Source organism: Bidens hawaiensis, unplaced genomic scaffold (assembly GCF_021521415.1).
Source record: "Bidens hawaiensis isolate Kalapana, Puna unplaced genomic scaffold, B.hawaiensis_p1.1 tig00017165_1, whole genome shotgun sequence".
NCBI lineage: Eukaryota > Viridiplantae > Streptophyta > Magnoliopsida > Asterales > Asteraceae > Bidens > Bidens hawaiensis.
Window position 1 is genome coordinate 283,313 of NW_027492598.1, and position 144,179 is coordinate 427,491.

The 144,179-nt window shown below is 37.3% G+C and overlaps 6 protein-coding genes and 5 pseudogenes across 7 annotated transcripts; 8 read left to right on the plus strand and 3 right to left on the minus strand.

The window, feature by feature from the left end:
• Positions 1 to 11,158: 11,158 nt before the first annotated feature.
• On the plus strand, positions 11,159 to 11,620 carry LOC143553312 (zinc finger BED domain-containing protein RICESLEEPER 1-like). The gene has a single exon (XM_077043333.1). The coding sequence runs from the start codon at positions 11,159 to 11,161 to the stop codon at positions 11,618 to 11,620; it is 462 nt and encodes a 153-aa protein (XP_076899448.1).
• Positions 11,621 to 53,095: 41,475 nt separating this feature from the next.
• Positions 53,096 to 55,658, plus strand: LOC143553299 (large ribosomal subunit protein mL43-like). 2 transcript variants are annotated; one of them, XM_077043326.1, is made up of 4 exons: positions 53,096 to 53,149; positions 53,706 to 53,785; positions 55,130 to 55,236; positions 55,307 to 55,658. In XM_077043326.1, exons 2-4 carry the CDS (start codon positions 53,706 to 53,708, stop codon positions 55,477 to 55,479), a joined length of 360 nt encoding a protein of 119 aa, XP_076899441.1. In that variant the 5' UTR covers positions 53,096 to 53,149; the 3' UTR covers positions 55,480 to 55,658. The 2 variants fall into 2 exon arrangements, with proteins under 2 accessions (XP_076899441.1, XP_076899440.1); XM_077043325.1 differs by having other exon boundaries at positions 53,108 to 53,180.
• A 9,712-nt stretch (positions 55,659 to 65,370) lies between these two features.
• LOC143553296 (uncharacterized) lies at positions 65,371 to 69,009 on the plus strand. Its single transcript, XM_077043322.1, has 5 exons — positions 65,371 to 65,500; positions 65,928 to 66,684; positions 67,264 to 67,616; positions 68,729 to 68,798; positions 68,925 to 69,009. The coding sequence occupies exons 2-5, from the start codon at positions 66,020 to 66,022 to the stop codon at positions 69,007 to 69,009; spliced, it is 1,173 nt and encodes a 390-aa protein (XP_076899437.1). The 5' UTR covers positions 65,371 to 65,500; positions 65,928 to 66,019.
• Positions 69,010 to 70,895: 1,886 nt separating this feature from the next.
• Positions 70,896 to 76,566, minus strand: LOC143553317 (uncharacterized). Its single transcript, XM_077043339.1, has 12 exons — positions 76,210 to 76,566; positions 75,873 to 76,019; positions 74,976 to 75,090; positions 74,630 to 74,724; positions 74,436 to 74,539; positions 74,301 to 74,338; positions 73,362 to 73,597; positions 72,595 to 72,688; positions 72,327 to 72,517; positions 72,007 to 72,226; positions 71,758 to 71,925; positions 70,896 to 71,208 (listed from the first exon to the last, which is right to left on the minus strand). The coding sequence occupies exons 1-12, from the start codon at positions 76,417 to 76,419 to the stop codon at positions 71,060 to 71,062; spliced, it is 1,767 nt and encodes a 588-aa protein (XP_076899454.1). The 5' UTR covers positions 76,420 to 76,566; the 3' UTR covers positions 70,896 to 71,059.
• An 8,629-nt stretch (positions 76,567 to 85,195) lies between these two features.
• LOC143553301 (uncharacterized) lies at positions 85,196 to 87,250 on the plus strand. Its single transcript, XM_077043327.1, has 3 exons — positions 85,196 to 85,328; positions 85,487 to 85,633; positions 86,937 to 87,250. Exons 1-3 carry the CDS (start codon positions 85,242 to 85,244, stop codon positions 87,078 to 87,080), a joined length of 378 nt encoding a protein of 125 aa, XP_076899442.1. The 5' UTR covers positions 85,196 to 85,241; the 3' UTR covers positions 87,081 to 87,250.
• Positions 87,251 to 90,431: 3,181 nt separating this feature from the next.
• LOC143553306 (7-deoxyloganetic acid glucosyltransferase pseudogene) lies at positions 90,432 to 90,980 on the plus strand (annotated as a pseudogene).
• Positions 90,981 to 92,728: 1,748 nt separating this feature from the next.
• LOC143553302 (7-deoxyloganetic acid glucosyltransferase-like) lies at positions 92,729 to 95,149 on the plus strand. Its single transcript, XM_077043328.1, has 2 exons — positions 92,729 to 93,230; positions 94,143 to 95,149. The coding sequence occupies exons 1-2, from the start codon at positions 92,729 to 92,731 to the stop codon at positions 95,081 to 95,083; spliced, it is 1,443 nt and encodes a 480-aa protein (XP_076899443.1). The 3' UTR covers positions 95,084 to 95,149.
• Positions 95,150 to 96,143: 994 nt separating this feature from the next.
• Positions 96,144 to 96,950, plus strand: LOC143553303 (fasciclin-like arabinogalactan protein 9 pseudogene; annotated as a pseudogene).
• A 7,943-nt stretch (positions 96,951 to 104,893) lies between these two features.
• LOC143553304 (aspartic proteinase nepenthesin-1 pseudogene) lies at positions 104,894 to 106,502 on the minus strand (annotated as a pseudogene).
• A 28,686-nt stretch (positions 106,503 to 135,188) lies between these two features.
• LOC143553307 (uncharacterized) lies at positions 135,189 to 139,454 on the minus strand (annotated as a pseudogene).
• Positions 139,455 to 140,926: 1,472 nt separating this feature from the next.
• Positions 140,927 to 142,022, plus strand: LOC143553305 (nuclear transcription factor Y subunit B-3 pseudogene; annotated as a pseudogene).
• The last annotated feature ends 2,157 nt before the right edge of the window (positions 142,023 to 144,179 follow it).

Below are 144,179 nucleotides of genomic sequence, written 5' to 3' on the forward strand. Positions count from 1 at the left end.
GACGACTCCGGAGATTGTGTCTTTACCACCTCCAACTCTTACTCCTTCAGAGGTGGTTGCACAATTTGTTGAGTCGACAGTCGTTGCAACTGCAGGGTTGTCGGTCACGATACCACCTGCGGTTACGTACACAACTGCTTCTGATGTCCCGGTTACATTCGAGATCCCTGCTGAGTATACTCAAGACATATCTAACATGAGGTTTGATTTCGATGCAACCCTCTCAGACTCGGAGAGAATAGCTACACTTGAGCGGGTCGTGGCTGAACAATCAAGAGTGAATCTCGTCCAGACCCAGGCTATTCAGCGCCTTGTAGTAGAGAATCAACTACAGTCGTCCCTCCTGGTTGAACATGGGTGAATTATAGATGCTATGAAGGAGTTCTTGGCATCTCAGGGGGAGACAAGCTGTAGAGGCGACGAGTTAAGGACAAAGAAGAGAAATGATAGAGACGATGATCCCAATGCATCGAAAGGTGCAGATGGTGAGTTGCCAAGAACTACTCAAGCTCTTGGGACTTCCACAGCTCAGGGGGAGTCTGCAGGTGCGGCTGGCAGTTCTGGTGGTGATGAAGTGGTGATGGTTGATGATGAAGGAATGGGAGATGATGTGATTGATGCTTTGAAAGAATTAGATGATGATATGTTTAGTGATGATGTGTTGTTTGATGATGATGTGCTGCCAATTGAGGAGATTGAGAAGATTGGAGCTCAGATTGTGATTGAAGAAGATGTTGAAGAATGTGAAATAGTAGAAGAGAATGTAGAGCATGACATTCCAGGTGTGGAGAAAGCAGATATGGGTAATGAGACAGTAATCGATGAGACTGAATGGGAAGAGCAGCCTAGGTGGAAGGAAGGCTATGCTCAGTGGTTCGTCAAAACGAAGAAACCGGCGGTCCCTACAATGTTTAAGAAGAGTTACAATATTAAAGGCTATGCTGAAGCGAAGAAAGGGATTATTTGCTGGATCTATGATGAGCAGTTGAAGCTCTTTGTGATTAAACGGTATGATGGCGTTCAGTATTTTAAAAGAATGTTAAGGTCGTTGAATACACTGCCGGAATGTGAAGTGAAAGACTTAGCCAGATTGGGGTTAATCAATCGAAATGACGATAATATGGCTAGAGTCATTGAGAAAATTGTATGGAGAGAGAGTATAAAAGAGAAGAAGTTTGAGCTGTTGAAACCGCAGAAGGGAAAACTTGTTGAAGACAAGGATAGAGGTTTGAGAGCTGATGGAAAACCTTGGATGGTCATTAAGTATAAACCGATCCGGTGCCTTAAAGAAGTACCGATGAAGCTAATGCCCAAGGATGTGCTTAAAGACCTAAAGTGGTGGTATGTGGATTGTGAGACAGCAGAGGCGGTGATGGAAGACGAGGATGAACAAGAGCTCCTAAGAGTTTACGATCCGATGCATTTGGTAAACTTATCGCAAGCTGATCTGAAGGTGCTTAATGAGAAGAAAATCTTTTATATTCCTGCTTGGAAGGACGAAGCGAGGAAGTATCAAAGAGTTGTGTCAGTTTGTGTTAGAGAAGGAGTGCATGCGTGAAGATACAAGATTGAAGATTACAAGACAAGTGCTTAAAGATCAAGATATGAAGCTACTGCCAAGGGGGAGTCTGTTGGTGCATAATGTCAGTAGTTCATAGTCTAGTGTCTGTAATCGAGTCTGTAATGTTTAATTATGTTTTGTATGTTTAAGCGAAGTTACTGACAAGTTCGTTTAACAGGCGAACTTGTTAGTCAAGCGAAGTTATGGACAACTTCGCCTGAACATGCCAGGCGAAGTTGTCGTGTATAAATAGTCCTAGGTTACGGCTTGGTTTGTAATCGTTGTTTAAGTTCGTGTCAGTTGTTCAAGTTCATTGTAACGTGAGGACGAGAGTCTGTAACAGTGATATTACATCACGTGTTTGAGTTATAATATATAACGTGTGTTCGTTTCGTGTGTTCGTGTGATTCGTGTTCTATACTCGTAACGATCTACGCAGGGATTCCGCACCTGAGTTGATCGAGATATCTCGTGCGATCCGTCCAGGGAACCTACAATAGGTAGTCGTTATTTCTGTATTTTGTAAGATATTTTGAATATACACTTGCTTAAGTGAATATTATTGTTAATATAATAATTTTGTTTTGTTGCTTATAGCTGTTTTATATTACTGCACAAAAAATAAAAATAATTATATATTGCCTAATTACACACAATTTGGCCATATAGAACACATTAAATAAGTGTGGCCAAAAGTAAGACAATAGCCACACCTGAAATTACAAAAATTAGAGTCTATAAATAACCATTAGCCACAACATAAACATTTTTGTGTGACGAAAAGTTTGACAATAGCCACACTTTATATTACAAAAGCATTATGTGTGACAAACGGTAAAGACAATGGCCACACCACAAACTACAAAAGAGTGTTTGAGTGGCAACTTCACAGTTTTGGCCACATTGACAACAACCTCCAGTGTCTATATGATATTATTAGCCACACAGTACCTAACTATGTGTGACGAAAAGTTTGACAATAGCCACACTTTAAATTACGAAAAGCATTAATGTGTGACAAACGGTAAGACAATGGCCACAACACAAACTACAAAAGAGTGTTTGAGTGGCAACTTCACATTTTTAGCCACATTGACAACAACCTCCAGTGTCTATATGATATTATTAGCCACATAGTACCTCACTATGTGTGATGAAAAGTTTGACAATAGCCACACTTTAAATTACGAAAAGCATTATGTGTGACAAACGGTAAGACAATTGCCACACCACAAACTACAAAAGAGTTTTTGACTAGCAAGTTCACATTTTTAGCCACATTGAGAACACCCTCCAGTGTCTATATGATATTTTTAGCCACACAGTACCTCACTATTTGTGACGAATGGTTTGAAAATAGCCACACTTTAAATTAGTAAAAGCATTATGTGTGACAAACGGTAAGAAAATGGCCACACCACAAACTACAAAAGAGTTTTTGACTAGCAAGTTCACATTTTTAGCCACATTTACAATAATCCCCAGTGGTTATAAGATATGATTAGCCACTAAGAACTTCAATATGTGTGATGAAAAGTTTACAATAGCCACACTTTATATTAGGAAAAACATTTTGTGTGACAAACGGTAAGACAACGGCCACACAATAATCTACAAAGGAGATTTTGAGTGGCAAGTAAACATATTTAGCCACTTTGAATTTAATATCTAGTGTTTATATCATATAATTAGTCACCCTATTATTAAATTTAAGTGGCCATTTCTTTGCTATATTCACACGGTATAGATCACAATGTAAGCTTAACACAAACCTATTGGCCACATTAATATAAAATTCATGTGGCTGAAACATAAATTCATGTGGCTATATAGATGTAATGGTCACTCATAGTAAATTGACATGTGACCATTTTCTACCATTTAGCCACACTTATTGGAGAGACTTCTTGATGGCCAGCAACTAATGTCTGTACCCTTTAGCCACACTTATTACCACATAAGGCCACTAAAATCTGTGTGTGGCCATATCATACCCACAGTGTCGCGACATTTGGCCACAAATGACCTGAACCAAATGTGTGTGGCTAAAGGCCTACGGCCACACTTTTTTTCGTGTGGCTGAAGGTCAATATTCACGTAGTGAATATTAAAATGGGTCGAGTTTCATGTTTAAAAATTGACGACTGCCATGATTTCCCCTAAAATGATAGAAGCACCACTATTGAGGAAAGAACTTGCGTTAAAAGTAGTCAGACCCAAAATAGAAAGCACAAGACAACCCAAAATGTCGTTACCCTATAGCTCACCGGCCTATACACAATCAAAACTCCAAAGGTAACCGTTAAACTCACTTTCATTATAAACTATTTTCTTCATACTTAGTTTTTCAATGGAGAAACCGTCCCTGGCTGATTCTCACTCTTTAGGCTAATTACAAGAATTTAAGGCCCCGTTCCCAGTGCCTCACTTTGGACGTTGGATTTACTCATAAACACAGTTCTAAACATCAGAGTTAAATAAAACTTTCGCGGAATATTAAAACTTTCATAAAACATACATAATAATTCATAACTTGTCTTAAATAAACATTCTGGTCTTTCAAAATAAACGTTAATTAACATTAAAACATCTTGAGTCTTCATATGCCAGTCTCTTATTCGCCCACCATGTGCCCTCTCAAGCTAGTTGCCTCAATCTGCTCACCTGCGTGCATACTAAAAGTCAGCTACGCTGAGTGAGTTCTAGTTAATCAGACAACATACAATACATACACATATCATACATACTTACATATCCGAAGATACATATCCGTACTTAACCAGTTACCTTTCTGTCATACATTCACACATACATACTAATACTTACCTCAGTCCACCGAGAGTATGTTTATAGTACTAATACTTACCTAGTCCACCGTCTATACACGTACTCAGGGTCGTGAACACGTAAAAGGTCCGCAGTCCTTACCTATGCTCACCATTTATGGTATGTAAAAGGTCCGCCATCCTTCCCTATACCATCCTACATTAACAACACGTGCAAGGTCCACAGTCCTTCCCTATGTTGCAATCTAATTCATAGCACGTACGAGTTTCGCAGTCCTCCCCTATGCCACCATAATACAATTACAACACGTATAAGGTCCGCAGTCATTTCCTATGCTGGCTCCTATCTAAAGTAGGTATAAGGCCCACAGTCCTTAACTACGTTCTCATCTATCATTTATAACACGTGTAAGGCCCGCGGTCCTTATCTACGTCATCGCATGCCAAGTCTATGTCCAATAGAAGTTAGAGGCATTTGCCATCCTAACTTACTAAGTCAGACGTAGAACTCATTTACCATTCATGTACCTGCATACACTTACTTTGCATATACAATAATTACATCGTAGCGTAAGAACACTCTAGGCATTCTTCACATCATTCATTTAATAATCATACTCCTTGTCATTACGTGCAATATCCGAAGATCGTTCACATCCAGAAAAGCATTCATTCATAACTTTCATACATCATCCACACATTACATATAACATCTGTATCCTTATTTATAACCTGATAGTACGCGCAATATCCGAAGATCGTTCACGTACCGGCAAGCAATCATTCATATCTATCACATATATCGTATATAGCATGCACTTACCACTTAAGGTAAGTGTATTAACTAATCACATCGAGTATGCACACATCCCTGAAAACATAACAAGGAAGTGGGTCTAGAAACTCACCTAAACTCGGTTACGCTCACCGCTAATGGTTACCCCTTTCTTGAGTTGTGCGCGACTGACTGTATAACAATTACATGTATCAGTTGACTATCACTACTCAAAATGTCTTTCTAGTTTAATTAGAACCCTCAACGAACGGGGGTCCGGGGGCAGCGCCCCTGGCAGCGGAGTTATAGGGGCAGCAACCCATAGCAGGTCCAAGGGGCAGAGCCCCTGGCTAAGGTCGAGCTTCCAGGTCAGCTTGGAAAAATTTTATTTACATTAAGTGTCTTAACACAATTTTCTTTAGAATTTTAAATTATTATCTAATTCGTCATCTCATTTGCTATAAGGAATTAAGCCTAATTCGTTATCAGATCACAGTCTAATTCGTTATCTGCTTCGCTGTCCTGATTCGTTAGCTCAATTCGTTATTCTGGTTCGTCATCCTGATTCATTATCTGAACATAGCGAATTGGGCAAGTAACGAATCACTTGATTCGTCTGATTCGTTATCTCAGTTCGTTAGCCTAATTCGTTATCTTGGCGTGACTTGATTCGTTATATTAATGTAACGAATGGGTAGATAACGAATTAAAGGCTCATTCGTTATCAAGTCACACGAATGAGTCCCATTCGTTATGAACGTGTAACGAATTGATCAATTATAAAGAATCATCCCTGTACTTATCCAGACTTTGACTCAAAGGTCAAAGTCAAAATTGATAGGAACAAATAATAGTCAACAGGTATTAGATCTGCAATACTCCTTCGTTTCTTAACCAAATATCATAAATTTGGTATCATTGGAATCGTCTATGCAGCGCCTACAAACCGCAAGGGTCCAATCATCCAAATATTCGCGTTTACATGGTGCGATTTAAGCATCTATAATACAGGTTTCTTTAGGTTAACATTTAACCTATTAAGCGTTAATCAATTTCAGTAAGTTTGGCTTCGTTGGATTCGTTTTTACCATACTAAAACAGATCTATGATTTCTAGACTAAATCCGAACTTAAACGAACAAGTTCTCGATATAAATGTACCTTAAACGGGTATGTTTACGAACACGGTCTAGTCTTGATGTTGTTTTGGTTTGTCACAACGATCTAGCACCAACAAGCTCGGGTTTTCACCTTTGGATCTCGGCTCGGGTTTTAGGATGGTGTTCGTGTGTGTTTTTCAAGGTGTAGGCTATGGTGTAGAGATAAAAATGGAAAGGATTATGGTTTAAGGGGTATTTATACTCCCTTAAGCCCATGGACCTAAGGCCCATCTTTCCTTTTTGGTCCATATTTAATTCCATCTAATTAGCCTATTCCACCTATCCTTAATCTTTTATTATTTCTCGACTAATTCAAGTAAACTTTTCCATCATAAACAAATAATATATATAATATTATTCTTAGAAGTTTCGGGATGTTACAAAGAAGCCCCCTCATGAAGTGCAACTACCTATGTTGTTCTTAGCATATAGCTGATACCATATATATGAAGCGAAGACCCTCCTGGATGTCATAATCGGAATTCATTTCTCTTGTAGCATCATGTGGCTTATTAAATATATTAAGTGGTAGGCGGTTATATGAAAGATAATTTTTTTACGACACATGCTACTTCTACTATATTTTCCACTAATAATGCTAAACTACGTTCTTAACCATGTTTGAATCCGGGACCTCCCATTTAAGAGACAAGTGCTACTTGGGATTCCATTTATAGTGTAATGAAAAAATATGTTAATTTGAAGTCAATCAATTAAAGTTCAAGGTTAGGTATTTTTAATTTTAATTTTAATTTAAATAAAACAATGTACTTTAAAATGTTTCTCATCTAATGACGTTATATTTAAAAATCTCATTATATGTGGTGGGGAGATAGTCAACATCATCTTCTTTTTATATATTGACTTATATACTATATTTAATATGTAAGTGTTTGTGGACCCTTTCATAGTTATTTATTCTTTTTATTTTATTTTTGCCTTTTTTCGTTATATACTTATATGTACGTTGAACGGCCAGTTCTAGTATTTTTTTTCTTGTAAAAAAATTTGCATGAACTATTGCCAAGCATGATGCGACAACCGGTAAAATAAAAAGGTATTATAATATTTCATAATCCCGATTAATACATGCCTAGACTAGGTTATATGAGATTTAAGACATGTAAGTTAAATATATTGCTTTATGCAAACAATGAAGAGAATATATATATATAAAGGAAAACATGTGCGAAGTCAGACCGAATAAAGGAATTTTTGTGATAAGCCATGAAGAAATGGACGTTTTTGGTTAAACGTGTGTATATTCAACCCGACATTCAAGAAAATGTCCATGGATGAATCCATTTGAATATGTAGAGGATTGAATACCGAGAATGTTGGTGAAAACGTGACTCAATTCTAAGTTATAACGAAGCGGGAAATGCAAATTAGTAATTTTGAACACAGTTGTTGAAGCACACGTACCGATGAGTTCGTAAAATAAATACTATCACCGTATTGGAGATCTATTATTTGGACAAAAATAAATCAAATCGAGATAATAATTTTAGAAGAGTTAATTTTGGGAAAACTAACAACTCTATATTTTTATTTATTTAAAATAACAACTCTATATTTTTATTTATTACGGATTAATGCGGAACCGACCCCGCTCAAACAATCGGCAATAATTTATTATCGAGAATAATGTAATTACGAGACTAAGTCAAGAACGAAATAAATATATTGATGATGTAGTTGTCGTGGGCTAATAAAAAAAGTATTTTAATGCTTAAATACATATAACTAGTATGAGTAAGTAAAGTCGTATCCTCAAGGAATTAGTTGAAAGTGCTAATCAGACTCGTGACATATTAATTAATAAACTAGGCGCACAGACGATGTCAAGCGGCTTGAATTATTTAATTGTTAAAACACGATTACTCTTTAATTGTAAAAACAGTATTAGAGAGATAACCAAACTCCAGGTTTCTGGTTGTGAAGTAAACTAGACATTTTGATTAAACCTTCTTGTAAAACTCGTTTGTTTATACCTATAATCAAAAGACTAAATATTTGACCTTACTGGTTGACATAACTTAATCTGAACAATTTGTTTGGATGAATAATAACCTAATTGATTACCAGTTTTAGTGTTTGATAAATGCACTCGGCTTAATGGTTAAAGATAAACGGGTCAATGACTCTAAGAACTAAATCCAAAAAGTTGATGACCACAGATCAATTAATTGATAAAACATCAAAACATTCAATTACGAAAAATTGTTCATCCACATAAACAAACATAAATATTCGACTAACCAAATGATTACTCAAATCCAAATCCAATCTCAAAGGTTAAAGTATCGAAAGTCTAGCTACAACCACAACCATACTCCCGGAGATGGTCACGAGAGCTTTAGCCTAGCATATGCATCTTAAAGATCTTGATTATTGGTTAAGATGATGAGAGCATGGATGATTATGATGACTAAAGGGTGTTAAGATGATGGAAGATGGCCCCCAAAACGTCCAAGTATGATAAGGTATCAAGAATAATCGTTCTTGGGTTTTACCCAGCTTAAATATGAAGAAAATCGCTCAAACTGACTTTTCCCACATACCCCACTGTAAGCTACAGCCTGGAACTATAGCTTACGGCCTCCAGCCTCTGTCTTACAAAACCTTTCCTTCCATTTTCATACTCATCTCATCCATAAACCCAAAATTCATATATTATGGGTCCCGTAACTCATTTTCTTTCCCCGAATATGACTGTTTTACTTTTAAACACGCGCGAATCACTTTTAAACTCCTCCAGACTTCAAAGCATGCAAGTAACAACTTCTAATTAGTATCTTTAATTCTTTAGGAACATGTAATCATAAACCAATCAAAGTAATCATGTCCGATAGATATAAACAACTAAAACACACAATCAGGGTTGTGCATAAATAAGGTCGGACTGAAAAACCCAAGAACCCGGAACGAAAACTACCGAAGCCCGAATCTTTAGTATCACAATCGGTTATGTATCTGGTCTAATATTCAACTCAGTTCGGGTTCGGGTCGGCTATCGGTCCAACACCCGGGTTAACCATACTATTTCAGGACGGACCCGATGCTTAAAATAATGCATTAAAAATTATAATATTTGGTTACCTTATTTACCGGATGTGTTGATTTTGTTTCCACTTTACATTATGATTGAGTGCCTATTAAAAATAGGAATAGATAATTATCAATCAAACATGTTTAAAAATCAAATTAACACAACCATAAAAGATAATCAACAATCAAATAACGATTAATTCTATCAGCGGCTTTTTTTCAAGAGCAAAGGAAGTCATAAGGTATTATCTCAATCTTTTTAACTCATGATGTCATTGATGTAATTACATGTTTGATCAATACAGTAACCATCAAATAATTGTTACTGAGGAATATCCATGAGATGTATGTTCATACATCAGTTAATTGTGATTTGCTGTTACTGTATATTATTTTTTAACTTTGGTGTTTTTGTCTTTTGATGTTACTGTGCAATAATAAAACAATAATAAGTCCAATTAATGATAAAGCAATAATGTTACTGATGCAATCATAAAACAATATTGTTACTGAGGAATATCTATCGAGGCTAAATATGAAACGTTAATAAGTTAATAATTGAAAATATAACCACTTTAATGATTAGTTGAAGCTGTTAAACTGTTAGTTTCAGGGGTAAAAAAGCATGATAAAGTTGTTGGTTAAATTTTTATTTTGGTTAGCAAGTTGTTAGTTATTACATAAATAATAATTTTTTAAATTATTTTTTAACGTTGGTGTTTTTGTTCCTAGTTAATCATAGATGGAGTCACAAAATATTCAGAATTTATCAAGCGATGAATCTCACGGAGGAGATAAAAGGAAATCACCACCTGTTGAAACAGAAAATGAAAAAAAGAAATCTAAAACGTCTGCTTCCAAGAACACAAAAGCATCCAAAAAGTCAAGAAATTATAAGAAGACCAAATCTGATGTTTGGCTGGATTTTGGCAAGTATGAAGATGAAGAGAGGAACAAAAGAGCAAGATGCAAGCATTGCTCGACTGATTTGGTGACAGACCTGACTGTGAATGGCACATTGGCGTTGAGTCTGCTCCAAGAGATGTGAAAAACACCCAGATTACTAGAAAAATCAACACAACATATGCCTCAAAAAGAATTATGATCTTGAGGGTGGTAGTGTCGAAGTCAAGAGTTGGAAATTCTGTGTTGAAGTATGCAAACGGGCTATAACTGGGATGGTAATTTTTGACGAGCTCTCGTTTTCATTTGTGCAGCGTGTGGGTTTTTAAGGCTTTTGCTTGATCCAAATTTTAAGGTACCCAGTAGGATCACCGTCGAAAGGAACTCTAGGAATAGATATTTAGAGGAAAAGATGAAGCTAAAGTCCTTTTTTGCAAATACTAAAAGGAAGGTGTGTCTAACCACCAACACATGGACGTCAATACAGAATGCCAACTATATGAGTATCACGGCTCTTTATCGATGACAATTAGGTGTTGCACAAGAGGTTAATAAACTTTAAGGATATCACTAGTTATAAAGGAAAAGACACAGTCAGGGCTCTAATTCAGTGTCTAAAAGAAATGGAAATTGAAGACATCTTAACCATGAAACTAGATAATGCGTCAGCAAATAATTCGGCGATAGAGTTTGTAAAAGGTAGGTTAGCCAACCTATTAGGCGACGAGAGATATTTGAAAGTCCAATGTATGGCGCACGCTATCAACCTCATTGTGAAAGATGGGTTAAGTTATGGAGCCCTCCCTATTGATCGGATAAGAAACTCAATTTGGTATATCCGACATTCTCCTAAAAGACTAAGTGAGCTTAAAAAATGTGTTAAGGCAGAATAAATTGATAGTAAAGCATTGTTATGCTTAGATATGCCTACTAGATGGAACTCCACATATGAAATGTTGGACAGGGCTGAAAAATTTGAGAAGGCGTTTTACGCGTTTGATTTGGCAGACCCAAATTTTAGAACCAATTTGCATGATGAGCTTCCTAAAATTACAAATTGGAGTTACGCGAGAAAGTTAAGAAATTTATTAGAATTGTTTAAGGAAAAAACCACTAACGCTTCAGCTACCAAACATGTGATTGTTAACATGTTTTATACTAAAATGATGGATATCTGCAATCATATAAGAGACATGAAAGACATAGATCTGGAATCTAAACATATGGTTGATATGATGCAGGAAAACTTTGAGAAATATTGGGGTACTAATAACAAAGGTTTTCATAACATCCTCTACTTTGCTGCTATATTAGATCCTCGATCAAAATTGGGTGTTTTGTCATTTGGCTTTGAGTGTGTATTTAAGGTTGAACAAAGGAAATAGACAAAAGAGCAACTTAACACTAGGGTTGGGTTAGCTATTAAATTTATAACAAACGAACTTGAGATAGTTTTTACGCATTACGAGAGAAGTAGTGAAAGGACGAGTTCAAGTCAAGTTTCACAAAGGGAAAGTAACGGTAAACGTTCTACACGTGGATCGAGTGGTTTTTTTAGTCGATATAAATCTGTTGGTGGTTCTAGCTCGTACGAAACTAAAAAGGACTTCAGAAGAACCTTGATGATATCGATGAGCCTGATTACAAGGGATTTGATATTCTACAATGGTGGAAAGCTTCGTCTTCTAAATACCCGGTAGTGGCGAAAATGGAAAAAGGTACACTTACTAGTTTACTTAATTTACTATTAATTATTTTTTCTATTAAATAATAAATTTACTTGTCGTCCATTATATTATTTCTAGATATACTAGCTATCCTAATTTCTAGTGTTGCTTCGGAGTCTGCTTTTAGTACTGGCGAAAGAGTTGTGGATCCGTGTAGAAGTTCTTTGGCCCCTCCTCTGTTGAGGCATTACTATGCAAGGAGGATTGTATGGTTCGTCAAGAAAGAAAATAAACGATACCGTAGACCCAACAGACTTTGACGATATTGGAAAATGTAAGTTGCATATACACTAGAAACGTCCTTATGCAGTCCGTTATGTTGATGTATTTATTTATATTAATATAAGATTTTTTCTTTTGTGGAAATTTGTGAGAAATCGGAACCTTGTAACATGAATGCGAGGTTGAATAATCGACGGATGCGAATGAATATGGAAACTTGAAGGCTGTTTTTTTTATTGTTTAGTTGAATTTGACATTAATGTTTTTAGGTTGAATTTGACTTTAAATTTTTTAGTCTTATTATCTAGGAACTCAAATCCTAGTTCATAAGTTTTTTAGTCTTGTATTTTTATGGCATTTTAAGTATTCAGTCATAACTCACAAATTTCAATGGATATAATTAATAAAATCGTCAAAATGATCTTTAAAATGATTTAAGCATTTTTAATCACAAATACATTGGGTTTTGAATTATATTATGATTTTCCTATTTATTGTTTGTAGATGGAAGGAAAATGATAAAAAAAAATTAATACTCACTCCCACTTTGATAAGAATATAAAATAGGTGGTAACATAAATCCCATAATTACAGTTAATATATCAGCTTCCTTAAAATTCTGTTAATATATATAAATATATGATATATCTAATTCAAATATTCCTAAAAAAATATTAAAATTATGAATATTATATCTTTAAAAAAATCTAATGCATGTATGTAAATAACCTTAAAAAAACCGGACCCTTATCCTACTAAATTGCAATTTGCATAATTCATTCTAGTATTCTACAACCACATATTTGCTGAGAATTAAGGATTTGGAGAGATAATAAAGGTATGTTATTAGATTCTAAATAGTTGTTTCTTTAAATTTAATCTCTTGTTTTTTTTTCTTGTTGATGTTACGTAGATGGATCCAATGAATGTTAAAAAAAGATCAAGTTATAATGTTTGGACCGACTTTGGTAAGTTAATTGATGAGTACGGAATGCTAAAAGCATTGTTCTTCAGTTTTCAATGCAGACGTGAAGAAGAACATAATAGGTTTGTTGATAAGACAACATAAAAGATGTCCATTACGCCCAGGTAATCCAGAGATCAATTAATCGGCGGCTGCAGATGTCTTAAAGAACAACTTTGATTGCTTACTTTTTATTACATTAGTTGGATTGTTTTCTTGTTTCTTTATGTTCAATTTACATTACTTTTTAAATTCACTGGTGAATCAGTTTCATTAGTTCATTGATATCCATTAGATGTTCATTAAGACATTTCATAAAATAGTTGGTGGGCGTACTGAATCAAACAATATATTAGGCCTATGATGATTAATTAAGCACCAAAATTGTGAAATCACATTGTACTAATCAAGTAATAAGGAAGAATCGTGCACCACATTCAACGAACTCTTAAAATTTTGGAAAAAATAATAATCTAGCATGAAAATAAAAGAACATAAATTATCTGATAAAGACCCGTTTGTATGTATAAATCATCTCGAGTTTGTAATTGACTTGTATCTAGATCTTCTTTGCTTGAGTTATACCATAATCAATTGAAATAGTGAAGCAAAGAATCGGGTTCGGTCATGTTTGCTAAGAACCGAGAGACTGGATATGCTAAAGACCGATACGCGAACAGAGATCACGAGGATAAAACCATACTATATATAGTACATTTTCTCAAGCAATCTCTCATTGAATTTTTGTTGGTTGTGTTCAGTTTTTATTATTTAGGTACACTACAGGAAAACGGACGAAAAACAGGGAATGTTAGGTCGAAATTTCGTTAGCCCGTAGGGAAGTTCCTTTCCATTTACCCACCATACTTCAATTTGAATTTTTTTATGAAACTTTTTATGAATCTTTTCACATTGAGGACAATGGGAGATTCAAGTGTGGGGAGGGGAATTACTTAACCAATCGCTTGCTCAACTAATTACAAAATTCTCTAATAAAAAATTTTTGTAGCAAACAAGACTATTTTTATGACAAAACCAAAAGAAAATCCAAGAAAATATTTTGCAAATAACCAACTAAAAATATACTATAACCAAAAAAAGTGAAAAGGTAAAAAGAAGTTTTGTAACAGTGAGAAGAAATTTATGCAAAATATGGCGTTTATACCCAATCCTTCCGCTACTGTGAGATAAACCTCATGCCATATAAATATTTTTTTGAAAGCATTGAATGAGTCATATGTTTCATGTGATTTAGAACTTGTCTCAAGTATCCATTTCAAGACCACATGAAGCGTTGTATAAGAAAAAAGGTAATATTATCACAATTTCCTCAAACCATTCTCCAAATTACAACACAAAACCAAAAACCTTACCAATTTATCCCTCTCACCGGTAAAATACAACACTGTTCTTTTACCGGAGACCCTAAAGAAATGGAAATTCATTCTTTCGATTTCAATTTCCTTTGCTGCATACAGTTCGCAAAACCTAGGTTGCCTCCAAAACTTAGGGAAAGAATTGTTCTCTTTAGCAATGAGGTGAGGAAAAAGTGGCACCAAGACGAACAAAGGACACCATTTTGTGGAGTTTCCAAAAGCGCAATGAAAAGAAGAGCGAAAAGATACGAACGATGCTTAGGATGCGAAAACGGGTCCCACGAAGGAAGATGTAGAAAAAGTCAAACTCAGTCTCAAAATAAATATACCGAACTAATGAGGGTGGGGGTTATTAGGCTCAAAGCCGAACGATCCATTAGAGTTGGGAGTTATGTTCAGAACAGGATTAAGAAACAACTGATTCACATCCTCGATAAAACTGGTCTTGACGATCTGACCTTAAAAGACTCACTAGGTTTGTAAAAAAAATAAAAAATAAATTAGCAATTGGGAGAAAAGGAACTAACCATTGAAGACATTTCGAGACTCCCGATAATCAGTAAAATTTGTATTTACCATCCTCACCATCATTAACCTTAACCCTTGAACCACCACAAAACACCAAATCCCTACTCTCACAAAACCAACCCCTATTACATTCTGACTTATGCAAACCTTCACAATGGGGGAGATTTGAACTTGTTACAAGCCTATTTATCACATGTCACATTTTGGCTAAGAGTGTTAACATACATACATCACAGGTATGATCAGATATATATGCCGAATGTGAGTGAATATTATGAGAACGTGACATTTTGCATAAACAAAAGCTCATAAAAACAAATCATATTTTTATATATCACTACATATATTCCTATGATTCAAGGTTGGTTATTTTGTTCCCATTTTCTTGGAACTCTTTTGGGGATACTAAAGCTATGGTCCTAACTTGCTATTTTAGAGAATATTTATAAGTAGCTTGCTTGAGGACAAGCAACGTTCAAGTGTGGGGATGTTTGATGTATTTAATAATATACATCTTTTTAACATCAAATAATCTCTAAAACTGCAACTTCTATCGTACAATATATAGTTCAAATAACTACATATCATGTTAAAATATATTTTCAAATATATCCAATTCTCAAACATATAAACGAATGAAAAGGCAAAGAAAAATCAAAGAAAACCCAAGAAAACAGCAAAACACACCCCCCATGCTTCATGAAACACGCCCCCATGCTTTCATGTGTAAGAAAAGACAAAATACAGGACAGCTGGACACAGGGCCGTGCTTTAGGGAACATGGGGTCGTGGTCACCTTTCAGAAAGGACAAAAGAAAATATAACAGACAACCAAAAACGTGGGGTTATGCCTCATGAAGCACACCCCCGTGGTGAGTCAGCATGTACGATCTGACAGAGCATTAAATGCGAGTGGACACCTGGACACGGGGGCGTGCCTCATGGAACACGGGGCCGTGCTTGGACTCCCAGACAACCTATAAATAGATGAGCAGGTTGCATTCACTTTATGTGCTTGAAGAGAGTTCTACGTGGGTTTCACTTATAAAAACACCCACTTTACACCCATATTGAAGATCTTGTGGAGAGTTTGAAGGCTTGGAGGTTATCATTATCATCATACATCACCATTGAAGAAGGAAGATTCGTCCATATTTGGTTAGATTGTTCATCTTTTATCATGTGTTTGTTATCTTCATTTCCTTTTATGTTCATAAGCATGCTCATTATGAGCTAAAACTCCATTTACCATCTAATTTCTATATAGAAGATTTATTTTACTTGATGATTATATTAAATATGTGATTTAGTTTTAGTAAAGAACATGGTTATTTTGAAATTATCCTTTGATGAAAAATGTTTTTATCACTTTAAATAAACAAATCAAGGTTGATGATTAACTATCATTCATGATTCATTCATGTTCTTGGAAACTAGAAATGGTAAAAAGAATATCTTGATAACTTATCTAAGATAAAACATGGATCCTTATATTGCACTTAGAAATGATGAGATATAAGCTATGATCTATTTCTCTAGTTTTGATCATTCTGAAATAAAATTGTTAACACGATTGATTAGGTTATCATACTAGTTAAAGAAATCTTATGTTAAAGGAATGTGTAATTATAACCTACTTAAATCAACCAAAGGGAGGTTGTGTGACTAAACTATAACCACCCGAAGTTGTTAGAATTGCTATTTGAGAAATCGAAGTCAATCATAATCTCTATACTTTACTAAAACTATTTGCTTACTTAAATTGACATTCTCGTGGTAGACATGAAGTTATGCATGCTACTTTCTTTTATGTCATAGGGTATGTTCACTTAGAAATGAGGGACTATTCTATCATACGTTATTAAGGCAAGTTTATGACATATTTACTTTATAATTATCAAGGAAGAATGGAATGGATTCTTGATCTTAGATGGTAACCATTATATAATTGAATTACTCATTTAGAATTTCTTTTCTTGTTCACCTATTATATATATATATATATATATATATATATATATATATATATATATATGAAATTCTAAAAATTTTAAAAATACCCCAAAATGATTACCTTCTCTTATTAAGTTAAAACGAAGATTTATTATTAGAAATATTTATGTCCACGAATCGATACTTGGTTCTTACCAATACTATTCTACATATACGATAGGTACACTTGCCTATTTTGTGTGTGTTTAGTCTTAGTAAAAATCACTTTTATAAATTTAAAACACGATCTTGTGCGAAGGCTAAATTCTCATCATAACAACTTTTAAACACACTGCACACAAAACATCAGTGTCACACCCCGACTTAGGGCCTAGGCGTGACACCCGTTAGTTGGTATCCGTTTTGTAAATATATTAGAGTTGTGAGTTTTCTTTAGCGGAAGTCTTTAAATAAAATATTCTTTTATAAAATGTCGGGTTAAAATATCTATTTAATATTACAAAGAATGTTTGAGAAAAATATAATTCGCATTATTTTCTGATTTCAAATACATGTCTTTTGAAAACATAAATTTTTTTTATAATATTCTGAATATAAAATATATGAGCCATCGGATAACATCTAATGACTATATCTCAAATTTTCTATCTTGTCTTGCTTGTCTGATCTAACCTTTCTTATTTCCTTTATAATGGGTTGGAAAAATACGCCAACACACAACTGGTGAATGACGCTGACTCTGTCTTAAAATCTTTTCAATATCATTGTGAAATCAACAATAATACATTTGTGACTACTCATTAGGCACCCAAATTAATTGGGATAAAATTACCCTAAGTACATGTACAATTAAACGTATACACAAATCATTTCTCATAAAGCTTACGGAGAGATGTTGATGATTTGCATGGCCTCGGGAAAATACTGAGTCACCATGTATGAATGGATGTCACATGTATACTTTTAGTCTGAGTGTCCATTTCTTATTATTGTAACACAAGGTTTAAAGGATTCATAGATCTTATGAAACATTCTGACTCTTAAAGAGTTTGTGAAAGTTTAGGGCATATTCACCTTTCTGTTTATGATCAGTTTATGATAATGATTTCTGCTTCCGATTATTACCTCGGACATATAGTACGAGAATGACCTTTGTATAAAGATCTAGATCAGTGATCTAGCTTCAGACCTTTAGTCTGTTTTATAAAGCTTTAAATACTGACAAATTATTTGTTTGTATAAAACATTTGGACATTTAGTCCCTTTCTTTATTTTCCAATTATATGCTATGTTTCTTTTTCATGAAGAAACATCTATACTGAGTTTCTTCTTTAAGAAGAAACATTAACTATAACCTTTGTATATAAATATTATGTTTTTTAATCATCAAGAAATATTTTTTTTTAACGATACCCTTGTATATAAAAGCTTTACGTTTCTTAATCATGAAGAAACAATATCTGACTATAACATCTGCTTATGAAAAGTTATTTTATGCTTAAATGTGATCAAGGGTCGAGCTATACCCCTGATTATGGTCTAATCCATTATAATAATAATAATAATAAAATAATAATAATAATAATTTAAGCGGAACCCCTACCTTACACGGGTATTTGGGAGTTAGACGCCTAAGAATGATCGAGCAGCACTTCTACTCTATATCGCGTGCTAAGGCTTAAACTGTCAGAACTTTAGAGTTTTGCACGTACTTCGAGAATCGGCATGCTTCCTGAGGTAAAATGTGTGAAAATGAAGGTGTTTTAGTGTGTGAAAAGTGAGATGTCGTTCACCCCTATTTATACCCAAAATTTAGGAACTATCGCGTAGCGCGATGACCCATGATGTCGATATGTGTCGCCACGTGGGAAGCACGTGTCTTCGGTTGCTTAGCTTGGTCATCGTGTATCGCGATGATCTAAGGTTTAGAGTTGTCGTATAGTGCGACACTGCCCTTTCTGGGGTTTGGTGAGAATTCCATCGCGTAACATGGTGGGTTAAGATATCAGAATTTTCATTTTTGGTCCCATGTCTTTGGTAACCTGTCACGTCTTGGCCATGCTTCCATTTTCCAAAAATACTGCAGGCGGCTCTCAAGTGTGATGCAAAGTGCAAACTGCGCCATCAAAGAGTCTCATTGTGCCCGTATCTCGAGCTTGTGAACGTGCGCGTCGGGTGCTTCGCACCCTCCGCTAGGACCACAGGGTGCATTTTGGCATATAAGTATATTACTATGGAAACTCTTTATCTAATAAAGAGCTTACAAGTTTTATAATTTTTGATTCCTCATTTTTACTATGTTGTCAAATTTAGATCGAAATTTTGGGGATGTTACATTTAGAGAAAGGGCACAGAGTTCAGGGAGAGGTGGTGAATGGCGGAGTCTGACAAGGTGGCGAGCGGCGGTCTAGTAGCGGCCGAATCTCGTTTTCACTCCGGAATCATTTATTGATGTCCTGAACACGATATTAATTTCTAAGCTTAATTTTGTTAAAAACGTGTTTCAAAAGCTAGGCTTATTGTGTTCATTTTACGTGCTTTTAAAGATTGATCTATTACGGGAAATCTAACGCCCGATTAATTTTTCTAGTGAGGTTCATAATCCATAGATGAACATTATGAACACTGGAGATGAGGGTTTGATCTGTCTAAGTATGCTTTTTGCACTCGTTTTCGCGACTAACTTTCTGGTCGAATTTGCAAATCGCAACTCTAAAAAAACACAGATTCTCATAGATCTGGCCGTTGGAAAAATAAACATTAACTTTTCATCCATTACTCGTCTAATACAATAAATAAAACCCACATATTAGGTATCATAAATAAAAAGACAACTCATTTAATTTTTTCCTAAATAATTCAATTAATATACTTAATTCAATAACTCGGAAATTACGTGCAACACCATATGTTCATTTATACGAAAGACCTACATGTTCATACATAAACAAAAATGCAATATCATAAAGTTTATATAAAAAGTTTCTAAAATATGCTACAAATTCAATCTCCTTGTGTTCAATCATGTTGTTTTTGGCACACCCCACCATTGCAACTGGAATCCGAGCATGTATCATCTGTGATTAATGGGTCTTTGCCTCTCGTTTTAGAAGATCTCGTGGTTCCGTCACCTTTCTTTTTTCGGGTTTCCTCACATTCGTTTCTTGTGCGGGTGACTGACTAATCTGACCGGAGAAGTGACTTCTTAGTTCTCCTTGTTCGACTACTTTCATCGACCAGAGATTCATCATTGTTGCTCGTTGAAGAAGCACAGACCTAAACATGTATAGGTTAGTCTGATGATTCCACGAATTATGGATATAATAACAAATAACACGACGGTAAGAGTGAAAGCTCCACAAGTCTGGTGACGGAAACCTGTAAAACAAAGCACCGTGAGCTCGTTACGGGAAGGACAAGAGTGGGGGTCCTCCCGTAACCACCCTCCGGTGTGAGAATTAGTACAGTTCTAGAGAAAGAAAGTACTTTAACTGATTGATGTAATATGTGAAGTGTGAATGAATACCTCATGAAGATGGAGATGGAGAGTGTATTTATAGCCAGCGGTTAAGGGGAATATTATTGGTACAGTTGTCCTCTTCTAGAAAATGCTCTTTGTAACAACCTGGACGGACACGTTTCCACATACGAAAGGACAAGAAAACTGGCCATGTCCACGGTTATAACAACCTTGACAGCTGTCTTCGCCTGATTGGTTGTCACATCACGTGTTCTCCAAGAAAGAATCTTCACGTAAATCTTCTAGAAGAAAATTAGTTACAACTGATTTGCTGACGTTACTCTTTTGCCATCAAGCGCGTGAGGGTAACGACTTGCGTATGACTTCTGAGGGAGTCCTACGTAACCCACGGATAGTCTCTGGAATTGTTCTTTAGTCTTCCTCTGACTTAAGTTATGCGGGTGATGGAATATTCCGTGGGTGACTTCTAAGGAAGTCCCCCGTGACCCACGGATGATCCATTATGGGTATTTGGGTATTTTCACTACCCTACCTCTATAAGTCCCCCAGTCCATTGTTTCGTCCGCGTGAAGTTTTATACGGGTGAAATTTTGGACATAAGATACTTTTATGGGGATTTTGAATTTTTTGCGTATGCTTGTGGAGATATTTCGTTTTTGAAGATAAGCATGGACAGTGTGATGTGACAGGTTTGCAGGCGCCGTATAGTGATGTGACGCCTGTGTCGGTTGTCATTGTACCTATTGTACCTCCTTTTTCGCTCTTTTGGTTTTCTCGCGTGACGTGGAGTATTCTGACTGGACCCTTCACTTTCTCTCTCCACTGTCACCTTCCCACGCATTTGCTACGATGGGTATAAATAGGACTTTTGGGTTTCTTAATGAACTTTTATCATCCTTCAGTCTTTATTTTCATCTTTTTTCTCTCGAATCTAGTATTATTATTACTTGCAAACTTTGTTCATCGCCTTTTTAGACATCATTGCATGGTGTTTTCCATTATATTCTGAAATCATGGCTCACGAGAAAAAGACATCGCCTTCGATAGAACATATCGAGATCAACTGGAAGAGATCTGAATTTGAGAAACTCATTTCTACATATGGCATAGCGCCAGAGTGGGGGCCAGAATACCCTGCTGCCGGATCGACTGCCAATAAGCCTCTAGAAGGCAAGATGGTTGTGTATGCGGAGTATTTAACGATTGGGAATCTTAGATTTCCGATAACCAAGTTCCAGGGCCAACAATATAGTACCCAAGGTGGACAAAATTTGCAGTTTTTACAAGATGAATGTGCAGGGTAGCTGGTTCAACTGTTCCATTATGTCAAAAGAAATAGTTGGTACCGAACCTCCCCACAGCGCGTATGAGTGGAGGACGAAATTCTTATGGATTTCAGAGAGAGTGATTCTATATCCCATGGTTCGCCGTCCGCTCAATGAGAAGTTCGATGATTTGCAGCTAGCACAGCATGAAGGACAAGCGTGGTATACCACGCTTATTGAAACTCCAACCCCCATGCGGGCAATTTATGAAGGTGCTCTTGTCTGGGCTGGTATGATCCGCATATAGCCAGAACGCGAACGAGAGTAAGTACTACTTAATTGTTTCGTAATCCATGTTCTAAATCATTTCTTTAAGTGTTTCGTTCACGCGGTGTTTGTAGGTGAGGGATCATTGTTGAACACACTATTCGATAAAATGGTGGGCTGCAATGCAGAAACGCCCGCGTTACCCGGTTGCGCTTCCCGTCCTGGATAAAACGAGGGACCATTTTTTGTTCTCAAAAGACTTGCGCCCTGAACCCGTGGTGTCAGAGGCAGTCTATCAATTAGGTGCATTTTCTTTGAACCCTAGTCCTTTGAACGCCTTAACTTCAGACGGGGTGATCATGTTATTGTCGTCAAAGGATGAATCATCACCCCATGAAGAGCATCATTTTGATGATACATCAGATACATCGGCTATTATGCGCGCTTTGGCAGATCTTGAACGCAAGAGGAAGCATCGTTCCTCTAAGTCTGGTGAAGCAGATGATAGCCACGCCGATACTGATGAGGAACAGACGAAGAATAAGCGGGTGGTGGGCCCTAAAATATCAAAGAAGTTCCGTCTGGAGGACCGGGTTAAGGAGATAGCAATGCGATCACCATCAAGTAAGTTGTTATTTCCATAATTATTCCTAAAAATTATTTCTTCGTGTCTTGAATTTGATCTATTTGTTGCCCACAGAGACAAAAGTTGCACCTAATCAAGGTGTAATAATCCAGGACCCTCCATTTCCTGATCTGCCAACAATTATCATACCTGATCGCGTCTAGTTCCAAGGGAAAAGATCCAGTACAAGAAGTCGAAGGCCCGGAGATAGAAGAATCTCTAGACGATTCACCACACTCTCCCCCTCATTCCCCTCCACACTTCGCTCATTCCTCTCTACTTCATCAAGCAAGTGGTGGAGGTACATCCTATACCCAAAGGTCTCCAGAAACCAAAAGATTTCACTGGCCTTCTGATTTTGACTATTATGGGAAGACCAATCCTGGTGAGGATGACCATCTGTATATACCGCGCTGGACACTAGTCCAAAAATCAGGCTTCACAAACGCGGAAGTTTGTGTTGAGTTTCTCCGTCATGGGATCCCGCCTGCGGAGCGTGCATTTTAGCATGGTCGTTCCCGCTATGATCTTGCTCGTAGTTTTAACTTTATTATGGCCAACACTGTAGCTAGATGGCAGGAGATTTTCAGGGAGTGGATGTCTATGGGAGACAAGTGGGGTATCATGACCAATCAGGTGGAATAATCAAAAAACGTTGCTGATGAACAGCGTCTAGAAGCTAACACTGCCAAGTGGAAGCTTAAGGATGCTAAAATCGCATTACAAGCCGAAAAGGATCGTCAAGCCACTGCGGAGCGGGCATGGGAAGAGGCTTGTAAGAAACAAAATTATATCCTTGTTGCTGCTAGTGAAGAGACCAAGCGCAAGGAAGCCGATCTGGCCAAAGCTTTGCAAGTTAATGCGGCCTTGGAGAGTCAGGTTACCAACTAGGGTAACCTGATTCAGACATATGATGAAGAAGCTAGGGTTCGGAAATAGCAAGCAGAGGAGAGGGAGAGACGTGAGGAGGAGTTGAAAGCTCACAATGTCAAGCTTGCGGAAGGGTATAGCATCTTGGAAAAGAAAGCGCAGAGGACTAAGGAAGATAAGTAGTAGCTTATGGCTGAGGGTCTTCCACTGGTATGTTACCTTCCTTATCTAAATTCTTTTAATACTTTGTCATAGGTATTTAATGCGTTCGTCGTGTAATAGGTGATTGACCACATAATAGACAGGCAAGAGTTGGGCGACTGTCTTGCAATATTGCTCAACGTTTCTTCACAAGTCGGTCGCAAGATTGGTTTTGAGGAGGGTGTTGAGTACATGAGAAACCAGCTTCCTCTGGAAGAACATCCCTTACATGACCGCGATCTGGAAGTGGAGTATAAGAAAAGGTGACGGAAGTTTGATGACTTTTCATTTCCTCTTCAAGAAGTAATTCCAAAATTCGCTGCGGATGAAAATAGCGTGCAGTCACTATGGGAATACTTGTGCGGATCTTCGAATGACAAACCACCAACTCCTCCTACTTCTCCCAATCAAGAAACTCCCCAAGCTCACAATCAAGAAGGACCTCAAACGCAAGAACAAGTAGAGTAGGATTTCATGTTTTGACACTTAGAGAACTCGTTCACGACTTCTAGAACCATGACTCTGATCATACTCAGTTATGCGGAAAGATCCCCGCATAACTGGACGACCTCTTTCATGACTTCTTTCCTCCATATCTTCCTCAGAAAATACCTCAGTTATGATACTCTCACGCATATGACTCCGCCTAACTATTGAAGGATGAGATGGAGATCTGGATGGAGCATCTTCATACATCAGCGTTCGTGCACGGATTCTTTCCTCACGCAGCATGCGCTCATACTCAGCTATAACCTTCTCTTGTTGCAACTGCAACCATTCTTTAGTAAAATGAATCCCTACAGATTTGAGATACTGACGATGAGACCTCGCCGGAGGAGAATTCTCGGATCTGTTTTCCAGATTTAGCTCCTGACGAGTTCGACGAGTCTTCGCCGTCACACGGTCCCAAATCTCTAGGAGTCGGGCCCATAGATGTCGTAATTCCTATCGCCAGAGTTTCCATCGAACCTTGAAGAGATTGACTCATACCACCTAAACAATCGAAAAACTGTGAATTTCTAGCAAAAACACTGATGGCGTCAATGAAGAACTGGATTTGTTAGTCTGATGATTCCACGAGGCATGGATATAATAACAAATAACATGATGGTATGAGTGAAAGATTGTAAGGTCCAAGACGGATCTTTCAATATGATATCAACTGATCTTGATATTGGTGCGGAAATCCAATATAAGATGATTCAAGAACAATGTATAATAACACATAAGAACGCAGTGACAGGCTTCAAAACACACGTTATATTAAACGTCTGGTGCTTAAGAACAATACAAATACTCGTTCACAATGACAAGGTGAACGGCCAAAACACAACTGAACTAGCAATCAAAAAACCCTATACAAGTAATCTATATATAGAGTCACTCACCAACCAGCCCAACAAGAACCCAAAGCCCACTGAGATCCATAAAGATCTCGGTTTCCATATGTAGTCCAATATCAACCCCAACTAAGTATCCAACTAAGTACAAACCATCTAATTTAGTCCCAACAATCTCCCCCTTGGTTTGTAGCTTCGTTCTTAATCATGCTCCATGTAATCAATGTCAGCATCCTTCAAAGCACCTGCCCAAAACTAAGTCTTGATAATGGAGGCTACCATGCTTGTGTATTCTTTTGCAGCCGTTTCAAAGATCGCGTTAGCTATTATCTGAAATGTACTAAGAGTCTTGATATCTTTCTCCCCAAACTTCTGAATGAGTTTTTGTTGTAGGTCTAGGTAGTTAGCATTCAATCCTCCCATGTTGGACTGGAACTCTTTGATCTTAGAATCTTTATCGGAGTTATTGACTTCCAGTTCTTGAATACGAACATCTTTGATGACTGAATCTTGCTCAAGCTCAAATACTCGACGTTGTAGCGCTTGTACATCAATAGGAGCATCCTCAAGAACAACTCACTTACCTTTGTTCTATAGATATGATTCTTGCATAGCAAGAATTTGGGCGACCTTGTCGGAGGTACCAGGACTTGACTGACCCTGATTGATTGGGCCAGATGAGCCAGAAGGGACATCAGCATGTTGAAAATCACCCTCAAAGTTAAATTCACGAGCAAAATCTTCAAAAAATCTTATCTTCAGTTTGAGGCTCAGCGGTGGATGGGCTTGGATCAACATAAGTCTCAGGAACATTCGACTCAGGTTGATGTTGTTGTTGTTGTTGTTGTTTATGGCTTGTTGTGATTGTTGGGGCATCTTCAGAGACCAGCACACCATATCTCGGATCTTTCTTCCTTCATTTTCGTGGAATGAGATTGGCGGTTGGTTCTTCAACAAAGTCTTCATCAAGATTTTTAGCAACTGTCTGAGGAGGCTTCAGAGCAGTTGACTGAAGTAATTCTTTAAACTTCTCAAAATCTTGTATCTGTTCAGCAGTCGGAGCAGTCTCCGGGTTACGGTGTGCATCTTCCAATTGTTGTACATTCGTCTCCTCATCTTCATCATCGGAGCTTATTTCATGTGTAGCAGCGGGCCTTGGAACCGATGCCGCGTGCTCCTCGGAAACTTGAGCAACAACTGGTACAGTCTATGTTACATCAAACCGGCCAAATTTAACCAAAGCATGAAGGCCCTGATAAACGATCTTTGATCATTTCCTGGATTGCTTCATTAACCCAAAAGTGTTGGGTCCCTTCGACTTCATATCTAATGTTTCGACAGAATTGGCAATGTTAGTGTAATGTGAGTCAAAAATCATTTTTAAAATCGAGTATACATGAGAAACATCTCTTTCTTCTTTCCTTTCGAGTTTCTCATCATCTCATCGAAAACAAACTTGGAATAGTTGTAATTCCAATCCATTATCAGAGCAACTATGGCCGACATCTGAGTGTGGCTTATTTCATCGGAACCTCCCTTTCTTCCCGACACACATGAGAAGAACGTGTGTATCAAGAATCTCCAGTACGGGTGAAACAGTTGCTTGATTGCCAGAGGATAGGTTCCCTTGTAACCCATTCATGTAAGCACCTCGGAAACAACAGTAGTCATGTATTCCGTTGGGTAATCAGGTTGATCCCCAAATAAAAGAACCTCACGTATAATGGCCTCTGTGATGACGGCCGGCTTTTTTTTGCACTGTGCAGTCAATAAAAACGACTCCGCCTGGTCCTCGTTGGTTGATCGAAGAATTTTTCCAAAAATCAGATATCGTATTCTTTCAAATGATGGGATTTTCTAGTAAAGCGTGAGAAATCCGACAGGTGTTGAGACCAATGATCATCGATTTGAACTCCTTGTGAATCAATGGTGAATCATATAGATGTCCAGCTATATTATGAGTATCCACAAACTTTAAGGAAGTCTGATCAGCCATTACTGCAACAAACGAGTCAAGTTAGTAAATATGCACATGAAGGACCAATTATGATATAACCATATTAAGTGGACCATAAATGAAAAACAATGACAATATTTTAATAGATTTCGGTCCAATGATGATTTTTCTGTCCAAATGTTGATTTCGGTCAAACAATGTAATTTTCGGTCAAGGTAAACTGTTCTCTGTCAAGATCAACCGAGAACATGAGTTCTCAATCAAAGCCAAGAGATCTCGGTCAACGAAATTCAACCGAGAACATGAGTTCTCGGTCAAATCCAGGAGATCTCGGCCAACAAAAGTCAACCGAGAACCCTTTGATTGGCCATGGGTTTTCGGTTTGACAGGCTGGTGACAGAGAACCCCTTGAGTTCTCCCTTGAGATTTGTGCAATCCTTTCCAAAACTACTGAGATCCCCATGGAACCTGCAACCCATTTATGACCCTTAACCCTAACATGTTCCAATCGTTGTTTTGAACGGAGATATAACAGTCCACAGTCCATCTATCCATCCATTCGTCCATCAATCCATATATCCCATCTATCTATCCATCCATTCATCAATCTATACGAACACCGTTTCATCAAGTCACACAAACACAATTAATTTAGATCCTGGGTGCATTACCTGTGAGTTAACCAAAAACAAACACCAATAGAAGCTTAGTGTGAATGGAAAGCAGGAATAGGGTTTTCGGCTAGATGGTTTGAGAGAGAACTGTTTTTGAAAGTGAAAAGATGAACAATAATTGAGGTTTGGAGTCTACTTATACTCCAAACGACATGGGCCGAGAACCCAAGAAGCTTAAGTAGACGAGCCCAAAAGAAAACAAAGAGCCCATGTCACGTTTTGATGAGACCATTACATAAGATAAAGGTCCAAAAGCAATTATAAGGTCCAACAACATTTTTTTTATATTAAAGATAGCCCAGTTTGAACACACGTTTCGATGGGAGTAGTTTCGAGATAAAACAAATAGAACAGAGAAAAAAATAAAAATTAACACGAAACACCAATCTTTTGAATTTTGCAAATTTGGAATCAAATTTCAGTTTTTATGGAAACTCCGCCTCTTGTGAAAATATCCGAACATGAAATCATATTGTTTAAGAAGTTGTCGCAAGGATTCGTGTTCAGCGTTATTATGACATAAAGAAGCAGGTTGATAGCAGGTATAACAAACTTAGCATGATTTTCATTTTATCAGTTTAGGTTCAGTTCGGCATATAACTTAGATGGACATCACTTATGGACCTGTGATGCCTCCTATCTCTTCTCAATGCGTATTTGGCTTTCCCCAAATCACCCCAATTTGACTTCAACCCCCTAGTGCTTGATCAAAATTTTTAAGAAAGCGGTAAAACTTTGGACCTTAAGTCTATTGAAGAGCAACAGCATGGATTATATACGTATTAAACAATTTTTTTTTAATAGTAATAACTATAACAAGCACCTTTATGTCCTGAATCTGGATCAATACAGTAAGATAGCACAATATTTTTCATGATCAAGGCACTAACGGGCTCGTGTATAACTGGGTAATTGCTTTTCTGCCTATCATACGGAGAGATGTATGTGGAGACATGCACATTTCTTCAAAATGACTCTCCACAGTAAGTTCAGCAAGTTTAGTTTATATCACTTCAACTTTTACGCATCATGGAAAGCTACGATACAAATCAATGACTGTTCTAGAGCCTTTTAAGCTTAATAACTTCACCCGTTAGGCACACAGAAACAATTTTTCTATCACTTTCCAAAGGTTGGATCAATTTTCATTTGAAAATATTTTGAAACTTCTAAAAGGTTGTTAACTGAATATTCATATCAATTCCCAAGGATTTACAAAATACACACATGTTGAGAATTCAGTCACCCTAGTCACTTTTAGCTTTCAGGTAAATGGCTATCCCGTATGACCACAAGTGGTTAACAGGACCAAACACATATGAAGATACATGTCCTTCCAACTTAGAGTTACCGACATAATTTTAAGTGAAAGAATTCATAACACAAAACACATCACAAACGCCCCGGATGCTTTCAGTCTTTTGGTAAATGGTTGTCCTGTGACTTTACGATTAAATCACCAGACCAAACATATACAAGTATATGTCCTTCAAACTTGAGATACCGACATAATTTTAAGCGAGAGTGAAATTTTGAAGACACAAAATATAATGATTTTTTTTAAACACACACACTCTTTTTGAATTTTGTAATTTTCTCCCCCTAAATTTGTGAAAAATTAAAAAAATATGTACAAATTTATTCTCTAAAAGATTCAATCCTCGAAACGAAGCATTTTAAGAAAACTCACAAGCACATTAAATTTGGTTGTTCCGACTGGTTTTGTAAATAAGTCTGCCACATTGTTGTCAGTGTGAACTTGTTCAAGATGAATCAATTTTCGGTCAAAACAGTCACGAATAAAATAAATTTTAATATCAATGTGCTTGGTTTTGGAGTGTTGAACCGGATTCTTAACAACTGCAATGGCGGCATCATTATCACAAAAAATATGAGTATCAAGAAATTCCAAACCGTAATCCAGCAGTTGGTTTTGCGTCCAGATAACCTGTGAGCGGCAAGCTAATGCAGCAACATATTCAGCCTCGGTAGTTGACGTGGATACCGTTTGTTGTTTCTTGCATTGCCAAGATATGAGACGATTGCCCAAAAACTGGCAGCCGGCAGACGTGGATTTCATGTCAATGTCATCTCCATCATAGTTGCTATCAGCAAATGCATATAAATCAAAATCTGAGTTCTTGGGATACCAAAGACCTAACTTCGGTTGTCCCTTCAAATATCTAAAAATACGTTTGACAGCAGTTAAATGAGAGAGTTTAGGATTAGCCTGGAAGCGGACACACTGGCACACAGCAAGCATAATGTCAGGACGGCTGGCGGTGAGATACATCAGGGACCCGATCATCGATCGATAGTAAGTTTGATCTACGGGACTCCCTTCCAGATCATAAGACAGTAGAGGTCCTTCCGCCAAAGGAGTGGTAGCACTCTTTGAATCTTGAAACTCAAACTTTGGGAGCATATCCTCAACATATTTCCCTTGATGCAGCAAGATCCCTGTTGAACTTTGACGAACCTGCAACCCCAAAAACGTTGTCATCTCTCCCAACGAACTCATCTAAAATCTTTTCTTCATTACTGCTCCAAATTCTGCACACAACTCAGCACTGGTGGATCTAAAAATAATGTCATCCACATAGATCTGGACTAGAATCAAATCTTTTCCGATAGTTTTAAGGAACAAAGTTTGATCAATGGTCCCTCGCTTGTAACCATGATCAAGAAGATGTGCTGTCAATGTAGCATACCACGCCCGAGGAGCCTGATGAAGCCTATACAATGCCTTGTCTAAATTGTAGACGTGATTTGGTTTCTTGGAATCAACAAAACCCGGTGGCTGATCCACGTAGATCTCTTCTTTGACTTCGTCGTACAAAAATGCGGTCTTAACATCCATCTGATATATTGTGAACCCCATGAATGACGCATGGGCCAGAAAAATTTTGATGGCCTCAACTCTAGCCACTGGAGCATAGACTTCATTGTAATATAACCCTTCAACTTGACGAAAACCATGAACTACCAACTGTGCCTTGTTTCGAACAATAACCCCGGTGTCATCTTGCTTGTTTCGGAAGACCCATCTCGTATCAAGTGCTTTCTTTCCTTCCGGTAACTCAACCAATCTCCAAACTTTCAACTTATCAAACTGATTCAATTCTTCATGCATAGCATCTATCCAACTTGGTTCCTGAATGGTCATTTCTACCGACTTTGGCTCAATTTGAGAGATGAAACAGGAAAACAAACAACTGTTTATGTGTCCTATCTGAATTCTGATGGACACACCCGTTTTAAGAGGACCTATTACATTCTCAATTGGATGATTTTTCTAGAATCCTCGATGGAACCAGTTGATCAGAAACATCACCGGTAGAGTGCAAGTTTGACATATTTACATCAACATCAGTAAGAGGGTTCTTCCATCCAGAGGTCGTTGTACTATGTGAGTACGAGGTTCTGGCGACATATTTATTTGGAAAGGCGTCGGGAAAGAGTGTGCTCCCGAAAATTTGACGAATATGACTCTCCCCCTCAACCGTTGAAGTACTTTCTGATGGGGTTGGTGAAGACGTTGTTGTTGCGATCGTTTCTGTTTGATTGACAGGCATTGACAGGGTGACATCGATTGATTCTGTCATATCATAATCTAGAACTGGAGATATATGAGACACGGCATGTTGATCTTCTTTCTCAGTGTCTACTGAAGCATCACCTGAGACGTTTGAGTTGGTGACTGGAAGCACATTGAACGGTTTGAATAGTTCATTGTAGTCGAACAACCAGTCAGGACCGACAGGAGCATAAGTTTCATTTTCTTCCAATCAACGAACATCGTACGACTCCATAATCTGCTTGGTAGTTTTATTGTATACTCTGTATGAAGTACGACCAGCATAACCAACGAAATAATAGTCATCAGCTTTTGCCCCAAATTTTGGAGTTGACTCAAGATTCAGTAGAGTACAGGGGAAACCAAATGCTCTGAAATGTGAAACAGTTGGCTTGTGACCATAGACAATCTCATATGGGGTTTTCATTTAAGACTTGTTGATTATCACCCGATTCTGAACATAGCATGTTGTATTGATAACTTCAGCCCAGAAAAACAATGGCTACTTAGAGTCACACGGCATGGTTCTTGCCGCCTCGATGAGAGTTCTGTTTCTTCTCTTAGCCACACCATTCTGTTGCGGTGTACGAGCTGAGCTGTACTGACGAAGCACCCCTCTTTCTGAACAAAAATGATTCAATGAGGCATTCTTTAATTTCGTACCGTTGTCGGAACGAATGCCCTTCAGCTTCAGGTTAAGCTGATTCTCCATAAGTATTATGAATCTCTTGATAAGCTCTGCAGTTTCACTCTTATTGGACAAGAAAAACACCCAAGTAAAACGTGAGTAGTCATCAGTAATAACAAGACAATAAGAGCAACGAGAAAGACTCAAAACATGAACCAGACCGAAAAGATCCATATGAAGCAATTGAAAAACTGATGAAATGGTATTAATCAATTTTGGCTTATGAGTTTTCCGATGATGTTTACCCAAAGCACAAGCCACACATTTTTAAATAGTAACAAAATCTTTAACGGATAAACCATGAACCAAATCATTTTTAGCAAAATGGTTCAAGTTTTTCATATTTTCATGACCAAGACGACGATGTCAAAGCATGGCATTATGTTCTGACACTTTTGAAAATAGGCAGGTTATTTCATCAGGAACATTTTTGTTCATGTCGATCACATAAGCATTATCTTTTCTTTGTGATCGAACAAGAATCCAGTCTTCTGGTATGATGATACCAGGTTTCAAAATCAAGCAATCTTTCTTAGTAAAATGAGTTGAAAACCCTCTATCACATATTTGTGACACGCTCAACAAAACGTGCTTCAATTCTGAAACAAAATTAACATTTTCGAATTTCAGAATATCGTTACTTACAGTACCTTTCTGAGTGATCTTCCCATTTTCTCCTCCTGCAAAGGACACATACCCACCATTAAAGATTTGAATGTCAGGTAGCTTGAAAATGTCTTATGTCATGTGCCTCGAACAGCCACTATTAACATACCAAGGTCTGATGATATTTTTCCATAGCTGTTCCTGCACGATGTGCGAGATCAATTAGACTTTGGTACCCAGTCCATAGTTACACTGGGTGACCCTGACTCATATAAAGTTGTCACGGGTTGCCATGACATATCCTTTTGATCGTCTAACATAGAATTCAAAGTCTCTTTTACCAGAGATTTAGGCAACCATTCATGTCTACCGTTGTAAGACTTAACATTATACGTATGAATGAACGACTTGATCTCTAGTTTTTTAGGGTTAGAGACAGACGATTTTTTCCTTCTCACTTGTTTCGGTTTCGAATTCGTGTTCATTCTAGGAACCGAAACATCCTTTTTACCCTCTTTACGAAACATGTTGGGTTTGGTCTGATGAGGACTAAACCTGCCAGATTTGTTTCTGTTCCAGTCATCGTCAGAGGGATTAGCCCGATAGTGCCTGAAATTTTGCATGTAGGCATTGTAAGGCGCATAAGGCATATTCCTCTTATAAAATCCATAATAAGGAACATACGGACGATGTGGACAATTTCTTGCAATATGACCAGGAGTACCACAGTTAAAACAAGTTTGATGTTTAACATAGAAATTATTTTGGGCAACTCTTTGCCTGGACCGGTTGTGTGGACCAGCTTGCTTAGCATGACATTCACCACCTTGTTTGTTATTAGAGCATCCCTCTTTGATAAACTTAGGCGGTGAGTACTTGTTGGAATTTTTTGAATTTTTAAATTTATTAGAAACAGCATTATTAGAATTCAAAGTCTTAATAGAATCAATCACACAAGAATCCATGCTCTTAAAACTAGAGCCCACACAAACAGTCGGAATAACAGAATTTAAAATAGGCAGTTTTAAAGAAACATAAGAATCAAAGTCTTTATTAAAAGAAACGCTGGAGTCATCATCCTCATCAGTCCATTCCTCAATGATTACTTTTTCTGCACACGAAGTAAACACATTAGAGTCGTTCACTTTTGAAGTGGATGCAATATTCTCCACTGAGTCATTCTTCTCACTATTAGCAGGTTTACCATATTTCATATTTTTGATCTTTTCTTCCTGCTCTTTAGTAAGAGTAAGACTTGTAAAGTTGTCATTATATGGTGGGGGTACCTGACTATATCCTATACCCTCACCCTCATTCTCTTTCCACCATAACTTATTTTCAATCATGGAATTAACTACCTTACTGGAAACATCAAATTTATTAAAATCAAATTCAACCCTTTTAAATTTCTCAGTTAGATTAAAGACCTCTTACTTAGCGGCTTCCAGTTCAGCAGTTAATTCAACAATTTTCTGTTTGGCGTCAAGATGATGACAACATTTCAAACTGAAATCGGATTTTAATTTTGAAAAGTCCTTTTTATGTGCCTCTATTTTATCCAAATATGCTTTTTCAGTTTTCTTAAGTTTATGATTTTCGGATTTTATCATTTCCATTTCTCTAAGCATGTTGCTGTTATGGGTTTTGTAAAGATCTAACTTATCAATACAACATGGAGAAGAACTTACCTCAGACGAGCTCGGAGAAGTGAATGCCATGAATGCGAATTGGAGTTCGTTGACTTGTTCCTCAGTGGCATTTTCCTCTTCAATCTTTTCCACATGGGAAAAATTGGCAGTTTGATTGTTCAAGTCGAGAGCAGCCATCTGATCAGTCCATGAGAATTGTTGAGCATCCATACCCCTTTCACCATCACTTGAGCTACTTCCAGCTTCTCCTCTAGCATTATCCTCAGGAACCAGTGCCCTTTCCATGTTTCCTTCTTTGGCTGGATTGGTGCACTCACGAGCAAAGTGACCCAGCTCGTGGCAGTTATAGCACCTCAGAGTGTCTTTGTTAAAACCCACCTTCTGATTATTTTGCATGTTCCAATTATTTCTTACAATTCTCTTAGTAAATTTCTTGGCCCGAAACACTGCCATGGCGATTTTCCAAGAGATATCTGTTTCCTCTACATTATCAGGATGAATTTGATCAAGTTCGACAGCCACTACGGGTTGAACCAAATCTCCAGCAAGGAAAGCATTGTAACAATTCATGAATCCCGCCATTAACGCGATGTTCTCCTGAGTTTATTTTGAAATAATGGGCGTCTGACTAAGATTCTGACCGGGAGAAACACCAGACAACTGAGCACTAGCGGTGGATTGACCAGGTTTAGCAAAGAAAACTGGTGCAGGTTGTGGTGAGACATGAGAATATTGACCCTGAACTTGAGTGGACTTAAACATGGAGAAGTTTGGTTTAGGTTGAAATTTATGTTGTCCTTGAGTGGTCTTGAACATGGAGAAGCTATCTTGGGAGATGAGAGCATTGTTAGAAGCAACATTGTAACCGGATGCACTGTAGGAGTTTTCATGGTTAATAGCACAATGCTTTTCATCCATGTCACATGCTTTGATGATGGCCATAACCTCAGATAGTGTTAACTTGTTGAGGTCTTTAGTCTTCTTAATGACAGCAACATTCATGTCCCAACTTTGAGGTAATGAATTTACCAACTTGTTGTTAGTTTCAGCAGTTATTAAGTTGATGCCAGCAGATCTCATTTCAGTCACAAGAGCAATGAACCTCTGAAGCTGTGTTTCTAATGACTCTCCCAGAACATGATTAAACATGTTGAATTTCTGTCTTAGTAGATTTTGACGACTTCTTTTCATATCTTTGTTTCCTTCATACACCTCAATCAGGGCTTCCCACGGTTCTTTAGCTTATTGTAATTCTCTAAAACCCAGGGCAATATCAGGTGAGAGTGCCATGGTCAAGGTTGAGAGAGCCTTTTCATCCTCTTCCATTTTAACAAGATCCTCATCACCATACATAGCAACAAGCTTCACGACAATCTCAGTAGAGTTTTCCTTCTGGTAAGTGATGACTTGGGGACCCCTGACTATGCTTCTCCATATTTTAGAATCTTTCATTTTAGTATATTTTTCGAAACGAAACTTTCACTTATTGAACCCCTCATGAGATAGCAGACGGGGCACGCGAGTAGTTGTCCCCATGATAGAGTTCAACTCCTGATGAAGTGATGCATTAGATGACCCATTAATGTTACTTAGCTTATCCATCTCAATGTTGACAACTCCAAGTGCAATTTAGATCCAAACAGTTATAAAAGTCCAATACACAAAAGCCCAAATCAGATTGATTAGGCCCAACTGAGTTTACAGTGTACGTTGACCGAGAACTAGAAGTGTTGACCGAGAACTGAACACGTAGACAGAAAACCAGAGTTGTTGACCGAGAAGCAATATAGTTGACCGAGAACAGGATACGTTGACCGAGAACCCAGAATATTGACCAATAACTGAAACAGTTAACAGAGAATCACTAGTCTTTGGCCGAAAACGCTGATTTTTAAAACCTAAAACAAGCAAACTTGGCCGAATACACTGAAAATTCTTGGTCAATGGCCGAGAACTACTAATTTCAGCCGAGATCTGAATTAGTTGATTAAGATTTGTAACCAACTGAATCCCGTAAATTAAGGGATTCAAACTTTGTTTCCAAATTGACCAAATCTCTACCAAAATTGATCTTTTCTTCTTCTCCGATCAGGAACTCGCCGGAAAATAACAAGACCACCAAAATTTTATCTTTTGTAAGGCCCCGAACCCGGTGACCCTACTTTAGCGTCGGATTTACTCATAAACACAGTTCTTCAAATCAGAGTTTATTAAAACTTTTCGCGGAATATAAAACATCAATCATTTGTTACAAAACATTAAATCTTTTCTTTGATACCATAACACAAAACTTTATATTTAAAACATCTTTACTTCTTTCTTCAGATGCCAGCCGTTCAATCAATGCCGTGTGTCATCCTCATGCTAACTCTATAATCAGCTCACCTGCGTGCATACTAAAAGTCAGCTACGCTGAGTGAGTTATAGTTAATCGAACGCCATACAATACATACGCATACACACATATCCGTAGATACATATCCATACTTCACTAGTTACCCTTCTGTTCTACATACATACTTGCTACCATACATACATACATATCTACAATCACTAACCTCAGTCTACCGAGAGTACGTTCATAGTTCACCGTCTATACCTGTACTCAAGGTCGTGAACACGTACAAGGTTCGCAGTCCTTACCTATGTTCACCATTTATGGTACGTACAAGGATCGCGGTCCTTCCCTATACCATAGTACATCCACAACACGTACAAGGTTCGCAGTCCTTCCCTATGTTGCAACCTAATTCATAGCACGTACGAGGTTCGCAGTCCTCCCCTATGCTACAAAATCAGCACGTATAAGGTTCACAGTCCTTTCCTATGCTGAAATACATCCACAACACGTACAAGGTTCGCAGTCCTTCCCTATGTTGCAACCTAATTCATAGCACGTACGAGGTTCGCAGTCCTCCCCTATGCTACAAAATCAGCACGTATAAGGTTCACAGTCCTTTCCTATGCTGAAATACATCCACAACACGTACAAGGTTCGCAGTCCTTCCCTATGTTGCAACCTAATTCATAGCACGTACGAGGTTCGCAGTCCTCCCCTATGCTACAAAATCAGCACGTATAAGGTTCACAGTCCTTTCCTATGCTGAAATACATCCACAACACGTACAAGGTTCGCAGTCCTTCCCTATGTTGCAACCTAATTCATAGCACGTACGAGGTTCGCAGTCCTCCCCTATGCTACAAATACAGCACGTATAAGGTTCACAGTCCTTTCCTATGCTGACGCCTATCTACATTACGTATAAGGTTCGCAGTCCTTATCTACGTTTACATATATCATCTACTTCACGTATAAGGCTCGCAGTCCTTAACTACGCCATCACCAGCCGAGTCTATGTCCGACAGAAGCTAGAGGGATTTGCCATCCTAACTTACTATGTCGAACGTAGAACTCACATGCCATTCGTGTACCTATATACACATACTTACATTATAACATAAGAACACTCTAGGCATTCTTTACCTCATTCATTTAACAACCATACCCCTTGTCGTTACGTGCAATACCCGAAGATCGTTCACGCCCCGACAAGTATTCATTTGAAATATTCATACATCTTCGATATATAATATTCGTACCTTTATTTTTAACCTGACAGTACGCGCAATATCCGAAGATCGTTCGCGTACCGACAAACAATCATTCATATCTATCACACATATCACATATGACATACACTTATCACTTAGGATAAATGTATTAACAACACATCGAGTATGCACACAGCCCCGAAAACATAACAAGGAATGGGGCTAGAAACTCACCTGAACTCTGCTTCTTTCTTCTGATAGCTGTAAATCCCTTCTTTAACTGAGCTCGGCTGACTGTACAAGTTACACGTATCAATACTCGCCTGATCTAATCTGGTGACCTAGTATTAGCTTACTTTTACTTATCGCTTTTAATTTATTTTCTAATCGAACTTGGCTTTAGGCGAAGTTAACCCTCGGGCGAACTTAGCTCTAGGCGAAGTTAACCTTAGGCGAACTTAGCTTTAGGCGAAGTTACCAGCTAGGCGAACTTAGCTTTACAGCGAAGTTGCCATCAGGCGAACTTGGCTTCAGGCGAAGTTGTCATCAGGCGAACTTGGCCTCAGGCGAAGTTACCAGTTAGGCGAACTTAACTTTACAGCAAAGTTGCCATCAGGCAAACTTAGCTTGCAGGCGAAGTTCATCAGGCGAACTTAGCTTGCAGGCGAAGTTCATCGTTTTGAAGGCGAAGTTGCCCAGTTGCAGGCGAAGTTGTCCAGATCAGCCGCTGTTCGGTTTCTGTCCAGCATTTTGAGCGATTTTAACACCCTTGCTATGGTTCAATATCACCCACTACGCTTCCCGACCATTTTCGGTCGCTTATACACTAAAAAGCTTGGATCTTTAAACTTCAAAGATCAAGAATCATACCTTTTTGAGCTTGTTTGGATCTCGTTTAACTTGTTAACACAACTAATCGCTCTCTCTCTCTCTCGGATCTGCCCGTTCCTCTCCTCGGCCCGGCGGCGGTGTAGATGGTGTGTGTGTTTTTGGAGTGTGTGTGTAGAAAGTAAGGAAATGAAGATATTTTTGGGTTTAGGGGATATTTATATCCCTGAAATCCCATGGACCTAAGGCCCATTCTCATTTAACCCGTCTCCATTAATCCAACACTAGCCCGACTCATACCAACTCCTACTCTATTATTTATTTCCTGACAACCCGAGTAAACTTTCCCTCTATTAGTAAGTAATATAATTAATATCACTTTGAAATTTCGGGATGTTACAAGTCTTCGCTCCTTAAAGAGGTTTCGTCCCCGAAACCTAACTTATTCCCTATAAAAGGAAAACTTCTTATATTTACACGCTTTATTGAATCGCCTTCGCTTTCTGAGTTATCCCTCTTACTTCCGACTTTGCAGTCATCGAATGGTGGTCATGTGTTTTAGCTATTTAAGGTAGCTTGTCCATGAGACCCTCGATGTACCACAACTCATCTCATACCTCCAAGGGCTTCGATTAGTACTTTTAACACTATTGTCTAAAACAACATTTCATCATAACATAATAATCATTCATAACCTACTCAATATATTACACGTCACTGATAACCATAAGTTTTAAACCTTAACACACAACAAGTCCTTAAGCAAAAGCAACTTAATAAAACCATTGCATGAACAATTATTCCTTCATCAAGCGTTCCTCTCTGCAGTTTCCCCAAATCTTTATCTTTCCGCACCTCCCGCCCCTGATTCCTTGCAATCCCTAGCCATGTGGTCAGCTTTTCCGCATTTGTAGCACTTTGGACGATCAGGGCAGTCTCGAGAGTAATGCCCACCCTTTCCGCACCGATAGCACCTGTCTGTCCCAATCCTGCATTCCCCCGGGTGCACTCACCCACACGTCTTACACGCATCCTTGTTCCCAACCTTGGCCTTCCTCTCATCAGTTGTTGTCACCATCTCGCCAGACCGCTTAGCAGAGGTAGCCCATTTCTTCTCCTTCTTTTCCCCCACCACCACATCGTCCTCAGCCAGGTCAGCATAAACCACTTCTGCAAGTTCAACAGCAGAGTCAAAAGTAGCAGGTTTATTTGCCCTGACCAACATGCGGACTTTTTGTGGCAATCCCCTCACATAACATTTGATTCTTTTGACCTCAGTGTCAACCATATCAGGCACCAACCTAGATAGTCGGTTGAATTCAGTAGTATACTCACGATGCGTCATCATACCGGCCTTTAAATTCAGGAACTTCATCTCCGTCCTTTCAACCTCGGCATCTGCGCAGAACTTTTTCATCACCAACTCCTTCAGATCGTCCCATCTCAACGCCTTGATCTCATCCCTAGTCTTTCTCTGCTCCACACCTTCCCACCAATACATAGCTTCTTCCTCAAATGACTGAGTAGCGTAACCCACAGCTTGGTCGGGACGGCATTCGCTAATGCGGATAACCTTGTCCATAGTGGCTATCCATTGGAGAGTAGCGATTGCGTCTCCCAACCCAGTCAGCTTTGGCGGGTCGCATCCTTTGAAGGACTTATAGTTGCACCCACCTTGGCCTCTTCTCCAGTCATCGACTTTCACAGACTTATCCTCACTCGAGGCCCCTCTTTCTCCCTCCCCATCCTTCCTACCATCACCACCCGCCCCTTCAGCAGTTCGTTCACGACTTCCAGCAGATCCTTCGGGATTCAGGTTCTTCACAGCAGCAACTACAGCTTGAACAATGGCTGCTTGAACTGCAGGGCTAAGTTGAACTTCTTCGTTGTTGTTCTGGTCTCCTCCAGCGGCGCTTCATTCATCTTCGGTGTGGGAAGCTTCTTCTACCGAGGGTTGCCGGACAAGACGAGGCCTGCCACGACGTCCAGTGCGACCCCCAGTTCCCACAAATTCTCCAGCTCCAGCCATCAGTATTCTAAAAGGGGCAACACAAACATCATCACTCAAGGAACTATTTAGTACAAGGATAGCAAGGCTAACAGGTAATAACAGTGGCCAGCTGTGACTAGCTGATCACGTTGCTTTCCGTGTCCTATACACTTCCCTTTATGAGTCTATTTGTGCTGGTCTTACTTAAGCAGTTAGTCAAATCAAACAATCAATTACTTCTATCCTTATCGTTCACATATCTTTCCTTTCTCATTAACATATATCATTTAATCATACACTTTACCTTTACTGATCTTGCTTGAGCGACACATGGCATTCTTGAACTGGCATCTTCTTTCCTTTCTTACTTAAATCCCATACTCTGTTCGAGTCTAAGCATGTAGGATGCTTAAATCTCTCGAACTTATGCTCTGATACCAACTTGTAAGGCCCCGAACCCGGTGACCCTACTTTAGCGTCGGATTTACTCATAAACACAGTTCTTCAAATCAGAGTTTATTAAAACTTTTCGCGGAATATAAAACATCAATCATTTGTTACAAAACATTAAATCTTTTCTTTGATACCATAACACAAAACTTTATATTTAAAACATCTTTACTTCTTTCTTCAGATGCCAGCCGTTCAATCAATGCCGTGTGTCATCCTCATGCTAACTCTATAATCAGCTCACCTGCGTGCATACTAAAAGTCAGCTACGCTGAGTGAGTTCTAGTTAATCGAACGCCATACAATACATACGCATACACACATATCCGTAGATACATATCCATACTTCACTAGTTACCCTTCTGTTCTACATACATACTTGCTACCATACATACATACATATCTACAATCACTAACCTCAGTCTACCGAGAGTACGTTCATAGTTCACCGTCTATACCTGTACTCAAGGTCGTGAACACGTACAAGGTTCGCAGTCCTTACCTATGTTCACCATTTATGGTACGTACAAGGATCGCGGTCCTTCCCTATACCATAGTACATCCACAACACGTACAAGGTTCGCAGTCCTTCCCTATGTTGCAACCTAATTCATAGCACGTACGAGGTTCGCAGTCCTCCCCTATGCTACAAAATCAGCACGTATAAGGTTCACAGTCCTTTCCTATGCTGAAATACATCCACAACACGTACAAGGTTCGCAGTCCTTCCCTATGTTGCAACCTAATTCATAGCACGTACGAGGTTCGCAGTCCTCCCTTATGCTACAAAATCAGCACGTATAAGGTTCACAGTCCTTTCCTATGCTGAAATACATCCACAACACGTACAAGGTTCGCAGTCCTTCCCTATGTTGCAACCTAATTCATAGCACGTACGAGGTTCGCAGTCCTCCCCTATGCTACAAAATCAGCACGTATAAGGTTCACAGTCCTTTCCTATGCTGAAATACATCCACAACACGTACAAGGTTCGCAGTCCTTCCCTATGTTGCAACCTAATTCATAGCACGTACGAGGTTCGCAGTCCTCCCCTATGCTACAAATACAGCACGTATAAGGTTCACAGTCCTTTCCTATGCTGACGCCTATCTACATTACGTATAAGGTTCGCAGTCCTTATCTACGTTTACATATATCATCTACTTCACGTATAAGGCTCGCAGTCCTTAACTACGCCATCACCAGCCGAGTCTATATCCGACAGAAGCTAGAGGGATTTGCCATCCTAACTTACTATGTCGAACGTAGAACTCACATGCCATTCGTGTACCTATATACACATACTTACATTATAACATAAGAACACTCTAGGCATTCTTTACCTCATTCATTTAACAACCATACCCCTTGTCGTTACGTGCAATATCCGAAGATCGTTCACGCCCCGACAAGTATTCATTTGAAATATTCATACATCTTCGATATATAATATTCGTACCTTTATTTTTAACCTGACAGTACGCGCAATATCCGAAGATCGTTCGCGTACCGACAAACAATCATTCATATCTATCACACATATCACATATGACATACACTTATCACTTAGGATAAATGTATTAACAACACATCGAGTATGCACACAGCCCCGAAAACATAACAAGGAATGGGGCTAGAAACTCACCTGGACGCTGCTTCTTTCTTCTGATAGCTGTAAATCCCTTCTTTAACTGAGCTCGGCTGACTGTACAAGTTACACGTATCAATACTCGCCTGATCTAATCTGGTGGCCTAGTATTAGCTTACTTTTACTTATTGCTTTTAATTTATTTTCTAATCGAACTTGGCTTTAGGCGAAGTTAACCCTCGGGCGAACTTAGCTCTAGGCGAAGTTAACCCTCGGGCGAACTTAGCTCTAGGCGAAGTTAACAGCTAGGTGAACTTAGATTTACAGCGAAGTTGCCATCAGGCGAACTTGGCTTCAGGCGAAGTTGTCATCAGGCGAACTTGGCCTCAGGCGAAGTTACCAGTTAGGCGAACTTAACTTTACAGCGAAGTTGCCATCAGGCGAACTTAGCTTGCAGGCAAAGTTCATCAGGCGAACTTAGCTTGCAGGCGAAGTTCATCGCTTTGAAGGCGAAGTTGCCCAGTTGCAGGCGAAGTTGTCCAGATCAGCCGCTGTTCGGTTTCTGTCCAGCATTTTGAGCGATTTTAACACCCTTGCTATGGTTCAATATCACCCACTACGCTTCCCGACCATTTTCGGTCGCTTATACACTAAAAAGCTTGGATCTTTAAACTTCAAAGATCAAGAATCATACCTTTTTGAGCTTGTTTGGATCTCGTTTAACTTGTTAACACAACTAATCGCTCTCTCTCTCTCTAGGATCTGCCCGTTCCTCTCCTCGGCCCGGCGGCGGTGTAGATGGTGTGTGTGTTTTTGGAGTGTGTGTGTAGAAAGTAAGGAAATGAAGATATTTTTGGGTTTAGGGGATATTTATATCCCTGAAATCCCATGGACCTAAGGCCCATTCTCATTTAACCCGTCTCCATTAATCCAACACTAGCCCGACTCATACCAACTCCTACTCTATTATTTATTTCCTGACAACCCGAGTAAACTTTCCCTCTATTAGTAAGTAATATAATTAATATCACTTTGAAATTTCGGGATGTTACATCTTTTGAATCCGTTGATATCACAATAACGAGCCTGAATAGGTCTAAGACTCGGATACCAATTGTAAGGTCCAACACGGATCTTTCAATATGATATCAACTGATCTTGATATTGGTGCGGAAATCAAATATAAGATGATTCAAGAACATTGTATAATAACACGTATGAACACAGTGAAAGGCTTCAAAACACACGTTATATTAACCGTCGGGTGCTTAAGCACAATACAAATACTCGTTCACAATGACAAGGTGAACGGCCAAAACACAACTGAGCTAGGAACCAAAAAACCCTATACAAGTAATCTATATATAGAGTCACTCACCAACCAGCCCAACAAGAACCCAAAGCCCACCGAGATCCATAAAGATCTCGGTTTACATATGTAGCCCAATATCAACCCCAACTAAGTATCCAACTAAGTACAAACCATCTAGTTTAGTCCCAACAAAGCTCCACAAGTCCGGTGATGGAAACCTGCAAAACAAAACACCGTGAGCTCGTTGCGGGAAGGACAAGAGTGGGAGTCTTCCCTTAACCATCCTCCGGTGTGAGAATAAGTACCGTTCTAGAGAGAGAAAGTACTTTAAGTGATTGATGTAATATGTGAAGTGTTAATGAATACCTTAAGATGATGGAGAGGGTATTTATAGCTGGTGGTTAAGGGAATATTATTGGTACAGTTGTCCTCTTCCAGAGGATGTTCTTTGTAACAACCTAGACACGTGTCCGCATATGATAGGATGAGGACAGAATTACCGAAATTGTCCTTTATGTTTGTACAAAATTTTAGTAGTTGTCTTTTATCTTTAAAAGTAACATAATTTGTACTTTACGTTTCGAAATGTCACACCGTTTGTCCTTTTGGCCTAACCCAGTTAGTTTTTCTCGTTAAGTTAGGTCATGTGAGTTACATATGAGGGTAAATTCGTCAATTTACCTACTAAGTTATAAACATTATAATAAAAAAACAAACTAAATAACTTAACCCAACCCACCCCGTCTCCCCCCCTTCTTCCTCTGCCTGCGTCTTCTCCAGCAAGCCACCGTCGCCGCCGTCTTCTCCGACGACGAACACCATCTCCACTACCACAAGAAACCACAACCATGGACGTAGAAGACGTCGGAGACCCTAACAAGCAGATCCCGTTCTCTTACGATTTGGCCACCGTTTCGTTCGAATCCAACGCCGTGGACATCGGAGACGGGACGATTCCGGCGTTCATGACGGCGAAAAAGAACACGAATTTGTTCCATCACACGTCGCCGCTGTCTTCCCCGCCGGCGCCGGCGCCTTTATTCCGTCACATGTGACCCTAATCGGCACCTTTATTCCGTCACACCTGTTGCTGCAGGTCCTCCTAAACCATACAATAGTCTTAGAACCCCCACAGCCACCCATCGTTCTAGGGTTTGTGAAACTCTAATTGTACCGGTGGTGGTCTCAGATCCGCTTAATTCCCCGTCGGAGCTTTCTTTCTTTCAGGTGAGGCATTTTTGTCAACATCTTTTGCTCGCCAATACTTCAGTGAATGAATCAACCTCAACTTCCTGGTTACTCACCGGAGATGAGGTAACATGTGTTGATAGTGATAGTGGGGTGAGGGTTGACGGTGACAGCGGTGGTAAGTGTTAATGGTGGTGGTGGTGGTGGTGGTGTGGTTGTGATGGTGTTTTGGTGTGGATTCATGGAGGCAAAAGAAAGAGAGAAAGAGGGATGAAGGAGAGAGAGGGTTTGAGAGAGAGAGAAAGTTATATATTTTATATTTAATTATTTGTTATATATTCTATATAAATAAATATAATAATTATTAAAATGTTTTTTAAATAAAATGTGTAAAATGACCAATTTGCCCTCATGTGCAAGGCACATGATGAGAGTTAACGACAAAAATTAACTGAGTTAGGCCAAAAGGACAAATGGTGTAACATTTCGAAACTTGAAGTACAAATTATGTTACTTTTAAAGATAAATGACAACTACTGAAATTTGGTACAAACATAAAGGACAATTTCTGTAATTCTGTCTAGGATGAGACAACTGGCCATGTGCATGGTTATAACAACCTGCCAGTTCTCTTCCCCTGATTGGTTGTCACATCACATGTTCTCCAAGAAAGAATCTTCATGCAAATCTTCTAGAATGAAGTTAGTTACAACTGATTTGCTGACGTCACTCTTCTGTCATCTCGCGCATGAGGGTAACGTCTTGCGGATGACTTCTGAGGGAGTCCTACATAACCCGCAGATAGTCTCTGGAATTGTTCTTTAGTCTTCTTCTTACTTAAGTTATGCGGGTGATGAGAATGTTCCATGAGTGACTTCTAAGGAAGTCCCTCATGACCGCGGATGATCCGTTCTCAAGCACCTACACGATCCCGTTGAAGATGAGGTCGTCTTGTTCGCGGTTGTGAGCTTCCGCAATGCTCGACTAAGACTCGGGCAGCATCTAGAATAGCACTAAATATCACCTCATCCCCTGGATCCGAGTCTGAAATAACGTCGGGATCGGGGTAGAAGTCGGGTGTCGAAGATGATTCGGAAAACATTTTTTTGAATAAAATTATATAAGTTTTGAAGATGTGTAGGATATGTTTAAGTTTGTAGAGATTGAGTGAATGATATATATATGTGTGTGGGGGGGGGGGGATGGTTCAAAAGAGAAATGATATTATTGCAAGAAATGTGAGAAATGAATATGGACCACTACTTTTGTTTTAAGTTTTAAATGCTTAAAGTTAAATAAAGGAAATATTAATTATTCTTTTTCTTCAATTAATATAACTAATAAACCATAATACTTATCTATTTAATTAATATAACTAATTAAATTATTATAATTAGAAAATATTAAGAACTCACTTATTTTTATAACTTACTTTTTGTTTCTTGAATTTTTATCCTACACAAGTATAATTTATTCATATATTAAAATTTCTTTCTATCCAAAACTAATTTCTTCCAACTCAATATATTAATATCCATCAACACATACTTACATTATGATGAATAATACCAAAAACTATTTTACATGTATTTGCATTAGATATCAACAAAAAACATGCAACCTACACGAAAACGTATAATCTACACTTGTTCTAAGAATAAGACAGCATATAACCTACACATGAAAAACATTTAACCTACACACAAATTCATCATCAATAAAATACACACGCACACGAAAACATTTAACCTACACACAAAAAACATATAGCCTACATACGAAAATTTTATCTTACACAAATACAATTTATTCATACATTTATTTCTTTTCAAAACCAATTTCTTCAAACTCAACATATCAATATCCATCAACACGTAGTTACATTTTGATGAATAATACAAAAAACTATCTTACACATGTTTGCATCAAATGTCAATAAAAAATATACAACCTACACAAAAACATATAACCTACACTTGTTCTAAGAATAAGAAAACATATAGCTTGCATACGAAAAACATATGACCTACGCATGTGTAGGGTATGTGTATCTTTGTGTAGTTTATATAATTGTTGATGTCGAATTACATATGTAAGTTATATGTTTTTTATATGTTGTACGTTTTTATTGCTCAAAACAAGTGTATGTTATATAACTTTGTGTATGTTGTATATTTATTGTTTACATTTAATGGACACATTTGTATGATATTTTTTTATTATTATTTATGACAATAATTTTTATAGTCATACCAATTGAAAAAAAATATATATTATGTTTTGATATTTAGTGTTAAAAAATACGTCATGATATATGCTAATATATTGAGTGGAAATTATTTTTTCAATATAAAGAAATAGTATTATATGAATACATTGTATTTATGTTGAATAAAATAAAGAATGTGTAAATAAAACTAAAGTAGTATTTTTATATTTTTAATTATTATAGTTAAATTAGTTAGATATATTAATTAGAGAGAGATTTATTATGGTTATATTAATTGTATTTAGGGGTGTTCAAAAAGCTCGCGGCTCGTGGCTCGCTCGAAACTCGTTCGAAAATAGCTCGAAAAAAGCTCGGCTCGAAAAAGTTCGATTCTAAATGAGCTCGGCTTGATTTCTGAACGAGCTGAGCTTGAGCCAGGGTCAGCTAGGCTCGTGGCTCGGTTTTGGCTCGACTCGTTAGCTCGGCTCGTTGGCTCGTTTTGATTAAACCCTAAATTTTAATATCTATATAATAATATCATACATAAGCATATGTTATGTCACTCAATACCTAAACCTTATAAAAGAATAACGAAAATTAATCATATTAAGTTCTAATTATTAATTTTTTATAATATGTATGTTAAACTTATATTTTTTTATCTTTTATATATCAAAATTTGTAAAATAAGAAATTAAAAAATTAAAAAATACAAAAATACAAAAAAATTAAAGGAGACTGGCTCGACGAGCTCGGCTCGAGCTTTAAACGAGCCGAGCTCGAGCTCGATTTTTCAGCTCGATAAAGAAAACGAGCCGAGCTCGAGCCAGCTCGATTAAGTTCGAGCTCGAGCTCGAGCACACTCTTGCTTGGCTCGACTCGGCTCGTTTATAGCCCTAGCTGTATTAATTGGAGAAACAGAGTGCATTTATTGTTATATTTACATCTTTTTTTATTTATTTTTAAGCATTTAAAATTTAAAACAAAACTAGTGATCCATATTCATTTCTCACATTTTTTGTAATAATATCATTTCTCTCTTGAGCTTAAACATACACACACACATATATATATATAATATTTTTTGAATTTTTTTTACTGTTGAGTTAGCCGTTGAAGGGGAGGGGGGCCCACCAAAACCACACACCATGCCGGCCGTTGGAAAGCTGGGCATCGCCGTGCCCCACCACCAAGGGCGCCCCTTGGTGGTGTTCAGCTCCCAACGGCACCCGCTTTAATCCCCTATATATATCGCCCCATAGTGAGGGTCTAAGCACACATTTGAGAAGCATAGCATATAGACAGGGCCGGCTCAATCCCTAGCTTTAGGCCTCACTTTTCTAAAGGGGCCCCATATTTAAAATAAGTGTTTTAGACTCTTAAGGATGATTCTAAAAAGGTAGGGTTTGATAGCAGGATGAACATGATCTTTGTCATGGAATACTATTATTTTAGGTTTCAAAGTCAAAATTACTGCTACAAACATGTATATTGATGGTATGTTGGGTTATTAGGATAAGTTCATTTGTTGTAAATAGAGTAGTTTGATATTGTGCAGTTTTTTTTGTTGTTTTCTTGCTCAATGGTGTTCAAAAGTATTGTGGCACAACTATTGAAAAGTAATAATTAAGGTTTATCAATATTAATTAGCATCTTAATGTATGCCTCTAGTTTCAGTTCTTAATTCTATGTGTTTAATTCTTGGTTTTAATTTTTAATTTCTCTTTTTTTATATTTTTTATTACCTTAGACCCAACTAAAGACATATAGGTGAAAAAGATGAAGTACAATAGGGTCCTCTACAATTTACAACCGTTCATGAGCACCTACACGATCCCGTTGAAGATGAGGTCGTCTTGTTCGCGGTTGTGAGCTTCCACAATGCTCGACTAAGACTCGGGCAGCATCTAGAATAGCACTAAATATCACCTCATCCCCTGGATCCGAGTCTGAAATAACGTCGGGATCGGGGTAGATGTCGGGTGTCGAAGATGATTCGGAAGACATTTTTTTTGAGAAATTTATATAAGTTTTGAAAATGTGTAGGATATCAGCCCTTAATGAATCCATTATCTCGAGCTAGAAAAGGATTGTAATGAATATATGCACGTGTGTATTTGTGTCTATATTACCAAATATGCAACGCAAGCCTCGGATTAAACCTTTCATCATGGTGAGGAGAGGGAAAATGTACACGTTCTTTAATCGAATCTGTGGTACTGCTTGTTAGCCGGATCATATGGAGCTTCCTATCTTCAACAACGTACAACTAACACCTAATGTTAGGATTAACCATATACATGTACGTACGGATATACATAATACATATGAATATAAAACTCACATTATATATGGAAACTCATGCCCCACATGTTCCTGCGGAGCAAGCATTTGCGAGACCTTTAGAATGAAAGAACACACCGACCCGAAACCAAAGATATATGATACAAATTCAAAGAAAATGATGGTATGTTTTGCTTTGAAAGAGAGTATGGCTAAGGTTTAGGGAAAAATGGATTATACAGCCAAAAACACAAAAACTTAGAAAAGCCTTGTTATGTTTGTGATTCAATGCAAACCATTGGTGCCTCCACATTATAAGGGATCCAACAAATTTGGAGAAAACCATTTTACTATAAACTGAAGAAAATATCCTTTTATTTTCGTTGTAATCCGTGAACTCGAACCCAGGATCTTCAGTTGTTTAAGACATGTCTCTGCCACTGAACCATAACACCGTGAAAATAATCATAGAAAGCAATTGGTTGCATAATATCCTCAGCCAGCCAATTGCACTTATATATTATGTTTGGACAATGTTCCTTTATAGTCTTTCTGTTTTTTACATGACACCCCAAATTTATTTCTTATAGTCAATGTTCTTATCTTTATAGGCGCCTCATATTAACTTCAGCTCTGTTGTTCGCTCATTAATCTCTCTATGTTGCTAAACAATACTTTTGAACCAACTAATATTCTAGTCGTAGCAGATTACTAGGATTTGATTTTGGATTTCTGAATTTGTATTATGTTTTTTAGATTAATTGCGCTTACTATTACTGTAATAGTATTACATATACCAAATAGTCTAAACAAACCATATAATCAGAGGAGGACCCACTAGTGTTGTGCAGGGGTCGGCCGTCCCCTTTGAAAAAATATTTTAATAGTATATATGTGTTAAAATTTCAATTGACCCCTGTGAATTTTTGACACCGACCCCTGTAGAATTATTGTTGATAGAAGTAGAGAGTATATGAGATGAAAGGGAGAAAATGTGAAACTAAGAGTTAGATTTAAGTAAATGGGGAAAAGCGACGAAATGCCCTCATGTACAAGCACATAATTGGACTTAACATATAAAATTAACGTTCGTTAGTGAAAAAACATGTAAACAAACTTGCACATAATAAAGAAAGATTGCTATTATTTTCTAAGTAAAAGAATGAAACCAGAAATTTGGTTTCATCGTACGACCATACATCGTTTTAAATATGTTTTTTTAATCATAAGCTAAAAAAATGTCAATATCATTCTATGTGTTTCAGGTTTATTAACCATAGCATTATGAACCTAACCGATACAGACTAAATTCGTGTCATAATATTGCCACAATGTAGCGGGTTTTGTTAAGCAGATAATCTTGTTTTAATCCTTGGCATTTTTATGAATAAAAATAGGTCTTCGTAATCAATGTTGAAATGGAACGAACGATGTAATTTTTTTCTTTTTTTAATCTTGTTTGTGTGGTGTTTGTTTGCTTGGTCAATTAAGTTGTCGATTTTAATAAAAGTCGTCGTTAAGAAAAAGAATAAAGGTATATTGTTTCTATTAATCCCAACTATCATCTTTTGGTCGTTGTTGGTCTCAACTAACGAATTGGCCGCTGACGGTCTCACATTTTAACGTTTTTGTTCCCAATAGTCCGCGACTAACAGAATCCTAACGCCGTTACTTGCAGGTGGCCGGAAAAGTCACATTTTTTGTCGGAAAATTCAACCTGAACACCGCCACCACCACCAATTAACTCACTACCAACCAACTGCCACCGCTTGAGCACCACCAACCGATTCCGACGATGGTTCCAGGGTTCCTGTGACTTCAATATTTGTGGCTTTTCTAGAAAACGGTTCTTAAAGGTCCGATTCAAGGTTACAAAGATGTTTGGGATGAAAATGTTGAGTTTTTGTGAAAAAATGTGAGTTTTCTAGCCAAAAATGTTTTTCAGACAATCTGTAACTAACGACGTTAAAATTCTGTTAGTCGAACACCGTTGGGAACAAATACGTTAAAAGATGAGACCATCAGCCACCAATTCATTAGTTTAGACCAGTATCGATCAAAAAATGGTAGTTGGGATCAGTGTTTTGAAACCCAGCCCGGCCTGTCGGACCGTGACCCGGTGATGATATCGGTCCGGGTCATGGTATATTGCCCGTTTTCTATTGGCCACGCCGAGTTTTGCGGGTGACGGTCGGGCCGGACCCGGTGACCCGACGGGTGAACTGGCAGCTTGTTCAAACTCGTGGTAATCAGACATGATCAGTGTATATTAGGTTACAACTGAGTCAAAATTGAACCAAATCAGCCATGTAGAACAAGTTCTTACCTTAATTAAAACCAAAATCTAAGCAAACCTGGACCAAAACTGTTTATGTGATAAATCTTGTTTGTGTCTCGATTTGAAGTTTGAACAGGGGAAACAATAGTGATGTGCACATCAAGGTTTACACTTTACAAGGAGAACATAATTTTGACCATTTTAACACTTAACCTCTCAAACTTAGGCTGTGCAACGGTCAGAACTGCGAGAACCGAATTGGAACCGGAACCGAATCGGAACCGAAAATGAATGAAAAATAGAACCGGAACCGGAACCTATTATAGTAAACCGGTTTGGTTCCAGAACCGCTAAACGGTTCTGGCTAGAACCGGTTCGATAATTTAGTTATTAAATGAGTTATGCAAACTTTGCAAATTGCAAAAGTTTATACAATTGTATATCTTTTTTCACGGTAAAACTAATTTAGATTACAACATGAACATCCGTTATATTTTTTATTAAAACCTAAGTGTTGAAGTTAAATAAATCATGAGCAACGATAAATTAATGGAAGACCATATCATTTTATATTAAATTACGTTGATAGCTTATTTCAAATTGATTATGGTTGCTAGTTCTTGAACGTAAAGAGAGAAGATTTGAATTAAAAAATGATTAAATGGATGCCGATTAATAAGTTACTCTATACAAAATGGGGAATGGTAAATTTATTTAAAACGTTTTGAATATTCCGGTTCTTCGGTTCCAAGTCTAGAACCGCCGGTTTTAACCGGAACCGAACCGAACCGAACCGAACCGGGAACCGTTTAGTGCAAATTCTGAGAATTGAGAACCGAACCGGTACACACATTAGCGGTTCTGAGGCACCGGTTCAGTTCCGGTTATTTTTTGCTCACCCCTACTCAAACTTCAATAATTTACATCTGGTCCATAACTTTATAAGTTTATACATAAATGGTATACAAATTTACTATATATGTATAAAAACTTATAAAAATTTGTAAAGTTGTATATAAAAATTAGTAATTTTTATATATGAGGTTATCCAGGACAAACACCGGTCTGTCCTTCCGAATCGGCCCGACCGTACCGGGTCTGAAAACATTGGTTGGGATTAAAAAACCTATGCAACAAAAATAAATAAAATATAAAAAATAAAAACTTTTGCATCGACATCTTTGTAAACCTCTTACTAAATTACCACCCGTGTCATATCTCGTTCATCGGCCGACTTGTTCTACATCTTCTCATTAGCAGCCTACGGTACGTTCTTCAACATCTTCTTCGAATTCAAGTACGAATTTATTCTCAAGCTCTGTTTTTTATATATGGGTTTTAGATATCTTCTAGGGTTTAACTTAATTTCTATTTATTCACAACATTCAGTTGTTTAGGGCTTTATTTGATGCACACCAACTGTTTGATAAAATTCCACAATTAACAAACAACACATCGCAATATATACATATACAATAACCCTTTTCATTTAATTTCAAACTATAATGTATGATGAATGATTGATTCACCCTCTATATTCGATAGACACCGAGGCAGATTAATGTTTAGATTTTGAATATTCATCATGAATAATAATATTGTTAATATTATGATGCTCAAAATATCATTTTTATTAAGGGAGTGTTTTGGATTTCTAAATGTTTGATTGGATTCAGTTAGCAATTTGTGACAACTAGCCCGTTAACAGTTAGAACAAACAAAAACCACACATGCGCTGCCATTACGTTTTATATCTTTTGTTATAATCACCATAAAAGTATTATCTATGTAATTCAACAGTTTGGTTCTTGATGTTTGGCAGATGTCACAACGAGGTGTTTGGCAGCTTCAGAAGCTGATAGTGAGCTACTGTAACTGGGGCGGAAGTAGTAGGGGCATTAGGTATGTTATTTTTACTTACTTTTCTTAAAACTCTTTTTAACAAACTAGTATTAAAGATTTTAGTTATCTGTATCTAAAGTAAAGCATATCTACGATTTAGCATAAAGAATTATCTAAGAAATTAAATATTATTAGTATTTATCTCCTATTAAAATGCTAAATAAAGAGTCTGAGTTGTATGACATACATCGTGCAGGTTAACAGTTTAAATTATCACATAAAAGCTACTTTTTTTTTGCAAGCTTAATAAGAGTTACGTATCTATTACAATATTACTTTTTTGCATATTAGTACTCTAAAATTACACATTAGACTTCAAAGGTACAAATGTGTGTATAGGAATTACGTTTAGGCTATAAATATGTGCTTGTTTCTTTTTTATCTTTTTAAATTTAGTAAAAAAAATTACCCATTTAGTTTAAATTATGACATAAAACCTTCGTTTTTAGCAATGAAAGTGACTAATATTAAATATTTTCTTATCTGTATCTCAACTAAAACACATTTACTATTTTGATAGCATAAAGAATTATCACATAAATGAAATACTATTAATATTTATCTCCTAATTAAAATGATAAACAAAGAATCTGAATTGTATCAGACACGTTATGGTAACCTCTAATGGTCTAACCGTGCGAATAAACATGATTTCTGTGATCCTAAAAAGAACTACTTATTTTATCTATTTTCTCTTATTTTTTGTATTAGTACTCTATATTTACACATTTGCCATCAAAAATACAAATGTATATAAGATAATTACGTTTCTATGCGCCCCGCTTGCGGTGCGCACATATAATGTATATATATGTGTGAACCCTTGAGTGGGCAAAGGTGAAATTGCACTAATTTTGACGTTATTTTACTAATCTCGTGAAAATAATGTTAAAAGTGACGGAAGGTTAATCAAGCATCATGTGGTGAAGTTGATAGCTGAAAGACAAGGGTACATGCACCAATCGGCTGGTGTCCCGAGGTTGAGTGTTATGTGCCTTATGTCCAAGGCTTGATGCAAAACTACTATCGAGCCAGGGGGTCTCACTCGAAGCAGCCTCTCTATTCCTACGGGGTAGAGGTAAGGCTGTCTACATCTTACCCTCCTCAGACCTTACCATAGCTTTGCTATTGGTGGGATATACTGAGTACGATGATGATGATGATGATGATGATGATGATTTCTTTTCTATGTTTTAAACTCAGTCAAAAACACACCAATCAGTTTAAATTATGACATAAAATCTACTTTTTACAAAATTTGTAAAATAAAACGAGTTAAACGGTTCGACCCGTTTAGCTAAACATGTTCAGAAGCTGACTAACAACTTCCTATTGAATGTATAGGGCATTTATGGAATCTGAACTGGCATCATTTAAGGAAAGCAACCCTCAATTAGAGGTGGTTACCGAGCTTAACCGTGGTCAACACCCATATTTGAAAGGATTATACAGTAAGACTCCACATTGCTTATTTAATGGCAATTTTTTTGTAAATAACTTGATAATTTTTAACTTATGCAGAGAACAAGAACGAGCGTGTTGTATCTGTTATGAACATGACCCCAGAAGACGTGCATATGTGTGCAACCCGGCTTAGAAATTCACTGGGAAGAAAGGTGGTGAAGCTGAAGACCCGACATGTCACCAAACACCCCAGTGTGCAAGGAACATGGACAACCGACATGCAGATTTGAAGCCTGAGATCTTCTGGTTTGTTTCTTTTACGACCCACCAACCCGGTTAGGATGATAAAGATTTGGAAATTGGTTATTGGCAGTTAATTAACTTTACAAATACTTCATTTTTTTGTTTTGAGATTTATAAGACTGTTTTGTACAATAGTTTGGTCTGTATTATTGCGCTGTGTTGTGAATTTGGGTTGTCATATCCTACCCATTTGATAAATGGGCCATGTTCGGGTTGACTTATTTTAAGCGGGCCAGGTTTGGGTTGACATATTTAACACTATTTAATTAAATAGGCTGACCCAGCAACCTCTTTAGTTAAACAAGTTAACTCGCTGATCCACTTGTGAAGTGTTTAACCCATTATTTTATTACCCATCAACCTGATTAACGCATTTACAACTTGATCACTACTCACCAAACCATCAACCTGATTAACGCATTTACAACTTGATCACCATCAACCTGATTAACGCATTTACAATGGTTAAATGGTTGTGTTCGTGTTAAACAATTTTTAATTGTTTAGGTTAGGGACGATGTGTTTTAGGCTAATAAAAGCGTGGTTCGTGTTCGGTTGACCAATTCAACCTGAAACAGGTCAACCCGATACCATGAACACCCCTAATTGGGTCATGTTTGGGTCTGCTATAACCTTGCTCGGTTTAGGTTTAGACAGGCTTTTGTAAAAAGTTCACAACCTATTAAGGGCTATTTGAACTAGGGTGGTACTAACTACTAACTCACTGGAACATGTTTTAAATAACAAGTTTTTGAAGAGTGGTATGCTTTTACTTGCATAATTTGAGTGCACCTGAATTGACCTGTTTATCAAATTTGTTACTTAAATAAACCCATAATAAATTGCTATATCCACCACCACACATATTGGAAATGATATCATCAACCATTTTGGTTTGTTTGTCACCCTTTTCATCTACAAACTTCAATCATTTTCAACTGGCACTAATGTTTAACCGTACGGAACATGTTTTATCAACTGTCACTATGTAACATTGCCAAATGAATAGTTTTACAATAGATATACAAGATCATCAAATAAATATTTTATTTTTTTGTTACAAGTGTCTATGACTATCGATGTTATAAATTATAATGAATGATTATTAGTGGCCCAATTACTGTGTTTGAGGGCCTTGATTGTAGACACTATGATGACGTGACATGCTATGTAATAATAGTATAATACCAACACACACAATCGACTATTAATTATACTTATTATTATTATTATTATTATTATTATTATTATTATTATTATTATTAACAACTTGAGTCAGATACCATCACGAGATAATAAGATACCTATTTCATATTTTAAAGTTACAAGTTTCAATCATCCTTATATTCGTTGCTTACTAAAGAGTATAATTAGATTTAAAAAAAGAGAAAAAGAAAAAAAGTGACATGATTAGATCCTTGTTGTTAATGCATGCATGATCTAAGATTTGATCCACCATTATGTTATGTTTATTAAAGTGACAGGTAAGAACATCATTATACAAAAGTGGGAGCTCAATATTATTACTAGGTGTGTGACCTAAAGTGATTTTGGGGCCAATATCTTTCATAACTAACATATAGATACAAAACTAAAGGTTTATGGACCCTCTCACACCCACGGAAACATTACACGAAGTTTGTGGGTCTGAGTTTATTCCAAGCCGGTTAGGCGCATTAGTTAGGGTTAACCTAACGGGTTTGCCGGTTGGCCAGTTTAACCCATTTATTTTTTTAATTTGTGTTTTATGTCATGGTTAAAAATTGTATTCCAACAGTTGACACTTAAAAGAGAATGTGACATCAAGTTTTTATAACATAATTGTTTTATATATTTATACACGTTTGTATTTTTAGTTATAGGTTTTTAATTCTAAAGTTTTAAGAATGTAAATAAAAAGACAATATAGAAAAGAATCTAGTTAAAAAGATCGTGTGGGTGTCCGCCTGCCAAGACTTAACTTGATTTTCGGGTTCATGTCAATTTTTTCAAGTTCAATATCGAGTTAGACTCTTAACCTGTGAACACAACCGGTTTAACACCCATTTTCAAAATATATTACAAAATATGGTATATCCAATAGAAGAAAAAAAAAATGAAGCTAGTTTTGAGGTGGGGGTTAATTGGTAATTTCACTAAAAAGCAAGAAACCCAACTTTTGCTTTGAATTTTGAACTCTTTCTATTTGATAACCAACATCCATATTTTTGCAACAAAAAAGCTTCATCAGATCATTTTGTAATATACATGAACTCCTTTCATACTTACTCTCCCCATCCATCACTTCCATGCACATCATTGCTCATCTATTCATGCAGGATCCCAAGAACACCTCTTCAACATCAAGGTATATATGTTTCTTCTACATCTAGTTTCAATTCTGTAAACACAAATGAATGAACTCTAGTTTCTGCAAGTTAATTTGCTCTTTCATGATAGAATGATAATGGACATATAACCCAATTAATGGTTTCATACACGAATATGTAGTGTGCAAGATGCGTGAAAAACGACATAATTAAAATCTTAATCATGAGTTCTAACCCGTTCATGTGATTAATTAGTTGTTTATTTCATTTCTTAGTTTCTTTTAGTTTACCCCCTTAATCTGTAATTAAAGGGAGCTTGATGTATTAGTTTATTTAATTCCGTAATACTGTATCATATTTCTCTTTGTATACGCTTTTATGTGTTTTCTTTCAAATACGGCGTTTATCAAACGTTTGCTAGAACGTATCAAAACTTAATTGTCTCCCTTTCTTGAAAGATAAAATATCAGCTAATGTGCATCTCTTGGTATACAAGGTGTCTAAGGTTACAAGATTCAACAGAAGATTATCTTTTGTAATTTAGAAACTTAATTAAACGCAATTTAAATAATTTGACTATTCAAATTTTGGGTTCATGGACCAATTGGTGGTCAAACATAAAAGCTTTTTGTCCAGTATCTGGATTCTGGACCCATTTTGGATTGTATTGTTTTTCTTTTGTCAAGAATTCTTCTTTGTAGACAACTTTTGACACAACTGTTATTCCAAATCTAAAGTGTAGGCAATCAGACATTAGTCTTTGATCACCACCGCTTTGGTCACTATCTCACACCGCTTTGGTCACTACCTTGCGATAGGGTTCCCGCGAATTGAGTAACAGGACAGAATGTGTTTTCGGGTAGAAATAACATAGGGGTTGAAACATGTCTAGTAACATTATTACAATAAAAATAATAAACTGATTTACAAGGTTTTATGCATTAAAAATAAACTTTGCATGACTTCTATGTGTCCAGCTCGTTCGACCGTCTCTTTTAACTAGGAGTTTTTCATTATACAAATTTGACCCGCTTGAAATAGAAATATAACCAAAATTAACTTATTCATACAACTTTGCAACAGGAAACCTTGGTATCAAAGAGCAATGGAGCTCACTAGTCTGTGGAAAATTATTTATCCAAAATCTCCGGAAATCACTCCATCACCAAACCAAATCTTAAAGAAGAATCGTTCCACGCCCACCAAGTTTACTACCACAAGAAACACCACACCTGAAAGACAAAAGCTTAGAAAGTCGACTTCCTTAAACGTTGTCACCTCATTCACCCGTGTTTGCCTATGTGTCCCTATATCTTCCTATACCGATGTTGTGTTCCATGTTGGCGTGCCACCTAGACGAAGCAACACTTACCCGCGATCCAAACCATTTCCAAATTGTGTACAAGATTTGACGACTGCAATAACGAGCATAGAAAGGAGGAGGATATTTAGAGGGAAGTCTTTCAGATGATGTTTTGATGAGAAGACTTGTGGTCGAAGAGGACGCGATGATGAAAGAAAGAAGGCGAAATGAGTTGGAAGTTTCGAGGAAGAGAAATGGCAAAAGAAGGAGAAAGCTTGGTCCAATCCCTTTAAGTAGAATGGTTTTGGCAGAAGAGGATGGATTCTAAGCTTCAATCTTTGTTTCCCATCTAGCAGTTGCTTTTGGTTTTCCAAATTAAAATTGCAATATTCATTTTGTTTGCTACTTGAAAAGCTTTCTAGGAAGATCATGCATACAAACATGAAAAGGGGATTAAACTTGTATTGTTTACCATTTAAATGTTATGGTACTAGATTGGCCAACCAATTAATTTTGGAGATATGGAGGCTCTTGCAGTCTTGCACCTAGGTTTCTTGCTACCAATGTATAATACCACCTTTGACAAAAGGTTTACTAGGGAAACTTCTCACCATATGAATAGTTAACTTTCTAAAATGTGCATTGACTATTCTAATTCGTAGAATGAACTTTTAATGTTAGTTAGTGCGAAAATGAATTTCACGTGGAGGTTTTTGAGCATTGGTTGCAATTCCTCCTCGTGGAGTTCGTTTTCAAACTAACATTAAAAGTTTGTTTTGGAATTTTGAGCATTCATTGTTCATTATAATAAAAAGTTGGGTATTAATGTGCTAATTAGTTATAGGAATTTTCCCTTTGAGTGGAAGTTGTAATGCTAACTTTACCCAAAGGCATTCAACCATATAGTTTCACCTCATTTTTACCCAAAAGAGATAGATACTTCTAACTTTTACCCAAATTACACTCTACCTATTTTTCTAAATAAAACTAGTTATATATTCGAAAACATAAAAACACAATTTCATTAATAAAAATAAGTCGATAACAAACACTATAACTCAGATTGAAATAACTAAAAACATAAAAAAAAACTAATAATCACAAAATCAGCCCTACTTTGTGGCTATGTCGCGTTTACGTTGAAATATTACTTGCAAGATCTGCTCTGTCATATTGTCATGCGATTTTAGAAATGTCTTCATATCCCAAACAAAATATTCATGTTGGATAGCCTTGTGTTGCTTTTTTATTTATGTTCATGTCGAATAGCCTTGTGTTGCTTTTTTATTTATGTTCATGTCAAATAGCCTTGTGTTGCTTTTTTATTTATTTAAATTTTCAATTTCACCATCTTCTTTAGAATATTTTCTCTCTATGCAAAATGGTCAAAGGGTGGTTTGTCTTGTGTGTGAAATGTGAATTGACTTGGTGTAATTTAAATAAACATGCTTTGTGTATGCAGATATTTTGTGTAGTATTGTGGGTATTGAAACGGTTGGGGTAGAATTGGTCATTTGGTCCATTTTGACTCGAACCGCCTTTTGGTTGAGATGATTTCCGGATGGACTTTGATTTTTTATTTTGTTTCAATCCATTTGAGTAGAAGATATATGAGTACTAGAATAAGGTTTATAGTTTTGTGGTAAAAAAATGGCTTTGTTTTTAGGAAAAATGGAGATAGTAGTGGCCATGAATTATTCATCTCTCATTTGCTTTTATTTTGATGATTGTCTCTGAATTGAGGCATTTTCTATTCATTTCATTCCTCCATTTTATTCTAAAAACTTTCATACACGCATTTAAGATAAATCTCTTTTTTTAAGTTTTGTTATATTCAAGAATCAAACTCAATAAGAGAGAGATCAAATCCAAAATAGAAGAGTTGTGCTACAACTATCACATTATTCATTTTTGTGTTGTAATTTTTTTGATGATCACTACCATTATCTTTGTAAAGAGTCTGTAAGGGATTCACCATATTTGTTGGTGATCTGTGGAGATGTGATCACTGCTAGGGGTGTTCATCGAATCGAATAACGAATTTTCAAGTTAATCGAATCAAATAATCCGAAAAATTTATTTTTTTGTTGGTATTGATATTCGTATTCGAATAAAGTTGAATTGTTCGATTCGAATCCGTATTCGTATTATATGTCATATTCGGAATTCGATTTCGACATGTATTTGAAACTCGAATTCGAATCGAATACGAACCGAATTCAAATAAATTCGATTTGATTCAAGTTCACCTATGTTAAAAATTTCAAAAACCAAAATCATAATTGTAAAACACACATATATTAGTTTAAAGTAGTTATAGTACCATGTGATAATAAGTTCAAAGTTAAAATACAAATAGTTTGAGATAAGAAATAATTATATGTGCGATTGGGTTCAAATATTTTGTAATGGACATTATTATATATTAATTTGAATTCGAATTTCGAATGAATAATAAATCATAAATTCGTATTCGATTCGTATTTGATAACTATATTCGAATAATAATCTAATCGAATCCGAATTTTTTAGAAAGAATTCGAAACTTAATAATCGAATTCGAATCAAATCGAATTTCGAGTGTTTCGAATTCGAATCAAATTCTAAACACCCCCAATCACTGTCGCATGAGATTAATGAAAGACTACCTTTGAATTAGTGAGACGGTTGATGTGACATTCGTCATTTTCGATTTAATTTATGTTTGTATTTGTATTGTGAACCCGACCCGTTTGTCTTTCGAATTCTTTGATATTAATAAAATAGTGGTTTTCATGTTACAAACGTGATTCACACTTGTTGGATCGCGAACATCCTTTATGGTATTTTAAAACGCTCATTTTATGCTCAAAACGACTTAAAACGAACTTTAGGGACTAAACTCGCCACATAACCAAAGCTGAAGACCAACCCACCCTGTTAGAGCGCCGCGCCGCGCAACCAGGAAGGGAGAGGTGGTCGCAGGTGGCGGCCATTCACCTGCACAGTTTCAAACTCGTTTTTGTTTATAATAACTCCTTAAACCCCCAACTAACCATCTTTAATGTTTGTAATATCATTGGTTGAACTTGGTGGCAATACACTAACCTTTTCCTTATAAATACCAACCCATTTGCACCAATTTCCAGCTGCTATCACTTCAAGCACTCTCTCAAATTAGAGTTATAAGCTTCATTCCCATGTTCTTGACAGTTTGACTTTTTGAAGTCAAACAAAAGCTAAACTTTGATTTGAATCCGTTTTTGGTGATTAAGTCTTGTATTTTATGTTTGTTTATGTTATAATACCCTTCTTCTTTGTTTTCCCTTCTTCAATAATGGTTGAATTAGGTGTTTATGCCATTCTAAGACAAATTTACATGAAAGGGGTATTTTAGTCCACTTCAACATTTTGATTCATTTAAGCTTCCTGTTTTTGTTTAAGATCTGAGTTTTAAGAGTTTATATTAGTTTTATGGTTTTGGGTGTATGAAAACCAACCTCGGTCTCATACCGAGTCATGGACCGAACTGAAACCGAACTCTCGTTTAACTCTTTATTTCATTATTTTAAAACAAGTTGTATATAAGATTCAAATGTTTAAGTTCTTTTATTTACTGTTTGTATTTGTTATTATGATATGGTTATGTTGGACCCAAACTTGGTCATATACCAAGTCTTGAATCAACCAAACCATACAAACCGAACCAAACCGAGTTCACTAGTTTAAAACACACTAGTTGTGTTTTGGGCCACCGAATCTCATATTTTTCTTTAAATATCTTTTTATAAACTGGTTATAAATGTTTTCTCAAAGTATTTGGTATGTACGAACCAACTTGATCTTATAACAAGCTTGGACCGACAAAATCGAACACCCGCTTAACATTGATGTTCGGAGTTTCTTCCTCATAGAACTCCTAAGTTAGTTAAGTTTTTGTTTTTGATGAGTTATCTCATAACATATGTCACTTCGGTATGTCGGGTTTCGGACTTGACAACTTATCAAGACCCGAATCGACTAAACCGAACAACCGTTAAAATCTTTTTTGGTATTTATCTAAACAAAGGGTCGTGCACTATTACATTAAGCCAATCCCCACATATTTACTTAACAAAGGTTAAGTACAACTTATGGATAAAAACGCCAATGCTCGATTTCGGGATAACTTACTTCTTTTCAAAACCGTCACTTAATTACTTAAGTTTTACACTTTAAACCCCAAAACTTTGTTTATTTGTTTTTACTTGTCTTTTACTTTACTTTAAGTTTTCTCTGGACATCCTACTAACTTAAGGATATTTTTAACATAGGACTCGTACGTTAAATCTTTAAGCTCGTTTTCCCGAAGCTTCCTCTTGAACCATTTATACACCAAAGTCACATATCCCATGTGAGTAATCGCACTCCCCCTTTTTACGCTTTTATACTTTTGGGGGTGGCATGCGTACCATATTCAAACCCACATGTTTTGTGACCTCATTACTAAACCCACTATTCAAACATTATGTGTCCATGTGAATATTTGCTCATTCTTTGTTTATGCTTCAAATTGTTTTTATGCTGTTGTTGAGCCTCAATAAGTATGATCAAACGCACCCCTAACTACTTTAGTCTTGTGCAAGTAGAATAAGGCCTCATTCTCCGAGTATTTTGGTTGTTACCAAATAGAAAGGAGCCATAGTTAAATACTTTACATTTACAATGGTTGTTGCATTATTCTATTTACACATGTGAATTATGATTTTTGTAGCCCTGCTTGCGGTGCGCACATATGATGTATATATGTGTGAACCCTCGGGTGGGCAAAAGTGAAATTGCACTAATTTTGACGTTATTTTACTAATCTCGTGAAAATAACGTTAAAAGTGACGGACGGTTAATCAGGCATCATGTAGTGGCGTTGATAGCTGAAAGATAAGGGTACATGCACCGATCAGCCGGTGTCCCGATGATTGAGTGCTATGTGCCTTATGTCCAAGGCTTGATGCAAAACTACTATCGAGCCGGGGGTCTCACCGGAAGCAGCATCTCTATCCCTATGGGGTAGAGGTAAGGCTGCCTACATCTTACCCTCCTCAGACCCTACCATAGCTTTGCTATTGGTGGGATATACTGAGTACGATGATGATGATGATGAATTATGATTTTTGCCTCATTATATAAATATATTAAAAACTAGTGTATTACTCACAAACATTCGTGTTGATCAAATTTATTTTTATGCATGTTACAGGTTTACTTTTAGGTTGCTTGTGAAGATTGAAGACTCATCACTTAGATTTTACCTTTAGGATATTTTAATGAATTTAGTGTTGATGTAATTGTTTGTATTTTATCTTGAACAAGTTGTATTTGTGATTATTGAATGAAATAAACAAGTTGAGTACAATATTGTCATTTTAATAGTGTCATAGTGTTCTTGAGCAATCCGTTGCACCCCGGCATGTTCCGTCGCCTTTGGTCGAGGTGTGACAGTTGATGTTTCAGAAATCTCTTTTAAACGATAGTGGAACAACTCCCAGGTTGAGAATCAGGGAGCGAACGCAGAGCTGGTTTGTCAACATCTACTTGAACCCCTGTCATTTTAACCCTTTAACCATCTTTATCTTACTTCTTGAGTCTTAAAAAGAGTTAATCAAACAAGATTGTGTCTTCTAGTTCCCCTATCAACTCGCTTATTGATTGTCATATTCCCGTTCAAATTGAACCGCCCAATCTCTTTGCCAAAATCGATTAATGCGTACTTGGGTTCTTCTATTGAATGTCGAAATCACGCGGAATCAACGAGTGATTCTCACTTTGGTAGGGGATTTAAGGTTTGTTTTGGGGTCATTTGAAAGGCGACAATCATCCTCTAGCACTGTAAGACCCTCAAGTGGTAGTGATAATATCATCATTATCTTAGTTGACTCCCCACTGTCACCATCGTCACTACAAAGTTTGACTCATCACTTCTCACCACCATCGGCTTCATCATCGTTGAGACAATGGACAAGGTTCAGATAAAGAGATGAATGAGTGGGATTGCTGCGTGGTACAAACACCCGTGACATAACAACTCAAAATTTACAAGTGAGAGAATTTTTTTATAACGCTTGTTTTTTAGAGAAAAATATTTTTTTATAGAAATATGTTTTCATAAACCACTAACCTAGTCCAGTGGTAAAGTCTTATACTTTATAATAAAAAAAATGGTGTTGTTTAAAAAATACAAATAAAATAAAGAAAAAATATTTAAAAATTGACTTTGAATGATGTCCAGGAATTTTGAGTGATTAGTGTTTGGTTAACGACCTAGGGTTTACGCCACCAACAGAAATCGACAGACGATCGGATTGGACGTGGGGAGTCACAACCACCTTACCCACGGACGACCAACAAAGCAACTTATAATATTATTATTCAATTGAATTGGTACGCTCTTGTTGTTTCAATCAATTTTAGGAATTGGTAGTTTGAAAATTGAACATTAAATCATCATCATTAGTTTTTATCCTTCAAGTTCCAAAAGGTTAAATTGGTTGGTGTTTAATGTTTGTACTATTGTATATATAACTATATATCTATGTCTTTGTGCAGCTTTATTAAATTACTCTCATTTATGATTTTTCTGTTGTACATAACTATATCTGTGTAGGGGAAAGTTAACATACAATCTAAAAAACTCTACTAAACATGCAAATCAAATAGTGTAATTTTAGTCGTCTTTTGTTTGTAGTCTAATCACACTACTTGTATATATAATTGTACTATTTGATTTGTTAATTTAATTTGTATTTGATCCAAACCTTATGTGTATTCTATTATATTACTCTCGTTCATTGGGTTTTTGTTATGTCAGGTCCTCCAGTTTGTTGTGTGACTCATTCAGTGAGTTTTATGCATTGTTCTGATACATGAGATTGCTTTTGGAAGTGAGTGATTTACTTAAATATGTCTAGTAGGAGGCGCAAAACACCTGGATGGGCTGCATTTGACCCTAAAAACCAACCAAAACCATTCACGGATATCGAAACACATAATGATGACCTGTACCCACCAATCTCAACCAAGATTACTGCATTACAAAACCATCAAAGTCCTTCAAGAAATGGTAATCTTACTGGGAAGTCTTTCTTTTCTGTGCTAACTCACTCATCAAGTGTTCAAAACACGATCGCCAGCGAGAATGCTCATAACCCTTCGATGGAAAATAGTCAAAGTGAAACTTTGACTTCCAAATATGTAGAAAACGTCTCTCGAGTTAATGAGAAACTGAAGGTAGAGCATCCATGGGCTAATGAGAACTTAATAGAGGATATAATGGCAGCTGTAGATAATGATATTGACAAAGCATCGGCTCTGCTAAATGAGATGGCTCCCCATGGTAGATTGCAGGAGAAGAAGATAACAGAACTTGATCATAATATTGAGGAAGTTGGTCTTACTGCAACGATTGATGAACGGTTAAATGAGCATAATAATTCTGGGAGTGTTCTTCTTGGTGATAATGTACCACTAGGGTTTATGATGGATATGAGTATGATTCCAGTGGAGCCCGAATGGGAAGATGATGACATGTACCAAATGCATCGAAAAGAAGCGATCAGGGCAATGAGGTATGATTATAATCAATAAGGGCGGGCTCAGGTGACGGGTCAAAACGTGTTCGGGTCAGAATGGGTTCTGAATAAAATGATTTCGGGTCAAAACGAGGCGTTTTAAAAAAAATGTTAATTTGGTTTGAGTCAAAATGGGCTTTCATTGAAATGAGTTTGGGACAAAACGGGTCATTTTAAAGGTGGCGGTGGTGGTGTCGCCGACCACAAGGTGGCGATGACGGGGACGGCGGTGGGTGTGGTGGCGCGTTTGTGGTGACGTGCTGGTGGCATAGGTGGTGATGGTGGTGGTGGTGGGCGTGTCGGTGGTAGAGTGGCGGTGGTGCCGGTGACAACGAGTAAGTGGTGGAGATAAACAATGGTCATGGTTAATGATGAATCCATTTGAACCTGTGTTAAGTTTTATAATTGTCACTCGTTTTGACCCATTGACTAGTTTGAGTGGGCCCAAATTGACCCGTTGACTAACTTGAAGTAACTCAAATGAACACATTTTTAGAAGATGAGGCATCATTGCCACCTATAGAATTGATGATAGTTGTGCATATGAAGATCAATGTTACATGTTTTGGTGAACAGGTTAGCCTCTCGCCACTCAAAAGCTGCCAGCGATGCCTATTTAAGAAAAGATCATGCAGCTGCACAGGAATATTCACTTAAGGCCCGAGAAGAATGGAATAATGCAGAAAAGCTTCATGCTAAGGCGGCTAAGGAAATATTAACTATCAGAAACTGTGAAAATGATGATTGGAAGTTGGATTTGCACGGTCTTCATGCCACGGAAGCGGTTCAAGTTTTACAGGAGCATTTATTAAAGATAGAGTCTCAGTTGTCTACAAAACCTGATAAACCCAACGTTAAAGTCGGTTTAGAAACAGAGAAGTCAGAAAGACAACAGTTATCTAAGCCAAGGTTGTTAGAAGTTATTACAGGTAAGAAACACACAAATCCTTCTTATTTGTTCAGTATGCTTCAGTTTGATAATGGGTCAAAATTTGGTAATTTTGGGTTGCCCAAACACATTTTTGTTTCAACTTTTTGTAAGCTATACGTTGAATACTTGAATATGATTCAAAGTTATATTATATCAGCAGTAATAATCTAACTTTTTTAACATTATAATTTTGGAGGTTTTTTTGCATCAAAAACACACTTTGGGCAACATCTTCTGATTAATAATAAACTGATAGAAACCGAAAATCTAAATTACTGGAACTAAGATAAATAGCCACATTCGAGATAGGCTTGATCTCCAATTACAAGGATTAAAACCTCAATTTTATAACATAAACATAGACATCCTCAAATATACAATGAACATGCTTTAAATACTAATCCTAACTAACGGTTATTGAACATAACCGCTCCACTACTTCTACATTTGTGGATTATTTTGGTTAACTAGATTTAAGTGGGACTTTTAATAACTGGGTTGGTATCATAAACACAGAGATGTATGGATTGGACATTTTGCCTATAAAAGAGGATTAATGAAATTAATTTGGGAAAGGAATAAATGAATATATTTACTGATATGGTTGTGTAAATTTGATTAGTAATGATTGTGAATTTTGGAATGTAAAAGTATATTTTCTATGTTGGTACTGGCTACTGCATCACCTTTTTATGTCCTGTGTGTTATTAGTGCATTTCCTCACGTTATATGGTAACCTTATTTTTATTGCAGTTATGTAGGATAGGATATTATGAGCGTTAATATAAAGTTGGATGGAAAGTATTGTGTCCAATATTCCACTATTCATTAGAGTACAATTCAACCATCTTACTTGTAATTGCGTCAATACTAAGTAGTTATATTTAATTTGGTTAAAGTAGCACTCTAATAACATAGTTTTGTAACTAATCATATCTAGTGCATTAACTAGTTGAATAATGTTTTATGTGTCAACCCTAGCTGTTTTCACTTGTATTTAAACAACTTGTTTCATTCTGAACCCTTTTTGACCTGTTACCCGACCTGCTCATTTTGCCACCATTTTTCCGGTAAAACAGTTACTAATATATTGAACTTGTGATCGCGCAGGGAAAGGTAGTCACAGCCGAGGGGCAGCTGCGCTTCCGGTAGCAATAAAAAGCTTTCTCAGTGAAAAAGGGTGCGTCTTTTTCAACTCCTAATATTAATTATTATTTAGGATGTTATAATCTCCCTGTAATATAATCTTGGTTTTCTAGTTTATTAGGTGGTTTAAGTAGTTAAAATCATATATGTTGAATGACAGGTATTATTACTATGAGGCAAGAATTGGGGTTATTACTGTGCAACCTAAGTTTCGTCAACTGTCAGCTGCTCTATCAAAACGGTAGTAGCCTCAGACTGTAAGAAGTGTCGAAGTTGGCTTTCGGGAGTCAAATGTTGCGATTTATAATTGTAGCTTTTATTTAAATTTATTCAGTATTGTTTATTGAAACTGATATTTGTATCATATTGTATAATGAGCTTTAGGAACATAAGATAGTGGCGCTAAGAGTGAAATGTTTCATATGTATTTTAGTTCATGAAAAGTAGCAGGTTTGACGACAAAAAGTCAGATCAGTGTTACTTGTAAGCAAATTCTTGTAAGGTTAATTTTTATTTATTGATATTGTATAATATGTTATTTGAAACTGATTTGGCGCTAAACTAGGCAAATATGTTTCTTTTTCTTTTAATCCTAAAGATTGTAATTTAAATTTTAGAGATAATACTTATTTGCGTCCATGTGGTTCGTAGGCGGTAGCACGTTGTGCCCCTAAAAGTCCGATTGTGTCCCCGTGTTTTCAAAAAGCGGTGCGCTTTTCATTGTTAGTGACTTGAACTCACTGGTAGTGGTTGTTAGTACGGGATTAATAGAATTTCATTGTTTTACTAGATACACCATAGTTTGACGACGATTGTACATATTTTGTGCCATCTCTAAGGTTGTGACCAATATACATGATATATTTGGGATGAACACTCACAAAGTCGCAGTCATTAACAATGAAAGTGATTTATTGTTCTTAATAAGCAATGTAGATGAGTAACAATGCACAATGTTTGCATGCAACAATACAAAACCAGAACTTTTTAATCAGAGGGTTATCATAAGGTTCTCTTTTCTGGTTTTCTTTTAACCACAACTAAGGGGTCCAACTAATGCTTTTCTGGGGACTAGAGGGTCAAAGGACCCACCCTCATCTCTTTCCACCTAGGTGCGACATTCTAAACTTGTGAGGTCAAACCGGGAGGTAGCTTATGCAATGGTTACATGTTCAGCTTCACCTCAAATTGCAATGTCACCTGTTTTTTTGGGGGACTAGAGGGCCAAAGGACCCTCTCGACCCTCAAATTCCTTTTCATTATCACCATTCATCTTACCATTAGACAACATATATAAACGTCAACCACAACTTTCTATAGTATGAATTTTCTCTCTCCAATGAAAATTAACAAAATTTTTATGTTGCCGATGAGCTGGTGAACGAGTGGTAAGGGAGAAACTTGTTCCATATGACCCAGGTTCGATTCATGCCCTCATCATTTAGTTTCGGTGGCATCCGGTGATAATGGGAGACTATGCAAGTAGGTGACATTCAATAGTTGGATCCTGAACTAAACGAGTTTATTTCACTAGGCGTTGGCCTTGGGTGAGGGTTTTCCCCGATCCAAAGGCGAGTGTATCTCCATGTGATGATATTAGCAAGTAGCCGATTTGAAGGATTCGTTAGCCGTTCAAAAAACAAAAGAAACCCTAAAGAGCTACATTGTTCTGTTACATTCATGGCTTGTATTGACTACCTCTTGGCAATCAACGTATTCTGATGTAGAGGGTTGTTTAGACTTTAGATGCATGTTTTTATTAGGAATATCCTATTTGTTATAGTGACGTAGATACAAGTTCAAGTACCAAATTTCTACATGTCTACATGTGACAACAATGTTAATTTGTTTCTCAAAAGTTATCATTTTCCTAGCTTCATTCAATATCTATCAAATGACAAATTTTCTAGTTATCATTTTCAATATCTATTAAACGGAAGAAATTTGAGTTTGGATGTTTGAAAGTAAGCAAACTTGAATTTTCTGTAGAACCTTAAATCACATATCCAACGTCTAAACACTATCTTAGATTAAAAACACTATATTAAAGCATAGGGATTACTTTCTACAACAGCGCTCTTATAAGAATATGATTATGCAAGTAGATAGGGATTGACACTGGAAAATCCAAAACTACAAACACTGTACCTTCCTTTCTACTCGTCTAATTAAACAACTTTATACCGTCAAGATCAACAACTTCAAATAAAAGTAAAATCATAATTAAACAAAAATAATAACAAACCTGTGGTGTTTCCTTGTCCAAAAATTGATATTATTTTAGGTCAGCAGTTCTTAGTTGGTTTTCTTCTCTTCTGCAGTACTGCTAGAGCCTGCTGCCAATGCTTCATCTTCATCCTCCCCACCAAATCCAAATTCATTCACTCTCTTTTTGTCCACCGGATAAGCCCATCTTTGATACAAATATATTAAAAATATAACATCTGCAACCATAAAAGTGACAACAGTGAGCATGGAAGTAGTCGCTGTATACTAAAGCTTGGTGGGTCCTGGTGTAACGGTATGGATCTGCTACAGATTAAAATTTGTTGCGCCAAAGTACACGTGATAGGTTTGTTTTTAAAAAAATTGCAATATTTTAATAAAAATGGTTAATCGTTAATTTAAAAGAATCGACTACTTTGTCGTTTTCCCCAGTCAATATTGTCATTCTCGTGATTTTCCCATGCTAAAGGTGGCAGATTTGGCCCATTACCTTCCAAATGGCTTATTTCAGATTAGGTTTTGTGTTTAGTATGAAAATAAACGGGGAAAACAAGATGGAAGGTTGCCAATACATATACGTTTAATGCATAAAACCTCCTAAATCGTTTTTAACAAAAACTAGATTATTACTGGTATAAACTCTATAGCCATATATCTGACACTTTAACTAAGGTTATTCTAGGTCAGCTTCTTTCAACCATATGAAAAGACCCTACCACCGTAACCTAATTTGACTATTTATCAGTGAAGTTTGGATCAAAACGTACCATCACGGAAGACAGAAAGTCGATGAAGCATTGGCATTTTTATCACAAACGCAAAAAGATCGTCAATAATCGTATTGAGAAACTTGTAAGTCATCTGCCTCCATGGTAAATGAGCAACTGATTTTAGCTTGTAATTGATGAACAATTGTGGGCACATCATAATGAAACCTGCAATAATATAGTATTATGAATACAATTGCTAGTATACTCAAAGTATAGTATTTATTATAAAGCTATGTAAGGGCTTACCAAACATGTATACACAGCTAGTGAGTGACGAGAGGATCCATGAGTACCAGCTCTTGTGGGTTTCATACATGAGTGAATATACAGAAGAGCATGCAACAAGTACAAAAAGTACATATGATAAATACTTCATTGCCAGATCATCATATTCTTTTGTCTTGTTTCCAGCATACGTTTCGCGATCACTGAATTTTAACTTAGGTATGCTCCCACTTCTATCAACCTAAATAAAAGTAATATACATCATTTTAATTTTATATTGTTATCTTTTAATTTTATATTGTTATGATGCTAGAATAAGATTTATATAACATAAAACATACCTCAATGTGCATTGCTTTCCCTATTTTCCAGAACTCAATGCAGACACCAATTCCAGAACTTGCAAGTATCATCCATGAGGTGTCATTGTCCAGTAAGTAAAGGAAGATGATGAGCTGGCAAACGAAACTCACAACCACTGATTTTGCAGAAAGTCCTTCCATTGATTTGTTTTTGTTCCAGAATTGTATATCTGCATTAAATCAATCATAGAAATTGTTAATAAAATGCTTTTATTCAGAATTTAAAAATGCAAAGTATATAACTTACCATTCTTGAATGCCAAAAAGTCAAATACTGAATGAAACAGTGAAACAAGCATGGTAATTCCAAGGAGATAAGGATTCCCTTCCACAAACACTCTCTATATTAACAAAAAAAGTATAAACTGTTATATTTCTCACAAAGTAACTCGGCATGGAAAAACTTGCTAAGCTTGTAAACGAACCGTGCGGCGGGAAGTTCAGTTATGCTTGTTTATTTAAAAAACGGACAAACATGAAAAATAAATTTGTTCGTTTAATAGATGAATGACCACATGTCTCGTTCGTTCATTTATGTTCGTGAATGTCGGTTTGTGTTCTTTCATATGTGTACATTAATATTTGTAACTTTACGTGTGTTCAAGTTCGTTCGTTTACGTTTGTTAATGTGTACTTAAAACTTTTTAGGCCGTTACAAATTAGTCTATTGCTAAATAATAGTTTAGGCCTAACACTGTTTACAGTTTTACTTTTACTTGGTTTTCGCTCAGTTATGTCCGTTTGTTTACGTTCACAAACTGTGTGTTTATATTGTTAACGAACATAAACAAACACAGAACACATTCATTTTCTTAACAAACGAACACAAACAAGAAAAACGTGTTCGTTCCTCTATGTTCAGCTATGTTTGTTTGTTTGTTACATTCACAAACCATTCGTTTATAATGTTAACAAACAAACCCAAACACTTCAATTTCTTAATGAGCATGAACACGAAAAACCTGTTTGTTTTATTGTTCGTGTTCAATTGTGTGTTCAGTTAAAGTGACATACCTTAAGCTCATCAGCTTCTCCTTCAAGCATACTTCCATAACTGCGATGAATCTGAAATGACTGATCAATTTGCAGAAATAGTTGCCATTTGGTCATGCTTATTGGTGCCACTTCTAGATGAAGGGGCAGTTCAGTAACTGTATCATTGAGTGCTATAAGTTTATCTCTAAGTAACCAAAACTCATTGAAGTACACAGTTGGGTAATAATTCCCTGTAGTAGGTTCAATATTCATGTCTGCAACTCAAGTCAAGAAACTCAAAATATTACAATGTGTAGAATTGTAAACGAACCGAGCGTTTAGTGGGTTCGTTTATATTTGTTCTTTTAATAAATAAACTAATATGAACGAGGAATTTCGTTCGATTAACTAAATGAACGAACATGAACAGAGGTCGAGTTCGTTCAATTGTGTTCGCGAACATTCGATAATGAGTTCGCTTATGTACGTTCACTTGCGTTCGATAATGTTTGTTCTTTATGTCCGTTTATGTTATTTAGTCCATTTATGTTCGGTTATTAAAGGGCTTTTATATTTTAAGACACTTAACTTTTAAATTATTACCCTAACATTTGAACTTGTTATAGTTTCTGAATTTTAAGTTTTTAGGCCGAATGCATGAGATTAAGAATGTTGGTTATTCTTCTTCAAATTAATGTATCTTTGTTAGTTATTTTAGTGTACAGTTGTATCAATTTATGTTCGTTTGCGTCGGTTTATGAAATTAACAAACAGACACAAATGAACAAGAACAAACTAAGTTCCTTAACGGACACAAATGACACAGACACAAAACTTCGTTGGATTATATGTTTGTGAACCATCCATTTGTTCGATAAAAGCTTTACGAACGAATGAACAAGAACAATGCCTCGTTCGGTTGGTTTACATCCCTAGAAACGAGTGAAATCATTTAAAACATGGGGGAAAAAAGGATACAAGGAGCAACATTAGGTGGAATAGAACGTTGCGAGTACCTGGCGAACAATTAAAAGAAATGCCATGTCAGCCAGAGAAAAAAACCCACTCTTGAAGAGAAAGTTAAGTTGAGAACAACAAAATTTATTTACATACTTTGTGAAATCATCAACCAGGTTAATAGTGATATTTGGTTTCCAATATGAAATGTACTCTGTAGGTCCGTCATCCTTCAAATCAGCTTGAGGTTCTTCAACAACCTGAAATATACATACATACACAATTAACATGCCTCCTTCATGTCCGTTCGGTTCGTTTACCGGCCTATAAAAATGTTAAGTTGAACAAACCTCAGACACTGAACCATCCTCGCTGGTATCTTTGGAGTTCCCCAATAAGCTCTTCTTTTTGTTTGCTTTCGACTTTGGTAAGTATGCCACAACAGCTGTAAATAAAAATACGAGTTAATTACACAAATGATCCCTGTTGTTTGACAAAGTAACAAATTTGGGGTCTAATGATTAAAACCTTCCAGTTTGGGGTTTTTGGCTTCGATTTTGTAAGTTTGGAGTCTAAGACTAAATTTCATTAAGTTTTGTGTTAACTTAGTGTGAAATAGCGCACAATTTGGACAAACAATAATATAGCTTATATTTTACGAAGTTAAAAAGGTTGACTTGATGGGACAAAACATACGATGTTTCAGCCCAAAGGCAGCCAAAGGGTTGTACTCGGGGTCACTAGGGTCCACTGGATACCCTGAACGTGCAAAGAAGACATGAGCATATAGACTCCCATTATGCTTCAAAGCCTGAAAATTAAATACAATATACAATGAGTGAGGGTATAAAAAAGAGCATGCACTGGTGTATATGAAAACATAAGGCATTTGATATCGATGTTCGAAGCATATTATCTGATTATAACGACTTCATGTTGTGATAAAATTGTTTTTGATATTTGAATGAACTGATTCCGCTTCTGTTAGCTTAATTATTTAACAGTTAAATAATCAAGTTGGAATAACTGATTTCACAATATTTGCAACAAAATTGAAGTAAAAAATAAACTAAATACTTGGGCCCATCTTTCAAACTAAATTTAGAAACTTTTACTCCCACTTCACAACGTGCGGCGTCCTTTTTCACACAAACGTCTTTATTAAACAATTCTCTTTTTAAACTCAGTTTGTTTAAAAGCGAAGTCAATTTTCTTTAATTTTGCAAGTTGTAAATTTATATATTACAAAATAGTAAAAGGAGAAATAAACGCTCACAAACTTATGACACGTGGCAGTGAATAGTTACTTATTTATTAGGTATAGATTTTATCTATTAATCTACTTAAATCATCAAAACATGCCAAATCTTGAAAACATCTAATTCTGACAGCTTCAAACACTTTTTTTAAAAATCCTTATTATCATTGACAACATGATTATGATTAATATAATCTCACACGCCCAAACTTAAATAGCATGCAGAAAATAATCACTTTTGAAAAAAAAATTGAAATCCTGTATTAAAGTTGGTGCAGTACAATTCAAACGAGAATTAATCCTGAACTGATTCAGTATCAGTAACAATTAAGTACCTCAGACGGATAATACTTCAAAGAAAGAGTCCTGGTGCTCTCGGGCCCCCAAACAGCATAAGGTATGTTTGACTCATGCCATATAAGTGAATCCTCATTCCCAAAATCATTAAACTTGTCATGTTCAGATAAATAAAACCACATATCCTACACAAAAAATCATAATAATCAACAATTATGAAACCCTAATTAATTCAATCAAACCTAATCTTATTCAAATTCGAAACTATCAGGTACACCGTACACAAATAAAGTTACAGGAAGTGATCGTATATAACAAGTGTATACATATATAATTAAAGCGGTTTACACGAGTAATTGAGTGATTAACGTGTACCAGAGGTTCAGATTTGTGAAATAGATTGGAGATCTGAACGGAAGGATCGGATCCGGTAGACGAGGGTTTATTATTGGAGGAGAAGAACTTGGAGGCGAAGTAATATATGACGGCGATTCTTATGATTCCGGTGAACATCTGGCCGACGCCTTGCTGCTGCTGCCGATCACCGCCGGCATCGCCTGCCTCCACCGCTGCCGGAGGCGCCATGTTGTTTAGGAAGTACGGCGGTTGAGTTTAGAGAGAAAGAAGGAGATGCAAATGCAATCTTGAAGTGAAGATTGTTGGTGGTAACGTTTGATTGATTTGATGCCTTTAAAACAACAACTTGGACTCACCTTCAAGTAGCTTACTTTTGTCATGATAAATATCAGCCTATATTATTATTATATAAATTAAAAACCATTATACTTAAATTATTGTCAATCCATGTCATTTTCATACTTCTAGCTGACTACACTTGTATAACTTTTAAAAGAGATCTTATTTTTCATTTTATTTTCATATTAAGGTGTTGTTTGTTTTTGCAGACATAAACTGTCTGCAAGCTGATTTTAACTGTTTTTATGTCTGCAAATGAAGATGTGGTCTGAAGCTCTGCAAGCTGAAAATATAAGACTGTTTGTTTTTATAAGTTGACGCTCATTGAAAATATGTAACTTCCAAACTTATCTCACTGGAAAGAAGTCATTTAACATTCAACTTACATAAAAAATATAATAATAAAACCAAGTTTAAAAACGCAAAACATAGTGAAATAAACTCAAAGTACATTGTTTTGCATTAATTCTTGTGCTATCTTATCTCGAAGTTGACTCATGAATTAACGGTCCGCTGCACTTCCATGTCGAGCTACTTCTTCCTCACCACCATCTTGTGCAAGTTCCTCTCCATCTTGAAGGTGTACATTTGGGTGATCATATTCATCAAAAAGGTCATCACTTAAGCCCTCTTTCCGTATAAAATTGTGAAGCGCAAAACATGCAATCGTAACATTTCGTTGTGTAAGCAATGAGAAGGGGGCCATTTTTTTTAATATTGGAAAACGCGCCTTTAATACTCCATAAGAACGTTCAATAACATTTCTAAGTTTTGCATGTCCGTGGTTGAATTTTTCTTTGTCGGTCAATGCACGATTTCGGCGAAAATCTCCAAGCCAATACCTCGCATTTCGATATGGTGCCATAAATTCACGAGTGTGTGCATACGCAGCATCACATAGATAATATTTATCTAAAATAGACAATACACGCATCATCTTAAAACTATATATGTAATATAAATAATAAAGTTGAGATCGTAAATATATACTCGGAGGAGGAAGTGGAAATGGTGCATTAGCATTTATTAAAGATTCAGACAATATTCTAGAATCATGTGCTACTCCTTCCCATCCGGCCACGAGAAAAGTAAATACCATGTTAAAATCACAAATGGCCAAAACATTTTGATAACACTCGCCTTTTCCTCTTCCTCTATACAAATGTTGTTTTTGAACCGGGACAATAGCATGTATCAAAGTTCCATCAAGTGCACCAACTGCTCCCTATATAGAATTTAATTGTTAATAATATACATGGAAAGAAATCACAATAGAACTTGTATAATGTACCTTAAAAACTCGTCGTAATCTCTTATTACGCCCTGGAATATCTGGATTAGGATTAAAAGATGTTGGTACTATAACCTCTTTAGCAAATTGCATCATTGTTGCCAATACTTCATGAAAATACTTATGAATTGTTTGTTTCGAGTGTTGAAATCTACGCTTAATAATTGAAAAACGTTGATTGTGACCAAGCATCATAAAAAACATAACCATTTTTTCTTCAAGGGAGATGTGTTTGCTATCTTTTAACCAACATTTTACTCTAAAATGTGTGCAAAGTCGAACAAATAAATCACGTGACATACGTAGGAGTTCAATGCATTGTGTATCATTCCCTTGCAACAACTCTAAAGTAAAATGGTGTCCGAACATAACCGAAGTGTTATCTCGTTTTCTTTTGGGATTTCTCGGCCAAAAGTATCAAAGATATAAGAACACCACAATAAGGAGCATTAACTTTTGATTATAATCCATGATAAATCTGTCAAAAACAAGCAAAATAATTGTCAAAAAACTGCACAAGAATAGCTTCTATTTGTGTCAAAAATTGTAGCAAAACAACTTCAATTTGTTATAAACAAAACTGTAACAAAACAGCCTCAATTTATGTCAAAAATATGCACAAAACAGCTTCAATTTGCTGTCAAAAACTGCCAAAAACACGCTAAACAGCCTCAATTTGTGTTAAAAAATCTGCACATAACAGCTTTAATTTGCTGTAAAAAAAACTGCTAAAACAGCAGCTAAACAACTTCTATTTGTGTCAAAAAATCTGCACATAACTACTTCAATTTGCTGTCAAAAAACTGCTCAAAAATCTTCCCATTCCTGAGTCGTTAAAGTGAACATATTTGTTTCTGGGTTGTATAGATTTCCAGTCTTGTTTCTTAAATAACACCATCCTAAATATTTTGATTTCATAGTATCAAAAGCATTTTTAATTTGCTTTTGAGTCAAATCCATGTGAAATTGTTCCTTGAGTTTCTTCCCTACTATAACCCAAGATTCCCTGCGCAAGCTTTGTCCATTTCTACCTATCCTCCCTATTTCTTCAAGACATGTTTCTAATAAGCATTTAATAGCCTCATCCGTCCATTGTTGTCGACCATCATTAGTTTCCATCTAGAATTAAATAACACATAACATACAAGACAAACAAGAATCACATAATATATTTAACATGATCAATAACATCTACTTTGTGTTCAACATTCAAGAAAGTATAAACATCAAGTGTTGAAAAATAAGCATAATCAGTTCATAACACATATAGCCACATTCAAATCACACATTAGAATTTGAGTTTTCTGATCCGGAATGTGATTTGTTAATACCAAGTTTCTTCATTTTGTTTTTAATAAGTTCTTTTTAAAAGATAACAGAGACAGTAGTTGTTACTACTATAAGATCCCTCAATTACTATAATTCACTAATAGAAAAAATGCCTTCAAACACAATCAGTCAGCTGATCAGTTGCATGTCAGTGCGCGTGCAAGTCAGAATTTTAGTCAGTGCGTAAGATTTTGGGTAGATCAGTCGCGGGTCAGCGCGCACGTAGTTTTTGTTGGGTTAATCGAGTTTTTCACATGTTACAGGTTGGCAGGTTGTGGGTCAAGAGACTAAATGGTCTAGGGTAAAAGTGTAATTTAACCTTGCAAATGGACGTTGAGTTTGTTAAAAGTGTATTTGCTTATTTGAGCCTAGAAAATGAAGACATAAAATATAGCAGATTCGTTAAATGAAATATAAACCTTCTTTTGACAAACTCAGCTTTTGTTCGGTTAGTTGAGTTGTTCATGGATTACAGGTCAGTGGGTCAAACGGGTCAGTAGGATACGCCGTTGCGGGACAAGAGACTGAATGGTCCAGGGGTAAAAGTGTATTAATGCAAAAAGGATTTTGCTGCAACGTACTTAAGTGTTTTATATATAGCATGATTTGTTAAATGAAATATAAACCATCTTTGACAAACTCAGTTTTTGTTTGATTAATCGTGTTGTTCAGGGGTTAAGGGTCAGCGGGTCACACATGTCAGTTGCAGGTCAGTGCGCGTGAAGGTCAGAATCGTAGTCAGTGCGCTGTATAAACGGAATCCAACAAACGGGTAAAAGTCAACCGGGCAGCAACATGGTGAGCAGTTAATTTTTTTTTTTTTAAAATTGCCTTTTATCTTAACTATCTTTTGTGAGTAACTGTGTTGTAGCTCTTGTTTGAATTTATTCATATGTTGATATCATATAAATTGAATCCGGTCATAGTGATCATAGGGTCGGAAATTCATGACACAACTCAAACCCGACACGAAAAAAAAAAGGTTTTGGGTCGGCTAAAACGATGTTTTAAAAACGGGTCGGGTTCGGGTTGACCTGTTTTAAATACAGGTCGGATTCGGTTGACCCGTTAACTAAGTTTAAATGCTTTAAAATTATGAAACAATGTGCAGTTTACATTAAAAAAGCTGAATAGCAAAAAAAAAACAAAAATTATGAACTTGAAAATGTGTCTTGGTGCATTAATCCAACAAATCCAACATTAATGGAAACTAACATCTACTTTTACACCAATATTTTGTATGTATCAAAAAGCAAAATTAGGTCTAACAAATTAGGGCTCACAAACAAGAAACAAAAAAGAAACTAAATCAAGAAGCAAAAAAGAAGTACCTAGTCGGAGGAGAATAAGGAGGTCGTCGGACGGTGAGAGAACCTAAGAACTGGCCGGAAAACTTGTCGGACGAGGTTGGTCTGTGCGAAAAGGGGCTGCGGGAGTAGAGGATGACGACATGGGGGAAGGAGTGGTGGAGGAGATGGGTGAAAAGGAAGGGCTGAGTGGTGGGAGGAGTGGATGAGAGGGTGGCAGTATTAAGTCAGGGTTTCGCTTTTTTTTAAGACGAAAGAAGCTAATTCCAAATCTGATATAAGAAAAAAAACAAACAGTCTTCAAGGGTAATATCTGCGCGCCTGCAGACATTAGCTCCCTTGAAGATGTTTGAAGAAACAACAAACACCCCCTAAGTAGTTTTAAGACCCCGCTCCGTTGCGGCGGGTTGTTAATTTTCATATATATGTTGTTAAAGTAGTAGTTACATCAAGTTTTTAGTCTATTTTTCGACTTATTTGATTTGCAAGGATAATACATCCCGTTTCTCCTATTCAAAGGAATGAAAGCCCCAAACGAAAATCGTAAATTCATATCATATGTATTACAAAAGTGTCTTGTCATCTGATGATACGTAGAGAATGATAAACGTTAGCAAATAATAATACCAAAATGTTTAATAGTTTACCAAAGGTTACAAAATGTTTTCCCTTGTGAAGTCTTATAAACTATAAACATATTTTCTATTTTAGGGAGTTTACATAATAACCTTCCTACCAAGGTTACAACACGTGCAATCATTTAAGCCAAATATACAATACTTAAAGCAAGGTTGGTGTTATGAAAGTTGTCATTAGAGATGGGCAAATAAATTGGTTAACCGAACCGACCCAAAAATCGAACCGGTTTGAAACTGATTATGTAGAAACCGGTTTTGAACCGATTGAGACTGTGGGTTTGAAATCGGTTTGTAATTTTGTCTATCAAAACCGGTTCCAAACCAATTAAGCGAACCAAAATCGGCCAAAACTTGTCAAACCCCAAACTGAAACCGATCAAAACCTGAACCAAAACCAATCGTAACAAGATCAAAAACCGGTTTCAACCCGAACCTAAACCGATCAAAAACTGATTTTGACTTTTGTTGACCAAACCGAACCTGTTTCAACCAAAACCGATTTTGAGTTTTAAACCGGGTTGTGCCCCTCTCTTTATCATTTAATATATATATATATATATATAAAGGTTATAATTATAAGAATGTACAACAAACTAAGCAAACATTACAAACCGAAACCGATCAAAAACCGATTTTGACTTTTGTTAACCAAATCGAACCGGTTTCAACCAAAACCGGTTTGAGTTTTAAACCGGGTTGTGCCCCTCTCTTTATCATTTAATATATATATATATATATATATATATATAAAGGTTATAATTATATAAATGTACAGCAAACTAAGCAAACATTACAATAAAAGCAATGCTTAACAAAGTGTACAACCAATTAATCAAAGGGTACAGAAGACTATAAAATAGTTGTGATTTAATATATATAATAATTTTCTTTTCTTATATTTATTTGTGCGCTAAAAGTTTGAGATTGAACTCAACTTATTTACAGGTAGAGGTGCACGAAAAACCCGTACCTGGAACCGGACCCGAAAAAAATACCCGGAACCGGTTTTTTTTATACCCGGGTATTCTATACCCGAAAGCAAACTCGGTTACGTTCACCGTTAATAATTATTCCTTTCTTGAGCTGAGCGCGATTAACTGTATGACAATTACACTTATCAATAAACTATCACTACTCATATCGTGTTTCTAGTCTACTTATAACCCCTAACGAAAGGGGGTCTGGAGGCAGTGCCCCTGGCAGCGGGATTCTAGGGGCGGAAGCCCCTAGCGGGGTCCAAGGGGCAGAGCCCTTGGAAAAAAATTATTTCCATTAACTATCTTAACACATTTTCCATTAGGATTTTAAATTATTATTTTATTCTCCCACTCATTCGTTATAGCGAATTAAGCCTAGTTAGTTACCTGAACGTAGCCTGATTCATGGTCTAATTCGTTATCAGAGCTTAGCGAATTGGTGAGTAACGAATCACCTGATTCGTTATCGGATTCGTCATCTTACATGATCTGATTCGTTAGATTAGTTCGTTATCTTAGTTCGTTAGCTAATTCGTTATCTTGACGTGACCTGATTCGTTATCTGAACATAAAGAATTGGATGAGTAACGAATCACTTGATTCGTTATCGGATCATAACAAACTGGGGAACTGATTCATTATCTTGTCATGACGAATTGGTTAACTAATTTGTTACCTTATTATAACGAATTGCATCAATATTATCCAGACTTTGACTCAGAGGTCAAAGTCAAAATCGCCAAGAACACCAACAGCCAACCTTCCCTAGATCTGCGATTAAACCTTCGTTTTTAACGAAACAACACGATTTAGGTACCACTGAACTCGTAATCACCTCGCCTACAAACCCTAACCATCCATTCATCCAAATATCCATGTTTATAGGGTGCGATTTATGCATCTATATTACGGGTTATTTTAGGTTAACAATTAACCTATCAAATGTTAATCAATTTCAGTAAGATTTGTTGTTTTGGATTCGTTTTTAACATACTAAAACAGATCTATGATTTCTAGACGTAATCTGGACTTAAACGAACAAGTTCTCGATATAAACGTACCTTAAACGAGTCGTTTCACGAACACGGTCTAGTCTTGATGTTGTTTAGGTTTGTCACGATGATCTAGCACCAACGGGTTCGGGTTTTCACCTTCGGATCTTGACTCGGTTATAGGATAGTGTTTGTGTGTGTTTTTGATGATGTAGGCTATGGTGTAGAGATAAAAATGAAAAGGATTAGGGTTTAAGGGGTATTTATACTCCCTTAATCCCATGGACCTAAGGCCCATTCCATCTCTTATTCCATCTTCTAAAGTCCAAGCCCACTCTCTTATAGCTTATTATCTAAACCGATACACGACACACAATAAAATAAACGAAATTTATTTTATTAATTATTAACGAAAGTAGGATGTTACAATACAAGTCCCAATATAGCATCTTTAACGTTCAAAGACCTACAACATATAAACACGCATGAAGTACCATTGTTCGCGTACTAGACTAACTAAAACTAATAAAATAATACAAATGAATACATGATTTATACATGGCCATCAAGCATTTTACTGCAAGTGATGGTGTGTGGCCAAAATGGAAAGTTATCGGATGGAAGTGTAAGTGCAAAATCGGTTGTGAATCATTCCTAAACTTAACATTTTAAAGTTCACTTTGTAACATTTTGTGATTCAGTATTAAATTTTGCAATTTGCGATGTGTTTATGGTTAGAAGGTGATGGAACTGGGTCATTTATTATCATGGATAAGGGTCCGAAAATGGCGAGAAGTGTTTATTTTTGCTGTTTCCGCACACATTTTTGCCGTCTATGTTGTTGTTGGACCTTTGAAACACATATCGGAGGTAATTTGATCTGATAAATTAGTTTATGGCTATGATGATGATTCGACTTTTGGTGTGGCAACTTTTGTTGCGGCTATTATTCGGTTCTGAGCCTTTTATGATGCACTTTTAAGAGTCCTTTTATGGCTATGATTATACTTTGTGAGCAACCAATTTGTTGGACGAATGACTTGGATGATGATTAAGTTTTTTCTTGGCAACTTATGTTGCACCATGATACGGTTCTACTTTCAAGTTTGGTTGTCACCAAAGTTTGACAATTCCTTTACAATGGTTCTTAAAACAATTGTACGGAGTGTGTTGTAGTTGTTTACTTATTTGATTGTATTCTTTGTCTTACAAATGCATTTACACGTAAAACTGATGATGGTGAGAATGCGATCATGATGATGATGATGAGTCTAGAGTGTTTTCATAAAAGGTAATGATGATGTTGCCCTCATATGAACCTCCATCACTTTCGTATGTTTTGGTTTTTTTTACGCTTGAAATTTAAAAGGTTTGGTTGGTAAACATCAGATGATCACTAGATTGTTTTGCTATAATCTTTATATCCATTTATTTATGCTTAATATTACCCTTGAATGTGACCGATTATGATCCGTGTCACACAAGCTTAACATTACCCTTGAATCTAACTTATCTAGGTTTTTATTATCATGTCATATAAGTTTGACATCGCGGCAGGATCTAAAAACTAGTTTTTATTTACATATCAAGTACTCAAATTAAAATATGATACGTCACACACATATAAATGTTATCAAAAACTAATAATATCAATAAGTAAATATCTTATGAAAAATAGAGTTATAATATGATGAATCCAAAAGATTTAATATACAAGGAGTAAGAGAAAATGTAAATATAAGGTACAAATTTTTTGGTTTATTGTACGGGAAATAAGCGAGAAATAATCATATGATTTTGGATAATTAGGCCAAATATCATGTTATCTCGTCTAATATCTATAAAAATGTATAAAACTATACTGATATATGGCACAACGCTAATCAGATTTTGGGTATACCCGTCGGATTTATTATTATTATCCCAAGCACACCTCTAACTTTAAATATATAAACTTTCTTTTGTTTTTTTTTTCCGGTTAAGTTTTGGTCAGTCAAATAAATAACCAACAAATGGTGTTGACTCTTGAGGAGTGTAGTGTTTAAAAGTAACCAACCAACCTACCTACCTACCTACCTCACGGATTGGTGTGCAATCAATCCTGAAGAAACATCAAATGGATATCGAATTACTTGGAGAAAACGAGCTCAGGTGCATCACCTAATGACATCGACTCTATGCCTTTCAGGTTCTTCGAACCCATGATCATGTCCGGCCTCAAAATAGATCTCATCTGCTCTATGAAAGTCCCTCCTCGTTTATTCGTCAGTTTCCACAAACCCTAATTATTTCATTTGGGGAAATCGGACACTTGTTTGCTGTTTCTTTATAATTTATAATTACCTGCTTAATTATGCTTTTTATTGGTGAAATTAGGGTTTACAGTAACTGATTTTCTGCTTTTGTGTTTATGGAATTGAAGAATGTAGCTAAGACCTTGCACGGCGGAGCTACGGCTGCGCTGGTGGATGTCGTGGGCTCAGCTGTTATTTGGACTGTGGACAAAGCTACCACCACCGGAGTTTCGGTGGAGATTAATGTTTCTTACTTGGATGCTGCTTTTGCTGGTGTACGTATTCTCTTCATTAATTCCTTAATATCATTATCCTAGTTCAACCTTTTGGGTATATGATGCTGATTTCAATTATCTGGTTTATAGTAAAACAGTAGCATTTATGATATTAGGTGTAATGTGATTCAAACACGCTGCATTTGGGATTTTGATAGTAAAGTGATCAATTACACACTTGCCGGTTGTAATTGAAAGCCGTGAGTGCATTAGTATTTGGTGTTGGTCTGTTTCTCCTTGGTCATTTGATCATGGTTGGCATAGGCAACGAGGTGGATCAAATGGCCAAGTAGAGAGAGACAAACACCAATGGCTAACCTGATAATGGATTTAGTTAGAACTAGTGATTGTGTAATTGGTCACTCAGTGGCCGACGGTTACAATACCCAAATGGGTTTCATCTGTCTCACAAGAGACAAAGGCGACGAGGTGGCGATTACGAATTGCCAGAAGGCGTTTACACACCGTTATAAATGCTTCACTTTATTTAAATCTTAAAATATTAATTTGAATCGGGATTCCAGGATTATTTGGGACTCTGGGAAATAGAATTTCGTAATATAGTTCATCTTATTTCTTACCTTTTTTTTTCTTTGGACTGCGGGGAAACAACTATATATGCGCATATGTGCACCAGTAAGGTGCTTTCATTTCTTTAACTGTGTTGAGGAGTATTCATGGTCGTTTTTTGACACACAATTATATTTTCAAAACCCATTAAGATCCTAACCAAAATAACTATAAATAATAAAAACAATATATATAATAGGCATAGGAAATTAGTAGTTTAATAATATAGTCTCTATAATAAAAAAAAGCCTAATATAACTAGAAAAGTGATAGTATTATCACATATAGTCTCTTATTGAATATTGATAGCATAACTTATAAGTATCACAAAAACCACAAAGGGAGGATAGATATATAAGTATTATACTTTAGAATTAACTATGTAATTATTATTATTATTTAATTTTTTTTTACCAGCAATTATGTAATTAGTTGTAGATTTACTTAGATGATTATAAAGGGGATGTAGGTGAAAACAAGAGCTAAACATTTTTTAGTAGAGCAATTCAGAAGGTTTAAAGCATTTAACTACATATTGAATGGCTTGCAACCCGTTTGACCCGTTTTATTTTAAAATTTTGAATCTTTTAGCTTCAATCCGTTTCACCCATTAGAGATATATCATAACCAAAACGGACACATTTGTAATCAGACTAAATTAGCACGTCTAACTAACTAACACAGTAACACTTTTTTTATAAACTTTTTTATTCCAAAGTAGAATTTGTTACAGGATGAGATTGAGATAGAGGCGAAGGCGTTGCGTGTTGGGAAGGCTGTTGCTGTTGTGACTGTAGACCTTAAGAACAAAAGGACCGGAAAATTAGTTGCACAAGGGCGTCACACCAAGTACCTTGCGGTGTCAAGTAAATTATGAACCAAAGGTATCATCTCATGTAGAAAATGCCCTCAAATCACATGTTTCTTTACATAAGTGGAATGATATTTTTCATGTCTTCTATTTCATGGCATCTATCAAGACAAAAAAGCGACAAAAAAAATAATATTTATTTATGTCTTTTCAGATTATGTATTAATTGTACAATTCTAGCTAATATATACATCTTGATAGAAGGTGAAAAATGGGTAGATCGAACGAGTGAAACACGATAATTATTCTGTGGGAGCAAACGCTGGTGAAGTCAAGTTGGGCCAACCACAATTACTTTTTAATGTGGTAAAATATGATTATTTTAAACTGTGTTATTAGAAAAACATTAACATGATTGAATGATGTGTATAAAGTTGATACAATTTTTGCTAGTGGGCATACCTGCCTAACCTATAAGGCTGATAATTACTACACTACATGTCAACATGAACTTATAACTAGGGGTGCAAACGAGCCGAGCTGCTCGCGAGCTACTCGAGATTGGCTCGTGAAAAAGCTCGATCGAGCCGAGCTTAAACGAGCCTGAGCCTCACTTACAGAGCTCGAGCCGGCTCGTGAGCCTGTCATTTATATTTTTTTTATAAATATATATATTAATATAGAAGTAGGATCAAATACATTTTATTCTTAACATGAAAACAGTGAGAACCAGTTTGTTGCTATTATTAGGTTTATTTTTATAGGCGTTTTCTGTTATTTTTTGTTCGTATTTGCTAATTTTCGATTATGAGACGTTATAAGTATTTGTAGATTTATATTTTGTTGTTATTATTATATTTTTTCTTTTATTGTTATAAGTATTTGTTGGTATTTGCTGTTATTATTTTGTTCTTGATTTTGATTCTTTTGTTGTAATTTTTAAGTTTTTTTCTTTGTTATTACAAATCATTATTTATGTATATTGGTATTGTAGTTGGTATTGTTTCTTACGTTCTTATTTTTTTTATAAATTTGTATTATTTTCTACGTGCTCATGTTAAGATTAAAATATACATGAACCTTCCCCAACTATTAATACACACACACACACATATATATATATGATAATAATAATTAATTGATATATATAATTTTATGAAAAAATAACTAAATAACATATATTATTTTATATATAAAGTTATAATGAAAATAAATATACAAATATATTTATAAATATATAAAAAGTTAATTAATAAATATTAAACAAGCCGAGCTCGAGCTTGATAAACTACGAGCTGAGCCGAGCTCGAGCTTTATAAATAAAAATTAAAATGAGCCGAGCTCGAGCTTTATAAATAAAAATTAAAACGAGCCAAGCTCGAGCCTGGGCTCGGCTCGGCTCGGCTTGTTTGCACCCCTACTTATAACTGGTTTGGGTTTTTCTTCAATAGTTTTCATGTCATAAACAGGTTCACATGTTCATGACATGATTAAAATCATTTTTCAACATGTTAAAACCCGCCTAACCTATTTATGACATGTTTAAACCCATTTAATTTTATAGTTTTTAAAAAATAGTTAATATCATTTTTCAACATGTCATATGTTCATGACATGATTAAAATCATTTTTCAACATGTTAAAACCTGCCTAACCTATTTATGACATGTTTAAACCCATTTAATTTTATAGTTTTTTAAAAAATAGTTAATATGTAAAGCTCACAAATTTCCTAACCCTAGTTGCATTACACTTCACAATTCCTCATTCCTGTTTTCAAATTTAAGTCAACGGTTCATCCTTTTTTTGTGATTTATTCATCCAAAATCGTCAGCTGAATATAGGATAAATGAATCTTTGAAGAGAAAATGACTTGTCAAAAGAAAGTTGGAATTTGGAAATTGGAATGAGGAATTGTACTGTAGTGTAATGCAGTTTAAACTTGTCATAAACTGGTTAGACAGATTTTAATATGTTTAGACACGATTTTAATCATGTCGATCTGTTTATGGCAGGAGACTTGTTTAAGTCAAACTCAAATATGCTTTTAACCTTTTCTTGTCTCAGTAATTGGCAGTCCTAGAGAGTCACTAGATTTTGTATTCCTGGTTGTAAATTTAAACTGATTTTTTTTTCTTACACTCAACAATCGTCTCTAGCTAGATATCTTTGTTTTTGAAGTTGTTTGTTAAACGTGTCGTGTTATTCAGCATGTTATATTTAACCATGCTAAACATGTTCATGTCTGCGTAACCAATCTATTAAATGGTTCGTGTTTGGGTAATTGATTACTTAATTGTGATATTTTTATTAGACACGTTTTGTTTGGTGTCAGCCCTATTACTCATACCCTTTGTTAAAATATGTTGTTGAGGCTTGAGGCGATGCAAAGGGTCTTTAGATATAATAATGAAATGTGTAGTTTTGCGCGAGGCGGTTGTTTTCACATGCTTCTTACATATGACGGCATTCTTTTCGCTTATGTTTTCACCTTCATTTATTTGTATAACAAACTAAGAAATGGGAATGCGTGTTACGTGGTAATTGACAAGTCGACTTTCCAAGATCTCTTTAAGTATTGTACTCTTGTATTCAAGTAATACAAACCTTTCCTTGTTTTTCATAGAATCTATTGTTCCATTTCTAGGTTACTTGAATCCCATGCTACATAATCTTTCGCTGCAAAACCCAATCATATAATATCCAAAAAAGCTTAAAACAAACCTAAGTGCAGCGCTAGAGCTGAGATCATCTGCTCGTGACATAAAGGTTTGTAAGCTCACATAAGTTAGCCAATTTCAATTTATGTTGTCAATCATTTGCTACTTTGGTGGTTCTATACTATTTGAGATTAATGTAAGGCTAGATTTTTATTCGAGTCTTTTATTAACAAATAGGGATCAAACCTAAGTAGAATGACTCGTATAGCAAGAGCTAAATATAAGCTTAGTTTTCAATTCCAGTTATTTAATCAATCTAATTCATCTCATATACTATCCTGAACCCGAAATGATGCTGACTCAGCTTGTATTATTGGTACCTTAAATATGAGTTGATACACACTATATTCAATAGTCGTTCAACATCCCAAATTAATTTATAACTTAAGGTTCGATGTTCACTTAAACTATTTACATGTAGACAAACCATTTGAGACGGTGAAAGAGACTTAAAAACCACTCTTCACAATATTCAAATTCATAACAAATAAACTAACATTATCTTCTTCAAATGTCCAACAAATTATAAACACCCCATTGTCAAACCTCCATTCCATTACACACTCAAATTCATCTCCTATTAAACCTCCAATTCCGGCCAACCCGAAAATTTATAAATCTAGTTGATAGATATCCGAACAATATAACTTGCTGACGCAATCAAAAAAGTTCCTGGTTCCGCTACTGAATCATCCAACCGAATATGTCTCGGACTCCCCATGCCTTAATTTTCCCTATACCAATGCAAGGTCCAATCAACTGCATGCTGAAACTAGCAGAGCTCCTCTGTATCTCCGGCATCTCCGTCACCTTCCTCAACACCGATCATATCCACCGTACTCTCCTCCATCACACCGATCTCTTCTCCCGATTCAGCCGCTATACTAACTTTCATTTCCGGACTATCTCCGACGGACTCCCGGACGATCACCCACGGTCCATCGATCGGATTATGGAGGTTTCTGAGGGAATGAAAAATGTTACGGAGCCGGTGTTCAGAGAGATGATGGTTTCTGGATGCTTCAGTTCAAATTCTGAGTCTCCAGTGACAGTTATTATACCAGACGCATCTTTTTCGTTTGCGCTTGATGTGGCGGAGGACATTGGGGTTCCGGTTATTTATTTTGAGACGGTGAGTCCGTGCGCGCTTTGGATGTATTTGTGTCTTCCTAAGCTCATCGGAGCCGGCGAAGTTCCGTTCAACTGTGAGCTTACTCTTTTCTTTTTTACCCCGAAAGTGTTTTGATTCGAATATATAACTGTAAAATTACACAGAGTTGTTATTTTAATATTGCTTTTGGTGTATTTTGTTTAAAGGCAAAATGCAACAAAACGGTAAATTGACTAATATAACTCGTTTATTAAAAGAGTCAACCTAACACGACTCGTTAAACGTGACTAGTTTAGTAAACGGGTTAACCCAAACATTTCATAGATTTTCGTCTCTAATTTTGAGCTAAATATATAAATTTTGTTAACTTGGGATGAAAAATAGGTAATGAATACAAAGACATCAGTTTTGAAATTGCTTGTTTAAGATGAACTCATTGTATGTTCAAGTTGTTACTTAGTCACCACTTTTTAATTATATTCAGAAATAAACACTAAACGGATTGACCCGCCATACACAACATGAACTTAATTGTTTTTGTGACTGGGTTGATGTATTTGACAAAAGTATATGTAATCCTCGTAAAGATTTATTTATTCAATTTGCCAGCCCGTAAACCTGAAAGGAAGGACATGATCCGCGGTAGGCACTTGTTCACCACATAAGTTGTAATGCATGCCGATAATTTTCTTTTGGACACTAACATGCATCAGATAGGGTGGTGTGAAGTTACCCAATGATGTGCACGAAGTCGAATGTTTGTATATGTTCGCCAAGTCAGCCCCACCGATGTTGAGGGCTTCTAGCTTGTAACGCTCATGAACACCCAAAGAACCTCGTCTTGCTTTTGTGAAGTTATATTGAACCATAGTGTATAGTTTATTTTTGCATAAAATTATCCAATAATCTCTATCAAAACTCCTTTAAAGTAGTATACTTCCATTAGGGGAGACTGTTGGAAAGGTGTCGATAAACATAAGGCACCAAACATGAATTGACCAATGCTCCACTTCGATTGCCCCGTTGAAAAGCTTCACGTGGTCATTAAGGTCCCTCGAGCCATCAAACGCCCCAACGTTAGAAGGCATTTGCGGTTTTTGGTGGGAACTTGGAAGTTCATATTATGTGTTAAGAACTTGGCACTTGTATCAAGTTTGTACGAGAGGGATATTCACTACTAGAAAATGGGTATTTTTGCTACAAATTTTTTCTACAATTTTCTTACAACTCAAATTTTCCTACAAATTTTCCACAACTTTTCACCAATAATCAAAAGTAAAAAAAATCTTAAAATTTTACACAAGTTTCCTACAACATAGCGGCGTAAAGCAGAGTTGTCGCAATTTTGTCGAAAGCATAAATCCATTTCCGACAATTAGTTTAATCATTTATTAAATATTAACCTTCAAAATAAAAAATCAACATACAAACCACCCTTTTGTAGCAAAACAGTCGGAACACTGATCATTTTGCTACAGATTTGCTACAAATTTGAAATATATCATAAAGACCACATTTTTGTGGCAAAACTTTGACAAAACTTGCCTACAAGTTTTCGGCAATTGTTTATTAATTATTGAAAATAAAACACTGATAATAATGAGGTTTTGTGGCAAGTTTGTCAGAGTTTTTATTGAGGTTTTGTGGCAGGCAACATTGTGGAAATTATTATTATTAATGAGGTTTTGTGGTAAGTTTGTCAGATTTTTCATGTGTTGGGTAGACAGAAGAAATTGAAACCCGTGATAGAGAGGTGAAATGACTTCCAGAAAAATAAAATATTGTTAAACGTCTTTCAATGTTAAAACATTGAACCTGCTCTGCTGATGCTCAAATCACTACACTCTCAAATCCATCTCTCATTAAACCTACAAATCCTGACTATGCCTCGCACTCCACATGCACTAATATTCCCTTTACCAATGCAAGGTCCAGTCAGCTGCATGCTGAGACTAGCAGAGCTTCTCTGTATCTCCGGCATCCCCGTCACCTTCCTCACCACCGACCACATCCACCGCACTCTCCTCCGTCACACCAACGTCCTCACCCGGTTCAGCCGCTACAATAACTTCCGGTTCCGGACTATCTCCGACGGACTCCCGGACGATCACCCGCGCTCCGGTGAACGGATTATGGAGGTATTTGAAGGAATGAAAAGGGTGACGGAGCCGGTGTTTAGAGAGATGATGGTTTCTGGATGTTTTAGTACGGAGTCTGATTTTCCGGTGACGGTTGTTATACCGGACGGAGTGTTTTCGTTTGCGCTTGGTGTGGCGGAGGAGGTTAAGGTTCCTTTAATATTTTACGATACTGTCAGTCCGTCTGCGCTTTGGACGTATTTGTGCCTCCCTAAGCTCATCGAAGCCGGCGAAGTTCCCTTCAACGGTTAGCATACTCTAGTCTTCTATACTTATAATATAAATCTACTCCCCGTTGTCCCATTGTCCATATTTTTTTTTATTTGTAATGTTTACTTCTAAAATTTATTAACAAATTTCCAAATTTACCCATAAACAAACACAACTAATATTAATAATCAATATTTATGACCCAATTTTAGGCATTGTTGTCATTTGGTGAGAAAAAAAGTAATCATTCAATCTGCCTTAAATGGGTTTAGGAAGCCCATTTTTCTTGTCACGTAAGAAGTGATGTTTTCGCATTTAGACGTGTAATCGTTTCATATTAATTATAATAATTATTTAGATAAAAGGATATAGAAACAAGTGTGGATGAATGTGGTTAGTTATTAATAAGGGTATTTGGAGTGGAGCTCGGCTTTACTTCGGGTTCATCGGGTACGCTGCTGCCAGTACATTTGGGTTCATTATCCATGGAGAAATCGGTTTTATAAGCCTAAGTGAAAGCGGCTTTTGGTGGGATAAGAAATGGAAACGGTCATGGGCTTGAAGACCAGGTGGGCAACGCCCGATACTTTTTAGAGGTGTATATAGGTGGGCAAATGCCCCGTTACAGATGCTCTAAAAATCGCTATTTCCATTTTCTAATATTTGAACATGTACTGATTAGATGTGAATAAATACTACGTGTAAATAGGGCAAGATCGGGTGCTTGATAATAAATGACATTTCTCAAACTGAACAATTGTTAGTGAGACTACTGTTATGGATCCATATTTAGCAATAATAGTTTTTAAAAATAACTTAGAAGAAAAACCTTACCCGATACATAAAAAAAGATTTAATTTATAAGTTTGATACATGATTTTAGTTCGTTATATATAATTATCAAGTTTAACACCAGACTTGTTTAAGCATTGTTAATTGATTGATTCAGGTAAGGACTTGGATGTCATGATAAAGAACGTTCCGGGCACAGAAACTTTTCTAAGGCGTCGAGATCTTCCAAGCTTTTATCGCCTTGATGATCTAGATAACCCCGTTACAGAGATCATATTGAAGGAAGCTCGATGTGTTCCTCGAGCTCATGGTCTCATTCTTAACACGTTTCAAGCCTTAGATGAACCAGTACTGGTTCACATGCGAACACTTTGCCCAAACATTTATTGCATAGGCCCGATTCACACTTTGTACAAGTCTCGTCTCAATAAAGAACCAGTGGTACCAACGGCTCAAAAATCTCAATTGAATGTTTCAAATAGTTTATGGGAGGAAAATATTACCTGTCTCTCATGGCTAGACAGACAAGTAACAAGATCGGTTATTTATGTTAGCATTGGGAGCATGGCAACGATGACCGTGGACCAGTTCTTTGAGTTTTGGCATGGGTTGGTGAATAGTGGAAAGCCTTTCTTGTGGGTTCAACGACCAGGTTCAGTTAGGGGATCGTATGATGATGATCAAGTTCCAAAACATCTTGTGGATGGAACCAAGCAAAGGGGATTCATCACGACATGGGTTCCCCAAGAGGCGGTTCTTGCTCATTCAGCAATTGGAGGGTTTTTAACACACAGTGGATGGAACTCGACGATTGAGAGTATAATGGAAGGAGTCCCGATGATTTGCTGGCCACAAAATGTGGACCAACAAGTGAACAGTCGGTTTGTGAGCGAGGTTTGGAAGATTGGTATTGACATAAAAGATACCTGCGACCGAGTTATAGTCGAGAAGGCAGTGAGAGATGTTATAGATGTGAGAAGAAGTGAGTTCACCGAGTCAACAAGGATATTGGGTGAGTTGGGAAGCCAAAGTGTAGCTGAAAATGGATCTTCAGTTTTGGATTTGAACCGGCTCATTAAAACAATAAGTTCATTGTAGTCCATGCTTTAGTGGTTCAATTGGTTTTAGGTTTCATTCATGATAAACATATGGCAGGATCAATAATAATGCTAGTTATCATTTTTGTTCCAGTTAAACTACATCGTCTTGATTCTATTTTTTGATGTTTGAGATCAGTTTAACTTTCAACAACTGAAATCGATTTTTAGTTAAAGTTGGGTAGGTTTTAAACAAGTATATTGTTATTTACGTGACACGAGTATATACCGATTCAAATGAGAATAGTTGAAAATTGAAATGGGTTACATACAATATCACCCCAAACTTAGAGCATCCACAGCAAGCATCATTTTTCTAGGTCTGGATCCACGTGGCAAAGGAAAGACTTAGTGACAAATTGTGCAGGTTGGGTTTGTGAATGCAAACTTGCAAGGGGCATGTTTGTGGGGCCACCCCTTTCTCTCTCTCACATGCATATATATATATATATAATTATAATATAATATATTTTACTGAGGTTTGTGAAAGTTTAATGTTTAGAAAAAGTTAGGTTTTTGAGAAAAGTTTGGAAGGTTTGTGGATTCTTGTTGTGGATGCTCTTAGTAGGCCGACACAAACTCAAACTTTCTTTGAGGAATACCATTTGAAAAGTTGGGGTTTTGATTTAGCATTTTGTCCTTTAAACGACCGTTTGTCGTTTGAGGAATCCTCATTACTCAAACTACCGTTTGAAAAGTAAATCGCTAGCTATGATTTAACATCTTAACCCAGAAACAGCCATTTGTAAGCAATGTGGTATTAAATTGAGTATTGCGTGTTGTTGGCAAGAATAAGATCTATTTACATTCATTACCAGGTCACTTTGCGTTCACTCTATAGTTGTTCCAAACATAAATAGTCAAAAGTGGTTGCAAGTTGATAAAAAAACAAAACGATACTAACTAAAGTCTACTCTTGTATTAAAAAGTCAACACAAATATAATCTTAACTCATGATTTATGCCAGCCTACATGCATGTTCCTCTTGTATCTTAAAGTCAACTCATTCCAACACACACCTCAGCTCATCACATAATAACCTCATATAATCTCCACCACCACCATGCACACCACCATGGCTTCCACTTCCATTCTCCTAACCCTAACCCTCACCACCCTCCTCTCATCCACCCTTTCCGCACCGACCCCTATCGACCTCACCGACATCCTCATCCGCGGCGACCAATTCACATTCTTCCTCCGCCTCCTCAACCAAACCCGAATCCTCGACCAACTCCAAGACCAGCTCGACAACTCCAACCAAGGCATGACCTTGTTCGCCCCCACCGACAACGCCTTCCATAACCTCCAAGCCGGCACCATCAACAGCCTCACGGAGGGAAAGAAAATGGAACTCGTATTGTACCATATCCTCCCAAAGTTCTACACCATGGAGGATCTTGCTGACGCCAGCAACCCAGTTCCCACCCAGCTGGGCGGGGCCCACGGAGTCTTGGGTTTGAATTTCACCGGTAGGGCCAACCGGGTTACTGTGTCCACCGGAGCTGTGGAGGCAAAGATTATTAGTAATGCGTTGAGGAAGGATGTTCCGTTTGCGGTGTACGTGGTTGATCAAGTGTTAATTCCATTCGAGTTTAGTACCGAAGAAGTTCCAACGCCGGAGGGGTCTTCTAGTTCTTCTCTTCCTGCTGGAGCTAAGCCTCCGAGTTCTCCTACGTGGAAAAATGGAGCTAAGGCACCGAGTTCGCAGGCAGGGAAACTTGAAGCTATGGCACCGAGTTCGGCACCAAGTTTGCCAGCGGTTTCGCGGTCCAAGAATGGAGGTGGAAGGATGGGGATTGGGATGGGTTGTGGTGGTTTTGTGTTGTTTTGCATGGCCTTTCTGTAAGGTGATTATTTGATGGATTTCAAGGATGTGTATTAATCACTAATTTTTTTTATTAATAATATAAAACTTAAAAATGGGTATTAAAACTATCATAAAAAACTCGTCTCAACTATATTTTTATTTAAAATAGGCGTTCTACAAAGTACTCGTCTCAATAATTTTCTAAGTCTAAAATGGTTCTCTCGGCAAGTTTTATAAAATACTCGTTAACTCTAAGAATCTAATTGTCGTGAAGTTGTATGTGATGGGTATTTGGTGAAAAGTTTGCAAATGAATGAATGATGGGTTAAACTCGAAACCCATTTATGAAAATGGGTATTTTATGAATTTTCCCATTACATATTTTTTGTCCTTTTGCTAAAATTAGCTTGTTAAAGAAACAGATTATACAAGCCCGCTTGACAAATGAGCGGACTAGGAATCTCAGGTGCATGTGCGAGTTCCAATATGCCACCTCATTTTGCTGGTTATGAAAATTAGTTTGAGTCTGCTTGTTCAGTGACGTATTCATGAATATTTTTCAGGTGGTGCACTACTTTTAAATGTTTCAGGAATCAGATGTAACTATTTCGGGTCGGCTCGATGGTTTGGATCAGTTTATTACATAACAAAAATTCGATTAAATAATAAAAAAGACACCGTCATTCAAAATTAAAAAACACATAACATAAATACAATGGTCTTTACGAATTAAAAAAATACTTATATTTGTTTCCTACGAGTCTTCATTTTGAAATCGTTACATAATATAAATACAATCGTTCGGCCGGATGCGCGGACCACCCGAGGAAGGAGGTGTGGCGGCTACGTATAGGGCTGACAATTTATACACGATACGCGAATACACAACGCATACCTACACTACTTTAACATGTAACATGTAAGGCCTTAACAGGTTTCATGTACTAAATAGGTAGACATGAATGTACCTTTTAATTTCGTGTCTAAACAGGTAAAATGCATGTTTACTAGTTAAGTACATGGTTAGATAATTATAATTATATATATATATATATAAGTTATTCGAAACCATAAATTCTTAAAACATTCTCACTCTCAGTTTCTCAGCTATCACCACAGCATTCCTTCTCCGATCATCAGCCCCTCTTCGGCCATCAGCTCCTCCTCTGAACTCAAGCCATAAGCGCCGCCTCTGAACTCCGGCCTCCTAGCCGCCAGTGCTTTCTCCGGTCGCCACAGCTTGCTACCTCATTGTTAACCCTACTTACTAAGTTAGTAATCTTTCTACTTTGAATCTAATTTACTACCTACCTATTATTCATCTAGTTTTTAGATCTTTAGAGTTTATCGTGTATTATTGTATTTTATCGTGTATACCATGTAGTAACAGGTTTGTGTTTGTGTTTGGGATACATGCACACGATATGCTTTCATGTCATGTACAAGTATACACATTTCGTGTTCGTGTCTTATCGTGTACGGCTATACACGATATGCTAGCCTTAACTGCGTAGTCATGGTGGAGCGGGGAGAGAGTGACATTTGTCATTGTATCTTTGTTTAAAAGTTTTAATTTATGAAACCCTAAAAAGTTGTATAGCTTTAAAATTAAAAATAAAAAGTAATTATGAATTTGAACTCCAAAAGGCTACATAGAAAAAAGTAGTGTAAAACATATTTAGACATGTGACCTTCAATTAACAAACTAAGAGATTTATCTACCAGACCAACAACTTATATTTTATTTAGGATTTCAAATTTAAGAGATGGTTCACTCTATTATTTTCAATATACTTATACACTATTATTTTGAAACTCGAGTGGTTCCTGTGAACCACCCATTTAGTAGGTGGTGTCACACCCGGACTAAAAGGCGGTAGAACATGCCGGGGCGAAACGTTTGATTGGACATGAACATCATGTCACTATTAAGTGACAATAATTATTTATCCATTTCATTCAATAACTCAAATACAACTTCTTCAAAGATCACAATACAAACAATTACAACAATATTTAATACATTAAAATATCCTAAAGGTATAATTTAAGTGACGAGTCTTCAATCTTCATAAGCAAGTTAAAAGTAAACCTTTAGCATGCATAAAAATAGATTTGACCAACACATATGTTGGTAAGCAATACACTAGTTTTTGTTATATGTAAATAATGAGACAAAATCACAATTCATATGTGTAAATAGAATACGCAACAACCATTGTAAATGCAAAGTAAATAACTGATGTTTCTTTCTAATTGGTAACAACCAAAATACTCGGATAAATAAATGAGGCCATATTTTAATAACACAAAGCTAAAATAGTTAGGGGAGCGTTTGTTCATACTTAATTAGGATTAGGCCAAACCAGAAACAATAACTACACACTTAAGCACACAATCACAAAGAGGCATAAACAAATGATTGGACAAATATTCATATAAACACATAACGCTGAATTGTGGATTTAGTATTGAGGTCTTAAAGCATGTATGTTTGAATATGGTACGCATGATACCCCCCAAAAGTATAAAAGCGTAAAAAGGAGAGTGTGATTACTCACTTGGAAATTAAGAGAGTGATGATAGACGAGTCGGTCCTTACGTTGGCGAACCGGAATGTTTGGTTTTTAACAAGTGAGTCCGAGAAATAAGTGAGTTTAGGATTAGGAAAGTTTGGGAAGGTACATAATAAATAAAAACAAATAAGCTAAACTTGAATTCAAATTTGGGGTTTTGGGGGCTTGGTTTGTAAAATGAGAAGATATAAGTATATATAAAATCATAAAAACGAAGAATCGGGAAATACGGTGCTAACCATGTAGTTTAGATGGTTTCATTAGATATTTATAACTCTAATTGAGTATTGGGTTCGGTTAGTTTCATGGTGCAAGAATCCGAAAGAGAAACCACTAAATTTGTAAGTTAAGCGAGTGTTCGATTTAATCAGTCCGACATTCAATAATAGATTGAGTTCGGTTCTGATTTATCCAAAGTGTTAAAAGAGAAAAATAAACTCATCTAAATCAACTTCTAAGTGAAACCCATGTCTTAACCAAATACAACTTAGTGTAGACGTCAAAACGAGTTAAAACGAGTGTTCGGTCCCAAATTAGGACTTGGATTGGCTGAAACAGTCAGTTTTCTCAATTGGTACAGATCTGCGTACCAAAACTAAACCAATGACTGTGAATCCATACCAATGAACTAAACAGAAATTAAATAGCCGTTGAAACCACAAATCAATGAAGTTCATCATAGGATTTGGCCTTGCACCATTCCTGTTCGTTATGACTAAGTTATGGCCCAATCTTTGACGACCAACTTTTGTCCAACATTGAAATACCATTAGAACCTATCTTGGTGGTTTGGAATGGTTTTTGATGAAGAAAAATTATGCCACTCATTGTGTAAGGTTAGTATGTGTTTACCATCTTACTACACAAATCCTCATGGTCTAAGAATTAACGAAAAAATCAAATAAAAATCAGAAAGTTTAAATGAGTCAAAAAATCCCAAATTTGACCAAAGTAGCCTTAATATGCAAATGCTTGCCTTTGGATGGCAATAACACCTTAATCAACCAAGGTTGAAGAAGGGCAACAATGAAATACATATATAAGACTAATACAAACTAAAAACATCCCAAAATATTGCTCAAATCAAATTAAAAGGCAAGCAATCGTTTTGCTTGAATTTTAAAGTCAACTTAGACAAGAACACTTAGAATGCTTATCAAATCGAAAATTAGAGAGAAAGAGAAGGATGAACATCCAAGAAATGAATACGAGAGTTTTCTTTTATAGAGGGAATGACTAGGGGTGAGTCTTTGATAATGACAAGGATTAACCAATAGAATTGCATGCAAAAAGGTTTATTGGTTGGTTTTTAAATTAATTAAATAAAATAATTAATTAAATAGAATTATTAATTAAATAAAATCTGATTTAGAGGTTGGGAAAAAGTTTGGTTTTGGTAAAATGGTCCTTGTACTTTGGTTTGGGCTGGTTTCGAGCATAAATTAGCGAATTAAACATCGTTAAAAATATGAAAACAACGCGACAAGTATGGGACATGATTATAACATAAAAAACATTCTTCTAAAGGATCTGGAATATAACAAAGTTTAAAACAGGTCAGGTTTTCGGGTTTAAAAAATGACAAATGTTACAGGTGGATCCGCCCATGTACTTGTTCAAGAAGCGAACTAACTATTCGTATCCATTGTTCAAAAACCCACCCACAAAAAGTTAACAATTTCCTAACCCACCTAGTTATACAAAAAATTCCATGTTTGCCTTGTTACATTTTAAAATTTCAATACATGCTTCCTAACTATTTTCAAAACGTAATCTTGAAGTTGCTAGGCGGTAACTTTTTAAGTTTGGTGAATGTAAAATTACCAACGAAGTGTTTGCAGGAGGGAGGTGGTGATGCAACGCACCTGGCAGGAATACCGACCACTTTCCTTGGTACTAAAGTAAAAGCATCTCGCTCGGGTTAGTTGTATTGATCCTCCCACATTTTTTTATAAAACAATAAAATGATTAAGCTTCATGTTCGTGGTGTGGTGGCGCTGGGATGAAGAAGATTGAATGAGTATGGTTTTTAAGAGGGGCACAAAAAACGCGAACCTGGAACGGACTCGAAAAAAATACCAGGTATCGGATTTTTATGCTTAGGTTTTTACTATCCGAACCCGTACTTGACCCTACCCGCATGGTACGAATAAGGTATGCATTTCAGTACCAAAACTCGTACCCGATAATACCCAAAATTCGGAACCAGATTTTTCCAATACACGGGACTAGGTATTTCAAATACCCGATTTATATCGAAATTACCGGAAAAATACCTGAAAATACCACCAAAATACCAAAAAAAATGTAGCTCCTTTAAAAAATCTCAATCTATACCCGAAAAATAATCTTCGATATCGGGAAATATGGTATTCAAATATCCGGTTCTATGCCCAACCCGAACCTACTGCATAGACAGGCCCGGCCTAAGGGGAGGGCAGGGAGGGCTCAGGCCCCAGGCCCACTCCCCTTTAGGGCCTGTGAGAATTAAAAAAATTATATTTGTATTCTAGGCCCACAACCCACTTCATTAAAAACAAATTAACTAGCCTGGCCCAAGTTTGAAAATTGAATGTAACATACTACATATTTTCAACAGGTTATTAACTTATTACTTATATTTCACTTTTAATCTTTTATTAAACCTGTGACTAGGTTATTAACCAACGATCAAGCCTTTGTTAAATTTTATTTAAGTTTTGGTTGTTAATAATATTAGTTTTAGTTGTAAATTTCTAATTTCTTATTTGTTAAGTTTTATGCAGTAATGATAATGAGTAATTACTTGAATGTTAATACATGATAGAATGATAATTTATAATTAGCTATGTTAGTTTTTATTTTTTTTAAAGATATTATGCCTCCTAGGTCTAAACACTTATCCGGTAGTAAAAAATGTAAAAAAAGAAAAATTGAAGACGGATTAAGTCTTTTAGTTAGAAAATTTTGCTAAAAAACCGTGTGTTTTGTTTTATTGTTATCACATTTGTCTAAATTATATAAGAGATTTTTGATTTTGTATTTTAGGGCATTTCGTATTTCATGTCCCAGGCCCACTTTTTTTTGGGTATTCTCATAGACAGCCATGTGCATAGGGTATAGTTTTTAAAGACAATACTCAAACCCGAACCTAAACCCGACCCAAGTATTACCAATACCCAGCTATACCCGTAGGGATGGCAATGGGCCGGGTTTGGGACGGGTTTAGGCAATCCCAAACCCATACCCAATTAGTAAAACATATCCCAAACCCGTCCCAAACCCATCGGGTTTTTGTCGGGTAATTACCCGTCGGGTTCCGGATAGCCTTCGGGCATGCCCAACCGAAAACCCATCGGGTATCTATTGGGTTTAGACAAATTATAACTAATTGATTATAACAAATGAACAAAGATATTTACCGTAAATCTCTCAAATAAGTACCTAAACAAGTTTCATATAAATTTATGTATATTGTTTGATTTTCTTTTTTGCTACAGAGGTATCCATTTAGCAACAGTATATAATAATAACAAATAATAATAATAATAAGTTATGTCGGGTATATAATTGGGTAAATTGGTAAATGATCGGGTAATCGGGTCGAGTAACCGGGTATTTTAGAAATCCGAACCCGTTCCAAACCCATGAAAAATTTTAAAACTAAACCCAAACCCGTCCCAAACTCTAATGGGACGGGTTTTACCAGTCCTATTTATGTCGGGTTTTGGGTATTCCCATCGGGTTTGGGTTTCATTGCCATCCCTATATAACCGAAACTGGGTATTAAAAAAACCCAAATTATTATACACCTCTAAGGTCTTTCTTACTTTTTTTTTGAAATATATTTAAGGAAAATTGGTTTTAAATAATCCTAACTATGCCCTATTGGTAAATATCAGTCCCAACTTTACACTTGCCTGCTTGCAGTCCCAACTATTTGATTATTTGTTTTTAACAGGTCGCGACTAACAGATGTTAACTCCGTTAGTCTTTATCTGATGTGGCCATCCCAACGGTCACAAATCATCTTACGTGGACGATACGTGGCAGCTGACTGTGTATTATTATTATTATTATTATTATTATTATTATTATTATTATCCCCCGTCTCCCCTTTTTTCTTAGTCCAATACCACAACCATCACCACTCGTTTCCCCGGCGAGCCATCACCACCCCTCATTTCCCCGGAGAGCCACCAACACCTTCTCCAACAGCTTCTCCGGTTATTCTCATCATCAAGCGTTGACTTCAATTTCTGTGTTAATGAGAACTCCGACCACCACCACGCGGCTGACAAGCTTTTTTCCGGCTGTTAAATGCTTCTGACGAAGTTAAAAATTCAATGGCGGCGGCGATGGATCTGGATTTGAATTGAACGCCGACAACCACCGACGGGGTGGTCAGAAGCACACGGCTCGTTAAAAATTCAACGCCGCCACCAACCGCCACGAAAGTTAAAAATTCAACGCCGACCACCACCGACGGCATGAATTAAAAATCAGATATGGATCTGGATTTGAAAATAAGCTACGGATCTATATCTGAAACTTTATAACCGGAGTGTTTAGGGTTGATTGGAAACACATAGCTCGTTTTAGGTATGATTCTGGTGTGCTTGTTTTTCGGGAAGAGTTTAGTATGGATAATTAGAAGGCCATGGAAGGTGATTTTGATACAGAACTTGCAAGTTTGAGAGAAAAAAAAAGGTCTAGATGAAGAAGATGAATTGGAGAAGATGAAAAGAAAAAAAGAATGGGTGGGTAATTTTATTATGTTTGGATGCCACATAAGCCGCCACGTACTCTGTTTTTGACAACTAAGCATGCCACATAAGAATCAAACTAGCGGAGTTAACATCTGTTAGTCGTGGCCCGTTAAAAACAAATACACAAATATTTGGGACTGCCAGCAGACAAGTGTAAAGTTGGAACCGATATTCACCAATATGACAACATAGTTGGGATTATTTAAAACCAATTTTCCTATATTTAATGGACTCATTATTATTTGTTTTAAACTTTAAGCCCAAATAACTAATGGCCAGGTTTGATTTCTAATGGTACAAATAATTAAGTGTGTTGATTTTTCAGGTGGCCTATAGATTTTTTTATTACATCTTTGTAAATATGTTATCTAAAAACAGACTTCAACTAACTTTCATAAAGTAGGAGATTTACTTTAAAAAATAACTGACTCGAAGGAAGAGTTATCTTTTTCAAAAATTTAATCATTTTTTATAACTCCGCAACTTCAATAAGCAGGCATGTTAAGTGGCTGAATAGCTAGATACACTCATAAGTAATTTCATTAAAAAAAAAACTCATAAGTTTGTTGTCATGCCCGCATTTTCATCTCACTCTTAGCAACAAACTAAAAAAAAATCTCAAACATCTTAAACTCTTAGAGTTGGATCCAAGAAACAAAGTATTTTATAGCACAATAAACCAGAATAAACATGCATCCACTAACCAAAACAATAAAGTATCTCCACATATGAATCATGAATGTTTATGATTACAATTGATCACATTTGGTTGGAACAAACGACAATGTCTCCTTCTCAAGATCATGAACCACCATCATATTCTGCTGCTGTATATTCCCAAATATCGACATCCCACTCGAACTCCCCATCGCCAAACACACCAACCCACTCTTCACATCCCCGATCATATAATTCTCTCCAGGCAGATCCAAACTCGCACCATCAAAATGAAACACCAGCTTCGGTATGTCAATTGTCATCTCACCCGAACCATCATCCGCGGGCAGCTCAAAGCACAAATCCAAACCCGTGTTATCCGAATCATCCACGTTTAATTTCATCTGTGAAACAAACTCCTTCTTCACCAAATCAAATGCTGATTCTTCTAGGTAGGTGATGGTGGTACCCGAGTCGATAATCATACCACCCGTCCCGTCAGAACTAAGTTCAAAACTTGATTTTTTAATTGGCAAATCGACGTCCCCAACTGAGATACCGACGAGTGAAAGATAATAAAAAGATGGGTGATAAGGGTTTTTAATTAATGGTGTGGTTAAAATTGAATCATTAGATGTTTTGCTTGATAAAGATCCCATTACTAGAGTACTAGTAGGGTTTTCTGACGACATGTCGTCGTTAATTGAGTTTAAACAGTAAGAAAACTTAGTTTGTTTGAGTTGTGAAACTAAAGATAATGGTCCTCTACCTAACCCTACCAAACCACCACCTTGGTTAAACCCATCACCATTATTATCTTCTCCACAACCAAACCCTAATTCGGGTACCGCCACCTTGCCAAACGTAAACGTTTCGCTAGCGAGAATCCCTTCGGTTGACGAGTAATCTCCGTAGGAATATAAATACTCGCAGCCGTCTGATCCGCAATCAGAAGTTGGTAAAGCTTTGCATAAAGTATTAGAACAAGGGATTTTTGAAAAAGATGAGGACTTTTTCGGATCGAAAATGGGTGTTGGAGAGTTGAAACATTTAGTGCATGGCTTGCATTGGGTCCATATTAGGTCACTGCCTGTGTCCATGATGGCTGAGTAGGTTTCCGGGGGTGTTCCTATGGCTAAATTCATTAAGAACTCGCCGTTACCCGCGTGAACGGGTGATGTTACTTGGGAAGTATTGGTGTTGGCTGATAAGCTAGCTGCCATCATCATGTTGTTGATGAGTCTTTGTAACCGGAGGTTTCCTCGGTTCACACCGCGTTGTAAGCGTTCGAATTTGGTTAAGTTTTTACCCGAATCGACGTGTTTGAGGGCTACCCGGAAACCGGTTTTGGGGAGGCTGGTTGTGTGATCATGGAGGACGCGTCTGGATGTGCAAAAGGTTGGATGAATGAAGATAAGTTGTAGTGAAAAGATGATGAGTAAAATGGCAGAAAGTGAAAGTAGTGATGAAGCCATTAGAGGGTAATAGATTTTGTATGTGTTAATGTGTGTATAATAATATATTAATATGCAAGTTCAACCCAACAAATATTGGCGAAAGAAGTGGTCTTGAGGTGAAGAACAGAAAGAGAGAATATATGGAGAAAAAAGCTGGTGAATATGGTTTGGACTTTGAAGAAATATTATCTTCAAGTCTTAGAAGTAGGTTACTTAACAAGGTAGCTTATACATATGTATATGTAGGTGTAATATATAATTTATATGTGTGTGTGTGTAAGGAAGGTATAATGATAGAAATTATCAAAAAGAAAACTATACATATTCATTTCTTAATACTTTCTATCCTACTAGCAACCATCATTCTTTCTGTTTCTTTTTTCTTTCTTCACGTGTCATTTTTACATAAATGAGTCGGATATGCAATATGACTTTAAACTCATCTTAAACGCGTTAATCCATTTGATTTCTTTTGCTTAAAACTCATTTTAAAACCCAACATAAAATATTAATTAAAAATTTAACTTTGTTTCGTTTGCCACAGTTTTTGTTTTAAACGTACGTACTCTAGCAATTTAAGTTATCATTTTTAGCGGTATGTTCTATACTTTAATAAACTCTAGCAATTTGATATCATATTTATTAATATTCTCGTCATATATATAATAATGCTTATCCAAAATATACTTATTCCCAGTTTTCCTAACGTGGATTGGGTTCAAAGCATTTGAGATCACTTGAGTCGATATCATAAATCAAAGAGGTGGTGGGTAATGATAGGTATGTGGCGTACAAATTGGAAAACAACCTATTTTATTTTGATAATTGAAATGAAAAAGAAGATTTTAAAGTGAAAGAATCATTGAGGATTAATAAAAAAGAAAGAAAATAGGTGTAATTACAGATTTAGACAAGATTATAAGTATTATTATGGGTGCGGCGATGGATAAAGAATGTATGAGCATCATATTTGACAAGAGACAATGCTTAAAGTTTGTCTTGGTTTTATATGTTTTAGTAGTATTATAATCATGATCAATATAATCTCTTTCTCTTTGTCGTTATTTCTACTTTTATTTCTTTATGTGTTAAAGTTGTTAGATCAAGTGTTGTGGTGGAGGTGGTGGGTCTTCCTGATGTCTCATCAAACTTCAAATTTAAAACATCATAACTAGGTTATTTTCTAGAATATATATACCTCGACCGAGTCGAAATAAAAAAGGCTTGTAAGCCTTAAAGAGTAACAAATTATATAAGCTAATTTTCTTAAACGTCATTAATGTTAACACCGGCTTATATATATATATAGCACCGGCTTGAGATATTCTCATTGCATCTTCTCGTTTTCTCTTTGTACATTTTTGAGCAATGGATAACAGTTTAGAAGGCATAACTGATTAATCGATTGTTAAAAGCCTAAAAATCAAAATGCAATCAAATACAATATAACAATATAATTTTCCACCAATGACCAAATACTAATAAAGAATATTTATCACTCAAGTAAATAAGCATTATATACCATAACTTCTGTATAGTTAAAATCGTTCAATCTAATAAATAATATTTATAATTCGTCCAAATATCAAATCGTTCAACCGAATAGCGGAACCACCACAAAATAAAATAATCAAACAACTAAAACTTAAAATCATACAATGGTGAGTCACTGAGTTGGATGGTGGTGTCCAGTGTTCTGTTTGGCAACGCTGGTAGTGGTGGACTGCTGGAGATGGTGACGATGGGTGGTAGAGAATTGAAGAAGGAGATGGAGCAAGAACGACGAAGCGTCGTTAGAGTCCGACCTCATATTGATTGGGGTTGTCTTTCTTTTCTTAATTGATGATTATTTCTTTTTATTATTTATTTTGTATTTTTGATTTGGGCCCAATAACTTAAATTATATTCAATAAATTATGAATAAAAAAATGTGAGCCCAGTAATTTTTAGAGAGATCAAAATCTAATTACAATATGCTTTGTTTAGCAATCCTTCGGACATGCTTTGTTTAAGTCTTTGAAGTCGATGCACATCCTCCAAGACTGGTCAGGTTTTCTAACCATGACCGGATTAGCCACCCAAGATTGGTACTTGACCTCACATAAGATCCCGGCTTGTACAAGCTTTTCAACCTCTTGGCATGCTGCCAAGCTTCTTTCTGGAGCCAGGCTCCGTTTCTTTTGGACAACAGGCTTAAAATCGGGAGGTATTTTCAGCTCATGTTCTGCAATGCTTCGAGGGATGCCTGACATGTCTTCCAGGCACCAAGAAAAAACGTCGCTGTGGTTCATCAACAGCTTTTCAAGGTGTGAAAGTGTTTCTTTGGAGAGGCTTGTGTTTACCCGTACCTTTTGTTCAGGGTACTTGGGATTTATGATTAAGCCTTGTTCTTCGTCTTTGCTTTTAGAGCTTTCCCCTTCAACCGCGTAAACCTCTTGGGTAGGTTGAAGGGTTGCAATTCCTATGTCGGTGGGAAACTTTACAGCACCTTGACCAACCGAGACAGCCATGTTGAATACACATTGCCCAGGCCTTCCTATGATTATATCATAGCTGGAAGGTGTGTTGATAACTATAAAAGTAAGTGGTTTGGTTTTCTTCATCTTGCCTTCACTAAAACAGACATCAAGGGTTAGCTGGCCTAAAGGCTTCAAGGGTACGTCGGCGATACCTTTTATAGATGAATCTGAGGGTTGAAGCCTTGAACGCTCTTCCTTGCTCAGCCGGTTGAAGAATCTTTCATACATGATCTCTGTGGCCGCCCCTGTGTAGATGTAGGCTTTGCTTGTTTGGAGTGTTCCCACGTTTGCTTCCACCGTTAGAGGGTTTGAGAGTAAGTTACCTTGAGGCGGTGGGAAGCAGATGCATTGAAGCTCCCAAGCTTCCAAGCGTTGTCGTTTGTGGGGAATACCTTGGTCTATATTCACCATATTTACTTCTTTGCTTTTTCTTTCAGCCATCTTGTCTTTGACCCCTTTCACCAAATGAGCTAATTCTCCAGACTTAACGACTTCCTCAATTCTTCTCTCGAGTTGAAAGCAATCGTTCATATGGTGACCTTTTTCATCGTGAAACTCACAGAACTGAGTGGAGTTTTCGTTCTTCTTGCTCTTAGGCAAGGGTCGAGGAGGTCAGAAGTTGTGTTTTACTTCTTCAGTGGCAAGGATCTCCTGAGGGGTTTTGGTTAAGGCTGTGAAGTTCACAGTCTTTTCCCTGCTTGGAGGGTTCCGACCTTCAGGCCTTTGTTGATCTGAGCTCCTTGGATATTTATCATAGGGATTGTAGTTCCCTTTCTTTCGGTTGGGGCTGTTGCCTCGCCAACTAGGAGCTCTTTTTCGTTGCTCTTTAAAATCAACGGCCTCCTTTCCTCGAATATGTGCCTCGGCTCGTTCAAGAGATTCTTCAAGGGTTTTAGGCAGGCACTTGTTAAAGTCCCTTGTGAGGTGCTTGGAGGTGATGGCGTTCATGAAGCCTGCCACCCTCATTTTTTTCATCAGCCCCCACATATTGTAACCCTTCTTTCTTGTACCTTTCGATAAAGTCTCGAAGGTTTTCATCATTGTTTTGTTTTATCTGAAAAATGACCGTGGCGTCCTTGACGTACCTTCTTTGTTGTGAGAAGTGGGCCAAGAAGCCCTTGCTCAGATCGTCGAAGCTTCGAACGCTTTGAGCAGGAAGGTCGTTGAACCATATTCTTACCGATCCGACTAACGTTTGCATGAACATCAAGCAACACTCAGCATGGGACCATTTTTCAATTCTGGCTGCCCCAGTGAAGACCTGGAGGTGGTCTTCGGGATCTTCAGTCCCATCATACGTTTTTATATGGGGTGGCATCTTGATTTTTGTTTGGAATTCATAATCGGCGATTTGTTGGGAGAAGCATGATAGGTTACCGGGCTTGTAAGGCTTTGCAAGATCTTCATCTAGCCTCACAGCAGGATTATGACTTTTTGTCCCTTGGTGAGTACCCAGCGCTTTGTTGATGAGCTGGGTCTATGGGAAGTGTGCCATCATTTGAGCCATCATTTGAGGCATCAGGTTAAAGCCTTGAAGGCTTTCAGGTGTTGCTGCTGTTTGGTTTGCTCCCATGGAAGTGCTCATCGCTGCACTTCGAGCCAAGGGCAAGACCGATATGGCCTGCTCCCACGTAGTGGCTGTAAGAGGAGCATTTGAAGCTGGTGACCGCCATATTTGGTCGAGAGTGGTCTCGTGCCCAAGGGTTCGTGAGGTGAACTGTAACGATTCCGGCAAAATCAGGTATACCCTAACCGGTATATACTATTTATGTGTTATTTAATAATGAATATATGAATTATAATGCGTTTATACGAGTATGTATGATTCACAGTACGGATTATACTCGATTATACAGTTAATCGTATTGGAAATACGACTAACTGATTAACGGTTATTGAAACCCGAACGAATCAAGGATTACATTATAAACGAGATATATGATATTTAGTGATGTTTACGAAGTATTAAAGCTTCAGGATAAGTGAATTAAAGCACAGAAAAAGAATTTTCGATTTAATGGTACGTCGGTACGTTAAACGAAACCTTTAATACCAAACCGAGCAAGAGACGATCGATCAAGCCGAAAAAGATGCGCAATTATTAATAATATGATGTTTTAAGTTAATAAAAGTCATGGTTTAAGTTTTTTAAAGTTTTTAAATTGGTTTTATATAAATTTCATTTTTAAGACGAAAACGACCGTTTTAGCCTCGTTTTAAGTTAAATTAAACATTTAACCGAAAAACGAACTGAACCAAATTATCCAAAACATTATCCGGATTTTCAAAATCTAAATGTGTGGCTAGAAATGGAAAGGTGGGTCCCACCCCACCTCCCCTCTTTGGTCCGATCGGCTTGGGGGTATAACCCCTAGCCTTTGTTATTTTTTTTTTTGTAAACAACATTTCAACATTCATCAATTCTCTCCACATTATGAACTAAAAACCCGGATTTGTAGCAAGAAAAGCAAGGTAAAAATCGAGTCATTATGTTTTCATCTTCTTTTCTTGAGTTTATTTGCAAGAAAATGAGGTTCCAAGTAAAAAAGGGTGAAAACCCGAGATGGAAACCGATTCTTGCATGATCAAGTGATGTATACGGGTTATACAAGTGATCTTGGTCCAAGAAAGGAGTTAAACGAACCGAAAACGAATTTTTACGGTTTAAATCTTTGTTTTTAAATCATAACCGAACCCTTGAAAGAAATAGCTTGATTGTGGGTGTAACTTGCTTGGTGTGGTGTTATTGTGCTTGTAGGTGTTGTATCTAGTTGATAACAAAGGCTAGAAAGCAAGATCCTTGCGATTTGAAGCTAAAAACACAAGGTAGTTCGGTTTTTGTATTGTGTATGTGTTTTGGACAGATTGTGGTACATTTAGAGTTAGGCTACGAAATTTCACAGAGATGATCTACACATGAAAATATGAGATCTGTGAAAATTTGGTAATTTTTGGACAAAGGATGCATATTTGGTGAATTTAATGCTTGGTTTTGGCTAAAAATGGTGAAAAATATTTAAATATCATGATAAATTCTGGAAAATTCCAGATAAGCTTTTTATAATATGTAAAAGTCGCACACAAAATTTTAGGTCAGTTGGAGAAGTCTAAGTAGGCTTTTCGGTTAAACGAGTTCTAGGGTTTTCTAGCTCGGTTTTAGTGAAAATGGCATGTAAAAAGAGATTTTGGTTCTGGAAAAATTACAGGGGACCATGTAGATGGCAGGGGTCATCCAGGAAAAATTTGGGATTTTTCTAAGGTCGTTTGGTATTTACGACATATTTAGTGTTTAAATGGTGTTAAAAAATAGATAAATAAATTTTAATAATAAAAATTAATTCTGGAAATATTTTTATAAAATTCCCCACTGTCAAAAAGTGGTTTGTGCAAAATTTCAAGATCCGAGATTAAACGGATAATTATTTGTGTTAAAAAGAAAATAAAAACAAACTTTTAAAATTTAAAACGCGTAAACCGGTAAAGTTCGCCTAAACGAGCTGACTGGTGTATAAAAACCCTAAAAATGAACTGTTTTCATATAACTGAGTTAAACAGGTAAAAATAAATCATCCGAAAATAATTCGGATGATTTGAGTAATTTTATCCGATTTAAAAGTTTCCGGTACACTAAAGACGGAAACGGGTCCCTCGGCCAATCGGGGCGTCTAAGCCGAGCTCTAATTTCATAACTTTTATTAAATTATCAGTCAACAACTATTTTCGGGTTATGTGTGACCAAACTTATTTTTGGAACGTAAAAACGGATAACCGTGCTATGCACGCAAAACGGGGAAAACAAACTAATAGTAATTTTAACTATTGAACTCTAAATGATGTCACAATCTGAGTCCGGAGAAGTGTTTCTGGGTTAACATTGCCCCCGGAACGGGTACAGTACTGGGTTAACAGTGTCCCCAGATGTACCGGTTAACACGGTTAAAGTTATATTAATAGTGATTGTATAGTAACGAACTTAGGGATCGTATTACAGATCCGGATTAGTAGCTGCGTACTGTGTTACCTACGTGCTTGCGAAAGGTGAGTTTCACGAGCCCCTTTTTCTTAATTGTTTTTAAATATTTTCTTGGGGCGGGAAGCATGTTACTATTAAAATGTTTAAGTACATACTGAACGCATGGATTTGCGTGTATTTATATATATCTTATTTTACGGGAATCGTACGGAAATGTACTAAGATGGTAATTGTCTGAGTTGCTAACATTGTAAGGCCCCGTAACACGAGTGATTAGCTAAAAGCCGGTAGAGTGTGAATAGTACTATTGGTCTGACAAACCCAACTGGTCCGGCATGGATTTGCTGATGTTTCCCAGCCAGTTGCACATGTCTATTTTGTTGTTATTTATTTTTGCTATGTAATGTTAGGCATAGCGGTTTGGGGCAGGTTCGTGGGCGGAGTATGCCATGAGTTTGTATGTGGATAGTCAGAGGTTTCACTTGTGGGCTCAGCATAATTACATCGCTAATATATGATATTTATAATGATTTGTCACTGTTTATTTAAATTAGTGAAACTCACCAACTATTCGTAGTTGACCCGTTTTCTTTACATGCTTTCTAGGTACCCCCAAACTGGATTAATTGCAACATGCCTGACGATGCGTGCTTTTTTTTGTGGAAGCTTAATGATTTTTTTTGTATTAAATATGTTAATGTAATGTTGGTAAAACTTATGTGCTAACGCCTAGACGGTAACTAAACTCGGAACAATGTAATGTGGTGTAAATTAATGTAGTGGTGTTTTCTTTATAAGCAATGCTGTTGATATCAGACATGTCTGTTTCATCCCGTTTACGTTTCCGCTGCGGTTACGGGGTGTTACAGAACTTGGTATCAGAGCCATTGGTTATAAAGAATTAGGATGTCTTTAAAAGATACCTAAAATATAACCAGATCTGGATGAACTTGGATGGACTTGGATGGACAAGTGAGTTATCATGGTCCGGAACATAATAACAGACTTGTCCGCACGAGGGAATTCAGGGGAAGTCACGGGGAACTTTAATAGGTAAAATCGGCAACATATGTGTAAGTATATGATAATATTTTTATGTGACAAAGTTGTATAAGTATGTGTATATTAATTATGATTTACATTATGGAAGGAACTATATGTTTGCTAACTTGTGTACAGGTAAGGATGTCGAGATCACGAAGTCTGTCAGTGGAGGAGGACCCGGAGGAGATCAGTTCTGGGACTCTAGGAGCTTACGCCTAGTATCCAGCACTGAGCCTAGTGAGACTAGCCGTAGGAGTGCTAGCATGTCCTCCCCTACTAGGGTTGCCAGATCCCCCACCCCACCCGCACCACAGGCCACCCCTACCCCTCCCAGACCCGGATCCCGCCTCACGGCGCGGATCAGTGTCCCCTATGTCCCACCTACCTCTACCCCACCCAGACCTACTTTCCACAGGGGCGAGTCCTCCCGCCCCCAGCCCGAGCATGTGCCTCCACCCGTGTGGGGGTACCCCTAGGCTGGAGAGGGATGAGCGTCCCTCCTCCGAGGTTGCATGGCTCCGAGTGCTCACCGAGCAGGTGGTTGAGCACACCATCGCCTTGACGGTGGGGATCCAGAGGAGGAGACACTTGGCGGACTGCGTACTGGACAGCCAGTACGCGATTGGCCAGCTGAGTAGGGAGGGCGCATACTCCCAGTGGATGATTGACCGGATGGAGACACGGATCCGGGGTTTGCTGGCGGTGTTGGTGGTGATGGTGGCAGTGTTGGTGTGGTTGGTATACCACCATGCTTAGTTATGTTAGGGTGGTAGTAGTCAGGGTCCGCTTTTTGATACTTTGTGTAAGCAGTTAGTGGCGATGCTAACATAGAGTGAATCTTGGGTAGTTATAGTACAGCCACTAGCCCATAGGGGGTCTCTTTTGGGGATATCATTGTAGATACTTTTGGTGTATCATTTAAGCACTGACCCATAGCGGGTTATGTCGAAATGATGCCGATGTAGGACTGATGTATGAAAACTCAATCTATGTGATGATGTTTATGTAATATGTACTGCTGTTTATTAATGAATGGAATGTGTGTTGTGTATCGAGATTGAAATTTGTATTAATTATATGTATTTTTCTTAATGTTGTGTAGAATGGCACCAAAACGGTCAGCTCGAATGTCAGAAGTGGATGTGAATCGTCTGATTGCTCGACAGTTAGAGGCGGCGATACCGGATATAGTATCGCGCATCACCGCCAGTATTAACAATACGACCAATCCAGACCCTGCGAGCAATCAAACGACCACCAATAATGATGGGGAACAAAATGTTAACCCTCCACCGAACGGTAACCCGATTCCGAGTAATGACGCACCGCCTAGGGTGGTCGTTACAGACAGTAATGGCCCTATACCTAGTGTAGAAACGAACCGCACTGAACCGACTCTTGCAACAAAGGGATGTTCAATCAAAGATTTTATGTTGTGCAAGCCCCTAGAATTTAGCGGGTCTGAGGGACCAAATGGGTTGGTTAAGTGGATTGAGAAAATAGAGTCTGTTGTGAACATCAGCAACTGCCCTGAGGATTACGTTGTTAAGTATGCTACCTGCACGTTCACGGACCATGCCTTGACATGGTGGAACACAGTAGTGCAAACTCGCGGTCAGGCAGCGACAAACCGCATGACCTGGGCAGAGCTCAAGGCCCTTGTACTGGAACATTTCTGCCCGAAAAACGAACTGTAGAAGTTAGAAAACGAATTGTGGAACCTGGAGATGCATGGGGCAGACCACTTGGGTTATACGAACCGATTTAATGAATTGTCGCGATTGGTGCCATGGTTGGTCACCCCAGAGTCAAAGAGGGTTGAGCGTTATATATGGGGACTAACTCCAGTAGTAAGGAGTATAGTCAACTCTGGGGGACACAAGACGTTTGAGGGTGCGGTGACGCAAGCTGGTATCATCACATACGATTTCGTGAGGAGTGGTCACTGAAGGTGGCAGGAGAGTCTGTTGGGGAAAGCGGGGTACGTATGACAATAGGTCCAGGAGAAGCAGCAAAATAAACGTGCTCGGCCCGCTGCCCAGAACTACGCCATGACTAGTTCAGGCGGTAGGCAGGAATCGCAGAAAGGGACGTTCCCTAAGTGTGGGAAATGCGGTTACCAGCATGGTGGCGAGTGCAAGGGGGTAGTGTGTCACCGGTGTGGCAGGAATGGGCACTACGCACCGAGTTGTAGGACAAACCTAAACAATCTGAACCGACAACCGCAACCTATCCGTGCGCAGCCACCTAGGACCCAACCAGTCCGACAGCAAAACCCACAAGGAAACCAAATGATGACCACCAGCCGTGCTTGCTTTGAATGCGGCAGCACAGATCACTTCAAGAGATAGTGTCCGAAACTGAACCAGGGAGGAAATGGGAGGCAAACTGTGGGTCAAGCGTCGTCGTCCAATCCGGCGAGAGGCCGAGCGTTTGTGATGGGGGCGAACGAAGCACGCCAGGACCCCATCGTAGTGACAGGTACATTCCTCGTCTCTGATCATTACGCTTCTGTATTATTTGATACGGGCGCCGATAAAAGTTTTGTCTCCGTTAAGTTCCTATCGATAGCAAACCTTTCGATTAGTGAAACCATAGAAACTTATATCGTAGAAGTCGCTAACGGTAAAACCATGATAGTTAATCAGATAGTTCGGAATTGCCCATTTATTCTGAACGATCAATCCTTCTTCATTGACTTATTACCGGTAGAATTAGGTAGTTTTGACGTAATAGTGGGAATGGATTGGTTAGCACGTAACAAAGTGGAAATAAACTGTGAAAAGAAAATCGTCAAGATCCGGGTGTCGGATGACGAAGAGGTGTTAGTGCAAGGAGAGAAGTTGGGCACAATGATACCATTTATATCCCACCTCAAGGTGTTAAAATATATACGCCAGGGATGCGTGGCGTATCTAGCGAGCTTGATGGCCACAGATTCTGAGGAGAAACGGGTGGATGATATCCCGGTGGTACGCGAATTTCCACAAGTTTTCCCAGAAGAACTTCCTGGATTACCGCCAACCCGACAGGTCGAATTCAGAATCGATTTAATACCTCAAGCTGGCCCTGTTGCTAAAGCACCCTACCGACTTGCACCGTCCGAGATGCAAGAATTATCCAATCAGTTGCAAGAATTGTTGGATAAAGGATTTATACGTCCTAGTCATTCCCCGTGGGGTGCACCTGTATTATTCGTGAAAAAGAAGGACGGGAGCCTTAGAATGTGCATTGATTACAGGGAGTTGAACAAGTTAACAATTAAAAATAGGTACCCTCTTCCCCGAATTGATGATCTGTTTGACCAGCTGCAAGGTGCGAGCTATTTCTCAAAAATCGATCTTAGATCGGGATACCATCAGGTTAGAATTCAGGAAGAAGATATCCCAAAAACCGCATTCCGGACTCGCTACGGCCATTACGAGTTCTTAGTTATGCCTTTCGGACTAACAAATGCGCCGGCAGTGTTCATGGACCTCATGAATCGAGTCTGTAAACCCTACCTCGACAAATTCGTCATCGTGTTTATTGACGATATTTTGATCTACTCGAAAAGTAAAGAAGAGCACGAGCAACACCTAAGAATAATTTTAGAGCTTCTGAATCAGGAAAAGTTGTATGCAAAATTCTCCAAGTGTAACTTCTGGTTACAAGAAGTACAATTCCTCGGTCACGTTGTAAACCATCAAGGGATACACGTTGATCCGAGTAAGGTTGAAGCAATTAAGAATTGGCAAGCGCCTAAATCGCCAAAGGAAATCCGCCAATTCTTAGGCTTAGCTGGATATTATCGTCGATTTATAGAGAACTTTTCCAGCATCGCCCAACCTTTAACTCTCCTGACTCAAAAGGATCGAAAGTATGAATGGGGAGAAGAGCAGGAGACGGCGTTTCAAACGTTAAAGCAAAAATTGTGCCAAGCGCCGATTTTAAGTCTCCCCGATGGAGACGATGGTTTTGTCGCGTATTGTGACGCATCGCGTAGAGGGTTAGGATGCGTGTTGATGCAGAATAATAAGGTTATAGCCTATGCTTCTCGACAGTTGAAAGTACACGAGAAAAATTACACTACTCACGACTTAGAACTGGGAGTGGTTATCTTCGCACTTAAAATCTGGAGACATTATCTCTACGGTACGAAGTGCACCATCTTCACCGATCATAAAAGTTTGCAGCACATATTCGATCAGAAAGAACTGAATATGAGGCAACGAAGATGGGTCGAGTTGTTAAGCGATTATGACTGTGACATCCGTTATCACCCCGGCAAGGCTAACGTCGTAGCCGATGCCTTGAGTAGGAAAGATCGGGTTAAGCCATTGCGAGTGCGAGCACTGGGGATGATAGTCCAGTCAAATCTTTCGGACCTGATTCGAGTCGCTCAACATGAGGCGTTGAAAGAGGAACAATTGGAAAAGGAGGGACTTTACGGCGATGAGAAGAATTTCGAACAGCGCGTGGACGACATTCTCTATTTCAAAAATCGGGTTTGGATCCCGACCCTCCATGACCTTCATGAATTAATCATGGACGAAGCGCATAGATCGAAATATTCCGTACATCCGGGATCGGATAAGATGTACAAGGATGTGAAGGAGTTCTACTGGTGGCCGGGTATGAAAAAGGATATAGCAACGTATGTCGGTAAGTGTGCGACTTGTGCGAGAGTTAAGGCGGAGCACCAGAAACCCTCGGGGATGTTACAACAACCGGAAATTCCCGAGTGGAAGTGGGAGCAAATCACGATGGATTTTGTGACACATCTCCCTAAGACGTCCCGAGGACATGATGCAATTTGGGTAATCGTGGATCGATTAACCAAATCGGCACATTTTATCCCGATTAGGAATAATTATAACACTGAGAGACTTGCGCAGATTTATATAAATGAAATTGTGTCTCGTCATGGGATACCCACCTCAATCATCTCCGATCGGGATAGCCATTAATCTTTGGCAAGCTGTGCAAGAAGCGCTGGGAACGCGTATTGATCTAAGCACAGCTTACCACCCTCAGACCGATGGTCAGTCTGAGAGGACCATCCAAACCCTGGAGGATTTGCTTCGTGCATGCGTACTGGATTTTAAGGGAAATTGGGATCAACATCTCCCACTCGTTGAATTTTCCTATAATAACAGCTACCATAGCAGTATAAAGGCAGCGCCTTACGAAGCATTGTATGGTCGGAAGTGCCGATCACCACTCTGCTGGACTGAAGTGGGCGACGCTCAGGTTATTAGATCAGACCTGGTCCAGGAAACGACCAGCAAAATCCTTGAAATTAGGAACAATCTGAAGGCCGCGCGGGATCGGCAGAAGAGTTATGCCGATACCCGTAGAAAACCGTTGTCGTTTGAGAAAGGTGATAAAGTGTATTTGAAGGTATCACCTTGGAAGGGTGTAGTCAGATTTGGAAAGGCGGGGAAGTTAGCCCCGAGATATATTGGACCATTCAATATTACTGCAAAAATCGGTCCCGTAGCATACCGATTAGAACTACCCGATGAACTGAGTGCAGTTCACAACGTGTTTCACGTATCGAACTTGAAAAGATGTCTGGCGGATGAGACATCGGTGTTACCTTTAGAGGGTGTCCAAATAACTGATAAGCTCAATTTCGTAGAGGAACCCATAGAAATAGTAGACTGGAAAATCAGGCAACTTAGACACAATAAGATTTCGTTGGTCAAAGTTAGATGGAATTCGCAACGAGGCCCAGAATATACATGGGAACGAAAGGACGAATTTCGGAAGAAATACCCCTACCTATTTCCTCAAAAGGAAGTAGTCGACGCGTAAAATTTCGAGGACGAAATTTTTTTTACGGGGGGAGAATGTAACGATTCCGGCAAAATCAGGTATACCCTAACCGGTATATACTATTTATGTGTTATTTAATAATGAATATATGAACTATAATGCATTTATACGAGTATGTATGATTCATAGTACGGATTATACTCGATTATACAGTTAATCGTATTGGAAATACGACTAACTGATTAACGGTTATTGAAACCCGAACGAATCAAGGATTACATTATAGACGAGATATATGATATTTAGTGATGTTTACGAAGTATTAAAGCTTCGGGATAAGTGAATTAAAGCACAGAAAATGAATTTTCGATTTAATGGTACGTCGGTACGTTAAACGAAACCTTTAATACCAAACCGAGCAAGAGACGATCGATCAAGCCGAAAAAGATGCGCAATTATTAATAATATGATGTTTTAAGTTAATAAAAGTCATGGTTTAAGTTTTTTAAAGTTTTTAAATTGGTTTTATATAAATTTCATTTTTAAGACGAAAACGACCGTTTTAGCCTCGTTTTAAGTTAAATTAAACATTTAACCGAAAAACGAACTGAACCAGATTATCCAAAACATTATCCGGATTTCCAAAATCTACATGAGTGGCTAGAAATGGAAAGGTGGGTCCCACCCCACCTCCCCTCTTTGGTCCGATCGGCTTGGGGGTATAACCCCTAGCCTTTGTTATTTTTTTTTTGTAAACAACATTTCAACATTCATCAATTCTATCCACATTATGAACTAAAAACCCGGATTTGTAGCAAGAAAAGCAAGGTAAAAATCGAGTCATTATGTTTTCATCTTCTTTTCTTGAGTTTATTTGCAAGAAAATGAGGTTCCAAGTAAAAAAGGGTGAAAACCCGAGATGGAAACCGATTCTTGCATGATCAAGTGATGTATACGGGTTATACAAGGGATCTTGGTCCAAGAAAGGAGTTAAACGAACCGAAAACGAATTTTTACGGTTTAAATCTTTGTTTTTAAATCATAACCGAACCCATGAAAGAAATGGCTTGATTGTGGGTGTAACTTGCTTGGTGTGGTGTTATTGTGCTTGTAGGTGTTGTATCTAGTTGATAACAAAGGCTAGAAAGCAAGATCCTTGCGATTTGAAGCTAAAAACACAAGGTAGTTCGGTTTTTGTATGGTGTATGTGTTTTGGACAGATTGTGGAACATTTAGAGTTAGGCTACGAAATTTCACAGAGATGATCTACACATGAAAATATGAGATCTGTGAAAATTTGGTAATTTTTGGACAAAGGATGCATATTTGGTGAATTTAATGCTTGGTTTTGGCTAAAAATGGTGAAAAATATTTAAATATCATGATAAATTCTGGAAAATTCCAGATAAGCTTTTTATAACATGTAAAAGTCACACACAAAATTTTAGGTCAGTTGGAGAAGTCTAAGTAGGCTTTTCGGTTAAACGAGTTCTAGGGTTTTCTAGCTCGGTTTTAGTGAAAATGGCATGTAAAAAGAGATTTTGGTTCCGGAAAAATTACAGGGGACCATGTGGATGGCAGGGGTCATCCAGGAAAAATTTGGGATTTTTCTAAGGTCGTTTGGTATTTACGACATATTTAGTGTTTTAATGGTGTTTAAAAATAGATAAATAAATTTTAAATATACAAATTAATTCTGGAAATATTTTTATAAAATTCCCCACTGTCAAAAAGTGGTTTGTGCAAAATTTCAAGATCCGAGATTAAACGGATAATTATTTGTGCTAAAAAGAAAATAAAAACAAACTTTTAAAGTTTAAAACGCGTAAACCGGTAAGGTTCGCCTAAACGCGCTGACTGGTGTATAAAAACCCTAAAATTGAACTGTTTTCATATAACTGAGTTAAACAGGTAAAAATAAATCATCCGAAAATAATTCGGATGATTTGAGTAATTTTATCCGATTTAACAGTTTCCGGTACACTAAAGACGGAAACGGGTCCCGCGGCCAATCGGGGCGTCTAAGCCGAGCTCTAATTTCACAACTTTAATTAAATTATCAGTCAACAACTATTTTCGGGTCGTGTGTGACCAAACTCATTTTTGGAACGTAAAAACGGATAACCGTGCTAGGCACGCAAAACGGGGAAAACAAACTAATAGTAATTTTAACTATTGAACTCTAAATGATATCACAATCTGAGTCCGGAGAAGTGTTTTTGGGTTAACATTGCCCCCGGAACGGATACAGTACTGGGTTAACAGTGTCTCCAGATGTACCGGTTAACACGGTTAAAGTTATATTAATAGTGATTGTATAGTAACGAACTTAGGGATCGTATTACAGATCCGGATTAGTAGCTGCGTACTGTGTTACCTACTTGCTTGCGAAAGGTGAGTTTCACGAGCCCCTTTTTCTGAATTGTTTTTAAATATTTTCTCGGGGCGGGAAGCATGTTACTATTAAAATGTTTAAGTACATACTGAACGCATGGATTTGCGTGTATTTATATATATATCTTATTGTACGGGAATCGTACGGAAATGTACAAAGATGGTAATTGTCTGAGTTGCTAACATTGTAAGGCCCCGTAACACGAGTGATTAGCTAAAAGCCGGTAGAGTGTGAATAGTACTATTGGTCTGACAAACCCAACTGGTCCGGCATGGATTTGCTGATGTTTCCCAGCCAGTTGCACATGTCTATTTTGTTGTTATTTATTTTTGCTATGTAAAGTTAGGCATAGCGGTTTGGGGCAGGTTCGTGGGCGGAGTATGCCACGAGGTTGTATGTGGATAGTCAGAGGTTTCACTTGTGGGCTCAGCATAATTACATCGCTAATATATGATATTTATAATGATTTGTCACTGTTTATTTAAATTAGTGAAACTCACCAACTATTCGTAGTTACCCGTTTTCTTTACATGCTTTCTAGGTACCCCCAAACTGGATTAATTGCAACATGCCTGACGATGCGTGCTTTTTTTTGTGGAAGCTTAATGATTTTTTTTGTATTAAATATGTTAATGTAATGTTGGTAAAACTTATGTGCTAACGCCTAGACGGTAACTAAACTCGGAACAATGTAATATGGTGTAAATTAATGTAGTGGTGTTTTCTTTATAAGCAATGCTGTTGATATCAGACGTGTCTGTTGCATCCCGTTTACGTTTCCGCTGCGGTTACGGGGTGTTACATGAACAAAGGGAAAGCCGTCGGGATTGATCTCCCATAAGTGTAGGGAGAGGGGTTAAAGGGTTGACAGGTTACACTTGGACCAGCTTCAAAAAGAGAAGCAGCCGGTCGTGAGCTGGTTGGAGGGGAAGGTGGACGTCCGAGCGACAATGAGGACTCCGATTCGTCATAATCCAGCCTGATTCTTGTCCCCTTTTCTCTTTCTTGGCTCACGTGTTGGTTAAGGAGATGCCTTAGTTGCAAGAAATGTCGTGATACCCCTTCCATAGTTAAGTCGACACGTTCTAGGGTGTTTGTGACTCCTGCATGAGGAGAAGGAACTCCGTATCGCGAAGGGTTTGGAGTTCGAAAAGGTGAAAAATCGAGGAACAAAGGTCCCGTCGAAATTCCTCCCGGAGTTGAAAAAATCGAGGTCGTCGCCAGAGTTTCTTGACCGACCCTTGGTGTCGGTGTTCTTGACACTTGATTAACTTCTACAGGAGATCCACCTTCTGACATGGTGATGGAACTACACTACTGGTCTTTATGATAAAGTAAGCGGCGTAGCCCCACGGTGGGCGCCAACTTGTTGCTACAACAAAGATAAGACCAATGATAGTTAATAGACTGGTTAGGCTAAGAGGCTTCAAGGTTTCAGGTTAGCCTAATGCAGGTCATGGTGTCCCTCTACGTTTGCAAAATGTAGAAGGAGGTTCACTAGTTAGTTGTTCGTTGTTATAGCTCACCGAGGATCAAGAACCATGATGTTTGGACTCAGTTTTCGGATGATGTTCTTGGTGAAGCTATGAAGTTATTGAAGTAAGAAAGAAATAAGATATAAGCATATTTCTCAAGGAAGAAGAGGAGATTGGGGAGATGGTGTTATCTGCCCAAATCTATTGTGTTTATGTTTAAGGCTAAGTTATCTATTTATATGAAGAAGATCTAAGCCTTTTAGTCCAGTTAACTAAACTAGTTAGCCTCTTGTTTGCATAGAGAGTTGACATTTATGGGCGGGAAGGCTTGGACCGTTGGTCCATAGCTTAAAATAATAATACTTTATCTGAGTATGTACTTTGGTCAGAGGAGAACAGTGATTTGACATCGTACTGTAGCACGTGGGTACTTGTTTATATAAGTTTGGGCGGGAAATGAAGCTTTTAACATTTTAACCCTTTTAACGTTAACGTGTTTCAGCCATTTTATTATTTCCTTGGGCTACCCCCGTCATCAGCCCCCCAAGTCAGAGGTTTTTGAGGAGTATGGTCAAGGGCTTCTGACTTTTGCACATGTTTTATTTATTGCTTAAAGGCTTCAAGGCTTGAAGGCCCCGAAGCTTTGTTCAGTTTTGGTTATTTTTTGAATTATTGATGTGACAGTTTATGTGATTGTAACTGTCAGATTGCGGTTTCCAATAACCGCTTTTCATTAATAGTTATTAACTAAATAACTATTCACTTTCTTCCATATTTGTTTAACACTTTCCACCATTAACAATTTCAAGTTTTCTTCGATCCATTACCAGGTTAGTCTCGATCCTTCATCTTTTTTTCGAAATTATGGTTGCCAAAAAGGATCTTCCGATCAGTTTTTCCCGATTGACCCTAGAGGAGGTCGAATCGTTTTGTATTGAATGGGGGATAGAGTTAAAATACAAGCCGATTGCTCCGCCGGTCGACTCTTCCATTGATCGTTGTCCGGCGGGTTTTATCGCTTTATATTGCCGTCATTTCGAATTTTCTAACCTCCGATACCCTTTTTCGGTTTTTGTTCTTAATGTTTTGGAGTATTATCGTATATCATTTGGCCAAATACATCCGTTAGGGCTTGCTAGGGTTCTGCTCTTTGAAGTTTTGTGTAGAGCCCTAGGTTATGACCCTTTGGCCGTTTCTTTCGCTTAGCGAAAAATGGTGATTGGTATACGTTCGAGCATACCAAGGTTGATGTATGTTTGGTTTCCTCGGCGGTTACGACCCTCGGTTCTTGGAAGGACCGGTTTTTCTTTGTTTCTGATTCTATCCTTCCGTTTAAACCCGTTTGGAGACAACCCGAAACCGTTCTAAATGAACCGGAGCCGGCCGAATCTGAGTTAAACGAAGCCTTTTTGAAATCCATTAGAACATGTCCTTCGCGTCTTTGCCCTCTCCCCGAACATCTTCATGTTTTGTTCGGAATTAGCAAACTCTGGGATAAGCCTAATCGGGATCCCGTGCTTATGAGGGATAATAAGGGTATGCATTTGTTCTTCCCGCTTTTGCTTCATCTTGTTGATATATTTATTAACGGATTTCTTTTGTGTTTGCAGTTATGTCTGCTTTGGACTTCCTAAAGAGTGATGACACTTCCGACGTTGCTTTTACTGATGTTGCAGCCGTTGTTGGAGAGGATTCGGTTGTTCGAGGGAAAGAGGGTCGATTTGAGGATGCTGAGTATGCTGGGGTTGCCAATGTTAAAGGGTTCCCCAAGACCGTTGTTCCACTCGTCGTTCTACATGACGTTTGCTGAAGTCTGTTGCTACCTCATCCTCTCATGAGCCAGTTGAGGTTAGTGATGACATTCAAGCCTCTGAAGACCAGGGTCCGACTATGGAGGTTGAGAAGGAACAGGAGTTGGTGGTTTCTAAGAAGAAGAGGCCGACTGGTAAGAAGGTTGAGATGCCAGTCGTTCTAGGGTTGGACGGGAATGCCGTTTATGTTCCGGAATGGAGTGTTAGGGTTGGGGATTCTTTCAAGGATCCTGAAGTTTGTGCCGATGCTTTAGCCCACTTTGCTCCTTCGGGGGTTCGTGATACTATCTCCAAGATGGAAGGTGACTCCTTGTTATCCAGGTTGATATTGAACTCCTGTAACGTTTCTGCCCTTTTGGCGGAAGGTGTCACCCGCTTTAGGAAAGGGATGGAGGAGTATGAGGATTTCATGAAGACGAAGGAGAAGATGAAGGCCTCTATGGCGGCCATGAAGAAAGATGTTGAAGGTTTTTCTGAGAAGGAGAATGTGTATGTGAAACGGATTGACGAGTTGTCTCGTGGCCATGAGATTGAGATGGCAGGGTTGAAGAAAGCCTTGGAGGCTGATAGGGCCAAGTTGAATGTTGACCGTGAAGCTTTTGAGATGCAAAAGAGAGCTTTCGAGATGAAGAAGGAAGGATTGAAAGCTTCGGTTACTCAGACTTCTGAAGATAACAAGTGGTTGATCGAGCATGGGTTTTAGCAGGTTGTATCCTATTTGCTTCATTCTAAGGAGTTTAACTCGGTGCTGGGTGATGTTTACACGAAGCTGCTAGGTCATGGAAAGCATTTGGGTTTCATTGCAGGCTTCCATCATCACGAAACCAGTCAGCCTATGGAGCAGTCTCCTTTGTTCAACCCTGAAGCCTACAAGCTTTTCACCAGTTCAGTTCACGTGATGGAGAGGCTTACTTACCCTTATGTGGGTGCAGTTTCATCTTGCTATGGTAAGCCACTTTCGGTTTTGCAGGGTTTGAAACCAGCCGGCCTTGATGAGAAGGTTGCCAAAGAGTTCATTGAGTCTTTGTCGAAGAAACATTCTCGTTCTGGTGATAGTGAAGAGACCTTATCTGGGGGAAGCGACGGGTCTCATGTGGCAAGCCTCGAAGGCTCGGCTATTGCTGATGTTGTCCCACAAGTCAAGAAGTCCAAGAAGGCTAAAGGTGGTAAGGCTAGTACCTCAAAGCCTGTTTCTGATGTCTGAACACTTTTATTCGTAGCTTTCTTAGCACCTTAAAACAATGTTATGTAATGCTTAAACAATGTAGGTTTGGTATGGAACTCTTAAAGTTCCTGCCTTGTGGTTGTGTTTGGCCTTTACGGCCTTTGAACATTTTCTTGGGAATCCATGTGGTTTCCTTGTTTTAGCCTTAATCGGCTTATTATGTATGGATGCTATTTAGTTTATGGCCTTAGAATGACCTTGTTTATGAACCTATGATGTTCTATGTATTTATGTGTTGATTGCTTGTCTTGTTAGTTTGATGTGATTTTAGCTAACTTTTCCTTAAGAAGTTTTAGTGCTGCAGTCACTTTTAGCTTCAAGGCTTCGTTAGGTAAAAATCACATGGTGGCTATCCTTTATATCACTACTTGGTGTATGTTTTTTTTTGTTTTCGTAAACTGTTTTGAAGTTTAAGGAACGAATTGGTGTAGGCTGTTCAGACCTGTCTATGAGACAAGTTTTGGTTGAAAAAATTTTCTAAGTCTCATGGAGTCGAATTGATATAGGTACTCACCCCTTATATAGGTCCATTTAACCCTTGAACCTATTGAGCGATGTGGCCTGGGAGCTCATCCCCTTACACGGCCCTTGCCATGGAGTTTCTTGCTAGGTTCTCAACCTGATTATAGGATAGTAAAGACAAGTTATGACAAAAGTTTATCATTCATTCAAGAGGTTGTTGTTTCACAAAAAGGGGATAATAAGCTTCCATTTTTTGCTTGTACTTAGCCTCCTGTATTTCGGCTTGATCACGAATTTCTTCGAGGAGTTGCAAATTCAACATGGTCTCATTGTTGTTTGCTTCGAGATCCATGTTGAGTGTTCTTTGAGTCACAACTCCAACTTCGGCCGGGATTACAGCTTCCGATCCGAACACTAGGCTGTAAGGTGTTCGTTTGTGGCTTGTTTTTCGGTTGTTCTTATTGCCCATAGAACGTTTGGGAGCTCTTCAAGCCAGTTGTTGTCATGCCTTCCCAACCTTGTTTTGATTCCTTCAACGATGGTTCTGTTTGTTCTTTCAACTTGGCCGTTGGATTGTGGGTATGCGACTGAGCTGAATACTTGAGTGATTCTGAATTCTTTGCACCATGTGCTGAAAGGCTTCTCAGTAAATTGTTTCCCATTATCCGTGACCAATACCCCTGGCAGCCCATAACGGCAAATGATGGTTTCCCTCACGAAGTCAATGACTTGTTTGCCCGTTATTTTTGCAAGTGGTTTGACTTCAGGCCACTTGGCAAAGTAGTCGACGGCTACTAGCAAGAATTTTACCCCACCTTTGGCCGGTGGGAATGGACCAACAATATTCATTCCCCATTTGTGAAATGGACAAGCCGAGGAGATGGGGACTAGATCGTGTTTAGGGCTTTTGGGAACCGGTGCATGAATTTGACAGGCTTCACACTTCTTGAGTTGTTCCGTTACATCTCGGTGCATGGTAGGCCAGAAGTATCCAAGGTTCATCAGTTTTGCAACCACCGTTCTTGGCCCAAAATGAGCTCCACATATACCCTCGTGAACCTCTTTGATCAGATATTGGCTTTGTTCGGGTCCTACACATCTCAGTAGTGGTGCAAGGTAAGCCTTTTTATAAAGTGTTTCTCCTTGTAACACATACTGCCTGGATTTGATTCGAACCCTTTCAGCCTCAGTCTGGTCCAAAGGTAACTCGCCATTCTTGAGGAACCTTTCTATGGGAGTCATCCAATTGGGACCTTCTTCAGTGATTACATCTTTAACCTCCAGTTCTTGTATTTAAGGAGTCTTCAGCACCTCCACCAGTACTTTCTTGGTGAGGTGTGCAAAAGTGAGAGATGCTAGTTTGCTCAGGGCATCGGCTCTTTTGTTTTGTGATCTTGGGACTTGTTTGATGGTGCATTCTTGAAACGTGGTCATTAACCCTTTTGCCTTTTCACGGTATTTCTACATGTTGGGCTCTTTGGCTACATAGCTGTCATTGACTTGACTTGAAACAAGCAACGAGTCTGTGAAGACTTGTAGCTTTTGGATCTTCATTTCTTTGGCAATCTTCAGACCAGTAATCAATGCCTCGTACTCAGCTTCGTTGTTGGTGGTCTGAAATTCAAGTCGAAGAGCATATGTAAATTCTAACCCTTGAGGGTTGATTAAAACGAGCCCAGCTCCTGACCCTTCAATGCTGGAAGCTCCATCGGTAAAAAGCTTCCAGGCTTCAAGGTCAGAAGGTTCAGTGGCAGTTGTGTGTATTTCAGGAATGACTTGTTTTGGGATTTCTACAATGAAGTCCGCCAAGACTTGGGCTTTGATAGCTTTCCTTGGGACATAGGTGATGTTATGTTCACCTAGCTCCACATCCCATTTGGCCAATCGGCCTGAATTTTCTGGTTTTTCAAGCACACTTTTGATGGGTTGGTCAGTGACCACTTGTATAGGGTGTGCTTGAAAGTACCTTCGAAGCCTTCTGGCCGTTTGAATTAAGGCCAGAGCAAGTTTTTCCAGAGGAGGATATTTGACCTCTGCCAGTTTTAGTGTTTTACTAAAGAAATAAACGGGTACCTGAACTTTGTCTCGTTCGATGGTTAGAACCGCGCTTAATGCTTCTTCAGCAACAGAGAGATAGACAGAGATCAATTCTCCCGTTTCAGGGGCTGAAATAGTTGGAAGTGAAGCCAAGTGTTGCTTCATTTGGTTGAAGGCTTCTTCTGCTTCTTCCGCTTCTTCCGTCCACCTGAAATCTTTCTTGTCGGTGCAACCCTTTAGTGTTTTGAAAAAGGGTAGGGACTTCTCGGCAAGCTTGGAGGTAAAACGTTTCAAGGCTGCAAGCCTTCCATTTAGACTTTCCACTTCTTTTTTGCTTTGTGGAGATTTGGTTTCGAGAACAGCCCTGATTTGGTTAGGATTAGCTTTTATACTTTGTTTTCCCACAATGTGTCCCAAAAACTTGCCTTCTTCGAACCCGAATGAGCACTTTCCCTAGTTAAGCTTCATATTGATCTTTCTCAAGTTTTGGAAGGTTTCTAGTATGTCTTCGAGCATTTGATGCTCGGTTTTGCTTTTGATTACTAGATCATTAACATAAGCTTCCAAGTTTTTGCTAATTTGGCTAGCAAATGCTTTATCGATTAAACGTTGGTAGGTTGCACCTGCGTTTCGTAGGCCGAAGGGCATCTTTTGGTAACAGAAAATACCCTTGTCCGTGTGGAAAGCGGTTTTTTCCTCGTCTTCCACTTTCATGAGAATCTGATGGTAACCCTTGTAAGCGTCGAGAAAACACTTAAAGGGATGGCCGGTTAGAGAGTCAACCTTGAGGTCCATCTCGGGTAAGGGATAGCAATCCTTCGGACATGCTTTGTTTAAGTCTTTGAAGTCGATGCACATCCTCCAAGATTGGTCAGGCTTTCGAACCATGACCGGATTAGCCACCTAAGATTGGTACTTGACCTCACATAGGATCCCGGCTTGTACAAGCTTTTCAACCTCTTGGCATGCTGCCAAGCTTCTTTCTGGAGCTAGGCTCCGTTTCTTTTGGACAACAGGCTTAACATCGGGAGGTATTTTCAGCTCATGTTCTGCAATGCTTCGAGGGATGCCTGTCATGTCTTCCGGGCACCAAGCAAAAACGTCGTTGTGGTTCATCAACAGCTTTTCAAGGTGTGAAAGTGTTTCTTTGGAGAGGCTTGTGTTTACCCGTACCTTTTGTTCAGGGTACTTGGGGTTTATGATTAAGCCTTGTTCTTCGTCTTTGCTTTTAGAGCTTTCCCCTTCAACCGCGTAAACCTCTTGGGTAGGTTGAAGGGTTGCAATTCCCATGTTGGTGGGAAACTTTACAGCACCTTGACCAACCGAGACAGCCATGTTGAATACACATTGCCCTGGCCTTTCTATGATTATATCATAGCTGGAAGGTGTGTTGATAACTATAAAAGTAAGTGGTTTGGTTTTCTTCATCTTGCCTTCACTAAAACAGACATCAAGGGTTAGCTGGCCTAAAGGCTTCAAGGGTACGTCGGCGATACCTTTTATAGATGAATCTGAGGGTTGAAGCCTTGAACGCTCTTCCTTGCTCAGCCGGTTGAAGAATCTTTCATACATGATCTCTGTGGCCGCCCCTGTGTCGATGTAGGCTTTGCTTGTTTGGAGTGTTCCCACGTTTGCTTCCACCGTTAGAGGGTTTGAGAGTAAGTTATCTTGAGGCGGTGGGAAGCAAATGCATTGAAGCTCCCTAGCTTCCAAGCGTTGTCGTTTGTGGGGAATACCTTGGTCTATATTCACCATATTTACTTCTTTGCTTTTTCTTTCAGCCATTTTGTCTTTGATCCCTTTCACCAAATGAGCTAATTCTCCAGACTTAACGACTTCCTCAATTCTTCTCTCGAGTTGAAAGCAATCGTTCGTGTGGTGACCTTTTTCATCGTGAAACTCACAGAACTGAGTGGAGTTTTCGTTCTTCTTGCTCTTAGGCAAGGGTCGAGGAGGTCGGAAGTTGTGTTTTACTTCTTCAGTGGCAAGGATCTCCTGAGGGGTTTTGGTTAAGGCTGTGAAGTTCACAGTCTTTTCCCTGCTTGGAGGGTTCCGACCTTCAGACCTTTGTTGATCTGAGCTCCTTGGATATTTATCATAGGGATTGTAGTTCCCTCTCTTTCGGTTGGGGCTGTTGCCTCGCCAACTAGGAGCTCTTTTTCGTTGCTCTTTAAAATCAACGGCCTCCTTTCCTCGAATATGTGCCTCGGCTCGTTCAAGAGATTCTTCAAGGGTTTTAGGCAGGCACTTGTTAAAGTCCCTTGTGAGGTGCTTGGAGGTGATGGCGTTCATGAAGCCTGCCACCCTCATTTTTTCATCAGCCCCCACATATTGTAACCCTTCTTTCTTGTACCTTTCGATGAAGTCTCGAAGGTTTTCATCATCTTTTTGTTTTATCTGAAAAATGACCGTGGCGTCCTTGACGTACCTTCTTTGTTGTGAGAAGTGGGCCAAGAAGCCCTTGCTCAGATCGTCGAAGCTTCGAACGCTTTGAGCAGGAAGGTCGTTGAACCATATTCTTGCCGATCCGACTAACGTTTGCATGAACATCAAGCAACACTCAGCATGGGACCATTTTTCAATTCTGGCTGCCCCAGTGAAGACCTGGAGGTGGTCTTCGGGATCTTCAGTCCCATCATACGTTTTTATATGGGGTGGCATCTTGATTTTTGTTTGGAAGTCATAATCGGCGATTTGTTGGGAGAAGCATGATAGGTTACCGGGCTTGTAAGGCTTTGCAAGATCTTCATCTAGCCTCACAGCAGGATTATGACTTTTTGTCCCTTGGTGAGTACCCAGCGCTTGGTTGATGAGCCGGGTCCACGGGAAGTGTGCCATCATTTGAGCCATCATTTGAGGCATCAGGTTAAAGCCTTGAAGGCTTTCAGGTGTTGCTGCTGTTTGGTTTGCTCCCATGGAAGTGCTCATCACTGCACTTCGAGCCAAGGGCAAGACCGACATGGCCTGCTCCCACGTAGTGGCTGTAAGAGGAGCATTTGAAGCTGGTGACCGCCATATTTGGTCGAGAGTGGTCTCGTGCCCAAGGGGTCGTGAGGTGAACAAAGGGAAAGCCGTCGGGATTGATCTCCCATAAGTGTAGGGAGAGGGGTTAAATGGTTGACAGGTTACACTTGGACCAGCTTCAAAAAGAGAAGCAGCCGGTCGTGAGCTGGTTGGAGGGGAAGATGGACGTCCGAGCGACAATGAGGGCTCCGATTCGTCATAATCCAGCCTGATTCTTATCCCCTTTTCTCTTTCTTGGCTCACGTGTTGGTTAAGGAGATGCCTTAGTTGCAAGAAATGTCGTGATACCCCTTCCATAGTCAAGTCGACACGTTCTGGGGTGTTTGTGACTCCTGCATGAGGAGAAGGAACTCCGGATCGCGAAGGGGTTGGAGTTCGAAAAGGTGAAAAATCGAGGAACAAAGGTCCCGTCGAAGTTCCTCCCGGAGTTGAAAAAATCGAGTTCGTCGCCGGAGTTTCTTGACCGACCCTTGGTGTCGGTGTTCTTGACACTTGATTAACTTCTACAGGAGATCCACCTTCTGACATAGTGATGGAGCTACACTACTGGTCTTTATGATAAAGTAAGCGGCGTAGCCCCACGGTGGGTGCCAACTTGTTGCTACAATAAAGATAAAACCAATGATAGTGAATGGACTGGTTAGGCTAAGAGGCTTCAAGGGTTCAGGTTAGCCTAACGCAGGTCGTGGTGTCCCTCTACGTTTGCAAAACGTAGAAGGAGGTTCACTAGTTAGTTGTTCGTTGTTATAGTTCACCGAGGATCAAGAACCGTGATGTTTGGACTCGGTTTTAGGATGATGTTCTTGGTGAAGCTATGAAGTTATTGAAGTAAGAAAGAAATAAGCTATAAGCATATTTCTCAAGGAAGAAGAGGAGATTAGGGAGATGGTGTTATCTGCCCAAATCTGTTGTGTTTATGTTCAAGGCTAAGTTATCTATTTATATGAAGAAGATCTAAGCCTTTTAGTCCAGTTAACTAAACTAATTAGCCTCTTGTTTACATAGAGAGTTGACCTTTATGGGCGGGAAGGCTTGGACCGCTGGTCCATAGCTTAAAATAATAATACTTTATCTGAGTATGTACTTTGGTCAGAGGAGAACAGTGATTTGACATCGTACTGTAGCACGTGGGTACTTGTTTATATAAGTTTGGGCGGGAAACGAAGCTTTTAACCTTTTAACCCTTTTAGCGTTAACGTGTTTCAGCCATTTTATTATTTTCTTGGGCTACCCCCGTCATCAGGTTTGTTTTCTTTTTTCCCTTTGTCCTCTTCCACCTAGAGGCTAGGATGCAAAAGAGGAAAACACCTTATTAAAAATGTTTTTATAATTAACTATATGACTAACTAATCATAATATTTCATGCATTATGATTACATGGACGTGTTTAATTATTTAATCATTCTATTATAACAAATCACACATATTCAAGTAATTTGATGACTTTTTTTTATATTATATAATCCATCAATGATAAGTTAGCATGCTAACATCATTTTCACTAGATCATTTTTATCTAGTTTTTGTGAGTTTCAAACGCACTGCTTATTTATTTGTGTTTCGTTAAAACGAAGGAAATTTAATGCCTGACATACATATATCTGAAAAAATGAATATATTATTGTTGGGAATTTACTTGACCTGATAACAAAGCGAATGTAACTAAATGGAAATGAGTGACAACGTTATGGATTGTAGTATTTAATCTTCCAAAAAGTAGGTTGTTAGTGATCCGACAAAACAATGATATATTATCTTCTAGACCTATGTGATGTTAATTTCTCCTCTAATTTCCTATTCCTCTTTTGTACTATCCGACTCTAAACAATATTATGGAATTAGAGAATAATAGAAAGTAGAAAAATAACAATAGAGTAGAAATGACTTTATTAGTTTTAGCAACGGACTGTAGTGATATGATGTGCTAATTAAGATATATAATATTATTGGCATTCTAGTCTTGGCCTGGGATGGTAAAGGGTCTTGCCTCTTGCCTTTGAAAGTGAAGACCGTTATAGATTTTCTTGTGGTATGGTTTAGGAGTATGAGTAGATAACTTTGTGTGTAGCTGTTAAAAAGAAAGAGAGAAAACAAGATATATAATATTATTATATAAAGTATTCTTTTAATTATGAGAGACTTTACTTACATAACATCCCTTGAATATCAATTACTTTATAAGATTATACCTTACTACGAAGAGAGAGATTAATAAAGGGGAAAACTTAAGCAAGTTTTTCAACAAAGATAATAAGGTATGCTTAAGCAAGCAAGTTTTTCAACACTAGAATGTTGAAGTCCAAAAAAGCGTATATAAGTTACCACTAAGTTCTGACTTGGGCTAGTCAAATTTAGGCCCAACCGTAGTGGGCCTAACATGAGTGGTTTCGGCCCAATATGACAGCAGCTCATCAAGTCCCCTAGTCTAACATGACGTAGTGCTATTCTATCGGACTTAGTTTGTTGTCTTTGGTGAATAGTCGTGCATAAATTACTAGTATGTTACTAATGTGGTACCTTTGTCGTGTTAACTGATACTTGGTATTCATGGCCCTGGTGTGTGCTCTTTTGGTCCGAGTCACCGAGTGAGCCATTATCCGGGCCACTTTAGTCCAGACCTTGATTTCTTCCTTCCATCCCAGAATGTCGATATCATCATTTTATAATGATGTCAACATCCAGATCACTCTTTTTGCAAAACCTTATCATCAAGAGTCTGATAATGCTTTTGTATAATAACCATTTAAACATTAGTAAATTAGGTTTGTAATATAATTACCGTGTTAAGTGATATGTCAGTCATATGCAAGTTGTGGAGCAATAAACTTATACCTTGAATCTTGATCTTCTACTTGTTTATTTAACGCTAGCATAATGATTTTGATAATTAATCGAATACGTGACAAGAAACTCTCTGTTTATTAATGCATTCTATATGTGTAGTATGTACATAAATAGAAGAAACCTCTTTATGATATAAATTGTTTGATTCAATATTATGAATGTTTAATTTCTTTTTTCAATTTTAAACACATAATGCAAGTCAACTTAAATTGAGGTTTTTTGGGTGGATATGTTAGCTACACCAAACCAACTAAATTTTTACTAAAATCCAGTTTTAACAATACCTCCTTTTTCATTTCAGTATCTATCTGTTGGACATCTTATTGACATGAATCAAATCCACTGGTTCAAGTAACAAGAATCCATTTACGGTTTTGACTTCTAGTCCAGCTCTTGATAATGTATTTCGCCGTATCCATTTGATAAACTCACGAATTCAAGTAAACACTCACGATTACTTTTATTCTTTTCACGTAACACAAATAATAACCTGCAAATTCTATGACAAAAACCTTCTTTTGGCGCGCTTTCTATCATTCAACAGATCCACCAATTAAGGAAGCGGTTTAGGAACCGGAACATGCATACTCCTATACAACTTCCTTATGTTCTCACCAACTCCCTTTGGTGAACACACGGTAGCGTGTTTCACCGTCCCTTCTTTCTGCTTGTTTGACTTTGACTCGTGTTGACCTTCACACATATCGTTGGTCAGCTGAACTTCAACATCTTCATCCAAATATGACATTTCTGGTTTGACCAACTCTTCATAAACAAAGGTAGAATTGTCAAGTCCGAGCCTTGCTCTTCCAAACGTCACGGTTGAATCTTTGACTTGTGTAGTCACGGTCAAGATTTCTTTCTCACTAAAAACTTCTATTTCACTTTGACTTATGTTGACCTCATGCACATTTTCATTCACAAGCGGACCCTCGGGATCAATATCTAGAAGCTTCCAGAGAGGATCATCAGGAGCTAAACGACCATACGAGCAGTGCCTTTTCACATAACCAAGCTCCATGGCCCAACACTCGGGGGTGGTTGGGACCACCCATCGAGGTGCAAGTAATTGTAGGGCCCACTCAAGTTCGTCTCGAGACGAATGCATTGAATAACACACATGCCATATCCCAAATTGATCCCTTCTCGCTTCTTTAAACCGGTCAGTTTTCCGTCTTTTAGTTTCTAACAAAACATCCTCATGGACGTACCATTGGGCTGAAGGCCGTATAATAAGCGGTTCAGGCTGAAAATGGGCACGGGCCTCGGCTAGTTTTGCTTCTGCTCGTTTGGAGAGTTTTGGGAAAGCATCAAAAAGATGGAACCTTGAGGACGGGTCTTGAGAAATAATATCAGGTACAGTTAGAGATAGAGATTGGAAACATACAGGGTTGTTTTGTTTATCAACAAAGATTTTTGAACCAAACGTTTGACACACGTTAACAAGTATTTCTTCCTGACCGAGAAGGTCACATGTTAGGTACACCACACGAGCTTCCGGATGATTCCATATGCAATGATGACCTGCATTAGCAGAAACAGTTTAGATAACTACATTATTACCAATAATAATCTAATTTTTTAACACAATAGTTTTGGAAGTTGCATACACTAAAAAATACTCTGGGTGATTTTCGAACCGTATAACCTGTATCCTTTTTAGCTATTTTTACCTTTTATTTTGACCCATTTGATCCATTAAAGATAGAGCATAACCCACCTGCAGCATCTACTGTTAAATGATATCTTTCACCTTCATGTCACACAAAAATACTCTGGGGATGTGCATGGGCCAGTTTTGTGCCCAAACCCTTCGGTTTTTGAGTTTTGAAAACCGTTCCGTTTTGTTTTTTTTTGGTATTCAGTTTTCACATAGGTTTGGTTTGATTCGTTCGTTTTCGCTTTTGCCATTTGAGCTTGACTTGTTTAGGCCGAATATAAAATTGGCCCAAAATAATGAATTTTAGCATGACACTTTGGTCCTAAATTTTTTTGTTGATAACTGTTTTACACAGTTGGATACAAAATTTTGGGGCTACACTATTTATCTATCTCTTATAAATAAATTAAAATTAACATTCAAAGATAAAAATAATAATCCATAAATGCTATAACAAAGTAGGGTTTTTTTCCAGGTTTTTATGAGTTTGGTTAAGTTATAAAAGCCTGTTCTGTACTTCAGTTATGTTGGTTATTTCAGTTACATGTAAGTTATTTTGGTTTCATTCTTAATGATAAAATACTCTCTCCTGTATCTTGTCACATGCACGAATTTGGAATTTTGATCGACTTATGCATAAAAAATAAGTCTGACTTTATAATATAGAAAAGACAAGCAGGAGACAGAAGACTACCTGGCGTATTGCAACATGTTTGCTAGGCATTTTTGAAGAAAATGTCCCGAATGTGCAGTCCAAGAAAACATAATCCAGTGGACACTTTGGTTGTTTGGATACTTTGCCTAAATATTTCTCTGGTAATCTTTGCAAGCACTCGAGTGTAAGTCTGCAGTCTCCTGTGTGCAGAATATTACCAAACGCACCTTCAAACAAGAACATGACTGCACCTGCACGTTGCAAATGTTAGGTATAGATCAGAGAAACAACGCAGCAAAATCACACTATCTTACACACACGCGCGCGAGAGCAAATAAACAGAACACAAATATGTAATGTTGTTTGGTGATACGGACTTCATTTGCAGGTTTATTTCGTGTAATGTTATTAGGAAAAGTAATAGTTTTCCACTTCTGCATATTCACCCCACAATCTCTTCATTAGTATAGCAAGCATGTTCATGGTTTCTCTCCTATACGTAATCACGGTTTTGAATTAAGAAAATTAAACAAAAAAACTGGAACAAAGTTATCATCTTCTTTATCTTATTCTTGGGAGTGTTTGCCTAAATCCTAATAAAAGGCTAAATCTATCAGGATATTGACCATCTCGAATCGGTCTTTATCATTTGGTCAAGGTGACCTACGTCCACTGGCTGCAACCAGGGTTTTCTTTATTATGCCCAGTTAAGATTACAATTACAGTATACAAGAATATAAGTAAACAAGGACTATGGTTTCTAGCTTGGTGGCTAAAAAACTAAATATGGGCCTAATAATTAAATGATATAACCAGACCCGGCAGCCGTTCTTGTCACCCAACTTAATCCAAGCCAAAAGGCTTCACCAATCCTAACACACTAATAGGCAGATAGTTGATATATAAAGATGTTTCTTTGCCACTAAACCTTCTTAATTTGTGAATTTCAGCTAACATAATAAACCCTAACACCTGCCACAAAGAATTCAAATTTATGAAGTAATTTGAATTCAGAATCAATTGCCAGGGCAGTGATTAGCATCAAAAGCAGTAACAGTAAAACTTTCCACCGGATCATCAACAACAACCGACTGACCGACTTCGATATCGACAAACAACGACTCGTCAAGCTGCAAACAAACACAAAAAAATAATAAAAACCCCATAAAACCAACAAAACACACAATTCAAAATAAAATGAATGAGAGTGAGGGTTTTGGCGTAAATCGGAAACGAAGAGTGAGTGGTGATCCCTTGAGAATGGTCTTTGTGTGCGTGGGTGAGGAAATGGTGTTTCTTTCGGTTTGAAGACGGTGAGAATATAAGTTTTTGGAATTGTGCGGTTTTGTGTCAATTCGAATTGTGAATTGTGAATTGTGAATTGTGAATTGGAATTAGAGGGAAAATTTGGGATTTTGATGGATGGTTATGGGGGTATAAATATGTTTACAGAAAAACTTCCTCTGAAAGTTTCGGGATATTTATTTTAAACTAATATATAATTTATTTTTTTATAAAATATACTAACACCAGATATGGATGACGGGTTTGAGACATATTTTGGGCGTGTATTGATTGGTTGGGTCTGGTATCGGGTTAAAATTAAACTAAAAATTGAAATGTTTTTATAAATTGTTTTGTTTCGATTGTTTGGTGTTTGATTTGGATTTGGTTTTGGGTTTTTTGGTTTATGGTATTTGGGCTTGACAATTTTGAAACAAGAAAAATATGTTGATAAAAAATTAATTAATTTGGGTCTAAATATTTTTTTTACTTAATATTTAGTTGATTATAATCAATTTATCCATTTGGGCTAAAAATTTTATACTATATATCTATACTATATATAATATAAGGGGTGATGGACCTCTTAAATTTTAAAAGGTACCTCTTTTGTTGCATATTGTACAAACGTCAATGCATATAATTTTAAGAATATATGGGTAAAATAGTCTTTGACTATTTAAAAGTAATATACAATAATGGTCCTTCAACTACAATAAAGTTTTGTTAATATATTAAATAGTTACATATTTCCTCCTATTTATTAACCAACTATCCCACGACATTTTAACGGCCGTAACTATTTCACACGTTAATATTTTTTCTAAAAAAATACACCATAAAAACGAGCATTTTATTATTTTTAATTTGAGTATGGTATTGTTATAGTTTATTAATTTTTAAAAAAACTAATATGTTACATGATTAACGGTTATTACCGGCAATGGCTCGGACATGTACGACTAATGGTGTTGAAACGGTTTAAGGTTGAAACAGGTTAATTTAGTTAATGTTAAGATGAGTTTAGATCGAAAGGGTTCTTGTCAAAACGGGCATTGGGTTAACACATTTTCGGGTTGGAACATGTCCGTCAAAAAAGATTGGGTTAAAAGTAGTTTATTTGAAATTATTGTACATTTCATCTTTGCTTCTTGCTTGTCGCCACCTGTTATGCGCGTTCAAGCATCAGTTACGTGGATGACATTGTTTATACATACCGAGTTGCTTGCGTATAGGCATTAAGTGGCGCGCTTATTGGCACCGGTTACACACCTAATGTCACGTTAAATGCATACCACCGTCGGGTTACGCATGTGCGTACCGTTACGAGGTTACAAACGTACTAACACTGGTTGCGTTTGTGCGTACACCGCTGCATCGCGCGAGCAACTGGCTAGTTATAGGAAACATACTAGTACGGTACCAATTTAATATTAGCATATTTGGTCCTTGTAACTTTAAATGATACGTTTTTTTTCTTTCTGATCATGTTTGTATTCTAATCCATTCAGCTTTGGATAAGAAATTTTTGAATCCTTTTAATATGTTTGGTTTCTTCTTCTTTGAATCCTTTTAATATGTTTGGTTTCTTCTTCTTCTTCAAACATTATGTACAAGCAATAACAAAAACACTAAGACATCGTTTTGAATGGTAAATTAGTATTATATTTTGTTAATTATAATTTTCAACTAATTAAATTATGAAATGTTATGATACAACGTAAACTTTATGTGATTTTTGAATATACCCTGTAACCTGTACTTTTATCTACGTTAATATACCCTGTAACATGTTTTTTATCTACGTTTCAAATCGAGCTGATACCAAACAAATGCCCGCTGCGAAGCGCGGTGGAATCAACTAGTTTAAATTAAACTATATATTATACTATTATAAATTACTTAGCATTTAAAATAAAATTTATAAATCTATAAGTTCGGTTCGGTTTTATTTACACACAAAACCAAAACCAAACCGAAAGTTCGGTTTTACAAAAACATACAATCAAATCGTTGGTTGTTGTTTCGGTTTGGTTTTTTAGGTTTTGGATCGATGTTTTCAGCTTCATGCACCACCCAAACAAGCATGGTTAATCCTAGTCTTATATCGGGCGTCTCATACTCGGTCCAGTACTCGCTACAAAATTATCATGGTAGTTATTCGTTCAAGCATACCCGCGAGTGTCGTGTATACCAATTAGTTTGTTAAAATATCATATTATTTTTTTCTTTAAATTCTAATCTTTATATGATGAATAACTTCATCTTTAGATAACTAAAACGTACTACAATATTACGAACATTAGATATCAAGATATTCACAAAAATGTTTGAACCATGTTTATTTCACTTTACCATCTATTATCACTTGTGAATAATGTATGTATACAAGTAATGTGCTTAATAAATACCAAATGAAAACATCCATAACATTAAACACATAAAAAGTGTAACAATGACTCTAATTGAAATGACATGAGAGCGCTTCCAAGGGACTAAACTTGTACCGTATACCCGATCCCTCCGGTAACCCTTTTCACCTGCCTACATTTATGCCTCAATTGCCATTTATTCTCTTTCCTATAACACACTTTAAATAAATATCATCCTTTTATCCAACTCACATATACAAATGGAAGATGGCAGGCAAGGAAAAAGATCCCTAGAAACCCACCACAATGACAACAACAATAACAATAACACCAACAACAAAGAACAAGACCGGTTCTTGCCAATAGCAAATGTCGGTCGCATCATGAAAAAGGTGATCCCGCCAAACGGGAAAATCTCAAAAGAAGCAAAAGAAACCGTTCAAGAATGCGTGTCCGAATTCATTAGCTTTATTACCGGGGAAGCCTCGGATAAATGCCAACAAGAGAAACGAAAGACGATCAACGGTGATGATATTATTTGGGCCATCACGACTTTAGGGTTCGAGGAATACGTGGACCCGCTCAAACAGTATCTTCTAAAGTATAGAGAGTTGGAAGGGGATAAGGTTAATAATAATGTGCCTAAGCAACATCATTGCATTGAACAACCGCATAACGCGTTACCTTTTGAAAATGTTTATTCTTCTTCTGCCGCAAGTATAATGTCGCAGCCCCCGTTTATAATGGGTCCTGATCAACAGTTCGGTCTGCCGTTTTCACCAAGTTCAATTCAGACACAAATGCATAATCAACAAGAAAGCATTGATTCGGTTGGACATTGGTAAATGGATGTTATTCTTTCATAAAACGTATCTGTAACTATGAGTTTTCTTTATTTGTTTTGAGTATACATTGGAATATTTCTACCACTTGCATAATGGGTCAGGAAGGACCGAGCCAAACGGGTTTGCCACAAACATTTTCTTTTGAAGTTTAAATAAGTAATGTGTTGACACCGTGTTGTATGCGACGAGCATAAGAACGACAACTAAAATAGTACTCTACTTATTTACGAATGCAAATTTAGAAGGTTACAAGCATTTGAACACTAGTCACTTTCAAGTTTCAACCCAATATTAAATTACCATATTTCTAGTGTATTATATTAATGAGACATAAACTCTGAGTGTATAGCACTGCATTAGCGTATTGAACGATTGTACTGGTGAACAAATGATCTGGAATTTAGTGAACAACTGTGATTGACTGATTGAAACAGTCTGCTTGATAGAACTCAGCACGGTATAATTGATCATTTGTGCAAAAGCAACCTGCTATTGTATTATTGGTGATTAGTGAAGAAGTTTGATTGAAATAACTATATCTACAATATTGATGCAATGATAAAAGTGTTTTTTTTAAACATAAGCAAACTAATCAAGCTAGATCATAAAACTACATAGACAAAAGAAAATACAAGTTATTTTTATTATGCTAGGTATATATATCACGACTTTTATGCTATAAAATCATAAAGAAAAATCACCGAGATAGTCATATGATCAACATAAATTACGTTTGACTTTTAAAATTGCCAAAATAGCCTTGACTTTGTGCTCTTGCTCAATCATTCATCTCATTCGTCAACCCCTATACCTAATGCACCATTATTTTCCTTCTCATACGCCATATGGTGCAACAGATCACCTCTCGCGCCGGTGTTGGTTGGCTACAAAAATCTCCTACGCCAAAAATATTAAGTGGTAATTTAACAAGTGTCATTGCTATTTTGATAGCTTTTTTTAATCAGAATGGCTATTAAGGTGATTTGCATGACTTTGTTGGAACTTCATATTATACAAAAGTCCAATACATTTAGATTGTTGCCCGACTGCCTCTATGATTGAATATGCACACCACACTGAAATATTAAAAGCCTAAAAGTATTTAAATATTGTAACTTTTTAACCGAAACAACTTGACAGAATGGTAGAAAAGCATACCCTTTATAACGGCATATGCATATTTAAACTATTTTTGTCCCATTGAGTTTCTTAATAGGGTTTTAATGAGACAATAGAACCGATCACGCAGTATCAATTAAGATTGCTTCTAAAGAACCAAGTCAACATTGTCTAGCAGTATAGTGTTGATATTGACATATTGTATAACTAGCTTTTGAACCCGTGTATTACACGGGATTTGTTAAATTATAAAAATAAAAAGATTCATTATCTGAATGAATGAATAAAATTATAGGTAAAAAGAATATAAAATATATAGTACAAATAATAAGAAGTCTAGAATCTCAAATTTGCAATTCGATTTTTTTTATATACAACATTTGCAAAAATTGTTTTGACCAATTACCCGTGGATAACTATGATAATAAGATGAGAGATTAAAAAAATTGAGGAGAAATTTTAACCCAGTTCTCATTATTGTTTTTCCCATGACCCATTGATAGGTAGATGAGAAATTAGAGAATTAGAAATGAAATTATAACCCATTTGTCAAAATTATTTTGACCCATGACCAATAGATAATCAGGATGAATGAGATGTAAGATTAGAGAATTAGAAAGGAAATTATAACCCATTTGCCAATATGGTTTTGCTTCATAACCCATAGATATGTATGAATGAGAAGATAGATTATGCTAAGAATGAATGTGGGATTGCCACATCATCATCATTATTTTCTTTTATTAGTATAGTTAGATTAGATATTTCATCCGTCCTATTAAAATTGTCAATATTTTCTTTTTTATTTGTCTCATTATAAATATCCACCTTTAAAAATTATTAGCTAATTTTCAACTTTACCTTTAAACACCCACAACTAACATTAATAGCCAATATTGATTGACCTAATTTCCAATGGCATTATTGTCATTTGGTAAACAAAAAGACAATCACTCAATCTATCTTGAACTTTGTGTTTTTCAAACATGACACTTTTAATGTGATGGAGGGAGTATAAAGCATTCCCGACTTCATTTACCGAAAGAATGGAAATGAGAGGAAAACAAAGTTTTTCATTTCCATTCTACTATTTTCTTTTCCTTTCCCTTTCACCCGGAAACAAACACTTTCCTTCCCTTTTACTCTTCAAACATCCTCCTTTCCTTTCTTTTGTTAATGAATCTATGGAACACCCTTTTTGTTATTTTCTTCCATTTCCTTCCACCCAAAAAACTCAAGAACACAACTCTTTTGTTCTTTCCATCCATTTCCTTTTCTTTCTTTATGTTCCAGAGTCTCATTAAACGAAAGAAAGGAAAGGAAATGAAGAGAAAGAAGAGGAGTG

Coding starts and splice junctions, on each gene's coding strand:
- LOC143553312 (XM_077043333.1), top strand. CDS start 11,159: ATGCCTACTAGATGGAACTCCACATATGAAATGTTGGACAGGGCTGAA.
- LOC143553299 (XM_077043326.1), top strand. CDS start 53,706: ATGTCACAACGAGGTGTTTGGCAGCTTCAGAAGCTGATAGTGAGCTAC. Junction 53,786..55,129: donor GGAAGTAGTAGGGGCATTAG/GTATGTTATTTT, acceptor TTGAATGTATAG/GGCATTTATGGAATCTGAAC. Junction 55,237..55,306: donor ATATTTGAAAGGATTATACA/GTAAGACTCCAC, acceptor TAACTTATGCAG/AGAACAAGAACGAGCGTGTT.
- LOC143553296 (XM_077043322.1), top strand. CDS start 66,020: ATGTCTAGTAGGAGGCGCAAAACACCTGGATGGGCTGCATTTGACCCT. Junction 66,685..67,263: donor GAAGCGATCAGGGCAATGAG/GTATGATTATAA, acceptor TTTGGTGAACAG/GTTAGCCTCTCGCCACTCAA. Junction 67,617..68,728: donor GTTGTTAGAAGTTATTACAG/GTAAGAAACACA, acceptor GTGATCGCGCAG/GGAAAGGTAGTCACAGCCGA.
- LOC143553317 (XM_077043339.1), bottom strand. CDS start 76,419: ATGGCGCCTCCGGCAGCGGTGGAGGCAGGCGATGCCGGCGGTGATCGG. Junction 72,689..73,361: donor GAGAAGCTGATGAGCTTAAG/GTATGTCACTTT, acceptor TTGTTAATATAG/AGAGTGTTTGTGGAAGGGAA. Junction 71,209..71,757: donor ACTTTCTGTCTTCCGTGATG/GTACGTTTTGAT, acceptor TTATGGTTGCAG/ATGTTATATTTTTAATATAT.
- LOC143553301 (XM_077043327.1), top strand. CDS start 85,242: ATGCCTTTCAGGTTCTTCGAACCCATGATCATGTCCGGCCTCAAAATA. Junction 85,329..85,486: donor AAGTCCCTCCTCGTTTATTC/GTCAGTTTCCAC, acceptor ATGGAATTGAAG/AATGTAGCTAAGACCTTGCA. Junction 85,634..86,936: donor TGGATGCTGCTTTTGCTGGT/GTACGTATTCTC, acceptor AATTTGTTACAG/GATGAGATTGAGATAGAGGC.
- LOC143553302 (XM_077043328.1), top strand. CDS start 92,729: ATGCCTCGCACTCCACATGCACTAATATTCCCTTTACCAATGCAAGGT. Junction 93,231..94,142: donor CGGCGAAGTTCCCTTCAACG/GTTAGCATACTC, acceptor TGATTGATTCAG/GTAAGGACTTGGATGTCATG.